The sequence below is a fragment of the Lissotriton helveticus genome, chromosome 5_1 (genome assembly GCF_964261635.1).
Source record: "Lissotriton helveticus chromosome 5_1, aLisHel1.1, whole genome shotgun sequence".
NCBI lineage: Eukaryota > Metazoa > Chordata > Amphibia > Caudata > Salamandridae > Lissotriton > Lissotriton helveticus.
In genome coordinates, this window is record NC_136065.1 from 1,258,104,961 (window position 1) to 1,258,249,139 (window position 144,179).

Sequence of the window (144,179 nt, forward strand, 5' to 3'; positions counted from 1 at the left end):
ACCTCTCAAAACGAGGGGTGACTTTGGGTTACTTTGGCTTTCAGATTTCTAAAAATGGTGAGTATAGCCTGGTGGTCAGTGACAAGAGTATAATGCTGTCCGTACACAAACACATAAAAATTTACAAAAGCTCACACTATAGACAAGCTCCTCCTCCTCACGTTCAGTCAGAGACAGAATTCAGCAAGCATAGGCCCTAATGTGTCTCTATGCATTGGGTGTCCATTGTGGTTAGCAAAGATCTAGCCCAACTGCACCAGACTTGCCTCTCTGTGATCTCAGTATCTAGCCTTAGATCGAAATAAACAATTTTATTTACTTTTTTTGGTTGCAGTGTTAAGTACAGCGAACTTGACCTGAAGGTATCAGAGCGCTTTATATGAGCACCAGTTGCATTACAAATGAAAATATAATTTTTTTATTTTTTTACTCTTTTTTTTAGACACATGGTGAGAGTAAGTGATTTTCCCAGGATGTTTGAGCCTCCCACCAGACTCAAACCTGGTTCCACAGCTTCAAAGTCGGGCACTCTGGCCGTTTAGCCACATCATCTCCAATTTTCAATTGCATGTTTCATTTTCTTGAAACTTCCATCACATTCAGAGGACCATTGGAAGGGAATATTCTTTTTTTATCAAATTTCTTAATGAGGCCGTCACCTTGGCAAAGACACAAATGTATCTGGGGCAATAGCAGACCATGCCTGAGAAGGATCACAGAATGGTAACATCTTGTGGGGGACACGTGGATGACAATGCTTGTACATTTTCAGGGTTAGGAGTCATTCTCCCTATGGAGAAAATAAGCCCAAAGAATATGAGTTTGGTTTTGTGAAACTCACACTTTTCTGCATTTGAAGTGAGCCCTGCATCAGCTAGAATATGGCATACTTGTGTAAGTGTTTTTTCAGGCTCCTTTTGTGTGACCTCAAACACTGATTTAGCATCACTGTAGTTAAAAGCACATGTGACGGGTTGAATTTCACAGTGAATAACATCCTGAAAGTTTTCTGCAACTGATGACACACCAAAGCAGAGTCTTTTGCATCTGAACTAACCAACATGAGTTGAAAAAGTGATAAGGTACCTACAGTTCTCTTCCAGCTCAAGTTAATGGTAACATTTGTTCAAATCAAGATGGGAGAAGACTTCTGGCACCATTCAGCTGTGTGGTCATGTCTGCGATGTTTGGACCTAGATGTCCTTCTCTCAATTGCTTGTTGGCCTGGCACACTTCAACACCACTGTGCACTGCACCTCCCCAGTCCTTCTTTAGCATCACAACTTTGGGTAAAATGCATGACGTCGGACCAGTAGAGTGCTCAATTATATCATGCTTTAATAATGTTTTTAGTTCCTTCTCAACAGCCTCCTGTAAATGAAAAGCAATCAAACTGTGTCATAGAGCAACAGGACAAATGTCCTCATCAATGTGAAGTTGCACCTTTATTGTCTTGAGTTTCCCTAGTCTGTGAAAAGACGACAGGAATTAACTTACTATTTCAGAATGCACATTGAGGTTGTTGTTGATGAATATCAGTCCCATGTGAGCAGCAGTGCTAATACTGAGTAGACATACACTCAATGAACTACCTTGGAGGACATACATTGGTGCTTGTACTGTTGTTTTCTTATGCCTCATGGTCGCTACGAATTGCATTTGACTTTGCAATTGTGTTCAAGTAGCTCATATGCACAACTTTATTTTAGATGGTGTTTGACATAGTATCAGAGAGAGTCTGTTGTATTATTCTTCTGGCATGATATTGATTGATGCACCACTGTCTATAATAAAAGATTGTAGAGCAGCTATTCACATTTAACATGATCTTTGGGCCATGTCTAAATAAGTTCTGATGCTTTTTATGTCAATTTCTCTTTGACTTGTGTTCTTCTTTGCAAGCAGCTAATTCTACATGTGCACGTCATTCTGTGATCAACGTCATTGCAGATCCATCTTCTTCAATGTCACTTGATAGTGACGTTGAAGAGCCTTTGGAAGATGAATTTGATGAACATCGACTTTGTTTAGTCTGTACTCTCTACGTGCCTCAATTGATGTTGCTATTTGGTCTTGTGGGAGTGGCTAGAATGCTTATGGAACTTTCCGGCATACATTTCGATTATCGTCGTGACGCACTTAGTTTTTCTTTTGCTTTACAAACCATTATGAATTGGTTTTCTTTCCGACAACATTTGCATATCTGTCCAATGGCGAGACATTTGCCTTTGTGTGGAAATGAGAATCCACATCAGAAGCACAATTTCTTTTTCTTCAGAGACATTGCCTTTTGGGCATTCATGGTGTGTTTCTGCTTACTTTTCATGATTGACACTGAGTAATTCCGGGCTGTTCCAGCCTCCATATCAACAGCCAGTTGATGTGTACATTCCTCACCTCTCACAGCCATGACTAACTTTTCTGGACTTAGTGTTTGTCTTAACATGCATTGTTTAAACGGATCAGAGAGGCAGCCATCAATGACTCCGAGATGTATGGCTTCTTCATCATTGAATTCACTGAACTTGCAGTGCTTGATGAGAGCATCAAGTCTTTCTATAAACTCATCCATCACTTTGGCTGCTTGCTGTCCTTCCTGGTTGAAAATTCAGCTTTCAGAGTTGATAATCTGCATTGGATTAAGCCTGGCTTCCAATGTTTCTCTGATTTGATGGTACAATACTTCATCATTCTTGTGGTATTTTCTTGATCACTACTTTCACTCCATTACCTGCAAGGTTCTTTAGGTATTTTATAATCTTTTTCTCATCTGTTTCTTCTAAAGCATCTATGAAATCATTGTACATTCCAATGCATGCAGTCCATCTGGTGCCAATATTTTGGTTTTTGGCAGGGTTGAATGGTGGTGGAGGATTCAAAAATACAGTGGCACCTTAACTGGATGTACTCACGTTGACAGTATATGCTATTCCAATGATGGTCATTGCTCACTTGGACCTGCACCTTCTGTATGTATCAGCCTTTGCATAAATTTGGGTTGTCACGCCTGAGCTGATGTCGTACGGTGCCATGTTCTTTCTTAATGGTGAGTAACGGATTGTCTCTTGCAAATGGTCATCACTGCTCTCAACTGTGTGTATCGTACCGCGTTGTCATTGCCTTTAGTGTTGCTTTGTGCCTGCTTGTCTCTGCCTTTAGCACTTTCTTGCACCTGGCTGTCTGCTTTGTATGGACGATTGCTCTGTGTTTTGCTGTGGTGCAGTAGCTCTACTTTCAGCCTTACCAGTAGACTTCTGTTGGGCTTTCCCACTGTCCTGCTATGTAAGTCCTTTGCCATCTTGAGGACCTTGTAAGAGTTCGATTGGAGCTTTGACTCCATATATGCCAATTGTAGATATATTGCTTCTTGGTGGACATGTGGCTTGCACGTGCAGTTTACTGAACCCCGGAAAACTCTCAGGGAGAGAAATCTTGGGGCACATGTCCCCTACTCATCGCCAGTTGTCATGTCCTCTCCAGCTCTGGCGAATGCATATGACCACGCCACACACTGAGCTCTGTAACACACTTCTTTATTCTTCAATCAGCCACCAACTGAATGCATGGAGTCATAATCTTTATTGAACATACCCAGACACATCCAGATACCTCCCAGCTGATTGCGTAATTGTGTAAGGAGTCCACCAAGGACCACAAGGGTCCTACTTCACATGATCACACAACATACAAGATGATGAGATTAATTTGCACCATTGTTGTAATCTTGACATACTGCCTTGATTGGACACATAGGGCCTTATTCCGAGTACAGTGGTCCATAGGACCACTGTACTCACTGTGGTGGTCCAGCCCCTGCCACACTGTAGGCCCATCCCCAGTGTTATAAGTGTGGAGGTTGGACCGTCACAGGACCATTGCGTCTGCCAAGGATCCATGTTCCTGTGGCAGTCGTGCAGTGGTCAAGGAGCTGTAATATGCTGCGTTTCCAGCACCCCATTCATGGCCGAGAGGCAACATGGCCCCTACTGCTTCTTAGCCTGGGGGTATATGCAGGGGGCACATTTAGTGCCCCCCTGGAATATGCACCCTCAGTTTCTGCATGTTATGGCATGTATTCCACACCATGCAGGAAGGTGCAGTTGGCGCTGTGACGGTGGCGGTCTGCATGTTAAGCTCTTTTGTGAGCCTAACAGCAGTTGTTGTCAGACCACCACAGCACCGTCTACTAGACCAGGATTAAACTCCTAATCTGGAGGGCAGATGCACAACTGCTTTGACAGTCCTACAGTGGACGGCGAATTGCTGGCACCGCTGTAGGACTGCCAAAGTAGTAATAAGGCCCTTTGGTTTTATGTATGTGGCTTAACAAAAACCTATGTTGTCCTGTTGTATAGCACACTAACACCTGTTCGGTTGAGCTGCACTTTATAAAACAGATACTTTTTTTCAAATGTACTTTTTTGGGCCATAAAACTAGAATAGAAAAACATGCTAGTTTCCCAAATTTGGACAAAAGTTAAAATAGGCCCACTAAAGGTCTGTATTGTGTTGGCCCTAATCTGAAATTATTATTGCCATCACAAAAGGATTTTTTTAAGGAGGACTAGCAATGTGCCTAAATACACCACCTTATATCAGTTGGACCTGGAATTGGAGTGAAAATGTTGTGCATAATATATCCTTTAAGTCAGGTTTATTTGGGAAATGTTTTGGGCAATTTCTAAAGCATTTGTTTTGAAAAAGATGCTGTGGGAACTCATCCTGTGTGATAAAGAATGGCAGGTTGGCTAAGTGAATATCAGAGACTTTTTTTGAGTTATGGTTCATATTAATAGTATGTTGGCAGACACAAATAATAAAGCTACCCTCCTTCTGGTTGAAGCTGGCTCCAGGAATATGATGAGGATTACTGATTTGGACAATATTTATCAACTCACTTTAGGGCCGGACTACCACTGTCTTTAAATGATATTTGCTCCTGAGAGGTATGTTTATTTGGAGGACTTTACCTTACATTAGATTCATTTATACAAGTTTTTTTGGCATGACAATACAATTCCTGTTGAGGGGGTACTGAATAATACAATTTCTATTAGGATATAAAGTGAGGCTCTGGACAGAAGATGTGTGTCTGTAAAAATACTGAATGGTTGTTGTTATAACCTAACGAACACTGTGCCACCTGTCCCGCCTGTGAGTTTAGAATTGTACTGCGTCTACCTGGCATAAAATGTCATAGAAATAGTAATCGGTTGATTGGAATTTGTACGCATTTTTTGAATTTAAATAGCATATGCAAATTTAGTTTGCCTTAATTATTTTTATATGCAATTGTTCTTGTAATATGCAGGTTTTATGTAGATGCTGCATGTCAACAGAAAATCTTTACATGGCCTTCTTCATATTCTGAGACTACTCCTGTATATGATTAACAGACATTCCCCGGGTACCCAACCTGCCCTTTACTTCAAGGATTTGTAGGTCCCTTGTTTTGCCTTTGGCTTTTTTCTTCCCAATGGCAAATAGCTTCTTCTCTTTTGTGCACCGTTTCCCCTATTTGTTGGGTTTAGACATTTTTCCTAGTAATGTTAATGGGTGGTTTGCTTTAATGGTCATTTGAGATGCGCAGAGCACATTCTCCATTGTGGTAATGCCAGTGCGTAGCCTGTTTTTATATATTCATATCCTGAACTCTTGATTTAGGATTGTCAGAGGTTGCGTCTGTATATTTCCTGCTCTGTTACTATCTCAGTCCATTAGAGGGCCTGTGCTAACCCACAACTAGTGTTCTGCATCAAACACCTCAAGTGAACAGCAATGGCTATTGCTGTTTGTTCAGTATAGTCTTGACCCAAGTGCTGTTGATTATAGTTCTCATGTTCAAATCGAGACAGGATTCTAAGAGCCCCACCCTGTGAGGCGAGAGGGTGGACCTGCCAGGCTGGAGAGGGTTTAATCCCTATGAGCTCTCCAGTTTGTGAGCAATCTTTATTGGTATGTGGAATCCATAGCTTCACTCCATTGATTATTTTGCTGTTCCCCATCACCAGAGAACAAACTGTCAAAGCCCTTGAATGCTAATATTCATCTGCAAGGCCATCCTGTTTGTAAAGGCAGAGAGCAGAGGCATCAAAGGAGCACGCACATTCTTTCTCAGATCTCCCTTCCAGCTCAATCTGTGGGAAACAAGCTTTTGAGAGCAGGTCCAGACTGGTAATTCCTGGCACCGGGCAATCCCCCCCCCCGTAGGCTGTTTGGGGTGGGGGCTGGTTTTCTGACTGGGGGCAGGTTTTGTGGCTGGGGCTGATTTTTGGTTCAATACGTCACGTGAGTCACTTCATCGGTGTCTACATTCACATGAGATGGTGTCATGTGACTGCAACAATATACATTGTGCCATTTGCCGATAGTGGAGACAGGAGTAGTCACTCGTGAGGCGGGCCATGGCACAAAAGAGCAGCAGTTGTGCTTCTTTAGTTTACGTGCGTGACGCCGTTTACTGCTCACTGCCTGTGCCGCCCATTAGTGCCTCATCATGCTGCAGTGACTGGACCGTTGTCAGAGCGGTTGCACAATCTTCATCTCAGAGAAACCGCACACACACAATCTTCGTTACTAAGAGACTGCCGGATACTCTTTATGGCCGTTACTCACTCAGGTCTGTATTACTAATAAATATCGTTTAAATGTACAGCCTGACTGAGCATGACTGAGCCTGTAGAAGCTCTGCTACTGGCTGCGCACGTCAGGCTGGTGCTGCGGTGGGCCAAACTCTGCCATTTAAATAGAACTGGTCTTGAAAATATAATTTATTTCACAGCCCTGACTGAGCCTGCATAACCGCTCGCTGTTCTCGGTCTCCTAAGGCTCTTAAGGAAATCTAAAATGCCATTTTTTAAAGCTGAAATCCCAAATGTAAATTGTATTGATAATGGTAATGCATCGGAGGGGGCACAGCGGAAAGAGTTACGCTTGAGCTGACATGTTAAAGCCCTGGTATGATCATGTGACGTGTAGCCCAGTGGGGTTTTTATGTTGTGTCGACTTCTAAGGTAGGAACCGTTTTTTTTATATTTAAATATTAGAGTACTGTCTGTTACAGGTGCCGTGGTGTATTATAGGCCTGGTTTCCATCTCCTGAAGGTGTTTTCAGTTGGCTTTTACTTTGGGAGGGAGGGGTGGGGGGGGGGGACTAAATAAATCCACGAGCCTGTTTCCTTTCATGTGCGAGTCTGTCCTCTTAAATAAACATAGCCTACAGTGTGTTTCTGGCTTAACTCAGCTACTAGTCTGTTTAAAATTCAATTGTAAACGTTGCACGTGTAATTGCCTGGAAATTCTTTGAGTGAAATTCATCAAGTGAAAGAAAAGCTGTAATTAACTTTTTGGCTAAATTACATTAAATCTGCGGTGTTTTTGTGCAATTGATTTAACACGAGGCAGATAATTGAATTAAAACTGACAGATTACATTTCAAAAGTAAATATACTATGTGCGAGAAGCAAAGCGCATGGCTGGAGTCTTAAGTGCAGTTCTAAAGCAAACATAACCCGCTGTGTATGCCAAGTCAAGCGCGAGGTTGAAATTGACTGCAGTTCTTAAGTAAACAATTCCTGTCACGCGTGTCTACTCTAGCGCGAGGTTGAAATTGACTCTGCCTCAAAGAAATAAATAAAGACAGCTGTTTGCGTCGAGTGAAACGTTAAGACTGCCATCTATGCTTCTTTTGGGTGAATAAAAAGGAAATAAAGCCCACAGTTTAACAAGCACGAAGGGGAATTTACAAAGGGATTTTCAGAGTTAATAGGTTATTGCTCACTCAGTCGAATAAGAAGCTTCGAATTACTTCATGTGAGGGGCATTTATTCTTCAGTCTATCACGGCATTTTCAGCAGTTTTTTAGTAACACTAAAAGAGTAAAAATCGAAGAAGGATTAGGCAACTACAACGCTGACCTTCATAGTATAAAACACATCAGGAAGTTGAGTGACAATTGAAGAAGGACTAAACAACTACAATGCTGACCCTCATAAGTTGAGTGACAATTGAAGAAGGATTAAACAATTATAACTAGAGGCTGTTTTTCAAAGAAATAGCACATCTGTGATGTGCACACGCAGAACACAATTTTATTCTTCATCCTAGCATAACATTAACAAGACTTTTTACACCTTTTATAAGTTAAAATTGGTTTTTAATATTTTAAAAACTATAGCTGTGTTATGCATATACTGTATAGAGCAATACTTTTCCTTTTAGTGAATATTCACAAGTTGATTTGAATTCACAGTTATTTAATTAAGTTTTCCTAATGTTATATTGCTTTTATAGTTGAATGCTATATGTCTGTTTAAGAAGTATAAACTATAGCTTTGTGTCACAGCAAGTTTACTTATCATTTACCCATTGAGTCATGGCTACAATGGAAAATGTCGGTGCTCCTCCTCCTTTTCTCCAGACTCCTGGTGACCCTCTAGTTCCATGGCGGAATTGGTACAGGGCTTTTACTAAATATTTAGGAGCAATTGGTGGTAATAGATATCGGCCTGAACGGAAAAGGTTTCTTTTGGAACACAATTTGGGGTTCGAGGGTCACTCTATTTACGAGCATCTTCCACCCTATGTAGTTCCACAAGATCAGGAAGATTTGGATGAATTTGAACTAGCTGTAAAGAAACTTGAGAAAAAATTTGATGTACAACCTAGTTTAATTGTTAATAGACACAAGTTTTTTACAAGACAGCAGTTGCAAGATGAATCCATTGTCACTTATGTTGCTGTTTTACATATGTTTGCAGCGGAGTGTGAATATGAAAACTTCACCGATCAACTCATTCGTGATCAAATTGTTGAACGTTGTTATGATAAAAAAGTTCAAGAAAAACTGCTCACTTTTAGAAATCCTAATCTTGCTGAAACAATTGATATGGTAAAGGGAATTGAAGTTTCACGTAAGGCACGCAAAGAACTCATTCGAAAGGAAATAGTGGCATGTCTGTAGTAAATGAGAATTCAGTCTCAAAGGAAAAATATAATTCAAGGAAAATTGTTAAACAAAAAGACAACAAAAATAGTTTCTTTTCTAACAAAAACAATTTTTTCACACAAAAAAAATTTGTTTCAGGTGTGAAAATTCAAAACATACACCTAATGGTAGACCTTGTCCTGCGAGAAGTGTGAAATGTAAATTGTGTAACAAAATCAGGCATTTTGCCAAGGTTTGCCAGACTCCCAAGGATTAAATAAATTCTGTCATTGAAGATGATCAAAGTGATACCTCAGAGGAAGAACAGTCTTGTTCTAGAGGCATTAGAGACATGATAGTCGTGGTTCAAGATGATGAATCTGACTGCGTAGATCCTTATAAGTTTATAGAAACTGATGGGAAAAAATTGAGACTACTCATAGATTCTGGTGCAGAATGACAATGATAACTGATATCAAAATCAAAGAAGGACTAGCTATGTTTAGGGAAAAAAGGAGACTCAATGAAGTACGTATGTCGGCAAACCAGTTGGTTTGTTCAAAAAGCCCTCACCCACCAACCTAGTTGGTGGCATGCTTCATCAGCCCGATGAAATCTCCAGATTGACCTTCTTATGCGCCCTATCAATCGCCCTTGGATTCCGAGCACCCCTCCAAATCCTACGTGGCACAAGCTGCACATTAACACCACCAAAGGTCTAAAGCAGGGGTGCTTTCTATCACCCATGCTGTTTAATCTCTTTCTAGCAGACCTGCCAGGGGAAATGAAAAAAAACAAATCACATGCCCATGCCCCACTGCTGGAAAAACCTCTTGTTATCAAATCTTTTGTATGCAGACGACTAGGTTTTAATAAGCCATTTGCCAATTGGACTCCAACACCTTCTGGATGCCACTAACACATTTTCACAAATCAATGCATTAAAGACCAACTTATACAAATCAAAAGTAATGACAGTGAATTATAACAAGACAAAGAAACTTTCATGGCACCTGGAAGGGCAGAGGCTAGACCGGGTAACCAACTACAAATACCTTGGGGTACTATTTGACAGCAGAGGATCGTTTATACCACAACTAGAGGCACTGCGTCGGAAGGGCACCACATTCTATTTTTCAATGAAACCCCTGAAAAAGGTCCTCCCAGACTGAACTTTTGATCCTCTCCTACAAGTGATCAGAGTACGACTGCAGCCAACGCTCACATATGGGAGCGAATCAATGCAAGGGAAAGATGCAACAGTTCTAGATAAAATAATCAGTAGAACATACAGAGCAATTTTCCAGCTGCCCAACTACGTGTCGCCTGCCCAAATACGTCTTGAATTTGGCCTTCAGAGACAAACAGTGGAGAGAAGAGGTGCTTATACAAAAAGCTGGCGTAAAATCAGAAGCGCAGAGAAAGGATACTTAAATGCCAACCTCAGTTCTGAGCTGTCAACCCGAGATAAATCAACAGCCAGGAAGTACCTGCTTCAATCATTAGAATATCTCGAACTGACAAACCTTTGGGACTCATCCATAGATAGTAAAAGCTTCAAAAAGGTAGTAACAAAAACAAAAAAATGAATATCAACAATATAGGATAAGGAAATCCTGGCCAAGACGGCTCTTTAATGGATAGTGCTGAATGATTATAAAAATCTTAAGCCTCAGGCATACCTGAAAAATGGAACTCACACAGAAGACAAAAGACATTTTTTTAAAACAGCGCTTCGGCATTCTACCAATTCCTCCTCATTTGGCACCCTTGAAAATGAAAGAAGAAGAGCAGTCCTACCGTTTTTGTTGAAAAGGAAAAGAGAATCTAACACACACAATCTGAATCTGCTCAAGCCTGATGGACATAAGGCACACCTTACTTCAAGAAATATGTAACCAAAAGGGCATAAGAAGCTGTAGGGAGGCTATCACCTTGACCCCGGGGATTACTCTAGCACACTTGACTCACTTGGGCTACTATTGGCGCCCCAGTGGTCGGTCCGGTATATTCCCTTCTCATTGGCTTTTTCCTTTCTACGAGTCCTGACCCCCAGAATGCCACCATTCAATTACGGTAGGGCTCGGACTGCTACTTGACACCAACGCTCTCTCCCTCTTCTCCCAGGTTCCTGACCTACACGTGCAGGTCCCACTGGAGCAGACTGCGGGGTATCTTATGATCTCCCTTAGGGTAAGATCGGTAATGATGAGTTTTCCCTTCCCCCCCCTTCGTCACGTGTCCTCTGTTCCTTGGCTATTCTTTACCATTTTTAATCCCTGCATGTTAGACTATTGTTGTCTCCGTCAAGTAGGCACTCACAATTATCATTGCAGGTTTTAATTCTCAAGTTTGAGTTTAATTTTTATTTCCATTCACGAGTATGTCATTTAAGCTAGTTATGTGTGTGGCCTCGAGTTTGTTCTTTGGTTTCTCACCTGTTGCCTGTTGTGGACTAACGAGGGAGCTTTGGACTGCGAGCACGCAGGAGCTGCTCTTCCTTCAACCCTCATTTCACTCCTCGCGGAACCCGCTCCGCGGGTCCCGCTTCGCCCCTGGTTCTGTTTCAGCGCTGCTGGAAGTGCGCTGTGTCTTCAGGACTTTTTCTGACTGAGCCTCTGTGGCGGTGGTGTGGGCAGGGCTGCGAGCGTGGTCAGGCGAGGACTTCAAGTCCCAGGAGCGCCTGACCCTCGGCATCACCAGCAGCTGACCCGCTATCCCTGCTGGCTCCTCCCCCGCCTCAGCGCGGCTAAAACCAGCGCGTCAGTTTGTTCTTTGGTTTCTCACCTGTTGCCTGTTGTGGACTAACGAGGGAGCTTTGGACTGCGAGCACGCAGGAGCTGCTCTTCCTTCAACCCTCATTTAACTCCTCGCGGAACCCGCTCCGCGGGTCCCGCTTCGCCCCTGGTTCTGTTTCAGCGCTGCTGGAAGTGCGCTGTGTCTTCAGGACTTTTTCTGACTGAGCCTCTGTGGCGGTGGTGTGGGCAGGGCTGCGAGCGTGGTCAGGCGAGGACTTCAAGTCCCAGGAGCGCCTGACCCTCGGCATCACCAGCAGCTGACCCGCTCTCCCTGCTGGCTCCTCCCCCGCCTCAGCGCGGCTATAAACCTCCTCTGTGACACCGCAACGCGGGAGCGCGCCGGGAGAAGCCCGGGACAAGGGCGGGACCGTCTGAGGCCGTCAGAGGCTGAAGAAGGCTGGGCTGGGCCCCCCCCCTTGGTTCTCCGGTATCAAATTAGTGTGTTATTGCATTTATAGGCTTGTATTGTATTTTAAGGCTTTGTTAATTAGGTTTTATACTATATAATTGTTATCATTTCTTTTTTTATTTTTTCCCTCCTTTTAATATGTCTCATGACGGCTAAAAAACTACGCTCTGGGCGTGTGATTGTGGGGAGATCTGGGTCTAAAACCAAATCCAACCCTCTACGGAACAAAATTGCATCTTCTATGCAACTGAAAGGTCAATGCCAGCTTTTCAACTTATGGGACAAAGGGAAAGATAAACCCACTGATTTGCAGTCCCCGAATGAAATTCCGGGTTCTAATGAATCGGTGCCTGTTAACCGGGTCATTGATGTTTCTTCTAGTTTAAGCTTGGTTGCTAGTCAATCTTTGCCTATTCTAGTTAGCCCCGAAGTTTTAAGGGGTTCGCCGTCGGCGTCTAACAATGTGCAGCTGAAACAGAATGCTCCCCTTGAATCTCTGGGTAATATGCCCTCAAAATCTGTCAAAATTGTCCCCTCTCAAGTTGCACTAATGGATGCTCCTAAAGTTCCAGTGAATATTGATCTTTTTTCAGCCGCGCTGGTTAAATCCCCTGTGGTAGGGAATGATTTTACATTGCCTGACATTGATTTAACAGCTCATAGGGCGCGGGTAGGATCGGTACAGGGGAACCCTAAAGGTGAACCTTTAGAGGAAGCAATAACGATTTCAAGTTCCGGTCCTCTAAGTAGCACACCTTCTAATAAAATAGATTTTTCCCTTCCACAATTAAACCTTACATCCTGTTCAGGTCAAATGTTGAACAATTTAGGGGAGGGTTCCCCAAATATTAATGGGAGGTTAATTTCTAATTCTTTGTCCTCTTTGGAATCAATTCTCTCCTCGATTTTAAGTCTGCTTGAAAAGTTTGTGGGAGGTTCGGAATGTATTTTTGACACTGTAACGCAAATTTTGCAAGTTCTCTTGTTAAGTAAAAATGAGTTAGTGTCAGATCTTCCCATACCATCGGCCTCTTTGTTGGTACACCCGAAAATAAGCGCGCCCTCCGCTTCGGCAGCTTTGGATTCAGCTCTATCTTCTCCTTTGATAGAAGGACAAAAGGAAAAGAAGCCGGTAGTTCTCCTAGCTGTCCCCAATCCTTCCAAAGTGGTTTCGGCTGGCGCTAATTGTATAGCTCTAATTAGCGACAAGATAGAGGCAACAGTAACTTCCCCTCTCATTCCCAAATCCGAAATTCCATCTCTTTTTCCGATATTCTCCTTGCCTTCAAGTAAAGAAGAGGAGATTCCTAAAGTAAATACGGGAGTGATGGAAAAAGAGAGTCCTCTGAAACACAAAAAGATTAAAATAAAGAAGAGGAAACCCATTCGAAGGTTTGCTAATAAAAGACAGAGGAAACTTTTCTTTGATAAGAATGCTGAATTAAGTATGGATGATTCCCCGCAGGCGGAGCAGCCTCCTCCCTCTCATGTAGAGGTTAGGGTTGTCCCGCCCAAAGAAAATGCCCTCTCCCCTGGTCTAGGTCCTATAAACTTTACTAATCCTTTTCTTCCCAATGTTTCCTACCCTTCCGCAAATCCTTTTTCTTATTGTAACGTTAAAGCAGGATCTGGCCAAGTAATTTCTAAGGTTTCCTCTCCTTCTGTCATCCCGTTTGCGCCTCCGTTGAATCCGTCAGCAAGACCCTTTCAGGCTTCATCCTCAACGTCAGTTAGTGTCCCAAAAGAAAAAATAAACGTGGATACGTTATATCTTGATTTCTCTCCCTTATTTGAACCTGATTTAATTTTAAATCGATCTACCCTGTTGATCTGTTTCAAAGAGATCGAAGGTTTGAAATTAATTCAAACGTCCGATTTAGATATTGTATTTCTCCTTAATTCCTACATGGGGAAACCATTAAGATCAACAAGGGTGAAATTTTATTCGAAAGTTGTATTAAATCTTGTTCTACAGTGGGCAGAGGAATTACAAGTTAGAGGGATAGATGTCATGCCATACTTCGGGGATAAATGTTCTCAAAGTATTGTTGCTGATACTTCACTATCACTTCCCTTAAATATGGGAGTGCAGTTGTCGGATTGGTCTAATCCTAGATCAGAGGACCTAAAAATTTGTGTGGCTAAGAATGAAAGGCTAGTTTCATACAAAAATCCTCCCCTTAAGCAGACAGTGAAGGATGATCAATCTAAATGGAGTTGGTTACCTGGAGTTCTAGCGAGTAGATCTGTTCCCGGTTTTAAACATCACTCCAATTTTTAACAGAGAGCTGAAATTTATTTCATGGAACACTGCTGGATTCAAGGATTATAAGGAGAAATTGGGTTTCCTACATTCTCAAAAGGCTGACATAATCTGTTTGCAGGAAACATGGGTCGAAGGAAGATTAGCTTTGGAAAAAGATTTTTTTGTTTTGGATTGCAGTGCAACCAGTACTAGAAGAGGCCATGCTAAGGGAGGGTTAGCATGCCTGTTATCTAACAGATTGCATTGGAACTATTCATATTACTTAGATCCAGGAAAACTGTTTCAAGCAATAACGCTAAAAGATGTTTTTGAGGATTGCCCTAATAGATTGTTGATTGTGGTAAACATTTATATTCCTCCCAATTGTAGTTTTAATGCTGGTCTAAAAACTCTGTTTACTTTTTTAACTAAAGCGTTTGATATCTCCCCTACTCCGCATGTGTTAATGTTTGGGGACCTAAATTGTAATATATCTAACTGTGGGTTGGAGTTGTTTAGAAATATTTTATTGGAAGAGTCTTTGAATATACCATCAGCCCAGTTTCCCTCCAAAATCAAAATTAACAAAAGAGGTAAAATTATATTAGAGGGTCTACTTAATGTTGAATGCTTAATAGTAAATGGGAGGCTTCCATCCGACATCCCGGCAGCTTATACTCGTAAATCTGAAAAGGGAAAATCTATTATTGATTTTATCATGGTAGACTATGCCGGTTTTCACCTATTGAAGGATATGAAGGTCATTGAGACTAATCTTAGTGACCATAATGTGTTGTTGCTTTCTGTATCTGTTAAGCTTCAAAAAGCGGATCCGTGGAGTCTGGATACAGATTCTGTGAATTTTGACTCCAGCTCAGGGAAATGTTTTTGGAACCCTTGTATTGTTGGAAATCTGATGCCTCTTTTGTATTTTACTGTTGAGAATTTACCCCTTTGGGAAGGGAGAGTGCTGTTATGTTTTAATAATTTTTTAGATTCTGTAACGGCTAGTGCAAAAAAGAAACCAGGTCTGAAACAATCCCTTGTGGTCCCTCATCCACTAAGGGCTTTAAATAGAGAAATAAACAAAGTTGTAAGGGGGCAATTTTTATTTTTTACCGAAGAAGCTAAGTCTAAGTTGCTTCTCTTAAAAAGAAGGAGAGTTAGGCTCAAGGCCCGCTTAAAACGGTCTAAGGAAGATGCCCTCTGGATCCAACTGAGGGAAGCTTCTTATAATGGCCAAGCCAAGACATTCTGGTCCCTAATTGGCAAAGGTTGTCGTACCAGAGCCAGTCCTACGCCTATTGCCATTGAGGAACAGGTGTGGGTTAATTATATTGAGAAGTTGTACAGTAGCAATAATTTTCATGTTTTTAATGTTGAATTGGATAATGTCTCACGTATACCTGACTGTCCCACAGAAAAGGAAATTGAATGTGCCATTAAGAATATGCGCTCCTCTGGTGCGATGGGTCCTGATAAAATCCCAATTTTAGTATTAAAAAACCAGAGTGAACTTTGGAGTAAAATACTCTTCCCAGTGTTTAAATTTTGTTTTTCTAGCGGAACAGTCCCCCCCTCCTGGAAAGGAAGTATTATTGTCCCTTTATATAAAAAAGGGGCACGAGATCTACCACAAAACTATCGTCAAATAGCTCTGCTTGATGCGATTGGTAAGGTCTTTGCAAAATGTGTGCTTACTTTAATGAATCAATGGGTATTTGAACATAAAATCCTTCCCATGGAGCAAACAGGTTTCAGACAAAATCACGGAACTCTTGACAACCTGACTGCATTACAAGTTATCAATGAAAAATATGTGAAAGTCCGTGGTGGTCAGGTATATGGCGCCTTTATTGATTTCTCCACCGCCTTTGATAAGGTAGATAGAATTTTGCTTTGGAGAAAGTTAGTTAACTTGGGTATGCCTTCATTCCTTATTAAGTTAATTCGCGCCCTTTATTCTGACACTTGGTGCAGAGTTCTACTTGGAGGTGAACGTGGTGTATCTAAATTAATTCCCACCTCCAACGGGTTGAAGCAAGGTTGCCTTTTGGCTCCATTGCTTTTTTCTTTATATACAGTTGATCTACCCGTTACTCTCTCTGCTTGCGCCGGTATTGCCCCGTATTTGGGTGGAGCTCCAATTGCATGCCTTATGTATGCAGATGACATCTTGATTTTGGATCTCACCCCAAAGGGCTTGAACAATCGGCTGCATGCATTGTCTGAATATGCTGAAAGCCACTTCTTATCTATAAACACGGCAAAAAGCAAAGTTATTTGTTTTTCTGGTAGAAAGAAGCCTAAATGCCTTAACTATCCATGGGTTGTGGGGGGGGAAAAACTGGAATGTGTGAAATCTTATACCTTCCTAGGTAAAATTGTCACTTATAATTTAAGTGACAAACTACACATTGACAATAACTCTTGTAAGGCTATTTCGCAGGGAAAGAGCTTATTTTCCCTATATAAAGCCACAGGTAGAAGGCATTTTTCTATTCTCTTAGATGTTTTTAGAGCGAAAGTTCCTGCCTCCCTGTTATACGGTATTGAGTTAGTTGATCTAAAAAAGTGGAGTTTCTTAAACTCTGCGGAAGGGAAAATTTTACGTAGTTTAATGTCTGTAGGTACTGCAAATTCAACTGCCTCCTTGAGACAGGAGCTGGGTTTACGTAGCAGCTGGGTCCAAGGTTTGGCAAGTATCATACGTTGGGTAGTAGCTTTATCTAAAGGTGAACCTAATACTTTACGAGTTCTTATAAAAAATGAATTATTAGGATCTCTTAATGACTTCTCACTGATTGTAAAAACTTCAGATTTGCCGTGTTAAAATTGAAATTGGATGAGGAGACTTTATTTCTATTGTCCTCTCTCCAATTAAAAACGGTTCTGAAGTCAGCCTCCTGGGAATTGGGGTTTTGTCAGGATAGAGACCTCTGTCTAGCAAAAAAAGGTTGTACGCCTGTTATTGAATCTTATACCCTGCGGAAAGCTCAACCATATATGTATTGGAATATCTCCCATGGCGCCAGGCGCCTTGTGTATTTATTAAGACACAATTTGCTTCCGCTGAAAGTTCTACATGCCAGCTGGTTTGGTCATTCGGCACGCTGTGATCTTTGTCAATTGTATGATCAGGACTTAGATCACGTCATGTTTGTCTGTCCGACACTGATGCCTTGCAGGCGTAGATGGTTAAGACCAATTTGCCTACAACTCAACATATTATCTGCTTCTTTGTTTAAGGCTGCCTTGATTAACCCACCTAATGAAATGTTTGCTTTTAAACTGTACAACTTTTTTAAATGTTTTTTGGACTTGTATTAAGATGTCTCTTGTAATTTCGATGGAATAATATTTTAAGTATTTCTTGTTTGTATGTATATGCTGTTTTATGTGGACCTCATAAAGAGTTCCTTATCATAATAAAATAAAACTTGAAAACTTGTGTGTGGCCTCGCAATATCACGAACATATAAAGCCTTCACTATGTGTTGTTGTGTATTTCCTTTAGGTCACCCGTACTCAGCAGGACTTCTTTGCCTGCTCCTTTATGACCTCATGGCATAAGGTTGTATGATCACTTATGTATTTCTTCACTGTGTAGTACGTCCCACTTAGGTCCTGATGAATTGCCCTCCGGGCATGAAACATGTTGACCATACCAGGGGGTTGTAGGTATCTTGCACAACACTACCTGTAGCAGTTATCTCCCCTCCCACCATTTTAACCAAGGGCGCCAGCCACGCCAATAAAGTTCTTTGTGGACTGACCCACCTTTTTTAATTTTCACCACACTTCTCACGACTACACCTTTTCCTACCCGCACACCCGCATGCACCATATGGCAGGGATTAAAGATCTCCGTTAAAGAGCCCCTTTATGGGTGCCCGCCGGACATTGCAGCGCCAGTCCAGCGAGGAGCAAACCCATATGATGAAGCATGACATCTAGCTTGCTAGGTGTGTGAGGGTTTTAGTCCCAACTAGGGTATTCCCCTCTTTGGCTTTTGTCTATCTTTCTCTATGCACGCTTCATTTTGACATACTCTAACTTTTCATCACCCCACCTGGGGAACTTTGTACATTACTTTGTGGCTAAGCTATGCTTTAACCCAGGGGAGACCCAACTAAACTGCCGACTAACAAAGTACTTCGACATAGTGGCTAGAAGACTTAAGACCTAGAAAAGGGAGGAAGGAAGAACAGTAAGCAGTTATATCATTTAACCAAGTACAGCGACAGCCAGACTAGAAACAGGCCTTGTCAAAATTGTGTCCTGTACCCTGAAGCACAAGCACTTTATTGTCCTCGAACTGGAATGCATTGATAAAAAACTGAGACAGTCCGTCTAGAACCAGGCTTTGTTAAACTGTGTCCTGAACTCCCAAGCACAAGCACTTTATCACCCTGGAAAAGGACAATACATATAAAGAAACTGAGATTTACACAACCTTTATTTGAGAGTAAATGTTTTAAATGTAAAAGTACAAGATAACGTCGAACATAATTTGATCGCAGAATGTTTTTATTTTGTGAGTTTTAATTAACTGCACAATAAAATTATTATTATTATAAACAAAGAATAGGAACATTGTTAAAAACATTAGCTTGGTAAAAATGCTGGTTTGTCAAGTTAGCTGTGCATTATTATTACATTGATTTATACAGGTAGATGGTGCAACATATGAATACGCAGCTAAGTGTAAACAAGGACTTTATAAGTTACTTCTGTTGCTTTAAACTACCAGATGACCCCCAGTGTGCACAGACAGAATGACAAGAAGGTTTGGAGCTAATCAGAGCCCTGAATCTAAATCCCTTGTAATTTTTCCCTTACAGATATTACTATTATTAATTGAATCTGTGTCTAATCAAGCAATGAGATATTGTAGGAAAGTGGCTCTATATATACTGGACCAAAATAAAGTACAGTGTGTGTATAGATTCCCCAGTCCGCAGAGTTTTGGCAGAGGCTAAAGTTAGATATAACCTTACTTTCTAAAGTGGTAGCTTGGTCGAGCAGTAAGGCAGTATCAGAGGACAATGTAAAGCATTTGATGTACACACTCAGTCAGCAAATGGTCTCACACACTCAAGAACTCAACTCTAGGCCAATTGTTTTGTATCAAAAGATATAGTTGTTTTATTTTAGAACCAACAAGGTATCAAGATATACTTTCTCAGAATGAGTTACTTTATTCAAATACTTTTCAAATAGGCATTAGACTTTTTGAATGCAATAGTTACAGTTTGTTGCAATAGGCAACACAATTTCAAACACAATGCAACATTGAGCTCAATGGGAATTTTCAGTTAAATGCAATCATTTACTTTGCAGATTACTTTTCTAACTACAAGACTGGATCCTAGATTCAGTCCTGGGTCATGTCCTGTAAACAGTTAAGTAAAAGCGTTTTGGTTACAGTAGTGATTTTTAAGGAATAATATTGTATTTCAAAAGTTGACACTTAGAAGAAACTTTTTCAGTTGAAATTACCAATGTTATCCTATGGAAGGAAATTCAATTTGCAGGTAAAGTATGTTCATGTTACTTTTTTTTTGTCCTCATTTACCGCCCATCCCACTTTGAGTGTGCATTCAGACCGTCCGTACCCACACTCAGCGAACTGAGAGGCATAGGCGGCTAGGAATTTATCCTCATCCACCTACCGGCACTAAGACTTGCTAATATGAGCCCCCAAAAGTCCACTAAGATATCTCTATTTTGCAAGCTTCCAGAGCTAGATGACCTTGTCTTAGAAGCTCCCCGCTAGAACGCCGGTCATTATTGATTTTTCCTTTGTCTTCTTTGGACTTCAGGAGAAGGTCAAAGGACAAGCAAGATCCTTACTCTTTTTTGCTGTGCTCCTGGCCAGGAGGCAAATTTGCATAAAGTGGAAAGATCCTATCCCTCCTTCCTTTTTAGAATGGCAATCTTCGCTCCTGGCGACCTCCAAGTAGGATTTATCAAGAACAGGCAGCCAAAAGAAGAGAAGCTTCTGGAATATCCTAATATCACGATGAGACCCGGAGAGAGTTTTTTTGTTTTTTTTCCCCTTTTGACTCTGATGATTATGCTGCCTGAACACTCTATGGCCAGGCTGGAACTACTCCACGTTACTTTTGTAATCCAGTACTGGACTCCTAGGTTCAGCACTGGGACATCTATCTAAGTTAGGTAAGTAATTACGTTTTGGTAGTTGGTATGATTTTTAAAGAATATTTGTTGTTTTCAAAATCGACACTTAGAAGAAATTTCACAGAAAAACAGTCAATGGTTTCCTATGGAAGAAAATTCAGGTTACTGGTAAGTACGGTAAAAATTACTTTTCAGGGTTTGTGCTGGGCTAAAAGATGCAGCACTGAGGTCTCTGCTGATAACAGGTGAGTAAATCGGAATTCGTCGTTCGGCTCATTTTAGCTGAATATTTTAAAGTTCAAAAACTCCACACAGAAGAATTTCTAAGTGAAACCAGTCAATGTTAGCCTGTGGTATAAAAGTGAGTTATCAGCTTTTAGGCAAGTACTTGACTGGCAGAATTAAGGTTCTGGGCATAGACTCAGGGGCCTCCCAGGGTCAGGTAGGTACAGTTGGTACACCCTCAGCAGCACAGGGGCAGCCGGGTGCAGAGGTAGTTTGACCCAATGTTATCTAATGAGAGGCAGGGAACCTTCTGTTGGTGGCTGCTGGCTAGCAGGCCATGCAGCTGTGGTAGCTGGGGTCCTGGTCACCTTCTCAGGGCAAATGGGGAAGTAGAATAGGACAGAAATTGCACAGCCGGGGGCACTCGGGCGGCTGGGTGCAGGGTGCTTTTGCGCCGTTGGGCAATCAGTGTTATTTAATGGAGTTCTTGAAAAGGGAATTAAGGCTGCAGGCTCGGGGACGGAGGATCTTCTGGAGCGACCAACACTTCGAGGGATAAGTTTCGGATCTTGGAGGGTAGGTAGGCACCCTGGAGTTGGGCACAAGGGGCCGAGGGCGCCGGGTGCAGGGGTGTCTTTTGGCTTCAGGAAATCTTACCCTCTGCTGGTCACGGTTGAGGGGTGTCCCTGGTTCTGAGGCTGCAGGCATTGTCTGGGTCATTGAGGAGGGTCCCGGTGCACTGGATTCCAGGTCAGAATTGCCAGGGGGCCATCCTCAGGGTCTTTTTCCACTTGGGCACAGGCCGGGCTCGGCGGATGCAGTGTGGGCTGGATTCGTGGTTCCTGGCTGGCACCAGGGGTATTGCTGTTTGAGCAGAACCACTGATCATGGGAGTCCCAGTCTCTAAGAGGGTCAAGGCAGGCAGTTCCTCCGGGGTTCTAGAGGCTGTTGTCCGCAGGAGATGCCGGGATTCAGCAGGAGCACATTCAAGGATCAACAGGCTGGTAGGGCTGGGGCCAAGTCCGTTAGTGTCGTCCTCTTGTTAGCAGCTGCACTGCAGGTCTTAATCTTCTTGGTCTTCTTTCTTGTTTCAAAATTGGGATCTCCGGAAGGAAGGTTCAGGGTGCCCCTAAATACTAAATTTAGGGGCGTTACAGGTAGGCTGAGGGCAGGGACCAATAGGTCCCTGTCCTGGGGTGGGTACACCCCCTAACCTGCTCCTCTCCTGTGGGAGGGTGCAGGAGCCTATCTGTGAGTTGGTAGGGCTCCCATCCTCAAGATGGCGGTAGCCCAGAGTTGTGCTTCACCTCGCCTCTCCCACCTGATGTTGGGTATCCCGTCAGTCTTCCTGCCAAAGTGGGGGTCAGAACTGGTGGGGGCCAGTTGCTGAGTACAGCAAGTGGTCTGGTGAAGCTCACAAAGATGGCATGCCTTTGAAGCTTCCCCCTCCCCATCCCGGGGGAGGAGTCCTAGCACCTTACCCAGGATGTGCATTGTTGCAGGCCCAGGAGAGCGGGGGCTCTCCACCAAGGGGTCAAGCAACATGTCTGCTGTGGGGCAGCCTAGGCAGCCTCTCAGACAAGATGTGGATTGTAGGTTAGGTTTCAGGGGGCATGAGTGTGGGTTTAATGTGCTGAGAAGTTTGGTATCAAACTTGTCAGGCTTCAGTGTAGCCATTAAGGTACTGTGGAGTTTGTAATGACAACCTCCCAGCACCATATACTCTTAAATGGCATCACTGCACTTACAGTGCCCAGGAATGGCCCTGGGTACTGTAGGGGCACAGAGCTCATGCACCTGTGCCGACACCACTGGCATAGGGCACCCAGCTATTGGGGTGACTGATGTATGCCAGGGCAGTGGGTTTGTGGGCATGGCACACAGGGAAAATTGAATAACCATTTTGCATCCGTTTGTGAAACCAGACTGTTAGTACTACTCACTCAGTCACAATACATGACCCATCTCTCAATCTTAAAGATATGGAAATAAATGGTACTAGTACTATCAACAATGAGATCATTACAAACTGTAAATATGTTTCAAAAGAGAAGGCACAATTCCGACAAGGTCCACTTTAAATCAGACTTCTCATTCTTAGCACTTTTTTGATTAGGCTGCACACTTCAGAAGTTGATCTACCTTCACCACATGTTGCGAAATGTGTTTTAAAATAGACATCTGGTAGTCAGGTATTTACATTCTACTGCCTTTTTTTAATGGTACTGCATTCAGTGGTACATGGCGATCACAAACTGAAGTCGGAGCCATGTTCAAGACAGAAAGCAATAAAAAATGAGAAGAGGGGGGGACCGGGAGCTAAATGAAGGTCCAGTGCCCGGTGCTCCCAAATAACAAATCACTACTAATGAAGGAATCTGTTCCTATGAAAAGGGCAGAAGGAGTCGTTTTAGAAAAAAGAGAGGGGGGAAGTCAAAGTGACTTTTACTTGGTGGCCTCACACATCCCGAAGGATGTCATGCTTCACCATAGGGAGTTGCTCCTCATGGGGCCGGCACTGCAATGCCTCTGGGATATAGGAAGTTATCCCCATGAACCTATTGACATAACTGTGAGTACAACCCTTTTGATAAATTGATGCTGATGCATTTTGGAACTAGTTGAGCACATAGTAACAACGCATTTCTCTGATACAGATCATGACAGCTAGCATGCTCCCTTTTGACTCATGAGGATAACCTCCTATATCTCATAGGCAAGAGGTTCCCTCCCCCTTTTTACCTTTCCTATTGTGCGGCACTATCACCTCTGTAAAAGATTTTTCAATTAATGGGAATTGCACTTGAAGAACATAATTTGTGAACTTATACTGATTGATAACATTTCTTACTCCTTGTGGTCTCGTTCCGCAATTGACCGGATATTTGACACTCAATGTTCTTGAGATGTACTAATCACTACTACTATTCTTGTGATTGATGAGCTGGAACAACCTTCCCCTAGCTATTTTATCTGATAACAGACATAGTACGCAGTTGCAATGCATTAATCACCCCTACTACTCATGTGATAAATGTACCCCCATACTTGTTTTACAGCTGTTTGTCTATCCAATCATCATTTATATCCATGATTCTACTATGATTAAATCTGTGACAACATCTGGTGCATAATTTTGAGGCCAGAGACATCAATGTAGTCCACCTCAAAGGAACCATCCTGGTGGAGCAATACCTATTCACCATAGACATGACTAATTGTTGTACTGTTTTGTCTGTTTCGCTCCATATCCCTTTCCCTCTTGTCGTTTTAGATCAGACCAACTTCCAGGTTCATCTGGTGGCACTGCTTCAATTGATGTGGCCACCCCCAACACACTGTTCCATTGTATTGTACTTCCTTTTGGTCCCGAAGAAGCTCTGGAGATCTCCTCTTTAGACCATTAAGAGCACAAAACATGCCAACCTAACACATTCCACCTTGACAACTGCACAATATCTCCCAGCTACTGAGGACCATAATCACCGTTGAGCCGCCTTTAACCTCTAACCTTTAACCTCTCGGTTTTTAACCATGACAGAGGGATCTCTCATTAAACCAACTAATTACAGACACCCGCTAGTCATTTTTTAACTCACCCATCACAGCACTAGAACTACCTCGCACTCATCAGAAGGTGTGAAAACTCAAAGATCTCGAACAACTAGTCAAGGGCTGTACCTTTAACTACTTTAACCACATAGAAGCAGAATGACGCTAAGTTCCAATGCCCTTCTCAGAACTTTCCTACTAGGTATTTAGTATTCCATCGCAGGTAAGTTCTAAGGGGGGAAAGGGGTTGGGGACAGAGAAGAGACTGCTCCAAAACTCTGCCGGTTCTGCTTCGTCTTCTTCTTCGTTGTTTTGCAGGTTAAGAACATTTACATTTATCAGCTTTATTTGTTCTCCTTAAACATACTTTTAGTTGTAGCTTTAGAGTACTTATCTTACCAGGAAGTAGTTTTGGGCTTGCCTCTCTTCTTACTTCTCATATTTTTGTTAAAGTGGTATCGCGAGAAGTCTCCATTCAATCCTCTTGTTCTTTCTTTTACAGGTCCCTCTAATTCAGACTCTGCTCTGTTATGGTGCAAAGAAAATAGGGTAAGTAATATGTCCTAATACTCTTTAATTTTGGTTCCTTTTACCTCCCTTGTACCCAACCTTAAACTCACTAGAACAAGCTGAATTGATGCCTTGTACTGGGTTTCTGGAATGATTATACACTGTTGTCTGTCTACACTGTAAACACTGTGACACCAGCTCATTCTATATAAGTTCTTGAGAAGCGAATGCTCATGTAATTTTATTGCAGTTTTTTGGGTCATTAATGGAAAAGTGGCATGTAGGAGATCAGTGCTTGCATTCCTATTCTTTGCTCTCTATTGGTTAAACATGCACGCTAGAGAAATGTGCTCCTGTTTAATTAATTTGACCTTGGGGAATTCAACACGACACGAAATGGAATCGTGCACGCATTTAATTCTATGATACAGATAAACTTAAGCGGCTCGTAGAATTATGTCAGCCGAGTTTGCCTTTTGCATTCAACAGGACACGCGGTAAACTCGTGCTCATGTTATGAAACTAAGGTGCTTTTGTATTCAAACGCGGTACGAAGAAGAAATGTGCCCGCATTTGTTTTTCATTTTATCTCTGCTCTGACTCTCAGGATTAATTGCTGAAAGGGCTACAACAGACGTGGCGCGTTGAAGAGGTCATGCCTGCGTCTGGTCAACTCTGAAACCCTTCAAGAGCTTGTAATGAAGGACATGAGATTATTCTTAGAAATTATTGAACTGACAAGAATGTTTGCTTTTTAACCTTGCTATTATACTCAGCAAAATCACTTACTGAGGGTCTAAGATGTTATTGTAAATATGCAGGAATATTATCTTTAAATTATCGAATGTATTTACATTAGTTATTTTACACTAACCTTTGGTTCTGTGAGACAATGATGTACCGGCGAAACTAACCCCGTTAATTCCGCAACTACCCTGACTAACTTCCATGACGCTTCAGAAACAGGTGCTCTTATAGTAAATTCTTCAGTGAAGTGCGCAGTGGAATGATGAAGCACACCTCACCAGACGGTCATTACCGAAAAGACTAGATTACTAAGCAGCGATGTGCTGCTGCAGTGTCAGAATGTTGGCAGCCATGTTGGAGTTTCTGCTATGCCAGCTAGCACTCCAGCTTAAGGAACTAACTGCCCTTTGTTGAGTTTGTAGTGAGGAAATATTAGCCACAGTTGAGGTAGAAGGAGGAAACCTCCCGTGGGTCCTGACAAAGCGACGCTACGGGGGAGCCTTCGGGGGCACTGCTGCACCGGCCCGAACGAGGAGCACCACCCTATGATGAAGCATGACATCCGTCGGGATGTGTGAGGGCACCAAGTAAAAGTCATTTTGACTTACCCTCTTTTTTCTAAAATGACACCTTCTGCCCTTTTTCATAGGGACAGAAAGAAAGAAAGCCAATAACTGAAAAAAACTTACTGCCATAGTGTGGGAAATATAATTGCCTTCTCATAGAACAAAGCAATTATAACTGATAATGACACCTTGTATACATTGCAGTGATTGAAAAAAGATTAGCAGAACTCCTTACTTTAATCACCATAGACTCCATATCCAACTTAAGACTTTGGGCAAACAGCCAATTTGTCAGTGAGCAAAGCATCCATTGAGACTATAGATCTCGGGAAGATTACAATTATTATCCATCTTCCACCATCCTCTAGAGCCATTGTGTTTGCCCACTCCATCAAGTATGTGATCACAGCTGGATTCGAGGTTCACAGTAATATCTAAAATATACAATGAATGCTTTTTTCACAAAAAGAACCAACAGAAAGTTTTTTAGTCACCCATTACTTTTTGTGGATTTACATATATTACTCAGGGAACCTACGGATTTGTGAGCCTGTAGGTAGAGAAACTTGACACACATTTGCACTGGTATTTGTGGTCCCTCTCTAGTCAATTGTCTTTTTAAAAATAAAAAAAAACTTCAGGGTTCAAGAAGTGCAGTCCCCTATACTGACTTAGCACTATGGGTACATGGCAGGAGGCAGAACCAAAAGACCAAAGTGTAATTAAACCATAAAAGACCTGATAAATCGAGGAAAATATCTTCTGGAACCTCAGCAAGAATTTTCCCCAAAAATCGGGCACCCCTGAGAGACACTGATCCATGTCTACCCCAAATAGAACAAAGGTGCATGATGTTAAATGCACTGCCTCAGAGGAACAAGAGATACAAAACATATTTGCCTTGCATCAAAAGTATCATCAAAAAAATATGTTGACATTTATTTACAACTTAGAGCTGGTTTAAGTAAATTTTTCAATGATTTAAGACCATCTTAATCAAGGAATTATTAGCTTGATTTATTATAGCTCTCTTTTTCAAAATACATGGGTCCAGGAAGGAGTGAAGTTAGAAAGTTGGAAGTACAATTTCCACAGCTCTGCCACAGGATCCTTACAAAATGTCCAGAGGCCTTGCTGGGTATACCCCTCCAACCAGGCAGAGCTTTAACATTCTGGTTGTTAATATTCATCAGGGTGCAGTTATACACACAAAATAGATGTAAAACTCACATGGGTTCACTCACTCCAGACGCTTAGAAAAAAGACAGACCCTCGTTTTGTCTCAATTTCTCAGTTTTGGAATGGTACCATAACACGATATCGAGAGAGTTGGGTGAAACCTCACTCTAAAGATATGTCACAGTGCCCCCTTCACGATTATGTATTTTGCTATGTGGCCTGTTTGGTATTATTGTATTGTTTTAATATTTAGAAAGCAATTCTATCTCAGAGTTATTCCACTCCAAAATTCTACAGCTTGCCAACAGTAAGTGGAGACATGTCGCTATCCGGAAATATGTGGTGGTTCACCCAAAAAAGTGTCTCTTTGATACCAAAGATAACATAATTGGTGACATCTGAACGTTAGTGCACCAAAAATGATCAAAGATGCTGAGCTGGAAGCATGCTTCCATTCACATGCTGGTTCAAGAAACTGATTTTATTAGTTGGCCCTCACTGACGTATCTTTAAATTCCTTGTCAAATCAGTTTGGTGCTATCAGAACTGCCAGGGACCCAGTTACAATGTACTTGTCCATGAAACATTTGATCTAACCTCCAAGAAAATGAAAAGATATCAATCACTGTGTCCATATGAAAATGGTTGGAGTAAGTAGGTAGCCAATGCTCAAAAGTATGTTCCCAAGGAACTACGCTGCGTCAGTCTTGCTTTGTAACTATATTATTTTCATTTATTATTACTTGAAAATCTCCATTTTTGATTGTCTACGTGAAAGGAACCTTTCGTGTAGGTCTTATATAACTCAAGAGAAGATTTTTTGTTGAGATGCCAATACATGAACCCTTTATTTGCTATTATACATCACATGAGATGTTACAAGAGAAATATGTTTTTCAATCTCTGAAAACAAAGCAAATCAAACTTAGGGCCTGATTACACATTTGGTAGTCATGCAGAGGACTGCCACACAGCACCCTGATGCAGGACCACCAAACCCATAGTCCGACCGCCTGCCGGATTACCATTGAAATTTAGGTCTGGCGGTTCTGCTGTGGAGATCCCAAGGCTGTGCGGATCTGAGGCACATAGGTGTGCCTTAGACATGCACGTATGTGTGACCGCTGTGGCCTGTTCCTGCACGAAAAGAAATGCACAATGTTCTGCATTTATTTCCATGCTGGAATGGGGGTGCAAAAATACAGGAGGCACAATGTGTGCTTCCCTGCATGCACCCCCATACACAAAGTTAACGGGGCCCTGTTAGGGCCCCCTGAGTTTCCTCACCACACCCTTTTCATGGCAGGCTCACTGCTGTGAAAAGGAGGGCAATGAGGAAACTCATAATATGCTCGGAGGTGGTGCTGTGGCACCGCCAACATAATGCAGCCAAAGACCGCTGCATCACACCGTGGAATCAAGGATCCCAGCGCTTGTAGCAGTCCAGTGGTGTCCAACCCGTACTCCTAATACACCAGGTGGCCTGCCAGTCTGGAGGGCCATGGACCATCACTGCAACTATGACAGTCCGATGGACAGCAATAGTCGTAATTAGGGAGTCCAGTGGACCACAGTAGTCGTAATTAGGCCCTTAGTGTTTCTGGGTTCCTTTGATTGCATATAGGCAAACCTGTACTGAAATGGAATACATGGATAAAGCTATTCAACAGCTATGCTGGCCATGGGTGGCAAAACATTTGAATGATCAAGAAAAAAGTTACTTTTGCTCAATTTATTGGGTGCTGAGGGTCAGGAAGCATTGGAGAAGTTGCCTCAATTGAACTTTAAACTGGAAATCCCAAAGCTCACAGAGGCTTTGTAGAGGGTGAAGGCTATGGAACAATGACACAATATTGACTCAACAAATATCGAGAAACACAAATATTGGAAATGTAATCGAGAACAAAAATATGGACTCCATGAAAACCACTAATCAAGCACACAAATATTGTGTTCAAAAATATAGGGCATCATTACGATGGTGTTCAGATGATGTACGGCTGCCATTGCAGCGGTAATAAGACTACCCACCAAGGATTTGGTGGTCTCACACACCATTTTTCGATAAGACCATTGTGTAGGCAGTTGGAAACTGCCCTTTTCTACTGTGACTTGTGCTGTGGCCTGGAAAAGGGCTGAAGCACTAGCACAGTAGAATAAGACATTTTTCAAACATTCATGCAGAGTGCACCAAGCACCATGTGGTGCATGGCACCCGGTTCATGGATGTTTGGGGGGCACCACATGTACCCCCCTGGCCACTTAGCAGTGGCCAAAAGGCAACGAGTGCCCTGCTTGGGGCCCCCAAAGTCCCTTTCCGGGAGCCTTTCACACAGCAGTGGGACCGCCATGGAAAGGCAGTCAGAAAGGGATATCCTAATCCCTACGGTGGTGCATGGGCAGGCACTAACCCCATGGTAGGGATAGGAGTACAACTAATGTCCAGATGAGCTCCTTGAGCCTGTCAGAGGTAGCTGTCTCTTCCACCTACATCATTGCCCTGACCACCAGTATTGTAATCCAGTGGTCGGACTGATACCATGGATGTCAGGTGGACCTTCACCGAAGGCCGGTCGGTGATGGTCTGCCCGACATGAAAATGAGGGCCATAGTTTTTTACATATATCAATAACAAAAAAATCAGAAATACAAATATTGTTACCTATAGATAAACAGATACCATGTTAAAATAGACAATGTTTATTTACTATGAATTTTAAATACAAAACAATAATATAAAAGATTATATCAAAACAAATAAACTCACAGTTAAATAGAATTATATTAATTACTACTAAATATATTTACAGAAATGTCACCAATTTTTTAAAAAGTTAAACCTGTCAAACAATGTTGAAAAAAATGTTCCACACATTTTAAAGTATAAATTAAATAATAGCATAAAATATATACAATTGGTTACTATATACTAATAATACATGTTACAAAACATTTAAAAAATGTATGTAAACAGTTAAATGTTCTAAAATTACATAAAATGTAAAATTATGTGAAAATGTATATTCTATAATTGTACAAAATCAAATTTTTAAATGTGTTTAAATTAAAAAAATAGAATACTTCACTTTAAAATTGCTAATATTTTGGTTTACAAATACATTGCACAAAATGCAGATTATTCAATAAATGGAAATACAAAATTACATGTTTTTAAATGTGTAAAATCTATTCATTATACTCAATTTGGGAAAATGGTAAAAACCTAAAGGGATGACATTTTCTATTCCCACTCCAAATCTAAACCAACTCAGGGAAGGTGTTGGACCCTAAAAGGATAATACTGGCTATTCCCACGTGAATCTAAAGCAAACTGGGGAAGGAGTTGACACTAAAGGGATGACAGTTAAATAGACCCACACATATCTAAACCAACTCGGGGAAAGTGTTGGACACTAAAGAGGTAACACTAACTATTCCTACTCAGCTCAGTTCAAGTAGTCTTTATTCGATTACATAATCATAAAAGACATTTACATTTTTAAAACAATAACCATAAAAACATTAGAATTCATCCTTACAATATACAGATTCCCATAGAAAGAAATGATCCAAGGTTACATGTTCCGGACATGCATAAATACAATAAGTTAATATAAAATTCATTATGAAAAGAATAATTCCATAAAACAGCCACCATCTATAAGCCAGGTATCAATAAAACTATTAATACAGTCACATCTCTTATGTTCATTGATTACTCATACCTTAGGCACGGATTATCCACATGCCATGTAAAAATTTGGCGATAGCGATTATATTTAATTCATTACCATCTGTTTTTAAAATCCTTAAGGCTTAAGTGCCGGTAGTAACCCCCATCATATGACAAATCGGCTTTAACCATTTATGCCACAAATTCCTACAGACTGGACAAATAAAAAATATGTGGGCAATGGATTCCCGATGAGTTGGACAAAACGGGCAGTCCATACTGGAACTTGTACCCCATTTACCTGTAAACTATTTGATAGGAAGAGTGCCTATCCTAAATTGGTGGTACCATTTCCTCTCACATGGAACCGTTATAATGTCCCAATACTTTTCATAAACGGGTACATGTTTGGTCTCTAAGAAGGCCCTTGACAGGGACATGCTCGTCATGGACGAAAAGAATTTCATCATAACTATATTCCAGTATAGCCCCTTAAGTTCTTTACGAGCCGGAAATGTAACATTAGTTGGATTTTGCCACAACATATTCAGCCCCACGTCACACAATGTTGTCTTAACCTGCTTCCACCACAAAATTTTTCCCACACCGGCCGCATCCCTGACCTCCAAGAGGCATTGGCATACTCGGAAATCTCCGGGGTAACCCAGAGCCTCCTCCAGTACGCCACAGGTCTAAAATGAGCCACATCCTCCAAATGCTGGCTTCCCAGATCATAAAAAAGTGGTAAAAGAGGAGTGGATTGGGGTAAGCCCGTGGTAGCCTTCATAAATTTGTTTTGCGAGGTCGAGAGTGCAGATAGATTACTAAAACCCCATAATTCTGCCCCGTACAATACAGATGCAGTAATTTTTGCATTATTAATTTTCAGCATAGGGGCAATCGGCTTGGTATGGGATAGCCGGTGTTCCTTTAACAGAGCATCATACAATTGTGCATGTCTAAATAATAGCATGTCCAAGTGTGGATTCCACTTAAGTTTAGAACTTAGTGTATTACCAAGGTAAGTAAAAACGTTAGCCTGCTCAAGTATAGAATTGTTCATGGTAACTATCCCTTTTACTATTTTCTGCTTATGAAGTACCATGAACTTAGTCTTGTCTACATTTATTATGAGACCATAGTCCTTACAAAACAGCTTGAACTTTGCTATAGCCATCTGCAGGCCTTGCTGGGTTTTTGATATTAGCAGGGTGTCGTCGGCAAACATTAACAAAGGTACTTCTTCACCCTATTAATATAAAGTGAAAACAAGGTCGGTGCCAATACGCACCCCTACCTGACCCCTCGTTCGACCAGAAATCTGTCAGTCACTTGGCCGTGCTGGCCCCAACGTACTTGGGCAAAGTTTGCTTTGTGCAGTTTAATCAGAAAAGCCAGCAAGTCCCTGGGCAAACCCTGTTCGGCTAAAACATCCCAGAGCCTGGCTCTAGGAACCAAGTCAAAGGCCGATTTTAGGTCTACAAAAGCGGCATATAATCTCCCGCCATTAAGAATTGTGACGCGCCAATAAATTAAAACAAATCTAAAAACCTGGTCAATGGTACTCTGGTGTGAGCGGAAACCCGCCTGTAAAGGGGATAGGATGTTACATTCATCGATCCAGTCTTGGATACGGCTCAGCACAAGCCTAGCTGTCACCTTTTGTAAACAATCAATTAAACTAATAGGCCTGTAGTTACGCGGATCTGACCTATCCCCCTTTTTAAAAATAGGTAAAATCTACGCACCTTTCCAAGACTCAGGGATTGGGGTACCCTTTGCAATTGCGTTTGCTAGAGTCTGTATATATGTTACCCAAAGTACCTTATTATGCAGAAACAAAACTGCAGGGACACAATCAAGCCCAGGAGCTCTGCCACTTCGTACACTGTTTAGGGCGGCTTCTACTTCCTGTTTGGTAAAATACAGTATAGGAGTATCAGCTTGAATATCCATGTGCCCCTGTGGTAAATCACAGGCTCCATATTCCACAGCAAATTCTTGTTTAAAATGCTATACCCATAGCTCGGGCGCTACATGATTTGTAGGTGGTTGGCTGGTTCTACCCTTACCCCACTTCAACAAGTGCCAGAATCTGACCATATTCCTATCAAAGCTGGCCACATACAACTCATGCCAGTGATCTTCATCCCATTCTTTCTTGGCTTTGAATTGAGCCAGCTTATAATTTGCTCGAGCTTGGTAGATGCTGTCCCTATTCTTAGGTCTAATTGCCAAAGCTAATGCTTTGTAAGCCACCCTGCATGTATTCTCATACCATGAATCTACCGATGCTTTTGCGGGCTCTTTCTTCTTTAATATTTAAGAAATAAAATAACCTTTCAACTCGTTAAAAAAATCATTATGTACCAGAGTAACCTTGGACTCATTTCCTGGACTATCCTGACAGCTTACGAGGTCTGACGTAGCTTTGGACACCAAAGCATTTATGGCCTCCAACTGGTCATGTTCTAGTATTATTTTCGACCATTTTATTCTTCTGGTGTCATTACTTAACTAGATTTCAACTCCCAGTCGGGGCACCTGATCTTTAGTTTTACCCACACATACCGTTTTCAGCACCAGGGGGTTATGATCACTCTCCTCCCTCTCCACAATGGTCATATCGATTACATTTGGCCAAGATTACTTATTAACAAGAATGTAGTCAATACGGCTACTTCTTGTCCCACAACTATAAGTTGGGGACCCATTCTTATCTGACAAGTTCCTCCCATTGGTTGCTCTAAGTCCATGCTCCAGGCATATAACTTTAAGTTGTATGGCCACCTCCGACCATTTCTTAATCGGGGCCAAAGATAATTGAGGAATTTCCCATAGCAGATCTTCTTCATAACCTTAGTCAGTATCATTTGTAACTAATGGCTCAAAAGTGCAGTTGAAGTCGGCTGCGACCACTATATCATTCACCCCTTTATACATGTTAAGATAGAAATCTAAAAGGGCAATAGTGCCTGAGTTTTTCCCTCCAGGTAGCCCTCTTGCATATACATTGATAATTATAAGGTCCTTTGCACCAGTTTTTCTTATTTTAATTAACAGTATATCATTTCCTTCAGTATCCAGCTGCTGGACTGAATACCTATCACTTTGCCTTACCCAGATAATAAGCCCCCCATCGGTCTCCCCCTTTGCGCAGTAATGGCGGGTTTGTAAAAAGTAATATAGCCAGATCTAAATACCGGGTCCACCAACCAAGTCTCTTGTAAAACCACAATATCATTGGTATCGATAAAGACCGCCAGTCCATTGACTGTAGCTTATTTTTCAAACCAGCTATATTCCATGAAATAAGGCAGAGGTTACTGTCCTCATTCTGAATAACTCCACCATTTAGCACCACACTAAATCTTTCCTCGTCACATATATCAGCCCTAACTATTTGTAAACTCAATGCCTCTTGATTAATTGCTGGGGAGCTTTCATCAGCCTCGATTATAATTTCGTTGGGGGATTGCCCACCTATGGAAGTGTTTCTATCCAATTGAAATGCCCTCTGTTGATCACAAGGTTTGGTGAGACCCATCTCTTCTAGATCCCTATTAACTGGGTGTACACAATTAAGATCTTTATATGGGTAACCCAGTCAGTCGTTTTCTTCCAGAGAACTCAGAGCCTCATATCTGTTACGAGTTGGGACAACGTAGTTGATTGGTCCCTACATTAGACCCTGATACCTATGGGTACCTGTTGGAAATGGGATCCCTGGCTGGCCAGGGCTTTCGCCAAAGTCAGTCAGAGACCACCACTCCCAAGTCAGGGCAAGGGAGTTACACGCCAAGATAACCCCTACTCACCCTCTAGGTAACGTGGCGCGAGCAGCAAGGCTAAACTTGGAGGCGATGTAAGTTAAGTATTTGCGCATGCACCCCAGCAACAACAACCAAGGCCCACCACAAAGGAAACTCCACACAAGGTTATATAAAAATAGCCTTTGTATTACACCCAAAACACATTAGATAAAACACAAACTTTACAATGTGCCAGAGGCACGGGCAGAATTTACAGGGGATATTTACAAGACAGGGCCACCTGGACCACTGTCAGGAATCAGAAGTAGCACTTTCAGAAATAGCACTTAGAAAGTAAAATTACTTTAGCACAAAATAGCACACAATATAAAAATAGAGCGCACAACCAGTAATTACTGGTAACCAGGATCTCACTAGCACCACCTGTACTAGGGAGAAAACAACCACCTACACATCACAATACCTGTAGGGGTGTAAGCACATAACACATGATGCAATGCATAACATTCATTCAGAGGTGTAAAGGCACATGACGCATAAACAATACATTCAGAGGTGCATAGAAAGTACAATTGCGCCAAACTCACAAGTCACCACCTGTGACTGTCCCTGTGTCCCAATGTCAGGGCCTAAACGTGGCAGTTGCCCACAAAGTGCTGGGCAACTGGTGCAGACAATGGGGCCACACGTTGGAGCCTCGCAGGCTCGGTGCCCCAGGACAAAGATGTGCCCCCCTAGAGCCTCTCTGGGCTCTCAAAGCAAAAGATGCAGCCTCACTGGGCTTTTGGGGTCCTTCACAGGGACCTAGCAACACTTGGCGCGTGCCTAGAGCCTCTCTCAGGGATCTAGGCACAAATGTGGGGCGTTGGAGTCCCTCACGGGGGACTCTGCATCAGGAGGAAATGCCCCCAACTGGTGGAGCCTCGACAGGCTCAAAAACAATCTAGATGCCCCAGGAGCCTCGTGGGCTCTTCCAACAACTGGGGCGCTTGGAGGCGCCTCTCCAGCTCTGAAAACTAACGGGCACTTAGAGCAATGTTGGAGCGGCCCTCTGATCGGGCGGGGCCGCTCGACAGCCCGGCCGCACCCCCTCAGGAAGAGAACACTCACCGGGTCCGGCGGCTGGAGAAGGAGAGCTCCCGCTCCTCGGGGCTCTCCGGAGTCGCGTCCTCCTCGTTCTGCTTCGGGGTTCTCCCTCGCTCCTGGGAGGCCCCGGGGGGGGGGAGGCCGGCGGCGACTCTTGGGCAATGCAGGACTCTTCCTCCCTCCTGTTGCAGGAGTCCGGGGCTCTCTCCTCACTTAGGAGCCCCGGGCAGGAAAAACAGGCTGCTCCTGGCTGTCCCGCAGTCCCGCCCACGGGTTGCCTGGCTTCCGGCCGGGCAACCAATTGCAGTGCGGCCCCTCGCAGGGAGGCGGGCACTTCCGGGTCGCGCTTGGCAGCGGCCCGGCAACGTTTTCACAGCACTCCGGGCTGCGGCGGTGATTCTCCCAGGCACGAAGTCGAGGTGGGCACTCGATCCTGGGCAGAAAACAGCGGCAATGTCCCGGGCAGGGTGGGCACCTGCCAGGGGACAAATTAATCCCAAATAAGCGAGGTGGCACTCGTGAATGAAGTAGCGATCGGGGCAAATGCCGGGTGGGCACCGGCTCTGAACAATAAAGCGCCCCGAGGCGCTTGCAGGAAATAGAGCGCGCTCTCAGCGCTAGGGGGCAAATCTAGCGCCGCAAATCAAGGGAAGCGCTCCCAGGCGCTCGACGGGAAATCCACAGCGCTCCTAGCGCTAGCAACAATCCCAGCGCTTCCAGGGGCTTCAGGGAGGGTCCAAAGTGCTCCCAGGCGCTGTGAGCACAGCACAGCGCTCCCAGGTGCTATAAGACAGCAACAAGCCCAGCAAAAGTTCCTCAGGGCAGGCAGGGGGCAAGGCTGGGCCCAGAGCCAGCTCACTGGGTCTCCAGGCAGGGAGACAGTCCAAGTGGCGGTCCTCTGGCCCAGCAGCAGCAACAGCCCCCTCAGGATCCTGGCAGAGAACAACCTCTGTGGGGACACAGCCCCATTTTTATACACCATTTTCCTTTGTCTGAAGGTGCAGAGTGGGGGCGGAACCAGTCGCAGCTGGTTCTTGAGTACTCTGTTTACCTCAACCACCCTCTCTATTCACTGGCAGGGCTTGGGTCATTAGACACACCACAGGGGGGCGGAGCCAGCATTGTGTGGGGAAAACCCAGCCCATCCAGGACACAGGTACACTCCTCCCACACATTACTCATGCAGATCTCCCACTCACCACCGGGCAGACCCATTCAGACTTCCTGGAGCCTGGCATGCCAGCCAGCTCCAGCCAATCACACGCCAGCACCCTCACAGCACACGTACAGCCATGTCTAGAAATGGCGCTTCCCTACTAGACACATACATGCTGCATACACCGTTGCGCAGCATTCACTCACACGAGTTCACACATACCAGACTCAAGCCTGTACACCCCACGCATCAGGAACTACCAGGGACACATACATTCCCCATGCATTCCTATGGGCGGGCAGGCCTAGCTCAGCACATGCACTCAGAGTGCGCACGCACTTTCCACTGGGACACAGTGAAAGTGCGCAGAATCCCAAAAATCACCATTGCCAGGTCACCATTTCACGCAAAAAGTCTAGGGGTGAACCTGCCCTAAGGGCCCAAGTCCAACAGTACCCCCTCTATTAAATGAGCTAGCTCGGTAGAAAAACCCCAAGGGGAGGATGTTTATAACGTCTTCCCTAATAAAGGGTGATATTGCTCTTTCTATTATACACCTAACTAGCTTGGGATACCTAAAGCTAATAACTATGCAATCCCCGGCCATACCTTTACAGACTTACCCACCCAAGCCACCCTTCTAACCATCAAAAATTCCTCAAATAGGTGATTCCCAAGCCCCGTTTTTGCATCCAAAAAGTGAAGGACCAATGTTCCTCCTCACCTGGTTCCAAGAGCGGAGCGTTTGCCAACACTATAGTGTAAGGTGTAGCCTCTGGGGGTAGATCTAACAAAAACTTTGGGATTTTATCACCACTGCCCTCCACCCAAGGCCTCGACACAGGGCCATCTGACGATAGATTACATGGGGGTAGAGTGTTAGATGATGTTGTCACCGGGGCAGGAAGATTATTGGGACACACAAAGGAGGGGTAAGGTTTGGTATATCTACACGGGCCGGGTTTTGAACTTGGGAATTCACAGAATTACCTAAAGTTTCACTAGTACCACTCCCTGTCGGGTTAGCAGATACTTTAAATAAATGATCTTCTATTTTGGCTAACCTTTGATCTATAACATTTAATCTATGTAACAGAGGATCCAATAGAAATGTAAGTAAATCTTTGAGTTGTTTCATAGAATCTTCATTAAACTCTTTAGAATTTAGATGTTACTGTCCATGCTGCGGTCGATCCAAACCTAGTGAATCCTCCTACTAATATTTATATCAACTTAGGGAAGATGTTGGACACTAAACAGGAAATACTAACTATTTCCATCCCAATCTAAATCAATTTGGGGAAAGTGTTGGACACTAAAGGGGTGGCATTTACCACCCCACCCCAATCAAACCTAACTCAGGAAGGTGTTGGACACTAAAGGGATTACATTTACTATTTGCAATCTAATCCAATTTGGGGAAGGTGTTGAACAGTAAGGGGTGCATTTCCTGCTCCCACTGCAATCCAAACAAACTTGTGGAAGGTATAAAAACTTACATTTTTTATGTTAAATGAATTTATGTAGCGCAATGTATACCCAAGGGTGACTTGGCGCTGATAAATAAGCATAGTAAGGGAGCATGGTGGAAAAGACAGTTTATAAGTCAAAAATCTACGTTTTAAGATGGTTTCTAAAGGCCAGCTGAGAAGATGAGGATCTGAAATGGGGGCAGGTTGTTCCAAAGTCTGGTGCCTCCTGCATGGAAACTGCTGCTGTCCCATCTATTTTTCTTAAATCTAGATGGTGTGACTATGTAAGTGGCCAGAGTTCTGAGGTTCCTGTTAGGAGTAAGCCATAAGACTATGCTTAATTTGTAAAATGGTAAGTGCAGGTTCTCAATTTATTTAGGGGGAGGCCTCACCTACTGCCCTGGCTCCACCCACTTCATCTACTGGCCACAACGACTTCCTCTTTTGGCTCCACCCACATCCCCAACCAGCACTGCTGAAAGCCAGATGTAATACCCAATTTGAATTTCAGCGAGCACTACAAGAAGAAAGGTCCTTCCTCCCAGCTGTGAATCACATCTCCTGGTGGAGAGCTATTGGAGAAAGCTGGGCAGTGATCTGTGTGCTGAAGAATTTTTTAGGCTGAGGTCCTGATCTAATGAGACAAAGGCCCGCTTCCATCCCTACCCTTCCCCAAGGTTAATACCCAACTAATTTTCACACCTTCTCACTAGGAGTAGAAAAGAGATTGAGGGACCCAATGATTCTGAAATGAATTTTCAAAAGCGATATCTATTCAAATCTATTCAAAGACCTAGGGGAACACATGCCAGTCATCAGAAAAAGAAGAGCATTCGTGATACCCACTCATTGGAGTCATAACCCTCAGCATTACATGGAAACAGGAGAAATCACCTATAACAACCACTAGGCCACTATGGTGTATAATTCATTACTACCAATTGGCCTACATCATGTTTGACCCTCAAACAGTTCTGTGTTTTAGCTAACTGCTTTTACATTTTTTTGTACCAGTTACAAACATCTGGAATAAGAATTATCATTTGAAGCTTCACATTCTGTCTATACATCCAAACACCCACACTGTGCGCAAACACCATCCACAGTCCCTTAGACATACCTTATGTATTCATCTTTTAAAGTATGGGATCCATCTCTCTTATTAAGTACCAAAAGAACCAAACTAGTATTTCTGCTGCATTAGATTAAAATTGGACCAATGCTCTTCTACGGTTTAAAGACTGAGCACTCCAAACGAGTTGAAATCCTAATCCTGAGTACTATGGCTGCTTGTATAGTTCTGAACTGAAAAATAAAAATACAACTAATGCGTTTTACCATGATTTTCGCAATGCTTTTAATTTTGCTCCCCTACATTCCTTTCAACGTAACATCTGCGAACACACAAAACTTGTTACAAACCTATAGACACACACTCAGTAGATTGAAAGATGTCGATCTGTTGGGCCAACATTCCTACTGGCATAATGCAGTTTGTAGGAGGTCGACAAGAAATGTTTTTAAACATGAAGAAACTGAAAAAGGATACATTTTGGCAAACACTTTTGAACAATCAATCAGGAGCACAAGAGCTGCCACTTATAAAGAGAACTTTGCGGTAATCCCTTTGACCAAGCGCTTCACCTTGTTTTCTGGTGACGATGGATTTCTGGAAAGGGACAGAATGTTTGCGTAGGAAAAAATAAACCTTAGATACAAAATAGCTGAGTACTGTGGAAATACTCATGGTTTCATAGCACTTTTTTCTTTCTCTACTGTGTTTCGGAGTCTCTCTACCCTCTGTATTTTAAGTGAAGACAGAGGGTAGATTACCGGTTGGGGTTTTCTTGCTGTTGCCATCAAAAATGTAGAAATATAAACAAGCATAACTCCGTTCAATTTGGTAGGTACCAGCTCTCTCCTTTGCACTGACGAAATCTCAAAACCTTAGGATCCGTAAAATACAAAAACAATCAATGTACCACTGCACTGCCAACTATCAAAACAATCGTCAGTGCAGTGCAATTTCAAATCTTATACACTCTCATGGCTCTCGAAGCAATTGATCAAGTACATTGATAGACCGTTCGCCCTCTACTTCCTCTTTTAAACTAAGCTGTGAGAATGGCTGATACTAGAGCGGTTGTGCTGCTGCTTTGCATGAAACTGACCCCAGCATTCACATCACTTTAGACAACTCTTTGCAAAGTGTGCGGCTGCCAGGTTATAAAACTGTCCAGATTCAAATACATTTGGAAATCGAAGGGTGTCTTGTCAGCACTTTGGCAGCCCTGACCTAAACTAACAGCTGATTTTACAAAGAAGGCTGCAGTTAGCCGGGCAAATGTCCAGTATGCTCATGTTTCCTGAAAAAAGTCAACAGGAAGGGCTTAAGTATTCAGGTGAAGCGTAAGGGTTTTGAAACTCGTTTTGACACACTCATGTTTAAAATCTCCATGCTCGCAGCGCACCAATTTTTAATTGTTCCAAGTTCAACTTCCTTAATCAATCCGAATAAAACTTAAGGTGTTGTGACCTGCAGTGTCAGATGCTACTATCCTTCAATAACTGCTCTGAAGTACCCCGTAAAAAAGGCAGCTGCAGCGAAGGGAGGAGACGCACCTTTTGTACTCGCAGCTGCTCAAATTCAATTCCTGAATAAGGAATTAACCATCCACGCGGCCTCCGGGATAATTTTTGCTGCTTTCGTTCTTAAAAGGTTCTAGCTGCAATTAAGCATATTTCCTCCTCTGTGCAGGCCTGGTAAGCACTATCAGGTTACCAGCACCCCGAGGGTCTATCATAAAACTGAAAACATGGTTGAGTCGTAGCATTTTGGCCAATGCCCAGCGGAGCTACCTTGCTAGCTATGGAGGAGATGGGCTGCTGACTTCCCTCTCCGCCTTCACCTTGGGCAGACTTTCCTTCGTTTCTCTGCATTATCTCCCTCCTACCCTTCTTCCTTACCCCCCTTACCCTTCTACTCGCCACTTATCTTGTCTTCTCTTCTCTTAAACGTCCATTTATTTATGATGACTACTGGGCCCAGGGCAGAAATATTTTGTAGACCTGGCCCTGAGAAATAAGTGCTGGTGCTGAGCACTGGAAAACCCAGCACACATTAAGCACTGCCATAAGATGGTATTACTGAAAAATTCTGGACCTTTGCTATAAATGGCCTTAAAGGTGAGACAAAGGGTTTTTAATTTGATGCAATTACTGAGAGTCAGCCAGTGTAATTCTTTAATGCCCAGAAATACAGACTGATGTTTTGGAAGATTGAGAAGTACTCTGGCGGCTGAGTTCTGAAGGACCTGTCATTTATTGAGGTATTGTTTATGCAGATTCATAAATAGGCTGCTACAGTAATCTATTTTTGATAAAATGAGGGAGGAGATAGCTATTTTTCTGGCGCTAACTGTGATATAAGGGAGAATCTTTCTGATGATTCTTAATGTATTATAAGAACCAGATGCAATTGAGTTAATTTGTTTACTGAAATTAAGTTTGTTGTCCTGAATCACTCCCAGGCATTTAACCTTGGGAGTTGGAGTAGGAAGTGGGCCCATCTGTGGTGGCCAACAGTCAGGATTCCAAAACTTCAGTCTTCTCTGAATTTAGCTTAAGGCAATGTCTGTCCATCCAAATTCAGATTTCTTTCATACAGTTGTGAAGCTGAATACTCGTATTATTGGAGAAAAACACTGTACCTTGGCACTCTTAATATTCTATTCTTAGACAGTAAACACTTCACTTTATATTAGTCTCAATATAGCCACTCACAGGAAATATTAGTCTTGATAATTCAATTTGAAAAAGGTTATTTTTAATTTCTAAATATCAATGCTCCACTTGAAATCCTGCCTCAGTAGTTTATAAAAGATCTCAATCTTCTGTAATCAAGTAGGCCTTGAAAACAGGACCTCCATTTGTCAATCACATCAATGGTGTATATGTGATCATGTTTGATGGACTTTTATAAACTATTGAGGCAGGATTTCACTTGTGAAGTGGAGCATTGATATTTGGAAATTAAAAATAACCTTTTTCAAATTGCATTACCAAGACTAATATTTCCTGTGAGTGGCTATATTGAGACTAATATAAAGTGAAATGTTTACTGTCTAAGAATAGATAAAAGAATATTAAGAGTGCCAAGGGCCAGTGTTTTTTTGTAATAGGACACGGTCGTTCGGATGAATTGCCGTGCAGTGACATCTTTGATAGTGGGATATTTTGTAACCTTGAGAGGCACCAACACTGTGAATTTCTGACTCTGTAATACTGAAACAGGTGCTTTATAGGATTGATGTGCTACTGTTGGTACCACCGCTACCTCGTTGCTTGTTGTTGACTCGTATTATGGGCCTTGTTTGCCACCAAGACCACAATTTGTGTGTCATCTGCGTAGGAAATTAGTGAGAGACCAAAAGACTGAATCATCGGGACAAGCTCAGCCACATATAGATTGGATAGAGAGGGGCTGAACGAGGACCCCTGCGACACTGCACGGAAGTGAGAATGTTTTTGATCTGAACTTGTCTAACGGCACAGTGTTTTCTCTATTGTTTAAGAATGATCTAACTAGATCTAAGGCTGTTCCTTTCATACCCATAGTCTCAAGGCTATGGCATAGTGTCGAATGATCCACTGTACCAAATGTCGTGGATAGATCTAACAGGGTCATAGCTGCATTTCCTTCTTCCTCTACGTTAGTTTTAGGTTTATCTGTTGCTTTGATCAGCACTTTCTCAGTGCTGTGCTCTGTTCTAAAGCCAAACTTAGTTAGATCTAACAAATTGTATTCCTTCATAAATTGTGTAAGTTGGGAATTCATGAGTTTTTCAATGACATTAGCCTGGAAAGGAAGCCTGGAAATAGGTCAGGAGCTAGACGGAATGCCAGGAGCGAAGTTAGACCATTTTAGAAGAGGAAGAATAGATGCCTTCTACCATTCTGTGGGAAAATGCCTAATAGAAACATAGGATTAAAAATGTTGGCTTGGCACTTTGCTACAGGCTCATGAATTTGTTTGAGCATCGAAGGAGGACATGGATCGTTCGGGGATCCTGTTTTAATGGACGAATGAGATGTTCTACCTGAGTTGTAGCAACTGAACTAAAACTGGACATTTCAGGGTAGGAGGCATTATTTACTAAAGTTTGCTGCGATGTTGGGTAATGTTTCCCTGATGCGTTAAACATATAATAGGTATGCTCTACCTTGTACCTAAACATTGGGCAATGTAATCGCAGAAGGTTTGACTACTGGTACATCCTTTAGCTACAAAGACTTTAGTGAGTTTGTTAATAACTTTGAAGAGTTCCCTAGGTGAATTATTAGAGGATTCTATTTGATCTGTAAAATACATTGTTTTTCTTTGGCCAATAAGGTTTATATTTGGCCAGAGAATGTTTATATATTTCCTTCTCCTGAGTTTCATAGTTAAGCCTCCTTCTTCTCTCTTGTTGTCTACATTTTTGTTTTTCTAGTCTGAGCACCTCTGAGTACCAGGGATCCGAGGGCTTAGTTCTCTTGTGTTTGTTAAGTTTCCAAGGGGCGAATTGGGAAAGGGCACGAATAAGCCAGGTTGAATAATTCTGAGTAGGCATTTCAGGATCAGGTAAAGAAGAGGGCAAGTCCTCAGCAAGCTGAAATTGAAGTTGACTGAAGTTTATGTTATTCCATGCACGATAGAGGGTTGGACCATTTCGCAAGCGGGTAGTTCGGATTTCCTTGGTGTCTCTAAGCTCAAAAACAAAAGGCAGAGTGGTTGGATCAAGGGAGAGGTAAAACCTCTGGACAAGTAACCAGGTTGTGGTTGCTAAAGACGGCATTCAGTGTGTGGCCAGTAAGATGGGTAGGGGTCTCTATCAACTGGGTAAGCCCAAAGTTAATCATGGTCTCCAAAAAGTCTCTAGAGTCTGTTTCTTCCATTTGATCAAGGTGGAAGTTTAAGTCTCCCAAAGTAGTCAAATCAGAGTTGCAAATCATACCTTCACGCAGTGTACCAATGGAATTGAGAAACCTATTTCTTGGGCCAGGTGGGCGATAAATAAGTAGACATCTAAAGGATTTGTTTTTGGTTACTTCAAACCAGTAAGATAGAGCTTCACAGTCTTTATGTGATGATGCTAAGAATCTAGCTTTGATATGGTCCTTGTAAATAATTCCACGTCTCCCTCCTCTTTTCAATGGTCGATCAAGTCAAAAGATAGTGTAGCCTGGGGGGACTGCTGTTATAAGATATGGGGTGGATGAGCAGTTAGCCCATGTTTCAGTAATAAAGATGATATCAAACGTCTGAGATTCAATAAGAATGGCCATTTCTGTGGCATGTTTGACCAAGAATCGGGTGGAGGACAAAGGCAAGGAGGACATTTTGGATGGGGAGTGTGAGAATCTAACGGTGGGGTGGATGCTACCAGGGAATAGCTGCATGCTGCATGCTTCACATCTAGCCCTGTTACCCATCCAGAGAGAAGACATATCAAAACTAGGGCACCCCCTACGGTCATGTAACTCCTTACTTGTGAATCTGGTATTCATCTACTGTTCTGAGCAAAAACTGCCATTGGTTCTGGTGCTGGACATGGTCCAGGCGCCGACGGGCTGCGTGTTCCAGCCCAGCATTCTAGCTTTATTGCCAGTGTCAGTAGAAACACTGGACTGCAACCCAACCGGAAGTGTTGCAGAGGTCAAGTGGAAGGGGCAGCTTCCTCCACACAATCGTCGGAAAATGCTGTGGCGGACTGGGTAAGCGAGTATAGCACAACAGGTAAGAAGGAAAAAGTAGGAGCTACCCTGAATATACAAAAAAAGATTTAAGAAGCACATTTAAAAAAATTTTTTAAAACATATCTCAATGCCCATCTCAGCTGAGTCAAAATAGCGAGTAATATAACACACGTGCTGCTTACCAGCCAGCTAGCTGGTGCGTGTCCGGGCCGCATACTAGCTTTATAGTCATTGTCAGCAGAAACACTGGACTGCAACCTAACTGGAAGCATCACAGAGATCAAGTGGGAGGAGCTACTTCCCTCAGCAGAATCGTCAGGATCGGATGTGGTGAACCGGGTAAGCGAGTATAGCAGAAAAACAGGTAAGAAGGGGAAAGCTGCTCTGAATATATTATAAAAGATATAAAAAGCATATTTAAAAAACGATTTAAATACACATCTCAATGCCCGTCTCAGCAGAGTCGAAGTAGCTGAGTAATATCACACACATGCCGCTTACCAACTTGCTATCTCAAAATGCAAATTAAATAATTCCAATTCAAAATAAACCTTTTTGCCTCTAATATTATACTCAAAAATACAAAATACACAATTAATACTACACATCATCATACTTACAAACATTATACATTTTTCGAAAATGTTATAACACACTAATTTAAACTATTATGTATTTAAAAAAGTAAATACAAAATTATTTTAAAAAGTACAATATTTTTAAGAAAGTAAACAAATTTACTAAGGGCCTGATTCCGAGTTTGGCAGTTCGATGGACTGCCAAACCTGTGGTGGTGGTGCGGCTATTGCTGCATCGGTGGTCCAACCACCATTTTCCGAGTTAGGCAGTTGTACCGCCATAGGATCGCTGCTCAGGCACTCTTGCAGTGGTCTGAAGCCTGCAATATGCTCGTGGTGCAACTGCCTCACCACCAAGCATATTACGAGTCTCCTCACAGCCACAGTTTTCATGGCGGTGAGCGCACAATGAACAATTTGACAGTGGTGAAACTAAGAAGGCCCTATAGGGACTCAGTTGCCTCAGAGCCAGGGGATGCATGCACATATTGTGCCCACCTGCATACATGCACTTCTAGTTCCTTCCCAGCATGGACTGTCCATTCTGTGCAGGAATGTGCTGTGGTGCTCCTATTGCGGTGCCTTTCTAAGGCTCAGATATGAGCCTGTGAAAGGCACCACCGTGGGATAGCCACCACAAGACTGCCCGACCTGTATTCAACTTTATGAAGAGAGACACTTTTAACAATTAAATGACTAATAAAAATGTGGAAGCTTATGTGCCAATTTAGGGCCAGATTATGATGTTGGTGGTCGAACCATTATTGCATTCATTGGAATACCGCCGAAAAAGTATGCGGCGGGCCAACAACAAAATGTCAATAGGACCGTTGGGCTGGTGGTAGGAGCAATGTATTACCACAGCGGGGGCATGCCACAGCCACAGAAAAGTGCCACAGCATATGCCTTCATCTTGTCAGTGCACCATGTGCCATGCACTGTTTCATGCTTGGCACACAGTGCACACCAGAACAGTGAAATTGTAGGGGGGCACTAGATGTGCCCTGTTAGAAATGGGGATCTCTAGTTGGCAGCGACTGGCGCCGAGGTCCAAATAAGGATCTTCTTCCTAAGTCAGAGTAAGGGGGATAACCCCTGCTCAACCCTGTGGTAACGTGGCACGATCAGACAGGCTTATCTCAGAGGCAGTATGTGAAGCATTTCTTATGACCATGCAAAATAATGCAGGACACCACAAGTAATTATAGAAAAATAGTTATCTTTATATAGACTGAACATGAGGCTAAAAGCACTCAAGGAGCCACAATGCACATAATTACAGATTCACTTCAAAAGCAATAAAGGCACTCAAAAATGGTGTGGAACGAACTTAGGGGCTGATTACCATGTAGGGCGGATAGCCACCGCCCGCATGGCGGTGGCAATCCGCCCTACATTTCCCGCCGCCCGCCACCCATTTCCCCCACCATATCAGTATGGCGGGGAACCCTGGCAGACGGAAAGACCGTATGCTGGTTTTCCGCTGGTAAACCAGTCGACCGAGTGGAAAAGGAGCTGGATATGGTGGCGGTGTCTACTAGACCCCTCCATCCATATTATCATGGGTGCAGGAAGCAGCCTTTCTGTGGCAGCGATGCCGCCATGGAAAGGTATGCAGATTTTGATGTAGGGGGCCCGTTGTGGGCCCCCAGGTCAATTGGTGGGTAGGGGGTGCACATGGGAGTACCATAGATGGGGGGTTATCATGGACAAGGTGGCAGGCACCGCGATGTACCTATCCCCTTGTGCATGACAATGCACACAGTGTATTCCCAGCATTGTGGCAAGCGGTGCTGTGAGCACTGCCCGCCACAATGCTGGGAATAGAGAATGCTACCCCCATGGTGACATCCTAATTGCAGGTGCACGACCGCCACACCACTGGCGGCCGGTCCCAGCACTGCTAGGGTTTTGTCTGCCCGCCGTCCTAATCGGCCCCTTAGTTCGAGGCCGGGGACCACGCGACCCGGTGATGCACAATGTACCTGAGATTTAAAGGGGCACGGCACACAGCCTCACAAGGAAGCCACAGGGATGACAGACGGACTCGCAGCGGCCACAGTCTGCAGCGTGCACTCACGATAATCCTGGGACGGGGCTTAAAAGGTGGGCACCCAGCGGCACACGCATGTGATAACAAGATCCTTGAAGTGGTGACAAATGCGGGCACTCAGTGGCACAGCTACTCAGCTGCAGCAGCCTTCGATAGCAATGATTCTCGTAGGATGGCAAATGCGGGCACTCAGCGGCACAGCTCCTCAGTTGCAGGGGCCCACAATAGCGATAGAGATGATTCTCGTAGGATGGCAAATGCGAGCTCTCAGCGGCACAGCTCTTCAGCTGCAGCGGCCCACAATATCGATTGCGATGATTCTCGTAGGATTGAAAATGCGGGCACTCAGCGGCCCTGCTCCTCAGCTGCAGCAGCCCATAATAGCGATGATTCTCATAGGACGGCAAATGCAGGCACTCTGCGGCGCAGCTCCTCAGCTGCAGTGACCCACAATAGCGATAGAGATGATTCTCGTAGGATGGCAAATGCGGGCTCTCAGCAGCACAGCTCCTCAGCTGCAGCGGCCCACAATAGCGATAACGATAACAATGGCTTTGGTAACACAGGTAAATGTGGGGTCTCAGCGGCAACAGCTCCTCAGCTGTGGCGGCCCACAATAGAGATAGCGATGACTTTGGTAACACAGGCAAATGCAGCTCTCAGTGGCAACAGCTCCTCAGCTGCGGCGGCCCACAATAGTGATAGCGATGACTTTGGTAACACAGGCAAAGGTGGGTTCTCAGCGGAAACAGCTGCTCCTCAGCTGTGGTAGCCCACAATAGCAAAAGCGGTGACTTTCAGCCCGAGTTCCCCGCAGTAGAACCAGAGGCTCTGGAATTCTCAACAGAGGCCTCACCTGCAAGTAGAATCCCCCTCAAATAGGAATTCAGGCGGCTGATGAGTGAAGTCTAATGTCCCTGAGACTTCAGCAGGAGGCAAGCCCAAATCAGGCCCTTGGGTAATTGCTTCATCAAGATGGATGAAAGTTTCAAAGTCCTTTACCTCTAGTTACATGGACAGCGGTTCGTCTTGACATGCAGAAGTAATATACCGTGTAGGGGTTTTAGCACAGATCTTTATACCCCAAAAGTCTTTGTTCTCAAAAAGTCACAAATCACTGAACCCAGCCGGAACCAGTTTGGTGTATTCCTGGAGCACTGTGTTTACAAGGCTGCATCCTGCCTTTCAGGAAGAGGGAGTCTACCATCAGGCGCACAGTGGGAGGTGGAGCCATCATTCACCTTGCCAGGCATTGCCCTGCTCAGATCAAAGGGTCACCCCTTCCCATACTCCAACTGCAGAGCTCTCTATTCAATCCAGGTCGGGCTCAGCCTGCCCTGTCCCTCCAAAACCAGACAGCCAATACACATAACAGCAGAGCACAAGGGAAGGTTTAGGCAAGAAAATACCCACCTTCTGGTATTTTCAGCCATAGAATATGAAATAAAACTTATCAGATGCACGCTAATACTGTGAGCTCAGGCATACTAAATTCTGCTTTCCTATCATGTTCCTTGGGTCAATTAGGACTATCAAATGTAATACAGTCAATTTGCAATAGGGAGCATTCGCGCTGTGGCACTAAATGGCAGTGGCACAGCGCACAGAGCATCTAACACCAGCAAACACAGAGAAGATAAAAGTGAAAAAATGGAAGGGAGACCCACGTCAATGGTGCCAGTTCTTACATGCCCCTGCACATTTTACGGGCTCCTATGCTCAGGGTGCCCTGTTTGGGGCCCCTTCGATCACTTGCCAACAACCTTTACATGGCAGGATCCACAACATGTAAAGTTGTCAGAAGGGGATATCGTAATCCCGACAACGGTGCCTGCCTCTGTACTGCTGCCATTCAGGGACACAATTCCGACCATTGCACCGTCGGGATCCTGGCAGCGTCGGTGGTGTTGCATCTGGCTGGCATCGATCCGACCTCTAGTATTGCAAAACGCCAGTCATATCATAGGGCTGTAGATGGTTGGACCCCCACCAATGGGATGGCTACGGTCTGACCCCCAACATAGGAATCAGCACCTTAAAATACTTAGTTGAAAATATTGAAGAAACATTATTGTGAGTCATTCCAATTTCACTTTAGCTCAAGCAATTAATGTTTCAAAGAGTTTGAGCATTTCAGTAAAATCAGCCAGAGCCCTTAAGCTAAAATGCCTAGTATTGATGTAGCACTATTTAATGACAGGAAAGGCGGTGTAAGTAGCCATTCACAAGAGTGGGACAGAAAGCAGAACAGTATAGATGGTAACAAATGCTATTTTAACTGTGTGTTGTGTAAACTTTTGCCCTCTAGTAAAACATGTCCTGCTTATTGCAAAGAGTTTTTAAATTAAAAAATATGGGACATTTTGCACATAAATGGATTACTGATTGCAAGGAGATTAATGTTATTATTATAATGTTGATGATAAAGATGTTAGCATAGAAGTTGTGGGTTTGGAAGAGTAACCATGTGATATTTTGATTGATGGAAGTGAATTCGAAGTTCTTAATAACTCTGGGCCAGATGTAGGTCACTAAATACCGGTCGGTTATGGCCGATTTCGGCCGTTACCGACGGGTATTTGGTGATTGAGATGTAGGGGGCCTTAAATTTACAGATTCTGTAAATTACCGAATCAGTAAATTTACCGAATCTCAAATTTGTGATGTAGGTGGCACTGAAAACAGTGCCACCGGCCCTTAAGAATTTGTTATTTACCATGACATACTATGTCATGGTAAATAACGAATTCCTGTGTACATGCACATCTGTGCATGTCCACCAGTGCCATGTGGCACACATACATGCCCTAAGGACACAAGCCAGAATCAGGGGTGCAACAGGGTGTCAAAGTGACACCCTGTCCCCCTTGCAAATTCGGTAATTTTACCGAATCGGTATTTACCGATTCTGTAATTGACATTGATTCCTATGGGCCTCAAGGCCCATAGGAATCAATAGCAATTACAGAATCGGTAAATACCGATTCATTAATTACCTAATCATACCGATTCGGTAATTAATTTGGTAAAATTACCTACATCCCGATTGCCAGTTTATAAATACCGAATCGGTATGATTCGGTATTTAAGAATCGGTAATCTGGGATTACCTACATCGGGCCCTCTGTCTCCCCATACATGCAGATATTGTTGGCCTTTGTATCGAAATTAAGTTTAAAAACATATCAATGTGCTCTTATAGTCTTACTACTTTATAATTTGTCAGTGCCTTGAATTTAGGGCCATGTTTATTACAGGTTTGACTGTTGAGTAAACAGACCAGTCTTAATTTGTGATTAATTCATTTCTTGCTCTGTACTAGTTTATTTTAATAAGACACTTGTGTTTTGAACCACAAACTATCGTATTAGGTTTTGGTGGCTTTGTGTGTGACATGTTTTCCCCACAATTGCATTGTACTGACAAGCGGCATGCCTCTCTGTTTGGGTCTGATCTGGCTGTGGCGCTACTGGCACAGAAGCAGGCACTATCTGGTCAATGACTGCCCCTACAATAGGGACTTGACAGATTCAACGTATGTAAATCTATCTGCCTTTGTGCTGGTATATTTGTCTAGAATACCTCCTTATTGTATGTCCATAGCATAACACACTCACAAGATGGCAGTGCTTTGCTAAAAAAAAATTATTAGCAGTAAAATCTGAGTCCATGTACTTATACATGAACCCATACAAAGTCATACAATCATTCACACTCATGTACCCCAATGGCTCATTTGCAGAAGTTAGGTAATGACTCTGCTGCCACTAATTCCTTGGAAGGGCACGTGTCATGAGTGTGTCTTCTGATGTACTAGACAGGAAGCCTTTAATGCAGTCATGCTATCACTGTGAAAAGGAGGGCTACTTTGGGACTCAAGGAACATATAAACATGCACCTATGCTGACACTCCCACATGGAGATGCTGAGAAGGCAAAAATTCAGGGCTTCTAAGGGAATTAACAAGGGCGTATTATCAAGCCCATTATCGCTGTTTTATCGGCAGTTTCCTGCTGATAAAACGGCGATAATTTTAACACCGGTCCTTGATAATATGCCCCTCAGTTCCCTTCTGAGACTGCCGAATCCAGAAGGGTAGGTATTGGTGCAAATTTCCAGCGCCCATAGACAGATTGTGGTACATGGAACTTCCCTAATATATCTGAAAAAGGGGATAACTCTACTTGAGGTACCAGGTAAGCTGCTATATTGTTGCTTCATGGAAACAGCAAATCAGGTAGAAGTGTAGGGTTTCGCTATGTAGTTGACAGGCACCTATGAGGGAAATGGGAGGGCGTACGGTTGTATGGTCTTCATTGAAAAATCTATATAAAGTATTCTGCTCTGATAGTTGGGGATGTGCAAAGGAGTAGGAAGGAGTTGTACTCACCCAACCACTTTTTTTTTTCCCATGGTGGAGGGGGTCCAAAGCTGGAATAAATTAATTATAATTAATTAATTATTATTATTATTATAAGCTGTTTTGTAGCGCGCTCAATTACTCCGGAGTATCCTGGCGCGGAAAGAAAAGAAGGAAACAAAGAAGAACTAGACCGCCAATCTAAACAGATGAGTTTTTAGCGCTTTTTTAAAAGCAGTAAAGTCACCAATGCCACGCAAAGAAGAAGGGAGCGCGTTCCAAGCAGAAGCGGCCTTCACCGCCACAGACTGCCCTCCCAACCGGACACGCCGGAAGCGAGGAACCTGCAACAGATGTTGAGCTGATGAACGCAATTCACGGTTGGGGGAATACCGAATAAATCGTTTCTTCAGATAGGCGGGGCCCCGCCCATTGATGGCTTTATGAGCCAGAGTTAGAATTTTAAAAGTAATCCTATGTGGCACCGGCAACCAATGCAGGCTCTCCAGGTAATTCCTGACGCTAATCTGCCTGGAGATATTCCCCAGCAATCTGGCGGTAGCGTTCTGGACAATCTGGAGCCGCTTTACCAGGTAGGCCGGAGAGCCACTAAGCAGAGCATTGGCATAGTCCAGGCGCGAGAGGATCAAAGCTCTCGCGACTGACTCACGAGCCGAGGCGGGCAAATAGGGAAAAAACTTTCTAAGGGACTTCAGGGTCCCGAAGCAGCCACCAGTTAGCTTCTTAACATGCCCCTCAAATCGGAGATCTTCCCCAAACCAAACCCCAAGGTTCTTGGCCAGGGTGTTCGAGGCACAGGGCATGGGGAAGCCGGCCGGCCACAGTAGGTCCCTAAAATCGGGGGGGGAACTGGCCGTAGAGCAGAATCTCAGTCTTATCCTCATTGCATTTCAATTGGGATGACGCTAACCAATTGAAAACTGAGGACAGACAGGTCTGAATCTGCTCTGTCTCCAGAGTCTCCCCCGGCCAAGTGAACAACAGCTGCGTGTCATCGGCGTATGCTATAATTTTGGCTCCCAAATGCTCGGCTAAGACAATCAGGGGGGTCAGATAAACATTAAAAAGCAGAGGGCTCAAAGTCGAGCCCTGAGGGACCCCTGTCCTGAGAGGTTTAGCCGATGATGAAAAAGGAGGGAGCCATACCTGCTGAGATCTAGCCGTCAAAAATGAGCTCAGCCAATCTAATGCGAGATTATTGACTCCAATGTCGGCGAGCCGGGCAAGGAGACGTTGGTGGGGTACCGTATCGAACGCGGCAAAGAGGTCCAATAAAATTAGAGCCGCTCTGCCGCCTCCGTCCAAACATTCCCTGACTGCTTCCGAAATCTTCACCAGGGCCGACTCCGTGCTATGAGCAGCGCGGAACCCGGATTGGGCCTCGTGAAGAGCTCCGGATCTTTCCACAAACTCATTGAGCTGCTGGAAAGCCAATTTCTCGCCTATTTTAGCCAAAGCCGGAAGCAATGAAATAGGCCGATAGTTGGTCAGCACAGCAGGGTCAGCCCCGGCCTTTTTGAGCAGAGGCAGGAGCTTAGCCTGTTTCCACTCGGAAGGCACAGTGGCTGATATAAAAGAAAGGCCGACTAAGTGTGTCACCTCCTGAACAACTACATCGGCAACAGCTGCCAACACCCTTGCCGGACATGGGTCGAATGGTGATCCCGATTTCAAAGATTTGATCACAGCAAGGGTGTCTGTCGTTGTAGGAGGGACGAACTCCGTCAACCTGGCCGATGGAACCCTCAAAGGAAGAGAAAAATCCTGCGTGGCATCTGATAGGCTAATAGCAGCAACATTTTGCTGAATAGCCGCTATTTTGTCCTCAAAGAATCTGGACAAACTCTCGCACCAGGCCTTTGAAGCTGGAACTATCCGCTGCTCAGCACAAGGGGCAAGAAAGCTATTCACAATTGAGAAAATCTCTCGGCTGCTATTGTTGGCTTTAGCAATTCAATTGGCATAGTAGACACCTTTGGCCCTTTTAATACCAGGGTAGTAACTTCTCTGTTCTCTACGTAGAATTTCCTTGGCCAAAGGGCAATAGAATTGACGCCAAGCCCGCTCGAGTTTTTTACAGGTCTGCTTGTGAACACGCAGCTCCGGGGAAAACCAAGGTTTAGAGGGAGTGGATGGCAATCTGCCACACCTCCCTTTAGAGGAGACCGAAACACCCGCCTCCATCCAATCGTTGAAGGACGACACCGCTGTGGTAAGATCGCTGCACAGCACGGGCCGACACTCAATCAGGGTGGCAGCCAGAGTCTCATTATTAATTTTTCTAGAGCAGACTGATTTAGCCCTCCCAGTGGGAACACCCAAAGTTGACCATGCAAATCTGATCAGCTGATGGTCTGACCACGTCAAAACTTGAGGGACATCAGCCTGGAGAGAAAAATTGGAGCAAATCACATCCAGGGTGTGCCCTCCCGAATGCGTGGGTAAAGAGACCCACTGAGACAAGTGCGCTAAGTCCAGGAAATCATACAAGCTTTTACTTTCTGGAAGATCAGCTTCCTCGACATGAATGTTGAAGTCACCCAGAAGTAAAAAATGGGGGAATCTAAGGGCTCGGGGGGCAATAACATCCATCAAAGCCGTAAGAAATGAACCAGCCGATCCCGGAGGCCTATATATTAGGGTACCCCCAAGAGTGAAGTGAGGGGAAAGGACCACAGAGAAATTCATCACTTCGCCATCGCCTAAGATTACCGGGGGATCTACCTGAAGGGTCAGTGAATCTCTCAGAATTATTGCGACACCCCCACCTCTTCCTAGAGCTCTATCCCTCCTATATATTTTGTAGCCTCGGGGGACAGCTAACTCGACATCCGGAGCACTGGCCGCCGGGAGCCAGGTTTCCGTCACAAACAAAAAGTCGAGCGAGCTGTCAGCAAGAAGCTCAAAAATGTCCGCCGCATGTTTGCACATCGAGCGCGCGTTAACTAAGGCAGCGGAGAAAACATGAGAGGCCGGCTTCGGGGGTGAGGGACCAGAGAGTGTTTCCACACAGCAAAAACCGCAGATCAAACAAGGGGTAAGCCATGGACAATTCCCCACATCACCACCGACATTCGGACACCCTGCAGAGCGCAAAGATAGCAGCTGCTCCCTAGAGTACATAAACGTGGCACTAGCCACATTCCGAGGCTGTAAGGCAGCCCGTCCTGCGTCCGTCATGGCCGAGGCGCGGACGGGCTGACCTTTGGCTTACCTTCGGCGCGCCCGCCACGCGTGACCGCTGCGCGTCAGAAAAGGCATGGTGTTTTTATAGGAGCGCGTCACTCCCCCAGCTAGACCGCTGCCACAGGTTCTGCCGGGGAGAGGACTCCTAGGAAGATGGCCGCCCGCCCTCCACACAAACGGCACAGCAGCCGCGATGGACCGGGGCCGGGTAGGCTCACCTCACCACACAGCAGATGTCAGGCAAGTCAGAAAAACGAGCCCCAAACGTAATTACAGTTTTTAAGCTGCCCCGAGCAGTGAAACAAACTCACTCGAATAGCGAGTCCAAAGTGTGAAAAATAAAAAACCAAATGTCACAATTACAGTTGGTTCCAGAGCTGTTTAAAATTGTTAAAATAGTCACACATGCGTGCACAAACGAGAAGCGGTTCAACATGAGCGCTGCCACCACCCACTCTCACCGCAAAGAAACAAGCATTTCGCTTGAATCTATATTTTGCAAAAGCTGAAAAGACAAATTAAATTGAAAATAGCGTTAGGGCCTAATTACAATTACTGCAGTCCTGGGACCACCGTACCTGTGGATGGATATGGGATTGCCATCTAAGCATCGGGCCTCCTGCTTTCGGACAATGGCACCTCCGAGAATATTAAAACCTGCCTTTCCACAAAGCATTTCATGGCGGGGACCACGCAATTAAAGGCTTTGCGGAAAGGCATGTTAAGGAACTTCCTTAAGTTCCTTAAGGACCCGCTGCCAAATCTGCACATGGGGGAGTGTGCGGTGAGCATATTATGTGCATATTATGTATGAATACTCGTGTGTACCCTGTGTGAAATGCACGACAATGATGCATGCCACACCATGCGTGAACTTGCTGTAGACACTTTCACGGAGGTGGTATGCTGTTTAGGCTCTCCTATAAGCAAACATTCCCTCCGCCATGACACCATAGTTGCACTACCAGACCTGGATTACAATTGTAATGCAGTGTGTGGGAATGCCAGCAGCTTGGCAGTCTTCTTTACAAATGTGGATATTATTCCTGGGACCGAGCGGCGGCTGTCCCACAGGAAGACCTCCAAAGTCAGTAATCGGGCCCTTAACAGCTAATATTAACAAGCATTTGCGATGCAATAAGTCTCGCCTTTGGGATCCTAGAGCTCTATCCCTCCTATATATTTTGTAGCCTCGGGGGACAGCTAACTCGACATCCGGAGCACTGGCCGCCGGGAGCCAGGTTTCCGTCACAAACAAAAAGTCGAGCGAGCTGTCAGCAAGAAGCTCAAAAATGTCCGCCGCATGTTTGCACATCGAGCGCGCGTTAACTAAGGCAGCGGAGAAAACATGAGAGGCCGGCTTCGGGGGTGAGGGACCAGAGAGTGTTTCCACACAGCAAAAACCGCAGATCAAACAAGGGGTAAGCCATGGACAATTCCCCACATCACCACCGACATTCGGACACCCTGCAGAGCGCAAAGATAGCAGCTGCTCCCTAGAGTACATAAACGTGGCACTAGCCACATTCCGAGGCTGTAAGGCAGCCCGTCCTGCGTCCGTCACGGCCGAGGCGCGGACGGGCTGACCTTTGGCTTACCTTCGGCGTGACCGCTGCGCGTCAGAAAAGGCATGGTGTTTTTATAGGAGCGCGTCACTCCCCCAGCTAGTCCGCTGCCACAGATTCTGCCGGGGAGAGGACTCCTAGGAAGATGGCCGCCCGCCCTCCACACAAACGGCACAGCAGCCGCGATGGGCCGGGTAGGCTCACCTCACCACACAGCAGATGTCAGGCAAGTCAGAAAAACGAGCCCCAAACGTAATTACAGTTTTTAAGCTGCCCGAGCAGTGAAACAAACTCACTCGAATAGCGAGTCCAAAGTGTGAAAAATAAAAAACCAAATGTCACAATTACAGTTGGTTCCAGAGCTGTTTAAAATTGTTAAAATAGTCACACATGCGTGCACAAACGAGAAGCGGTTCAACATGAGCGCTGCCACCACCCACTCTCACCGCAAAGAAACAAGCATTTCGCTTGAATCTATATTTTGCAAAAGCTGAAAAGACAAATTAAATTGAAAATAGCGTTAGGGCCTAATTACAATTACTGCAGTCCTGGGACCACCGTACCTGTGGATGGATATGGGATTGCCATCTAAGCATCGGGCCTCCTGCTTTCGGACAATGGCACCTCCGAGAATATTAAAACCTGCCTTTCCACAAAGCATTTCATGGCGGGGACCACGCAATTAAAGGCTTTGCGGAAAGGCATGTTAAGGAACTTCCAACGGGACCCGCTGCCAAATCTGCACATGGGGGAGTGTGCGGTGAGCATATTATGTGCATATTATGTATGAATACTCGTGTGTACCCTGTGTGAAATGCACGACAATGATGCATGCCACACCATGCGTGAACTTGCTGTAGACACTTTCACGGAGGTGGTATGCTGTTTAGGCTCTCCTATAAGCAAACATTCCCTCCGCCATGACACCATAGTTGCACTACCAGACCTGGATTACAATTGTAATGCAGTGTGTGGGAATGCCAGCAGCTTGGCAGTCTTCTTTACAAATGTGGATATTATTCCTGGGACCGAGCGGCGGCTGTCCCACAGGAAGACCTCCAAAGTCAGTAATCGGGCCCTTAACAGCTAATATTAACAAGCATTTGCGATGCAATAAGTCTCGCCTTTGGGATCTTATAAGTGTTTACATATGCCTTATATGAACCTATATTATTTTATCGAAGCATTGTGCATGTTTTTTTTTTATATAAGGACAAATATTACCTACCTGCGGTCTGCGAAAGAACATGGTCTTCGCCTGCACCATTTCTTATAACTGCACGATTAAAAAGTCATACAGTTACTTGACGTTTCTTTCTTTGTCTTTCTTTTGTAGCATGTTTTGTACACATAATACTTGGCTTCCTTATCGAAGACATAACACAAGCTTTCTACCTTCGCCCCTCCCACATTCTCACCTATCGAATCTCACTGACTGAGCTCCCCCTAGGAACAAAGCCTCATTTGCGCTCCATGCCAAAGCTTCCATAACACGTTCAATTGGAAGCAAAATGGAGACTGTTGTGGATGATAGCGGAGGGGTTCTTCGTTCTGCAGACATGCAAAGGCGTCACTAAAGACAGGAATGGATTTTTTTTAAATGAAAAAGACACTTGCTCCAGAAGCAGAAGACGGATGTAGCGGACCAGCGTTTTCAATGATTTGACGCTGTGCTGTCGCTTAAGTGAGCACTTGGCACCAATGTGCACGAAGACCATTTTCATTGTTTTCCTCCTTTAACTTAATGTTAAAATTAACTGCAGCTGAAGGATGGCATCCACAGCAGGAACGTCTTCCCATCCATCTTTGTACTTCTGCCTTCATGGCTATCAGTCTCCCCTTGTTTAATGAGGTGAGACTGTCAATTGCACAGCGGGGCCTTCCTTGGCTATGCAGGTTATGTACCAAGGCAGACGCCTAATGTTAAATGTAGTTAGCCAGGTCATAATGTGATCCATTTACAAACTGTCACAAATTTAGACACTCCAGAGCTAGCAGGGTATTTTACGCCGGTTGTTGCGGTGCATGATGGATGGCTGCTCGGCGCCTGTAATGTCAGTGCTTTAATTGATCACAGCAGCTATACATTTAATGGGAGTCTATTGGACCTTCTCAGGAGAAAGTGAGTTCTTTTAATAGTGAGTCCTTGAACTTCTCTGTTCATATTTAAAGCACTGTGTAATACTGGACAAAGCTGTCCGAATCTTATTCTAACGAAAACTGTCTGCTAATCTTTGTCATACTTCCTACGACATTGCTTGCGAAGGTGGGACTCATTCGTCTTTTTATTTTTTTGTACTTTAAATGTGTGTTTTGAAAAGACGCGTTGCATTTTACACTTTCTGTAAACATAATAACACTTTTGAAAGAGGGCAGCTGACCTTCGTTGCTCTACGCCTGCCTGGTTGAAGGCAGCTCCGCTGGCCGCCTCTTTACTTTCTGCTTTAGTCACTCTGCAAGGACAGCTGCTATGGCAACCAGTAGCAACGCGATTTCAAGATGCCGCAAAGTTCCTCGACTTTAACCAGAAGGAAATAAATACATCGATATGATAAAAATAAAGACCTGGAGTGACAAAATATGCCTTTTCTGTCTTTTACTTTCTGAACAGATGAGAAAGAGAACTTGCAGCAGTGATCACTCGTAGCAGCAGCCGTGTTTGAACGTAACCTCACCTCGTTCTGAAACCTGGGCGGGGAGGGAAGGAAAAACAGCTGAGGGAGGAGAGGTGTTCAGTGTGCAAGCGAAAATAGCCATCATCACACTCAAGACCAAAAAAGAGTGCAATCACCCAGCCAATCCCACAACAAACATGCATTTCTAATGCAATAGGACTTGTATTTACGAGAGACCTATTGCATTGGAAACAGGAGGGCAGGCCTCGAGGAAGGTACAAATGGAGTGGGAGGGTGTGGTGGGGCAAAAAGTCACGGACTGCGGAAGGGGGGACACAGGGTTGGAAATAGTGTTTGAGTAAAGGGGCCAATAGCCAGCAAAGGTTACAAATCACAACATGGTCGTCGGGAGGGACTAACAAGCCAAAAACCAATCAGAATGCAGTATTAAGGATATAAACCAATTCAAAAGATGGGCGGAGAGTGGGCAGAGACTGGGCGGAGCTTAAACGAAGCTTCCCCAATATAATGAATACCGCATGCCTCGCAAAGCTAGCAGAGCTTCGCTCTGCAATGCTAGGCGAGACCTAAAATGGGAACCCAGAATATGAAAGCAATGCTTTGTGAAAGACCCTTGGAGAGACTCCGAGGAATTGAGGTTGAAGTTTTCTTTTATACTTCTGTATACAAACAGCATACATTAAACTAAATAATCCTGCTTTGAGAACTCACTGATATTACAGATATCATTGAAGAAATACAAGTTGTAGCAGCACCTGAGAGTCAGTCAGTCCTAGATGTGTGCTACGTCTATTTTGGTTAGTGAATTGTTAGTGAATTGTGAACAGTAACACACAACTTGGTATGCTAGGCAGTGTGGTTATTGTTTCAACTACTGATTGTCTAAGGTCACCTAAATGTCTGGCTCCTACCAGTGATAACTATCTGAAATAATAAAGTTGTGAAAATTAAAGTCTATGGGAAGGAATCTCTTGACTGAAAGTATGTTCTTGCCCATGTGCACAACAGTTCACCATGGCATTGCAAGCCATTAGTGGTGACACACAGACCATAATCTGCATTGCTCTCCACCACAAAACTGTAGGTTTAGTAACTCCTCTCTGCCTCCTACACCACCATGCCGAGGGACACAGGATCATTTGGCTTCAGGATATGTGTCAACCATACCACAATAATGTAGAGCAAATGATTGTTTGGGCTCACAGAGTGTTCGGTCTACAATGTGGAAAGAGTCAAAGGCAACAGGTTCTATCATTTGCCTGGGGCCATACTTCCATGCAAATGAGGGAATTCCCCCCTGAAGGTCTTACACAAGGTGCTGCACAGGCATCTGTGACTCCTGTAATACCAAAGTTCTATGGAATTGCAACTAGCACTTCCTCCTTCTCTGGGCACTTTTGAGAATATAAAAGCAGATGTCCCAGCTGACCACCTGGTGAAGTTTCAAGACATCACACAGAAGAAAAGCATTATCACGGTAGTCCCCAATGGATGGTCTGTTTCGAGGTGAAAAGTAACACATCCTACTGCTGTAGGATAACATCAGAAACAACAGATAAACTTATGAATGTAAGACTTTTTGGCTAATAAATATTGAAAGGAAAGAGCTTAAGACATGTTTGCTCATTCTGTATAGATTCCTGTTTTTGATTTCCAATTGCACTGGGTGTCCCAACATGATTTAACCACCTCTGTGCGTGGAAAAGAATTGGGTAGTTCTAGAAAAAGGGTTTGCAGGACATCTCTCCACTAGCCCGAGGATAATGGATGTTCCAGCAAACGGGTTGAATAATATCTAGACCACTTACCACCCGTCCTCATTTCACCACACTTAACAGAGCTGGGTTTCACTGGATGCCAAACCTATTTTTGAGAGTGCCACATTGACTTTGCTCTGTTACAGATTCTAAGGGCCATTTTACCATTGTGCAGTGAGTGGTGCAAGTAACCAAATTCTAAACAGAAATCAGTATCATTTACAGTTAGCTGAAAGACTTTATTTATTCATTACAGCCCACACGTCTGCGTGAGCGACCGTCTGTCCATCCACTCTCCCAGCATTCTCCATAACCGACTTCCATGTCCCATCCCTTTCTCATCGCCAGTGCTAAGTTCCAAGATAATCTGGAGACTTTTGTAGTGGCAAAGGATCACATTTCATAAGTAGGAGATCACAAAGAGCCCATCCACGAACAGCCTCTAATGGTCAGTCATGCTTCAGCTAGACTGCCCTCAACATTCTCACTACTAGGCAACGCTTATTAATTCCAGAACACTACATCAGCAGTTTTCTTTTCAAAATACTGTACTGGGTTTTCTCTGGATTGAAAGCTATTTTTGAGGGTGTCACATTGACTTTGCTGTGTTACATATTCAGATGACCATTTTAACATTTGCATTGAATGATGCAAGTAACCACATTCTAAACATAAATCAGAAATGTGATTTACAGAGTGGTAATGAAGGAGTCTAAAAAGTGTTTTTGAAAGGAAACCCGAAGGCTAATCAGGTAGCAGAAAGTCTTTATTTATTCCTTGCAGCCCACGAGTCTGCGCGAGGGACACTGTGTCCATCCATTCTCCCAGCTCTCCCCATAACTGTCTTCCATGTCCCATCCCATCCTCTTTACCAGTGTTTAGTTTCAAGAAAATCTGAAGACTTTTGAAGTGGTAGACGATCACGTTTAATAAGTAGGAGATCCCAAAAACCCCATCTATGAACAACCTCTAGCAATCAGTCGTGATTCAGCTAGGCTGCTCTTAACATTCTCACTCCTAGGCAACACTAGGACAGAACACCACATCGGCAATTTTCTGCGCAAAATGTGAAACAAATTTGTAATAGTACTCTGCTAATCCCAAGTAAGATTTCAACTGCTCCTTGTTGGCAGGAACTGGTGCAATCTCGATCTCTATAGCTTTAACAATTTTCCTCTGGTTCTAGTCCTTTGGCACTAATGTGATGACTAAGATAGTCAATGCCACTGGGTTCAAACTTGTATTTGTCTGCAAGTAATGCTAAACCTTTCTTTTCAATATCGAGAACACTTTATGCAATCGCTCATCATGCTCATCCTTCACCAAACATCAGTATGTCATCTTGGAAGTATAATACACCCACTTGCCCGTGAAACATTAATCTCATGAGCCTTTGAAAACTGAGGAGGCCAATGCCATACCAAAAGGCATCCATTTAAAACAAAATGCCCCCTCAAGGGTGATGAACTATGTTAGGTGCTTGGAACCTTCAGTGGCACTCTGCGAACTTTGTGCACAACAAGCGTGGCATTGGATTTAATACTGTCTGGTGCTGAAAGCCACTTAATTAACCCAATTTGTCACTAAAAACATTAGGGAAGTCCTGAATCTAATTCATGTTGGGTGTTACATTCATGCAACACTCACATTTCCCATCCTATAGCTGCATTTTAGATCTAGTTCGATCTGGATGGTTAAGATCAAGAACTATATCTAGCTCAGCCGGATCATTCCACTCTAATAAATTAGATCCAAACTTGGCCACATAAATGACTGCAATAGCGATTTTGTCCTCAAATTCTAGTTGACTATCAATTTCACCTTTAACCTCAATCTTGGTTCCCCCCATAAGCATACGATTTTAAATTAGAGGGTCTCAATTTTGAGAATTTAGCTTTAACCCACAATGGTGAAAGCAGAACGCTAATCTGCCATCATTTGCATTACTTCACCATTTGGACAGATGTCACAATTAGTAGGTTTCCTCCTTATGTTGGAAATCAAGTTCTTGTGAGATGCTTCTTTTAGTACTGCTTCATGTTCTTGATATTCACACTATGGACAACATCATTATCCTCTAAATTATGAGCATCTCCTTCCCCAATGCTCAATTCTAGGAAACTGCCTGGTATACAACACTCCCTGGAATGATGACTTTTCTTATTGCACTGGAAGCATGTTTGAAATAAGACTGGCTAGTGTTTAGCTGCAGATGTGTGATTTTTACTACTACACCTGAAACACATTATGGTACTTTTGGTTTTCTGAGCCAGAATGTTTTCATTCTGATTCCCTTTCCATCTGTCGGTATTAGAAGTCGTAGAATCCTTGGAATTGACGGAAAGTTTACATCGACGGCTCGTGACTTCTTTACACAAATTCTTTTCTCTGGGAGCTGACATTTCCTTGAGGTGTTGTATTGTCTCGTATTGTAATTGCATTTATATAGCGGTTACTATGCCTAACGAGGCGTCAAAGCTTTTTTTCGGTGAGTAGCATGTTACTCCGGAACCCAAGAAGTTATTTAGATTGAGTAGGATAGCGGAGGGATAAAGGAGGGAAAAAAGTTTGCATTTATATAGAGCTTGTTACCCTCGTTGGGGTGTTGAAGTGCTTTTTTGGCAAATAGCATGCTACTGTGGAACCCATTAAAGGATTAGAGTTGAATTAGTATAGTGAAATATGAAAGTAATTTGAAGTGGTGAAGGATATGTTAGTCGGTTATTTGTATTGAGAAGGTAAGCATCAGAATTTTCAACAGCATTGGAAATCCTAATGGCAGATTCCAAATCTAAATTGTCTGCAGACCGTAACCATTCTTGTGTCTTTCTACTGCATGTTTTTGCAATTAACTGATCATGAATAATGTCATCACACATATTGCGATAAACACAATGAGTGCCACATTTTGTGAGTGCAAACACTAAGTCATCCACTTATTCACCATGCATTTGTGACCTCAGCAGAAACTTGTGCTTTCCAACACCACATTCCAGATTGGTGTTAAGTGCTTTTCTAATGCTTGATTTATGGTTGCATATATTAATCGATTACATCCATTGCAGCTTGTTCCCCTGCTTCACTTAAATGAGCCTGTACTCTTACATCAACGAAAGATAATATTTTTTAAATTGTTCTGCCTTCATGCCCTAAGTTTTGTATCAATAGGGCTTTCTTTTTTTTACTGCTGAACGTATTACAATCTACCCCATCCAAGTACACTTCAAATGATTCCTATCATTGTGTCCATTCCAAAGGGGGTTTGTCAGGCATCGCCAGAAACAGTGATGGAGGAGAAATACCTTCCATGTTACTTCAAGATCTTACACACATAGCTGGAAATGAGAGTGACAAAGGCACCTGGATGTTTTCTCACAATAGATACACCTTTCATTCACAAGATGTCACAACACAATCATTTAAATGCTCAAGTCAAGTCAAAATGTATGTTTATTATGACCGTAGTCTTTAAACAAGCAGTGAGCATAACGCAGTAGGGGGTGTCTACAATAAATATTTGGTTATTTTTAAAAATGCTGTTTTTTTTTTTTTTTAAAAGCAATTCTACATTTCATTTTCCAAAATACAAAGTCCCAACTGTAAAATACTAACAACCAGTAAAAAATTGCAAATGTCTTAAAACTTGATTATAAAAATTAAAACATATTCACTTTCTTACCACCATAACAGTTTCAATAGTTAAAATTCATACAGTACTACATTTTTCCTTAGTTCTCAGTGCACTCAGGGACACCTTTAAAAATTTCCCAAGGGCGATTACAATATCAATAAAGGGTATTTCTGTTAGAAGACTGGCAGCCTGTAACCTTGTTTTTATTCCATATTTTAGGAAAACCGGGCGCAGCCATAGTTTTCTCTGCTCAAGGAGTAACAGACAGTCCAACAGAATATGCGACCAGTCTCCCTTGGTTCCCAACTTACACCTGCAACGGCCTTCTTGATCTAACAATTTTGATTTAAGCTCTTTGTTTATTATCCACGGGTTAATCCCAATTCGACACCTCAGGATCTCTTGCCTGAGCCCGCGGTTAGGTAATCTATCAAGGTAGGGGAACCAATTTTCATTGGACCAAGCATTTATCATATGCGCCACTGATTTTTTCTTTGTTAGATAGCCTATATCAATCGATTTAGAAACTTCCTTCCCCCTTTGCTTCAGCTCCCCTTTGGTATTTTGGACTTGAAGCGTTTCCTGGACCCAATCTAACTCTAATGAGTTACAGATTCCTTTCAGTTTGTCCCTGCAGGCCTTTGCCCATTTTAGCTCGCTTCTCAGTATTTCATTGCGACACCAATGTGCTACTTTTTGGCTTTCGGGGTCTTCCAATCTCTTCCAGAATCTAATCACAGCCATCTGGGTTTGTATTTCCCACGATTTTGTGCCTATTTCTATCCTGATGGCTTGTATCATCGAAGATTGAGGAAGGGATAAGAGCCTTTTTAAGCAATTCCCCTCTATCACGTCCCAGGATCCCTTACCGCTCAAATAAAGGATCTCGACGCCATACAAAACTTGAGAGGGAATCATAGCTTCGAAAGCTCTCAGCAAAGGTCGGTGTGACATCTCTCCATAGACCCCATTAAACCTTTTTAGACCACCTATGGAAGAGAGTGCCTTTGCTTTTTGGGTATCCAGGTGGGAGTACCAATTTAAAGCCCTATCGAACCATAAGCCCAGATAACGGTATTCATTAACTGTTTCCAGTTTGAGATCACCTACATACCAAGTAAATTTGCTTATCTTTTTCCCGAAGCATAGGGTTTTGGTTTTATCCAAATTGATAGTTAAGCGTTTACTGGCACAATATGTGTTGAAAGCATTAAGCTTCCTTTGGAGGCCCCTCTCGGTCTGATCTACTATCACCAAATCGTCAGCATACAATAAGCAGGGTATTTTATTGCCATCCATTTTAGGACTGGCGCTACCCTCCACCTCTAAATGTGCTGGAAGATCTGACAGGAAGATCGAAAAAAGCTGTGGGGCCAACACGCATCCTTGTCTTAAACCATTAGCAATGGGTATTTTTGGTGTCAAGGAGCCGAAAAAAGATCGAAAAAAGCTGTGGGGCCAACACGCATCCTTGTCTTAAACCATTAGCAATGGGTATTTTTGGTGTCAAGGAGCCCACCTTATCCTTAATTACTTGCCCCCAGTTTTCCCTGTGGAGTTCTTTTATTATAATGAATAGATCGTTGGGGATCTTCAACCTCTCTAGTAACTCCCATAGACAGGCCCGATCCACAGAGTCAAAGGCTGCTCTGAAGTCGACGAAACAGCAGCATAGCTTGCCGTTCTGTTCCGTCGACTTCTTCGCCATTGCCCATAGAGCAATTCCGTGGTCTATTGTAGAGTGGCCTGCTCTAAAACCGCCCTGTTCTATGGGTATTATTTGAAACTCGTCTACCCATGCATTCAATTGTTTCAGCACGATTTTAGAGAACACTTTCTCGCCTATATCTAGCAGATTGATTAGCCGGTAGTTTTGTGGCTCCTCTTTGCTCCCTTTCTTGTGAATTGGCCTAATTATGGCCCCCTTCCAGGTTGGTGGCATTACCCCTTCTTTTAGGACTCCCAGGAACATCTTGGCAAGGAATCTTGCCCACCATTTAACCTCGGATTTCAAAATTATTGCAGGAAGATTGTCCGGACCTGCTGCCCGAGTTAGCTTAAGTTCTTTTATTGTGAGCTCAACTTGTTCTTCATTGAATTGAGTTAATAGATCGTCTGAGATTTCTTGCCATATTTTAGACTCAGCCTCCTCTCTAGGAGTCCTTACCACGTACAAGTCCCTTATGTACATTTCCCATGCAGCCTCACTTACCACACAATTCAGTTCACCATCTGATGTTCCCGCTACAGACTTTACTAATCTCCAAAATTGCCTTAGATTTTTATTCTCTATGGCTTCTAATAATTCTAACCAGCATTTTTCTTTGTATACCCTTTTTGCATTGGTTACCATTATCTTAAATTCTCTTTTCAGCTTAACTAGCTGGTCCTGTCTCTCTAGTGTAAAAATCTTTTTTTGTTTTCTTTGTACTGCACGTATCTCCTTTTTCTTAGTTTGGCACGCCACAGAAAACCCTTTACATCGGTTTATTTGTTTAACCCTTGTGAGTTGATTCCCTTTTAACTTTAACTTTAGGCATTGGACCACCTCTTCTAATTTCCCTATAAACCACTCCAATTTTTTATTCTCACAGCTTTCCGGAACAGTTTTTATTTGCATGGCCTTCAACCTTTCCATATATTCCTCGGTGAGACGTGTCGTCACCCGTTTGGGGTACTCGACCTCCTGGGTGATCACCCTTTCTCTCTGTAGTTCCCTTCCCCCTGCTATTATTATATACAGGAGTTTGTGATCACTCACTTCTTTTTGTTCTAGCCTAAAATCCCTGATCTGGGTGAAGTTCCAGGCCTGCAAGAATATATAATCAATTGGACATTTCTGTTGCCCTTGGATAAATGTTTTTCCTGCTGGGGAGTCTGTCTCTATTCTCCCATTTACGCAGTGAAACCCCCTACCTCCTAGGGTATGTACTAGGCCAAGATCTTGTTTCGAGATTTCCCCAATTGGGAACTTAGCCGGGTTTATTCCATACACCTCTAACTGTTCCCTGTTCCAAAGGTCTGCCTTTTTTGGATTTAGTTCATGGTTAAAATCCCCCATTATTATCATTGTCTCTGCGGGATATTTTTCTAGGGTACTGTCTACGTCCTCTTTAAAACACTTCATTTCCCTTTCATACTCCTCCCCGTTATCCCACTGCATATATACATTCATTACAATCATCATTTTATACTTCAGTTCCACCTTCATAAGTTCAATTCTGCATGATTGAACCCATTTACATTTTGTATTCAACAGTTCAATATCCCTCATAACCTTTGTTGATATCAATGTCAGCAGCCCCCCCCGAGGGCAGTCCATGGTTTTTCTTTATGGCTGGCTGATGTATGTGGATGTATCCATCAAATGTAGGGGTGTTGTCGCATAGCCAGGTCTCTTGCAGGCAGGCAATGTCCGCTTTATTTATGACTTCCTTTATATACTCATATTTTTGCTCATTGCCTAGCCCGTTTATGTTCCAGGATAAGAGACCTAGATCTTGCGACCCCCCTCCGTCCTATTCAATGTCACTCAAAGTACCTATTTCCTCCATATCCAGTGAATTACTTACGTTGACTTCTCCCCTTGGGTTACTAAGTAGCGACCAGTTACCCCATGTAAGGTCATTCCTTGTGTTATCTATTACGACGTTCAGGTGACTTAAATCCTTTTCTGTTTCTCTGTAGAGAATCACTTGTCTCTTCTGAAGCCCGGCATGCTGATTTAGGAAATTGTTATCATTAGAGGTTTTTATTTCCCTCTCTGGGATGATCCTTATTCCCTGTTGAGTTATCTCATTTGAGGCTTTCTGGATTGCCCTTTTTACCAGGTCTGAATGAAGAGTTATTTTTGTTAACTCTTTTCCATTCCTATTTTCTACAAACCCAACTTGCTGTAAATCTTTGGTCCCAATCCCTCTCAGGCTGCTGCATTTTTCAAATGCGGACAAAATCAGTGCCCTATTTAGGGGTCTAGGGTTTCCTGTCGGCTTCTCTTTCCTCCTAGCTGGTGCTAGGTCCAGAAATAGCCAATTGTTCTTATCTCTTTCATGTAGATTCGTGTTTGTTACCGGCGCTTGTTGATAGGTGATTGGTCTCCCTGTTTGCCGTCCGTTCTTTCTCATGTTGGGCTCTTCATGTACCTGAGGTCTTACTATCCTTTGTTCTGTGACTCGATCGTCCCTTTTCCTTACTTTCTGTTTCATCGTACGGATGGGAGTGGGGATCTCAGTTGCCTCCATGCGTCTCAGCATTTTCCTTGATGCTCTCGGGGTCCTTGGGGTCTTTGGGGCTTTTGCCTCTACATGCGAGGGTCTAATTGATGTGAAGGTCGGTGCTAACGCATTTAAGCCTGACTGTACCACCCTCATCATTGTTTTCTTCCCTTTTCTCTTCCCTACTTGTTTCTGTTGCCTGTTTTTTTCAGACCTATTCACGGCCCCACGTGTGACATACACCCCGCGCTTTTTTATAAGCATCGGTCTTCTTGATATGTATACATTATCTGCAGACTCTTCTGCCTCCTTTGATGTTTGTTCTGCGGGTTGGGGAGCTCTTTCCAGAGATACCCTACTTTCCTCTTCTAATACTATCATGTCACTTTTCTCCCTTGAAGTAGTTGTCTCCATTGTCGTTACCTTGATTGGCATTTTGCTCTTTATTTCTCTTAGTTCTTCTTCTATGTTCTTAAGATGTTGCTTCTGAGCTTTCATCAATCCGTTATTTGAGAGACTCACTTCCAGGATTCCTTGTAGAGCCTTCTGAAGTAACAGAATTAACTCTATCAGCGAAGATGTAGGCGTTTCAGAAATCACCGAATCCTGTATAGTGTTTCTAACCGGGTTTACTGGGATGCTGGACCTTATACTCTCTTGATGAGTTGATGTTCTTTGCACTGGGAGGTGCTGCTGTAATTGGTCTGGCGCGCCTCCCCAGATAACACTCTGGTTCTGGTTCTCATTTCCCCTCTGGCCTTCGTTTCCTGGTGACAGCTGTGAGAACAATTTGGGAGATGATGATAATCGAGGTGCCGAGATTTGGTGATTTTGGCTTTGCAGAGTCAGGTTTATAGTGTTGTAGTTCTCCCCCTCCTCTTTGCTATCCAGGTTGACTTCTTCGTGGTTTTCTCCCTTTTCTGACCGTCTTTGACTTTGATTTTCGTCCGGCTTGCCTAGGTTTTCACCAATTTCTCCGCCAATTTCCACTATTTCTTCATCTATCTCTGATGATATCGCTGGATTCAATGATTTATAGTGTCTACCCACAAACTCCTTTATGGACTTTGTCACTCCCGTGTTCTCTTTCTGTCTATTAGTCGTTTGATTGCCACCTCTTTTTGCCCTCTGGGCATTCTTCGCTGCTTTTTTTACTTTTCTTTTCTTTCTTTTACCCATACTATTGTCCAAGGATGATACTTGACTTTCTTGGCTCTCTTCCAGAGATTTTGAGCCCTCCCTTAATTTACTCCTCCCTTGTTCATCCCCTGTACGTAGGTTTGTCCCTTTTTTAGGAACCATTTCTTGATGCAAAACTGTTGTGTAAATGTAGGTGTAACACTTAATTATTAATTATTACTTTCTTACAAGCTAATCACTTACCTCTGTTCTGCCTTAGTGCCTTAGATGCCTTGGTTGCCTTCCACCAGCTTTCCTTCAGCTTCCCTTGCCACGATTACTCTATCTGTCTTATTTGGTAATCACTTGTTTTCCAGTTGATCCAAAGCTTCTTTGGACAGGTGCTTAAATTATTAAGCTCTTCCTTGGTACCTTTAGGCTACTAGAGCCCTATTTCCCTATTTCCCCCTGCAGACTCTGCTGGTTCTTGCTCCAGCTAAATGTTCGAGGCTGCCTGAAGGTAGGTAGGGGCTAAGTACTTGCTGGATGGCGCTGAGTGGCTGCTGGGTAGGTTCGCAGGCGTTAGCGGACGTTAGTGTCCTCCGCTAATACGCCCCTTGTGCCCCTCTTGTGTCTTCGTGACCTTCGTGGCTCCTTCGTGGCTCTCGGCGGCTCACTGGCTCACTGGCTCGCGTCTCCTCCCCCCCCCCCGCAGGCTCCGCTGAAAATCCGGGCGGGAGACGGGTTTTGCGACAAAATGCGGTGTTGCGGTAATGATTCTTCCAGCTTTCCGCTTACCGCTGAGGAATTGAGGCGGTCGTCCGCGTCCGTGAACGGGACACACTCTCCGTAAATCTCATGAATTCCCCCCACGCAGGCTCGCACAGGCTCGCTCAGCTCCGCTCCCGTGCGCCCGGCCGCTCCGTGCTCGCTGCACTCGGTCTGGCTGGGCGTGGCGCGGTTCTTCTCAGGCAAGGCTAGGTGAACAGAGGACTTCCTTTAATCAGGAGGAGACAGTCCCTCAATGCTCAATGGTGGCCTTATAATGCATACGTGGATTAAATATTTATTAGCCTCTAATTCCTGACTCCAAAATGGCTTTCTCATATTAATTGCATTATTGTCTCAGCATCACCTGACTTTAAAATGGTAGAGTATTCAATTTTCACCAGTGTCCCAATTCTGCCTGATTTTAAAATGGTGTCCCTTTACAAATTCTGCTTATGTTAGAAATTCGACCTCACACACACACTCACTATGCAAACAATACAGAGTTTGGGATCTTATCTCCAACCTTACATCCTAAATCCTCCTCCTAACTGAGACCTGGCTCACCTCCACTTCCATGTCCGACATCGCAACCAAAATACACGAAAGATACAAGATCACCCACTGCAACCGCATCAACAAGCCTGGTGGAGGGATCACCATCATACATAAGGAATCCATCCAATCCACAATCACAAATGATGAGCTCACCCCAGCCATGGAACACCTCAACTTATGACTCCAAACAAACAGTAAAGTCACCATCAGGGGCACCCTTGCTTACCGTCCTCCAGGACCACCCCCAGCCTTCTGCAACCTCATAGCTCCCAGGCCATAGACTCAAACAACTACATTTTCTTTGGCGACCTCAACCTCAATCTCAATACCACAATGGAATCAACTCTAACAACCTCTGTAACAGCTTGAGCAACATTGGACTCACCCAACTTGACCACAACCCAATGCACACCGCAGGCCACATTTATTTATTTATTTATTTATTTTATTTATTTAAGAATTTTTGTGTTGTGCTGGCTAGACCCGAGGGTATCAGAGCGCTTTACAGCATTATCACACGTAAGATACATTTATACAGTAATATGTACAGTGAGTCAGGACGTATCGCAGAGTATCTTCGAAAAAGATCCCATTTTCCTTCATAATATGTGTTAGCATAGTAGGGTGTCCGGTGTCTTATGACGTTTCACTGAGATGTCGTCGAAGAAAGCACTATGGCTCTAGGTGAGATGAATGAGGTATGGTCTTAGTGTCAGCGTGTCTGCATGCTGCTATGGGCAGGCTTTGATTAGTTATGCTTTAGCTATCCATTTGTGAGAGATCGATTACGGAGGAGGTCTATGAGCTGCAGTTTGAAAATTAGGAGGGAGGGATTGATCTTGATATGGATTGGAATGGTGTTCCAGATTTTGGTCGCATTTCCTATGAAGGAGCGAGATGCAATTTTCAGTTTGCGAGTTTTCAGAGGGATAAGGAGTAGGGTGTAAGTACTCCTTAGGCTTCCTGTCTAACCAGCCTTCTGGAGTTTTGAGGCCAAGAAGGCGGGATTCCCTGTGTGCAGCACTTTGTGTGTGAGGCAGGCAGTTTTGAAGTTGGCACGCACTTCGATTGGGAGCCTTTTAGCTCTCTAAATGCAGGCGAGATGTGTTCATATTTCTTGACTCCAGTGACCATTCTAGCTGCTGCAATCAGAGTTGATCTGAGGGGGGCTAGGTGAGATTTTGCTTATCCTGTGAGGGTTGCATTTCCATAGTCCAGTCTTGACAGCACCAGGGATTGAGTGGCTTTTTTGAGGTCATTGGGAGGGATGAAGTGTTTTATTTTGTTGAGTAGTTTGAGGTTGAGGAAGGCGCTCTTTGCAGTGTTTTTGATGTGTTTACTCATGTCTAACTTAGGGTCCAGAGTGATTCCCAGCGATTTTACAGAATCAGCTGGGGTGGGTTTGTGATTGAGAGCATCAATAGCTTTTAACCTTTTGGTGATTTGGGGGTTCTTCTCCTTGTTGGAGATGAGGAGGATTTCTGTGTTGTCTTGGTTTAGTTTTAGGTGGTTTTGTGATAACTAGTGCTGGACTTCTCTCAGAGTGTCGTTCAGTCTCTGAATGCTGGACCCCCATCTTTACCTCCAGCAACTGCATCAGGTACAGCCACATCACAAATCTCACCTGGGCCAGACACTCCATTGTTCACTTCAGCATCACCAGCTCATTGACCTGCACCCCCAGTCTGGCCAATGCCCCCACTGCAGCTGGAACAAAATCTCAAAGGACACATGGGCTCCAAAATGACCGACACTACTGACCACTGCGCCTTGAGGCTCTTCCTTACTCTTCACGGAATGGCTGCTTCTCATTGGAGAAAGCCATTTGTGGCCCTCCAACCAAGGTTACCCCCCTTCTTTTGGTTTTACCTTTGTTGTGCTGTTCCATCTCTACATCCCCTTGCGACGATCGCTCCTGAGTCACTACCTATACCTGCCTGACCTTAAAATGGCAACCAAGATTGTTCTTCGATCCGCATCTACTCGCAACTCACCGCAATATTCTGTCTCCTGTGTAATTGCTGATTTCCTAGTCTGCCTGCGCTCTCTTCACTCTGTGGCCCCTGGCCAGCTACAATCTGCTCTCCGACTCAATTCAGTCTGAATGCAGATGCTATTGATAAAGCTTTGATATAAATGTCCCCTACACTTGTTAATTGACTGTTTAGAACCTACAATATTATTACCACCGCCATTTGCTCTATTTGGGGCAGGGGTCTCCCAGGCGACTGAACTAGGGCCTCAACTTTCAACTTTCAAATCCTCTTACAGCAATGACTGTCCCCAAGATGGCTGCCGTGAGTGGGCCCTTCTCTAACAGCACGCCTTCTCCCCTTGTTGGGGAGGGTTCTTGCATCTGTGCCCTGGAGTTTGAGTCCCCTCTGGATGAGACCACAGCGACAAGGGAGACACACGTAGGAGAGGATAGGGAATGGTTCCACTACCATTGGGAGCACAGCACCATACACCGTGACCAATGGAACTCTTTTGACAAAGCCCCCCTAGGGAGAATCCAGAACCTTCTGTATGCCTTGCGGTGCCCGAGCTACCTTTGGCCGATGACCGGTGGAGCTGTCATATGCAGCTATAGAGGAGTTTGGCTCTGGTTTACCCCTCAGCTGTCACCTACGCAGCCGGATGTCGGACACTGTTTTCCTCTTCTCCCTGTTGTGTTTCCTACCCCCTCCCCGCCTCTTCCCTCATTAGTCTTTGTCTACCTCCCCTGTTCCTTTCCTATCCCCCCCAAATTTCTCTCCCTTGCCTGTTTTTCTTATTTCTAATGTTTATACTATGCTTTGGTAACTCATGTAACTACGTTACTTGCAACTGATGTAACTTTGTAACTATGTTCTGAAACAATGCTCTTCCTTATTTAAAGAGCTCTGATACCTCTGGGTATAGCCAGCACTATATAAAACCTCTCAAATAAATAAATAAAAAGGCACATAGATCAACACCCTCAAAGCCACCCACCCCAACATCCTAGCCCAGAACATGTGAAACAACACCCACAAAAGATCCACCAAACAGCCAAGCTTGTACACTTAAGACCTCAGAACCACTAAATGACAATGTAAACAACTGGAAAGGAGATGGTGCACCAGCAAAACAACAATGGAGAAGACTGCATTCAAGATTGCCCTCAACCTCTATCGCAGACAGCTGAGAGAATAGAAGAAAAAGGCCTTAGCCTCACACATTGAATCAAGCTCCAATGAAAGCAAAGAACTCTTCAACATCGTAACATGATCAAAGATTTCTCCAACCACTCAGCTGCAACAAGCAACATTATCGCTTCATAAGAACACAAAGAACTGGACAGTCGATCAATCTTTTGCCAGGCACCAATCAACAGAAATATTTTACCAATATCTTATCCCTTAGCTCAATCCTGTGTGCAAAACCTTTAACAGCACTCCCTGCCCAAGAGTGCCACCCTTACCACAGGGTCAAATGAATTCTTCAAAACATTTAAAGTTGCACCACCTCAAAAATGTATAGATTTACTGAACAGAATTGTATACAGTCCATCCAATGAATACAATTCCTTCTTTCAGGATTTTTGTATTCTTCTTTTTATTATTTGATGAATCACAGCCAATGTGTTTCGTTCTGGAAACAATACTTCTTCATGGCTGGAAAATTAAACCATATACAAAACAACATGTAAAATCAACATGCAAAGACTTACAATACCACATGAATATTAATACAAACATACAATTGACATAACACTTAAAACATTTTCCAAGTTCCAATCTTTAAAATATACACAATCTATATCCGTGAGCAGACCATGGGTGAACATGAAACGACTCTACTTGTGTTATAGCTAAATGTGCATGTAGACTTAACTTAAACAAAAACACTTCAAACATATACAAAAGACATTTGACATGCATATTCAATGTTATACATCATGTTCAACTTTCTGATAAAGGATGTTTAACCAAACAATGCCTAACAAAAAAGAGATTCTTCACACAGCAAGGGAAATTTCTTAACCTATGAACCGATATAATCATATGGAAAAGAAACAGCCAGATACACATACTCCATTCTCTTGTATATACCTGAAAAATACCATGATCCAATATAAACCAAACAGCGAGGAGCAATATATTCTTAACACGATAGGAAGAAAAGATTATGTGAAGGAGAATGGTATAAATTAATGAAACATACCATACAATGTTCGTAGTTGCAAACGCGGTCGTGTAGACTGATTTAATTTTTTCTTCTCAAAAGTAAAATGATTCTGATATTTCATTCAGTCCCCTCTGTTTTGTGTTTATATATTCTACACAAAATGACAACACACCAAAGGCTATTTTAAATATCCTATAAATTAAATCTCCAAATCCAGTAAAACAGAGTGGTCATAATAATGCCTACCTCACGTAATTAGTCCATTTATTTAAAACTCTTCTCCAATAACAACAAATTATCCCTCCACGAATGTTGATTCTGGTATGATAATCCAGAAGTATCCTCTATTCTATTCGGGACCCATCATATATTCTGCCTGTTAGAGAAACAAACATATCGTAGTTGTTTTACCAACATACGAAGATACAAATACTGCTATTCAGGACAGTTCTTGACTAGGTATGCATCGCAACAAACGTGTTTAAGTGTGTGTATTAATTAATACAAGTGCAGACGATATATGTGCAAAACGCCAGTTTTTGGATGGGAAATGCAAGTCACAACACCCTCCCACAACCGAACCACACTTTGCCAGTCCGAATGGAGTCTAGATTGCAATAACACAAACAAACCACCGCTCTGCTGTGCATCACCAACACATACCAAAATGCCAGCAACAAAACCACCCTCTGCCTCCGAATGCATACAATTGCGTACCTCAAACTTGGGACCATATGTCCAACATCGATAACTCCGTATTCAAGCGTACCCGCCAAATCAGCAGCCTACAAATCTACTGATTGATGGACTCTATAATAGCAGCCATGACACACCCTATTGCACTTGCGTTCTGATTATTATGAAGGCAAAGTGATTATTTTGACAGGCCTTAAACAGGAACTAATGCTGGTGCAGCACCTGATTTAATAAGATTGCGGTCGCTGATCCAGCAAGCACGGGATACCGGGGTTACTACCGATGTCGCTCTGCTCCCGCTTGTCTCCACTGAAAGGGAGCCAGGAGGCAGATCAGGTAGCTGAAAATATTTATGTATTCCTTACACCCCAACATCTGTGTGAGCGACCACCTGTCCCTCCACTCTCCCAGATCTCCCATAACCATCTTCCATGGAATCCCCGGAGAGTTCATGGAAGCTACCAACTCTAGAGCATCTGACATTTTTAGACAAAATTGAACTACAAAGTCGTTCTCTAAAACTGCCTCAAAATATTTCAAATAGTTTTATTTGTTCTGTTTTGTTCATTTTTTTATGTAGGGCTAGCCATGGGAGAGGGGCAACAAAGTTCTGTAGAGGTTTACAAATAAATAACATTAGGCCAAAAACACGTTTTTAATTGCAAACATAATTTTAAAGAGGTACAGAAACTTTAATAGGCAATATGCATTTCATTTAAAAACAATGATATTAATATTAGAAACCAAAGCGATGGTAAATACAATTCCCCTAAAATGATGCAAGCATGATAAAGGTTATAGGTCAAATTGTAGCTTTTAAAGTGAAGGCTCATAAGAAGATGAGCTTTGGAAAAGTACAGCTGTGGACAGTGCCAGTTTGCTGTTTGGAGTCTTAACAAAATAAATAAGAAGTGCCAAAGCCAAAATGTCAGGTCTTGCCAGTCTTGCCACTCTTGCCATGGTGTTTAAATTTTTTATGAGGAAATACATTCAGTATGCAAAAACATAAAAATAACCGAGTGACCCAGACTCCTAGGAACAACAGGCCTGACACTGATGAGCACTCTTTTTTCTGCAGCTAAACAGATGTGATCAGACAAAATGCAGTCACTCACAGTACAAAGCAGCCTAGGGATGAATTAAGCCAACCTATCACCCTATCATGCTACACATGTTAAATGTCATTGTTGCCAGAAGAATAATGCAAATCGTATTCGAATATAAAAATGAGGGTCACCTAAACACTCTGGGCCTAATTAAGAGGCTGGGGTTCTTCGGACCGCCAGACTTGTGGGGCCGTGGCATGGTGGTCTCCCGACCGCTCTATTACTATTAGGGCAGTCGGACCACCATTGCCCCACCGCAGGCGCCAGGAAAACATCACTCCCTGGTGATGTTGCAGTGGTCTCTGCCACGGTTTGAATCTTATTTTATTCATCTTGATGAACAACACAGACATATGCAGCGTAACACATGTTCCGTCCCAGGCATGATGGGTTAGCGGCATTGGTAGACAGTGTGAAATGGTAAAGAGATGATTAGGACATGTTAGCAATTGCCAATAACAATGATCATGTACTAATGTGCAACATGAAAGGATCATATTGCAGTTGACTTCAAAAGGTATCTGCAACTTTTGAGCATCCAAGTGCATCTTGCTGGCAATTTCAGTAATTGTCCACTGTTTAGTGGTCTGTTAACAGGGAAAGCGGGCAATAATGTACCGGGACTAAGTAAAACATAAAATAGGGTTTGTGTATTTACCTGAAGCACTTTGTACCCCCCAATTGTCCACCTTACCTCCCAACTAGCTGCATGTGGGATTGATTTGATACTTACTCTGCGATCTGCCACAAGTGTAGGAAAAGTGCGCATACCTGCCAGAGACCCTGTGCTATGACCACATCGGGCCCTGCTTTAGTCCCTAAGCACATGTTCAGAGGTGGTGCCGTCATTGGAACCTGGTGCATCCAGCACAGCAGTGTGTGTCTTTTGAAGTTCAACCATTATTGCATCCCAATTTGTATCAATGGGAAGCTTGCAGATGCCCAGTACATCCTCCCAGTGTGACGCACTCTGCTTTAGCTTACGTCAGTACCGAGCTCCACCTGGCCAGCACATGCGGGGGTTCAGGTGGCTTCCATCTCCTCGTGATCAACCTTTTAGCTTCTGCCAAGTCTAAGTCTAGGAAGTGAGAGGATACTTTGTATTTTTTACTTCTGCTATAGAGGTGATGGATTCAAGTCTCCCACACGAAGAGGAATGTCGCATTCTGTGCAGCCGAAGAGAGGACATTCGCAATCCTGCTCGAGTGTCCTTGAAGGAAGGGGCATTCCCATTACGTGTAGGAGGTCTGTATCAACAAGGTGGCAGCGACGGCAGGCAGTATCAGTACGGTTAAAATATCTGTTGATCTAAGCTGGGGTGAGGTATTCTCTCTGTATATTATAATTCTGATTCTGGTGGAAACACATGTTTCAGGGAATATGCGTGGGGCTCTCTAATTCCGCCGCTCTTTCTTGCTCAGTGAATGGACATTTTAGGACGATTCAGGTCCCCCTCTCAATGCAGCCTCAGTTGTGCTAATGGGACTGCAGTGTGTTGCCTCAGGGATGCCGCAAACCATTGTGAGGTGTCTGCCGGGACCCATCACATGTAGGTACTGGATTGTTAGAGGCATTGGGAGTTTGTTATTTATATCTCCCCATTTTATAGTTAGGGCTGCCAGGAGCGAACATTGTAGATTGTATTTTATGATTTACATTGTCAGCATTCTGTCCATCATTTGTTTGCTGTAACACATTTCGCCATAAGTGGGATGGGTATGCCCAGACTTGGGTCTCTTGCTCACTGTGCCACTGGATTCAAGCGAGCCTGGCTGAAGAAGGGTGATATTCCCTGAAACCGGTCCCAGGATGCTTGATTTCGGTCCAGGTAGAACCTGGCCTGGCAGTTCCGTCTGGACTGTTTCCATGGGGCACAGGGTCAAGACTGATTTGCATATGGCTGGGTCCAAACTGGGGTGGCGTAGTGGGCAAAAGAACGACAGATTTAACCCAGATCTTTTGACTGGGGGAGAATGTTTGCATTGTCAGCATTCCGTCCATCATTTGGTTGTTCTAACAAGGAGCGAATATTGTAGCAGGAATTGGCTGGGGTGTGTTCCGTCCTCTCCCCCACAGTTCTCATGGCCGTTCCACTGCCATGAAAACCATTGCGGAGAGGAAACAAAGGGAGCCCTACAAGACCCCTGATGCCTCACGCCATGTAGATGCATGCAGGATGGCACAACGTGGGCCCCTCTGTAGGCATGCACCCCAGTTCCGACATGGCATGGACTTTTTGGATGTTACCACTGCTGTGCCCAGTTTCAGGGCACCGCCATGAGAAAGTAAAAGAGTTACTCGTAATCTGGCAGGTGGCCTGACCAAGCGTTTGGCAGTGCGACGGCAGGGCGGACCTGGTGCTGCACCACCAAACTTGTAATCAAGCCCATTGTTTGCATTCATGTTTGCTTATGTATTCTTACTATCAATATTGGAAAACAGGAGACAAGGACTATATTTATCTTTAGGCAAGACCTTAAAAGAAAAATAGTGCATATAGCACAGCAAAGTTACTTCTAAAACAGTGATGGTCAGCATTGGAGGAACAAAAGCTGTATGGAGTTACATGGGTTATGAGACTTTCTTACACATGGAGAGATTTTAATTTGTATCAATAAGGAATGTCTGATCTTTGAAGAACTGCCTGAGTAACAGTGGTTGAGCATGGATTTTTTCGAAAAGTGTTAAGCATTTCTGTTGAAAACTCTGGAATCTGCTTGCTCCTTATCTCCTTGCCTTGTACGGAGAGGCAATAGACACTGGGAAATTCGAAGTGGACCTTGACACAGCAATGATTATGGTTGTCCCCAAAGCTTGCCAACCACCTATCCAATGTTCTTCTTTGTAGCTCCAGATTTGTCTAATTAACATGGAGATCAAACTCTATGCTAATATGTAAGCTGACCAGCTTCATTAAGCCCTCCCACCTGTAATCTACCCAGATCAATGTGTCTTCAGACTCACACAAAGCACAACATACTGTATACACTGCTTCAAATCAGCGTTCGCCTATGCTGCAAGCCTGAAAACCATGTGTGCTCTTCTTTTAGTAGATTTTGTGAACGTTTTTGATTCACTGGTCTAGTCCTATTTGTTCAAAGTCCTTTACTGGATGTAGTTTGCTCCAAAATATGGGGCCTACTTGTGTCTGTTATTCAATTCCCTCACATTCAGATGTGAGTAAATGGAACTATATTGGACGTCTTCCAATTTCGTAAAGGGACCAGCCAAGTGTGTCCCCTGTTCCTGCTCCTTTTTAGGTCTCATCTAACAGCGTGCATTCATGGTTGCTGGAGCCTGCCTATTACTCACCATTTGCTAGCTTGATTGTCAATCTTTTTAGCTGCCTCCTAGTTGGTCGCAATATGTCTCATGTCACTGTCTTTTATTTCTCAGGAGCATGGATCAAGTACTAAGTGATTTAACTTGATTAGTGTCCTTCTGCTCTCCTTACGCTGCTCACACTGTGATTCAAGGTACTTTTTAAATTTTTCTGTCAATCATTTCCACTTCCATGCTACACTTTTGGTTTTAACTTCAGTTCCACAAGTTTGTTTGTTGTTGCCGCAATTTGTTTTGGAATTCAACAATTCCTTTTACAGCACCAAACAAATGGCATGGACTATTAAAACAGTTTGTGACTTTGTTTTACAGTTTGGAACTTCCTTTTATAGCACCAATCAAAGGGAACAGAATAGTGGCTTTTTAAAGTGCCTCTACTCCACTCCCCTTTACCCCACTAAACTTCAATCTATCCCACCAGTCCCCTCAACTCTACCCCACTCCAATCTGCTCAATCCCCCTCCATTGCACCCCACTCCAAACTACTCCAACCTACCCAATCTGACGCAATCCTCTCCAATTAACCAAAATCTACACTACTCCAATCTACTTCACTCCAATCTACCCCACTGCACTCCAATCTACTGCAATCCACCGCCACTCATTTCAATCTACCCCACTCCAATTCACTCTACACCTCTACCACAATCTACCCCACTCCATCGGGCCCTCCTTTAGTCCCTAAGCACATGTTCAGAGGTGGTGCCGTCATTGGAACCTGGTGCATCCAGCACAGCAGTGTGTGTCTTTTGAAGTTCAACCATTATTGCATCCCAATTTGTATCAATGGGAAGCTTGCAGATGCCCAGTACATCCTCCCAGTGTGACGCACTCTGCTTTAGCTTACGTCAGTACTGAGCACCACCTGGCCAGCACATGCGGGGGTTCAGGTGGCTTCCATCTCCTCGTGATCAACCTTTTAGCTTCTGCTAAGTCTAAGTCTAGGAAGTGAGAGGTTACTTTGTATTTTTTACTTCTGCTATAGAGGTGATGGATTCAAGTCTCCCACACGAAAAGGAATGTCACATTCTGTGCAGCTGGAGAGGACATTCGCAATCCTGCTCGAGTGTCCTTAAAGGAAGGGGCATTCCCATTACGTGTAGGAGGTCTGTATCAACAAGGTGGCAGCGAGGGCAGGCAGTATCAGTACGGTTAAAATATCTGTTGATCTAAGCTGGGGTGAGGCATTCTCTCTGTATATTATAATTCTGATTCTGGTGGAAACACATGTTTCAGAGAATATGCGTGGGGTTCTCTAATACCGCTGCTCATTCTTGCTCAGTGAATGGACATTTCAGGATTCAGGTCCCCCTCTCAATGCAGCCTCAATTGTGCTAATGGGACTGCAGTGTGTTGCCTCAGGGAAGCAGCAAACCATTGTGAGGTGTCTGCCGGGACCCATCACATGTAGGTACTGGATTGTTAGAGGCGTTGGGAGTTTATTATTTATATCTCCCCATTTTATAGTTAGGGCTGCCAGGAGCGAACATTGTAGATTGTATTTTATGATTTACATTGTCAGCATTCCGTCCATCATTTGTTTGCTGTAACACTTTTCGCCCTAAATGGGATGGGTATGCCCAGCCTTAGGTCTCTTGCTCACTGTGCCACTGGATTCAAGCGAGCCTGGCTGAAGAAGGGTGATATTCCCTGAAACCGGTTCCAGGATGCTTGATTCCGGTCCAGGGAGGACCTGGCCTGGCAGTTCCGTCTGGACTGTTTCCATGGGGCACAGGGTCAAGACTGATTTGCATATGGCTGGGTCCAAACTGGGGTGGCGTAGTGGGCAAAAGAACAACAGATTTAACCCAGATCTTTTGACTGGGGGAGAATGTTTGCATTGTCAGCATTACATCCATCATTTGGTTGTTCTAACAAGGAGCAAACATTGTAGCAGGAATTGGCTGGGGTGTGTTCCGTCCTCTCCCCCACAGTTCTCATGGCCGTTCCACTGCCATGAAAACCATTGCGGAGAGGAAACAAAGGGAGCCCTACAAGACCCCTGATGCCTCACGCCATCTAGATGCATGCAGGATGGCACAACGTGGGCCCCTCTGTAGGCATGCACCCCAGTTCCGACATGACATGGACTTTTTGGATGTTACCACTGCTGTGCCCAGTTTCAGGGCACCGCCATGAGAAAGTAAAAGAGTTACTCGTAATCTGGCAGGTGGCCTGACCAAGCGTTTGGCAGTGTGACGGCAGGGCGGACCTGGTGCTGCACCACCAAACTTGTAATCAAGCCCATTGTTTGCATTCATGTCTGCTTATGTATTCTTACTATCAATATTGGAAAACAGGAGACAAGGACTATATTTATCTTTAGGCAAGACCTTAAAAGAAAAATAGTGCATATAGCACAGCAAAGTTACTTCTAAAACAGTGATGGTCAGCATTGGAGGAACAAAAGCTGTATGGAGTTACATGGGTTATGAGACTTTCTTACACATGGAGAGATTTTAATTTGTATCAATAAGGAATGTCTGATCTTTGAAGAACTGCCTGAGTAACAGTGGTTGAGCATGGATTTTTTTGAAAAGTGTTAAGCATTTCTGTTGAAAACTCTGGAATCTGCTTGCTCCTTATCTCCTTGCCTTGTACGGAGAGGCAATAGACACTGGGAAATTAGAAGTGGACCTTGACACAACAATGATTATGGTTATCCCCAAAGCTTGCCAACCACCTATCCAATGTTCTTCTTTGTAGCTCCAGATTTGTCTAATTAACATGGAGATCAAACTCTATGCTAATATGTAAGCTGACCAGCTTCATTAAGCCCTCCCACCTGTTATCCACCCAGATCAATGTGTCTTCAGACTCACACAAAGCACAACATACTGTATACACTGCTTCAAATCAGCGTTCGCCTATGCTGCAAGCCTGAAAACCATGTGTGCTCTTCTTTTAGTAGATTTTGTGAACGTTTTTGATTCACTGGTCTAGTCCTTTTTGTTCAAAGTCCTTTACCGGATGTAGTTTGCTCCAAAATATGGGGCCTACTTGTGTCTGTTATACAATTCCCTCACATTCAGATGTGAGTAAATGGAACTATATTTGACGTCTTCCAATTTCGTAAAGGGACCAGCCAAGTGTGTCCCCTGTTCCTGCTCCTTTTTAGGTCTCATCTAACAGCGTGCATTCATGGTTGCTGTGAGGGGTATTTTATATAGTAAAAGGATAGGAGCCTGCCTATTACTCACCATTTGCTAGCTTGATTGTCAATCTTTTTAGCTGCCTCCTAGTTGGTCGCAATATGCCTCATGTCACTGTCTTTTATTTCTCAGGAGCATGGATCAAGTACTAAGTGATTTAACTTGATTAGTGTCCTTCTGCTCTCCTTACGCTGCTCACACTGTGATTCAAGGTACTTTTTCAATTTTTCTGTCAATCATTTCCACTTCCATGCTACACTTTTGGTTTTAGCTTCAGTTCCACAGGTCTGTTTGTTGTTGCCGTAATTTGTTTTGGAATTCAACAATTCCTTTTACAGTACCAAGCAAATAGCATGGACTATTAAAACAGTTTGTGACTTTGTTTTACAGTTTGGAACTTCCTTTTATAGCACCAGTCAAAGGGCACAGAATAGTGGCTTTTTAAAGTGCCTCTACTCCACTCCCCTTTACCCCACTAAACCTCAATCTATCCCACCAGTCCCCTCAACTCTACCCCACTCCAATCTGCTCAATCCCCCTCCATTGCACCCCACTCCAAACTACTCCATCCTACCCAATCTGCCGCAATCCTCTCCAATTAACCAAAATCTACACTACTCCAATCTACTTCACTCCAATCTACCCCACTGCACTCCAATCTACTGCAATCCACCGCCACTCATTTCAATCTAAACCACTCCAATTCACTCTACACCTCTACCACAATCTACCCCACTCCAATCCACCCCACTTCACTCAAATCTACTCCACTCCAATCTACCACACTCCACTCCAGCCTATTCCACCCCAGCCCACTCCAATCTTCCCCACTCTTCTCTACTTCAATCTACCCACACCACTCCACTCCATTCTACCCCACTCCACTCCTACCTACCCCAATCCACCACAATCCACTCTGCTCCAATCCAGTTTACCCCCACTCCACTCCAATCCACCAGAATCTACCCCACTCCATTCTACTCCACTCCAATCTACAACATTCCACTCCAATCTACAACAATACATCCCCATTCCACTGCAAACTACACCAGTTAAATCCCCTCTACCCCAAACTACTCTAATCTACCACAATGTACCTCACTCCAATCTACCACACTCCACACCAATTAACCCCACTCCACTCCAATTTACCTGACTTCACTAAATTCTATCCCACTCCAATCTACCCCAATCTTCCCAACTCCACTCTACTTCACCCCACTCTACTTCACTCCAATGTACCACAATCTATCCTATTCCAATCCACTCCTCTCCTATCTCACTCCACTTCACTCCAGTGTACAGCACTCCACCCAAATATACATCAAACTACAACACTTCAATCTACCCCACTCCAATCTATCCTAATCTACCCACTCCACTCCAATCTACCCCACTTCACTTCACCCCACTGAACCCCACTCCACCCCAATCTACCACACTCCAATATACCCCACTCCATTCCACCCCACTCCACACCAATTCACCCACTGCACTCCTATTTACCCCAATCTACCCCTTTCACTCAAATCTACCCCACTTCACTCAAATCTACCCTATTCCATTCCACTCCAATCTACGACACCACACTCCACTCCAATCTATTCCACTCTACTCCACCCCACTCTACCCCACCCCAACACACCACACCCCAATCTACCCCACTCCATTCAAATCTCCCCTACCCTACTCATAATCTAATCTAATCCACCCCACTCCATCCCAATCTATCCCACTCTACGCAACTCCAGGGTACTCCAATATATCCTACACCACTTCAATCTACCTCACTCCTCTCCAATCTAGCACACTCAATCTACCCCACTCCAATTTATCCCACTCCACTCGACTGTCCACTCAACCACAATGTATGCCACTCCACTCCAATCCACCCCTTCTTGCTCCACTAGTATCTACCACAATCTACCCACTAAAATGTACCACAAACTACCCCACTCCAATCTCCAATATATGCCACTCCAATCTACTGTACTCCCCTCCAATCTACCCCCAATCTACCTCACTGCCTTTGACCCCACTCCAATCCACTCCAATCTACCCCATCTAGCTCACTCCATTCCACTCTGCCTCACTTCACTCTAACGCTAACTAACTCACTCCAATCTATCCCACTCCAATCTACCACACTCCACTTCAGCCTATTCCACCCCAGTCCACTCCAATCTTCCCCACTCTTCTCTACTTCAATCTACCTACACCACTCCACTCCATTCTACCCACTCCACTCCTACATACCCCAATCTGCCACAATCCACTCCACTCCAGTCTACTCCCACTCCACTCCAATCCACCAGAATCTACCCCACTCCATTCTACTCCACTCCACTCTACAACACTCCACTCCAATCTACAACATATCCCCACTCCACCGCAAACTACACCAGTTCAATCTCCTCGACCCCAAACCACTCTAATCTACCTCAATGTACCTCACTCCAATCTGCCCCACACCACACCAATTAACCCCACTCCACTCCAATTTACCCCACTTCACTAAATTCTATCCCACTCCATCTACCCCAGTCTTCACAACTCCTCTCTACTTCACCTCACTCCTGCACTCCAATGTTTCACAATCTAGCCTACTCCAAACTACTCTACTCCCCTCCAATCAACCTCACTACCTTTCACCCCACTCCAATCCACCCCAATCTACCCCATCTAGCCCACTCCATTCCAGTCTGCCTCACTTCACTCTAATGCTAACTAACCTACTCCAATCTATCCCACTCAAATCTACCCTACTTCAATATACCCTACTTCACTCCACTCTACCCCAATCTACCCCATTCAAAATCTATCTCAATCTACCAGGTAGATTTGGGTTGATTGGAGTGGAGTGGAGTTGTGTAGATTGGGATAGATTGGAGAGAGGTAGATTGTGGTAAATTTGAGTGGGGTGTATTGGGGTAGATTTGGGTGGAGTAGTTTGGAGTGGAGTAGAATAGATTGGAGTAGATTGACTCGAGTGAAATGAAGTGGGTTAGATTGGATTGTCGTAGATTCGGGTGGAGTGGAGTGGAGAGGAATAGAGTGGGGGAGACTGGGATAAATTGGATTGGAGTGGGGTAAATTAGGGTGGAGTGGGTTGGATTGGGGTAGACTGAAATGGAAAGGGGTAGATTGGAGTGGAGTGTGGTGATTTGGGACACTTTTCCAGACCCTAAATTATGCCTTTAGTTTTAGATACTGAAGTGCAATAGCAGCCTTCACAGTTGAGTACAGAGTCCTGGTTGCTATTTCCAATATCCAACTTGTTTGGTATAAAATGATGTTACCATACTGAAAATTGTTGGTGTTGTTTCTAGACTAAGGGCCTTATTATGACTGTGGCAGAGCGTGAGTGGGTCGACATGCCAGCGTCCCGCACAGCCAAAGCCATAATTAGACTGACCTTCGGGTACAGACAGGAATCCAGGTCAGGCAGTCCTGCAGCGGCTGGCCCATGGCAGTGCCTGTTTAAAGGCTTATAGGAGAGCCACAATGGGCACCGCAAAGGGAACGCCATTGCAGGGCATGGACTGGTAAGTACATGGCCTGCAGAAACTGGGGGTGCATGCCGATTGGAGGGCACATCATGTGCCTCCTTGCATACATCTCCTGGCGCAGAGGCATCTGGGGGCCCTGTAGAGCCTCCTTTATTTCCAGTCCACTACACTTTTCATGGCGGGTGTACCGCCATGAAAACCGTGACGCAGAAGAAAGTCTGAATATGCTTGGTGGGTCAGCAGCGGCCCTGTCAAGCATATTGCGGTCTCAAGACCACTGCAACACCGCCAGGAATCTCCAATCCCTAGCGTTTGAAGTGGTGCCAATGCGGTCCGACTGCCCAAGTCCTTATGGAGCGGTTTGACCGGCGGTGCCAGCACAGCGGCTATGGCAGTCTGATGGACTGCCATAGTCATAATAAGATCCTTAGAGCACTTCTCATGCACACTTGCATAGTTCTCTGGGCTATTTAGCACAGAAGCCCAATTTACATAAATTGTTCAATTGATCAAAACCTGCTAGAAGAACCGCAAACAATAAGTCACACATAATTATTTAGCAAGTAATTTAACAGTGCAGACAAATTTGGGACATTTCTAAAATGTAGGTTATTTGGCTGTCAAGTTTGTTTTTTCATTGAGCACCCCGTTATAATCAACTAATTTACTACCCCTGAAACAGCACAGATATTTTGTAAATCAAATTGATCCTTGCTTTTTGTGATGTATTTAAAGCTTCTCAAAATAAGGGTCTTGTTAGATTACATTAGACCCCAAAACTCTGTGGTGTAGATTTCTGAAATCGTAACATTATACAAGGGAGAACAGCAATGCATATGTGCCCATTAGAAGGATCTCCACTTGTGCCTATTGCATTGACAGAACGAAAAAGGAGCTACAATTAGATGCCCTGAATGGTAAAGAAAGAAGAAACAACTTAGAAGGTTACAAAGAAGTCTGGACCGACTGGAATTGAAAAGCAGCCCTGGCAAAAAATGTCAATTCTCTCTCTCTGTCTCTCTCCCTCCCTCTCTCTCTCTCTCAGCCCCATCTTAGCCTGTTGTAATTACATCAGAGAGAGGGACCAAGGTGCTAGCAGCGACCCCGATCCTCCAAAAACCGGCCTCCAAAGGCTCCAGATCCCGCTGAAATGTAAGATGGGATAAATGGCCGGTCAGGCTCTGAAAGGAGGAGCTTTGCCAAGAAAACTTGCAATAAGTATAATCATAATGGGAGAGGAGTTGGCCTAACGGCTAAGGCGCTCGACCTCGGACCTGGGGATCTGGGTTCGAGTCTCGGTAACGACACCCAAAAAACCTCCTGTGATTCTGGGCAAATCACTTACGGCCACATGTATCAAGGTAAATTGCATTCGCAAACGGTGCGAATCACATTTTTCAGCCGTTTGCGATTGCAATTTCCTGATTTGGGATGCACCAACCCTTTTTTGAAATTCGCAATTTAAGAAAGTGCACAATAGCGATTTCTTAAATTGCGAATGCATTTAAGGAATCTCAATTTGAGATTCCTTAAATGCAATTCATCATACATTTTTAAATTGAGAATTTTGAAATTAGAAATGCAAATTACCATGAAGTAGACCTTCATGGTAATTTGCGAAAATCTAGAAAAATGCTTTTCAATGCATTTTTCTTTGTTACATGTTACACACACACGTGCCCTTGGGGCATGTGTGTGTGTAAGATGTATCCAAAAGCAAATTTCAGGGGTGCAACAGGGTGTCTTTTGGACACCCCTGCACCCTTGAAATTGCATTCTCAATTTGCGAATTCACAATGATGAATTGCAAATTGAGAATGCCCTCCCATTCATTCCAGAATTGCAATTAAGGAAAATTACCGAATCGCTAAAAAAAAGAGAATTATTCATGCATTGCCGTTTGCGAATCCTTAATTGCGATTCCTTAATTTTCGCAATTAGGGATTCGCAAACGGCAACATTGATGCATGTGGCCGTTAATCTCCCCATGCCTAAAAAAATGAAAGTGTGTGTCCTCATGTAAAAAACGTATCTTGTGCTATGTAAAGCGCTCTGATACCTGATTCGGTTCGGGTCTAGTTCGCGCTGTATAAAACTCTACAAAAAAAAAAAAAAATCGAATGAATATTTTCTGTATGCCTATTGATTTTCAACCACGCATATCAGAGCGGTTTCTTCATTGCTGTTTGAAGATGATAAACTCCTGGCATGTCGAGCCGTGAACTCATGGGGAGGAACTAGTTGATGTAATTCTGGAAGGTACTATTTTTGAGGGGGAATAACCTACCCTAAAACTTACCTAATTGATCACCTCAAGTCTTGTCAATACCCAGCCTTGGTAAAACAGTTGTTTTTAATGTTGCATCCTTTTCCAGTCTCAATTTGAGCATTCTTATTTTCTTCACCCACAAAACATAGTCTAGAATTTCTATTTTTACAACATACCTCCCTCTTCCCAGAAATTATTTCTGAAATCATCTTGTCTGTTACCTTTCTCTACAATGACATTGCCCAGACTAATGATCTTGGACTCGTCTTCTTTTTGGACCTAAAGTGGTTGCTAATATCCTATGCAAAGATTAATAAGATAGCTGCATATAGAGGTTTTTTGTTTTTTTTACCTGATCTCAGTATTTTCTGTAAAATTATTTGTTTGGCTGTTTTGAAATTCTTTTTTTTATACTTGTCAACACTATTTCCTTCTCCCATGATCTTTTATGCCTTCAAGAGATTCAAAAATCTTATCATTCACCTATTGACAGTATTGATAATTGTACAAATGAACACTACCTTTCTCGCATTGCACACATTATTAATGCAGCCATTTTTAGGTCGTATAGATTTTAGATTGTGCACATCCGAGAACTGTATTGTAGGAATGCGCATGTTACAGTACCAACCTCAATCCCTGCAAAGGACAGCACCAGGTGTGTGCTATAAACTCAAGTTCTCCAGGTGCATAGCAGTGATGGGCCTTTGGGCTCTGCCAGGAGCATGTCTTTGCAGTATGTTGCCCATTTGTGAGCTGGTCTGTGCACACAGAAGTAATGAAGCTCCATGTGTGAGCTTCTTTGTGGACACTGGTGCTCTGTGTGTGAGTTTCTCTGTAGCGTACTGGAGTTCTGTGTGTTAGTCTATGAAGCCCCTGAGGTTCTAGTGTGAGTTTTATAGTACTGGAGGTCCGAATGTGGACTTCTCTGTGGCGCACTGGAGCTCCGTCACTGATATGGATGCAAAAAGAACAATTGATGGACAGAATGCAGAACAATGTAATACATTCACCCCAGTACAGAGACATGGGCCTAAATCCATCAGTTTTTTTGCCACCAGGCGATTCCAGTTTGGACCCAGCCATATGCAATTCAGTCTTGACCCTGTGCCCAATGGGAACAATCCAGCCCGAACTGCCAGGCCAGGTCCTCCCTGGACTGGAAAGAAGCATCCTAGGACCGGTTTCGGGATTTCAGCCATCATCAGCCAGGATAGCTTGACTCTAGTTGCATGGAGAGAACGAGACCCACATGAATGTTTCCGTCCATCAACTGCTTCTTTTTCATATGACACCCTAAGTGGGAAGGGTAGGCCCAGACGTGGGTCCCGCGCTCACTACACCACTGGATTCAAGCTTGCCTGGTTGATGAAGGGTGATGCCCTGAAACAGGTCCCAGGATGCGTGGTTCCAGTCCAGGGAGGACCTGGCTTGGTAGTTCGGGCTGGACTGTTCCAATAAGGAACAGGGTCAAGACTGATTTGCCTATAGCTGGGGTGGTGTGGTGAGCGAAAGAATGATGGATTAAACCCAGATCCTTGTGACTGAGGGTGAATGTTTGCATTGTCCAGCATTCCATCCATCAACTGTTTCTTTTGCATATGTTGCCCTAAGTGGGAAGGGTTTGCCCAGACGTGGGTCCCGTGCTCACTAAACCACTGGATTCAAATTAGGCTGGCTGATGAAGGGTGATGCCCTGAAACAGGTCCCAGGATGCTTGTTTGCAGTCCAGGGAGGACCTGGCATGGCAGTTTGGGCAGGACTCTTCCCACAAGGAACAGGGTCAAGACTGATTTGCATATGGCCGGGTCCAAACTGAGGTGGTGTGGTGAGCAAAGGAATGATGGATTAAACCCAGATCCTTGTGACTGGGGTGAATGTTTTCATTGTCCAGCATTCCATCCATCAACTGTTTCTTTTGCATATGTCACCCTAAGTGGGAAGGGTTTGCCCAGACATGGGTCCAGCGCTCACTACACCAGTTAATTCAAGCTAGCCTGGCTGGTGAAGGATGATGCCCTGAAACAGGTCCCAGGATGCCTGTTTCCAGTCCAGGGAGGACCTGGATTGGCAGTTTGGGCTGGACTGTTCCCACAAGGAACAGGGTCGAGACTGATTTGCATATGGCTGGGCCCAAATTGGGGGGTGGTGTGGGAACAAAAGATGTATGGATTAAACCCAGATCCTTGTGACTGGGGGTGAATGTGTGCATTGTCCAGCATTCCGTCCATCAGCTGTTTCTTTTGCATATGTCGCCATAAGTGGGAAGGGTATGCCCAAAAATGGGTCCCATGCTCACTACACCACTCTATTCAAGCTAGCCTGGCTGTTGAAGGGTGATGCCCTGAAACAGGTCCCAGGATGCTTGTTTCCAGTCCCTGGAGGACCTGGCTTGGCAGTTCGGGATGGACTGTTCCCACAAGGAAGAGGGTCAAGACTGATTTGCATATGGCTGGGTCCAAACTGGGGTGGTTTGGTGAGCAAAAGAATGTTTGCATTGTCCAGAATTCGATCCATCAACTGTTTCTTTTGCATTTGAGGAGCACTGGAGGTCTGAGGTCAGCACGAATGGGAGGGAAGTGTGCGTGGACGTTTAGAGAGGCCGCAGACACACATTGACATATGGCATTAGTGGCCCATTAAACACTAGCTCTGTGTCTGGACAAAGAAGACTGAGTGTAGAGCAGTTTGGGCTTGAATGTTCTCATGGGGAGCAGGGCCTAGACTGATTTTCATATGACTGAATTAAAAATTGAATTTGATGGGCAGAAAACAATGATTGATTTAGGTCCAGATCTCTGTACTGGGGTGAATGTTTGACATAGTTCTGCATTCTGTTCATCAATGGTTCTTTTTGCAGGTAATGGCCAGACATCTTCTGAATGAGTGTGTAAAATGGTAGACCTTGCATGTGCGTGGAATTGGTGACTGTGAGGTTTTCAGGAACAATGCAGGTTCAGTGAATGTATTGCCGTGTCCAAGACAGGTATAAGGCAGTAGCAGAGTTATAACTGATTTACCAACAGTCATGCCTGAATGGGGTATGTGAAGACAACATTTACAGAGATGGCATTGGTGACATGATCTGGCAGGCAAAGAAGCCATTTTGATAGTTGCTGTTCAAAGTGAGGGGCTGAAATGAGGTAGACATGTTTATGGTCAGCTTGTTGTCGGCTCTGGAGGCATAGAGTAGATGCTGATCTAGTTGAGAGGTGATTCTTGGGAAAATGTCTTTTTTTGAGTTGCTAGGGAGATTCTAAGAGGCTTTTGGGTAAAATATATGGGGTTGGAGGCTGCCAGAAGATCAACAGTGTGGGTACATTTAGAAGTTACTGAAGTCTGAGCATGTAGTGTACTGCATTCACAAATCACTGCTGGCTAACAGGGGCAGGTGCCACTAGTGATGACAGTAGAAACAGATAGCCTTCGAAAGAGGGGGCAGCAGATGAGACAAATGGGCTATTACTTTGTGGGTCATGGATCTGGAACAAGCAAGAGGGTATATGGTTTATGGGAGCCATTAGGGGCTCGCTACTCCCTGGGTGGGTGCAAGTTGCTGCATTTTGTCTGGGTTAGAGCTCTACTGAATGTTTGGGTGTCTGTGTCCACATATAAATGTATATGTATTTGCATGTGTGTGCAATGCTTGTAAATGATCCATGCTCCCCCCTCAGTTTTAAAATGAAAGAGCCTCTTCTGGGGGGTGGCATGGCACACATGCACAAATACTAACTTTCACCCATTCACAAGAACACATGCGCGCACCCATACTTTCACCCACCCATACACAGACCCATACATGCAGACTCCTACACCCACTGTTTCACAAGAACAGAAAACATATACAAAAACACATACATTCATATGTACAGGCACGTATACACATAGTCAATCAAGCAGTTAACTGGGTTGAAAGGGTGGCTGGACTGAGAAGCATGGGCAGTCAACAGGAAAAGGAAGATCTCATCACCTCCTCTCATTGACTAGCCTTGTTAAGTGTCGGTGAATTAGTGGAGGACCTTTCCTAATTCATCACAATGTGTGGTGGGTTCAGCTGATTCTGCTGATCCCAGCTCTCTTGACGATGATTTAGAAAATGTGTGGCATGAGGCCTTGCTGATAGTCATTCCTGGGCATGCCAAGAATGAAACCCCAAGTGTGTGTGAGTGCTCCGTGAAAACTGTACTTTGTTGCTGTGTTTTAAATGAGTGTATTTGCACTATTTTAGAATCACTGTGTATCCCATTAGCCCTTCGAATTTTAATTAACCTACCTTCGTTTTCTGGCCTGATTTTACTGTTTTGGCTGGCCTCTTCACCCGACCCCAGCGGTACCCGGAAGTTAGGTGGGACCGCACTGCACTTGGGGTTGGCGCTCTAGTTTTTTCTTGGCCGACAGCATTTAAACCCATGCTGAGGCGACCGCGCTACGTGTGTGTGAGTGCTCCGTGAAAACTGTACTTTGTTGCTGTGTTTTAAATTAGAGTATTTGCACTATTTTAGAATCACTGTGTATCCCATTAGCCCTTCGAATTTTAATTAACCTACCTTCGTTTTCTGGCCTGATTTTACTGTTTTGGCTGGCCTCTTCGCCCGACCCCAGCGGTACCAGGAAGTTAGGCGGGACCGCACTGCACTTGGGTTTGGCGCTCTAGTTTTTTCTTGCCCGACAGCATTTAAACCCATGCTGAGGCAACCATGCAGCGGGCACGCCAGGGGCGTGCCCGTCTGCGCCGTCCGCGCCTGGCCCGGGTCTAGGGCCAGGACCCCTGGGGGTTCGATACTGCATAAGTATAGTCAAGCTCAGCTCCTTTCTCTACGAAACACTGCCTCTCGGCCTTTGGGTGCCTCACCGTTAGCTTTGAGTACTCAAGAGTGTCAGATCGTTGACTGCCCCCCCATCCTTTGACAGACAGCATAAAATTCTCCGACCAGAGTAATAGGACCGAGGAACCGCAGATAAAGGAGCCAGTGGAACTGGACAATGTGGGAGGCAGGAAGACAGGGGGAAAGGTTTCCAACAATGGGGGACTAACTGAGGACCGACATGGCACAACTCAAGGCAATGCCAAATGTATTTTATTGAACGTCCTTTCCATGGGAAAACATAAATACGAAGTGGGGGATATGAATCAGGCATCCTCCCCAGACTTATTATTCCTGGCGGAAACATGGACGGACAATACTGCTGCTCCCGACTGGAACATTGCAGTGCCAGAGGGATATGCCATCCTATCACAATATAGAGAAAAGGGTTGTGGTGGGGGAATAGCTATCATATACCAGGAGCATTTTAAGATACGGACAGAATCCATATCAGTCTTACCGGCAGAAGCATTACGCTTCTGTATTAAACTAAACTAAACCTCATTTCAGGGATACTTAGTATACCGGCCACTTGGGGCAAGGCAAGCTTTTACCCATGCCTTGCAGACACTGCTGGAGTCCTGTCCCGATGCCTTGCCTCTCACAATTCTGGGGGATTTTAACTATCACTTAGAACTGTCAGATAACTCAAAATCCGCCAAATTGCTAGACACATTGGAGGCGTGCGATTTCGGTCAATTAGTAACTGGACCGACCCATAAGGCAGGCCATACTTTAGATGGCATTTTCACAAATAATCCCGATCTTGAGCTGGGGGATATATTGCCCTTGACCTGGACGGACCATAAGGCGATCCATTTCACCATCAGAACCACAATGCTTGTCCGAGATCCCACTGCCAAATTTGGTAAAGTAAAGGTTCGGAGCTGGAAAAAGTTTCAGGGTAGTGATTTTGAGATGGCGTTGGACATGGGCCCGGACTTGTACTCTTTAGACAATAATGCTGCGGCATCCCTGTTCAATGATTGGATTGAGGCGGCGGCCAAGCTGGTAGCCTCAAAGAAAGAGCTAATTATAAGGAAGCCAAGGATATCTTCTCCATGGTATAGTCCTCAGCTCAAAGCTCTAAAGGTGGAATGCAGGAGAGCGGAAAGTCGGTGGAGACAAGATTACAGTGAGAGCAGTAAAATAATTTATAACCATGCACTGCAGAAATATAAGAATGAGATAATTGTAGCTAAGGAGCAATACTTTACTACCAAAATCAGAGACGTGGCCAACTCTAATAAAGAACTTTTTAGAGTAGTCAATTTTCTGGCAAAACCTCAGCTGAAAAATGCATTGAAGGCTGACCAGAAGATGTGTAACAATCTGGCCCTGTTCTTTCAAAACAAGGTGCAAGTGATATATGAGGACCTTTTGAGTGCACAGGGATCCCAGGATGTCATCAAACATAATGAAGAAGATGATCGGCCGCTGACGCAGTGCAAGCTATCCTGTTTCCCAGAATTGGCAAAGGAGGAGGTGCAAAAGCTGCTCCTCACCATAAAATCAGGCTCTCCCAGAGCACCTTGCCCTCCCGCCATCATGCATCTAGCCCCAAAAAAGATTTGTGAAAATCTGACTCCCCTCATAAATCAGGTACTGACAACAGGATCATACCCGGCTCGGTGGAAACATGTGGCCATTAGTCCCTTGCTTAAAAAACGTAACCTGAATCCGGAGGTATTAAAGAACTACCGTCCGATTGCAGCACTACCCATGGTGGCGAAGGTCATAGAGAAATTACTGAACAAAGTGTTGAGTGACTATCTAAATTCTTATAAGCTGCTAGACTCAACCCAACATGGCTTTCGCGCCTGTCATTCCACGAATCGGCCTTGGTTGTTGCAACTGAGGAAATTCGGAGGGTGGTTGACGAAGGGGGCAGGGTGGTCCTCATACTCCTAGACCTATCGGCAGCATTTGACACCGTGAATCACTCGGTGTTAGTGCAGCGGCTGAAGGATCTGGGGGTTGAGGACACCGCCCTAGCCTTGATCACCTCCTTTCTGGAAGATAGGGAACAAAATTTGGTTTGGGATGGACTGGAGTCTAAGAGTTTTCATCTTCCATGCGGGGTCCCACAGGGATCATCCCTATCCCCCACACTGTTCAACATATATGTCACCCCGTTAGCGAGGCTCATCAGAAGACATGGTTTCACATTGGTATCTTATGCTGATGACTCACAGCTTGTTATTTCCATCTGCAAGAAGCCTGAGGTCACAGCTGTTAAATTCCATGCTTGCCTATCTGAGATCATTGTCTGGATGAACCACAATTTTCTGAAGATTTAAACAGATAAAACGGAGGTGATAGAATTTGGAGGGGGTTCCTCCATGTGGAATGACTCATGGTGGCCAGCCGAGGCTGGGAAATGTCCGGTTCCTGTCTCTAAGGTTAGGAACCTGGGGGTCATCTTCGATGACAAGCTAAATTTCTCTGCCCAAGTCAATAGCTTGACATCATCCTGTTTTTTTCTCCGAAAAACCTTAAGAAAGATTTTTCCATTCACCTCACGTGACCTCCAGAAGACGGTGATGGTGAGTCTTTTTCTCTCCAAATTAGATTACTGCAACGCCCTGTTTATGGGCATAGAAAAAATGCCGATGGGAAAGATCCAGTCCCTTCAGAATGCAGCAGCAAGGCTGCTTCTGAACATTCCAAGGGGTTGCCCAACCCCAGCTGGCATTAAATCACTGCACTGGCTTCCAGCGCGTTGATTTCAAGGCCTTGTGCCTGGTTCACAAGGATCTCTATGGAGGGGGTGCCGATGAAATTTCTAAATTATTCATGCCCTATGTTCCCTCACGTCATCTGAGGTCTACTAATCTAGGGCTTCTTAAAACTACCAGGGTTAAACGGGCTAGATGGGGAGGTAGAACACTATCCAACGGGGCAGCATGCCTGTGGAATAGACTACCTGTGGATATGAGATTCCAACCAGATATGAGGCTGTTTAGGAAGAACCTGAAGACGCTGCTGTTTGTAACTTAGGCTGGCATAAACTACGGCTCTGGAACTGTACTCACACACACTAGCGCCAAGACGCCACGGCAATCGAAAGCTTTACAAACCTTTTATCCTATCCTATCCTATCCAAGTGTCCAAAACTGACTCTGTCAGTGATGTTCAACTCTTCATCAGAGGGAGGATTCTCATTGGGCTTTGCTGAACTGATGATGTCTCTGCCTTCAGGGCAGTGAGATCTTTAGTCCACAACCCTTGTCTTAGGCTACCGGCTTCTGTACGTTAGTGGATGTAGAGCACTGACTGCCTGACCCTGACATGATGAGCTTCAGTCAGGTTAAACTTTGCTCAGCCTGACACTCAGTGGGGTGGTGAGCAGGTCAATTAGGGGTGGATTTGGATGTGGAAGGGATGGGTTAGGCTTTGGGAGGAGTGTTCTTGTCTTTCGTAGGGGTATGGCTGGATTTAGTAGAGTGGTGATGAGGTTTTTCATGGGTGGATGGGGATGGGGAAAGGATGAGTTGGGCTTTGGGAGAGGTTTTTTTACTTGGGGAGGGGGGTTTAGAATTTCACTGGGGTAAGTGTAAGGGCTAATATGACGTTTTCACAGGGACAATAGGCAGCAAGTTTGGGAGGGAGTTAGGTTTAGGAGGTAAAGGTAAGTGTAAGTGAGAAGTGTGTGTGATGTATCTCCTGTTTTTTCTGTAGGTATCTGTTGTGTGGATGACTGTGACCATTTGCATTTTTTGGGATGTGTGTTGTGGATGTGCTGTGTATGCTGCTTGTCGGTGTGTTATCTATGGGTATGCTGGTGGTTGTGGAGGGGTCTGTGGGTGTTGTTGTCTGTGGGTATGCTTGTGGTTGTGAACAGGTCTATGGGTGTTGGTATGGTGTCTGTAGGAATACTAGTGGTTAGAGATGCATCTATAGATGTGGTGTATGGGGGTATGTTGGGACAGAAATGAGGGGGTGAGTATCTGATGATTGGTTGCATGCCTGCATTTGTCTGCTGTGCTGATATGTTTCATTTTGGAATAAGAAATGAACATGATATCTCCAAAATATTTAACCCCTTCAATGCGTTGGATGCGTGGGAGCCGTCCGACACATAAGTGCTCATGTGCTGCGGATGGCTCCTGCGCGTCCAACGCCATGGCACTGGAAATCCTTCTGGTGTGGCACCAGAGGGATTTCCTTCCCCCCCCAACAACCTTGGGATCTGGGGAGGAGCTTTCCCATCTCTTGAGGCTGTTACCCTGGTTTCCCTGAAATTACAATCAGCGCGCACATCAGGCTGACATACTTTCAGTGAAACCTAAACTGAAATGAGCCAATAGGCTCATTTAAGTTTCACTTTCTATGTCCTCAAGGGCCCCCCATGCACGTAGAAAGACAGGAGAGGTATAATTGGAAGGGGGAAGCGGCCGCTTGGCCAAGGCCTTTGCTCCCACCATTAGTTTTGGGCAAAATTCAGTCTTTCCGCCCCCTACCCTCCCCCCCCAAGGCCCACTAGATGTTAGGTATTATTTTTATATTGAATTTAGGGATGGGGATGCTCAAGAGGGGAATGTCAATGCCCCAACCCCACAATATTACACAGTCTTTCTGCCCCCCTGTATCAGTCACTAACCCATGCATAGTGTAAGACACATTTAATCACTCACTTATACAGTCAGTCATGCACCTACTAAATCATCCATCCAGACACTTATACACCCACTCATTCTTCAATACACCTTGGCATACATATGGAACATACTTAAACTTTATAGAAACACACAGTCCCTGGATGATGTCATCAGTGATGTAATTTGAGATGTCATCAGTGATGTCACTGACCCTGTCATAATTGATGTCATATCTGACATCATCAGCCGTGCATTGCAGGGGTGCGAGGTATAGTTAGCTGAATTAACTATAACGGCCGAATTTCTCTGGTTTTGTACAAGTGAAATGCCCAAATAACTATAACGTCCCTGAAACCTGTAGTTTTTTCAATGAATTTCTAAGTTTTTTTTAAATGCTACTTTCTAACTATAACATCCCTGAAACTTATGGTTTTTTCAGTGAATTTCAAAAGTTTTTTAATTGCTAATTTCTAACTATGCCTACAAAGGTAGGACATGTGAAAAAAAGGAAGTAAAGCGCAAAAAGAAGCAAGACACATGCAGAAAGAGGCAACAGAAGTCCAGAAAGACAAAGAAAAGTGCAGGAAGAAGCTAGAGATGTGCAGAAAGAACCAACAGAGGAGCAGAAAGTCCTGCTGTGCCACCAACTTTTTGCTGACAGGTTCCGGTGGTAACTGACTCTGACTAACCAAGCCTAGAGCCATTGCAATGCTAAAAGACACTTAGAATACAGAGAAAGCACCTACAGACACTAGGGAACACTATGCCTTGGGATACCCTTGTGATTAGAATGACCTCCTCTGTATTTGCTATGAGTTAATGCCTGGGCCACTGCATGAGTACATGAGTAGCGACTGGATGATTAGAGTGCTGCAAGGAGACTTCATGGTGAATTTATCAGTTTTGGGGTTTGGGCAGCGGGATTATATAAGTATATGGTTTTGACACGGTGATTGGAAGAAAGCACAGGGAGAGACAGAGGGATTGCTGGACTGCAAAGGTAGTGCTCTGGGGATTGCAACAGTGCATGTGTTAGTGCCTGGCCCATTGCATCAGTACAAGGGTAGTGACTGGATGATTACAGTACTGTAAGGAGAGTATATGGTGTATTTATAAGTGCTTGGGTTTTGGCAGACTGATTGGAGAACTACATTGTGCTGACTGGGTGATTGGAGAAGTGCGTAGGTAGTGACAGGCAGATTACTGGACTGCATAGGTATTCCACATGGGATTGTAGCACTACATCTGTTAGTGCCTGGGTCATTGCATAAACACATGGTAAGTGACTGGATGATTAGAGTCCTGCAAAGAGAGACCCTCCGAGCACCAGAGAGCCAGCCGCGAGAGAGGGAGCCCGCTGCACGCTGCATGCTGCACGCTGCACGCCGCTCTTTCTGCCGGAGCTACTGCCTCACTTTTACAGAGGTTTGCCTCTCATTCCGCCTGTACTGCCTCCCAGCCTCCTGTACTTCCTCGGGCGCTGGTGGTGATCACGGCCGCGGTTATTGCTGTTTCTTGCGGCTTGCCGTCTGATTGCCACCTGACTGCCTCTCCGGGCGGGCAGGCGAAAAACAGCGCTAGAAGGCGGTGGAAGGCAGGGGAAAATGCGGCAGGGCAACCGGCAGGTGAGGCGAGGGTAGGCTCAATTAGTTGGAGCTGAAGGAGCTGAAGGAGCTGGGGGTGCCAAGCTCCAAGCGTTGTGTGCTGAACGTGAATTTCAGCTGCGACAGGAGGCTGTGCCCTTTAAACAGCTAGGTGGGAGCATCGGTTCCCTAGCAACTACATGTGGCAGAGGGAGCAAGAGCCCCCAAGTGCACCCTTGAGGTCCCAGCGGTGCACCAAGGACACTAAGGACAGTGGATTGTTCTTTGGCTGGCCGGACTGTTGCTGTATTTATCGGCAGTTCTGGACTTTGCTTGCTGCCTCTTGTGCCTCCTGTGCCGGACACCGTGCCACACCTCGCGGCCCCCGCTTCGCGGGCGCCGCTCGTGCCACCACCTGAAGGGGACTTTGCATTGAGGTCGCTATTGTTGTTACAGGCGCTGCCAGCCCCGTCTTTTACCCCCGCAAGAGCCAGGCGGGACTGCGAGGACCAGGATTCCGTGCGGCGCTGATCGCCTGCACCTGGTCATCTTCCCGCCTCCCCCTGAATTAGTCCTGTGAGGAGGGTGAACCTTGCTGGATTGTTCTTTGGCTGGCCGGACTGTTGCTGTATTTATCGGCAGTTCAGGACACCGCGCTACCTGAAGGGGACTTTGTAATTTGCATTGAGGTCGCTATTGTTGCTACAGGCGTTGCCAGCCCCGTCTTTTACCCCCGCAAGAGCCAGGCGGGACTGCGAGGACCAGGATTCCGTGCGGCGCTGTTTGCCTGCACCTGGTCATCTTCCCGCCTCCTCCTTATCTGTGTATTTAATCTGGGTATAGAAATCCCGCGTTAGCGGGACAAAGCCCGGACAAAGGGCGGACCCTCTGAGACCCTCAGAGACCGAAGTAGGCCGGGCTGGGCCCTTTTACATTCATTTGTTACAAATTTATAATTCGTCCCTACATATTTGTTTGGTACCCTGCTCTCTATCTGCACAATATTGCTGTGTCAATGTTTGCAATTGCATAGACTTTATTATCAACTTTTTATTCTCCCCTATATGTGTCATATGTTTGACTAGTACCTTTTGCATTTTGTCAATACCATTTCCCCGCGCATATACTGTTCCTCTCCTCAAATTTACTTATATTGACTTTCATATCATGCTATGACTGCTAGAAAACTACGGTCAGGGAGAGTGTTGGTAGGAAGGACCAGTACCAAAACTAAATCCAACCCTCTCCGCAACAAGAATACTCATGCATTACAGCTGAAGGGAAAATGCCAACTATTTAATTTATGGGATAGGGCTAAGGAAAAAAAACCCGCAGTAGAGGTGTGCTTGGAACTTCCTTTGGGGAAAGGCAATACTGATGTACGCAAATCGCTATTAATGGTCGATGAAAATTTAAGAGAGGGATTTGCAGGGAGAACTGGGGTTGTTGAGAATCTGTTATCAACTAAGATCCCAAGTAAATCTGTATCGCCTACTACTGATGTTATTGCAGAGAAGTGTCCTAAAATAGTGAGTGCTGAATTGCACAAACCTATTCAGACCTCTCGGGATACATGTTTATATGATGTTAACGGTTCTACTCAGTTGAAGGTAGTAAGGAGTGGGGATAATATACTGACAGATTCTGATATGGAATTATGTAGGAGATATATGACGGAGGAATTTAGGCAGATCTGTGAGCCTCCTAAGACTCCGCGAGCTGCTGTCCCCTCTGGGCTTCATTTGTTTAGCAGCACACCCTCTATTCAATCTCAATGCATGACTTCTCATTCTAATATCTCTATGAGCCCTGAGATGAACCTTACCGGTATTACTCCCATTCCCGCAACCAAACTAGATAAACCCATCTCTGACACTCTATTCTCCTTCGAACTGCTACTTTTTTCGATTTTATCTCTACTAGAAAAATTTGTAGGGGGATCGGACTGTGTCTTAGAAACGGTCAACGAGATATTGAAGGTTTTACTGAATAAAGCCTCTGTCAAGCAAACTGGAGGGACTGTTGATTTAGGGCGGTTTAGTGCCGGAATGAATGTAGATTTGGCAGAGGAAAAAATATCCCCTGTTATTCCTACAACTTCAGATCAAATATATCCTGTTGGAAAAACTCTCCCCATTGTTGGAAAGGTGAAATCTTTGTTATTGGGCCCCCCCTCAGGAAACTGTGTAGCAATTCCTGACATGGAAATAAAAGTAGTGGAGGTGCCTATGCTCAAGATAAATGAAATTTCTTCCTCTGTTCTGGTACCCTCGGTCCCAGATAAGGAAATTGTAACTCGGCCCCATTCAAGGGTAGATAAAGAATTCTTTCCTATTTTTACCCTGGAGGCAGAGGTTAAGGAAAAAAATGGTAAATTGGGTGACCCAAAAAAGATTAAAGGTAAAAAGAGGAAACCCATTCGTAGAATTGGAAGAAAGAGGCTGAGAAGGATTCATTTTGAGAAGCAGGATGTTAGAGGTGATATTTCCTCGTCCAATTCGGAAGGGAACCATGATGAAATTCTTTCACTTGAGGAAAAAATTCCCTCGGTGTTGGATAGGGAGATACCTGTAGGGCATGGCGATTTTTCATCTAGATGTGTGGTTTCCAATCTGGGAGTTCACAATGCTGATGAGGGGAAGCTTTGTATGTCGGCCCCTATCCTAGAATTAATTAAACCGGTCTCTGGTGCTCCTACCGATGTTATTCCTTGTATAAAAAAATGTTTTGGTATGGCGGGATGGGAAGAGGTTTCTAAAAGTTCCCAAGTTGTCATTGAAAAGAAAAGCGTTGACACAGTTACTTTTGATTTCCTCCCGTTGTTTGTCACTGATTTGATTTTAAATAGGGGCCTTCTCCTTAAACGTTTTGAAGAGTTGGAATGCCTGAAACTGATTACGACAAATGACATTGACCTGGTAACAATTCGGAAATTGGAAACTGGAACCTATGTATTGTTATCTAAGCCATTCCTTCTCTGCTGCACATTCTGCATCCCAGGAGTCGCTCCACCTGCGGCAGACGGAATTAATAACTTGATTCTTCTTCCCATTTTAACCTACCACACTGTCTTGCAAAGTTAACAATCTTATACCTCAACCTGCTAGCCTTTAGAAAAGATCTTAAGTCCTGGCTTTTTGTTCAGTAGTGTGCGGCATCTTTTGCCTGCTCTTGGTCTGCATTGGGTTCGAAGCGCCGGGACACTCTTCGGAGTAGCTGAGCGCTATATAAAACACGTTATAACATAACATAACATAACATAACATTGACTAGGGTGACATTTTATTCTAAGCTCATTGCTAATCTTGTTGTGAAGCAGTCTGAGTTCTTTCAAAGTCGAGGGATTGATGTTATTCCCTTTTTGGGGGGCTCACGGAATGGTACATTAGCAGGGGGAAGTTTTTTGTCTCCCCTTAATCGACCGGGTGGTCTGGCTGGTTTTGACGACCTAAAAATTTGTGTCTCTAAAAATACACGTTTTGTGTCCAGTGTAAGTCCCCCTCCTGTTATTTCCCTCCAAAATAATGTTGAGGAGAGCGCTCAATGGAATTGGTTACCTGGTGTCCTTTCTAATAGGACAACAGATAACATGATTTCCCTTTCTCATCTTTAGTTGTGACTTAAAGATATTATCGTGGAATGCCGCAGGTGTAAACAATAACCCAGATAAACTTCAGTTCCTTTACTCTTTTGATGCTAGCGTGATTTGTCTCCAAGAGACTTGGTGTGTGGATAAAACTCCTGTTGGAGGGGCCTATATTTCTTTGGAAGGTGGAGCCATTCCTCCCAGGAGAGGTCATGCTAAAGGGGGCATTGCTTGTCTCCTATCTAATCGGATTAAGTGGAACTTCACCCATTATTTGGATCCAAGTAATCTTTTTCAGGTGGTAACATTGTTTGGTCATGCTGAGGTTGAGGAGGCCAAATCTATTACGCTGATAAATGTTTACATCCCCCCAGATGTTTGTTATAATGTAATTGTGAAACAGGTCTTTTCTTACATAAAGAGTATCAAGGCCAAAGTACCTGCAACCCACATAATTTTAGTGGGTGACTTTAATTGTAAGGTCTCTAATTCGAGTCTAGCTCTGTTCAGAAACAAATATAAAGAGGAATCATTACAGATTCCACAGGCTCTTTTCCCTGATAACATCAAAACAGATAAGAGAGGGAAATTGTTTCTGGAAGAACTGGCTGAACTGGAGGGGATCATCGTAAACGGTAGACTTCCCTCTGACATTCCAGCAAGCTTCACTCACAAAGCAAATCAGGGTGAGTCCATTTTGGACTACGTGGCTGTGGATAATGATTCTTTTTATCTTTTAAAAGATCTTATAGTCACCAAAACCCTAAGCAGTGATCACAATGTGATAACCCTACCTGTTAATATAAATCCACCTAAAACCGATCCATGGTCGCTTGATGGTGACCTGGTCAGATTCGGTGGTAAAACAGGGAGATGTTTCTGGAATACAAGGGCCCTAAGGGGCTTGTCCATTTTACTGGATAAAACTGTAAACGAACTCCCTAGTTGGAAAGGGTCGGAAATATCGTATTTTGCGGGGTTTATGAGGAAGGTAGCCCTGGTCGCAAGAAAATCTAATTCGTACAGAAACAGGAGTCCTGTTCCGAGCTCCCTACGCTTGCTTAATAAAGAAATAAACACACTGGTTAGGGAACAATACTTGAATAGGTCTACAGAAAGGTCTTGTAAAATAACCTTACTAAGGAGAAGGAGAAGTAGAGTAAAGTTAAAGATTAAAAAGGAGAGGGAAGACTCCTTACGGATAAAGTTAAGGGAGGCTGTAAATAGAGGGAATGTAAGACTATTTTGGTCTCTTTTTGGTGAGGGTTGTGGAACAAGAATCAGGTCCCTTCCTCCTCCTATTTCCGAGAAAGTTTGGGTGGGTTATGTTGCACAATTATACGCTGGTAATGGGCCTGTTGAGGACGACAGAAGGTTGGGCGATGTCGGACCCTTGTTTGAGCCGCCCTCTGAAAAGATCATCGAATCAGCCATAAAGGATTTGCGCTCTTCTGGCGCCATGGGCCCTGATGAGCTCCCAGTTTCGGTGTTAAAACAGGATGCCGAATCATGGAGCAAGATCCTATTTCCAGTATATAGATTTTGCTTCCTACATAGAACTGTTCTCCCCTCTTGGAGGGGGAGTATATTGGTACCCCTGTTCAAGAAGGGGGATAGGAATGTGCCCCAAAATTATCGACAAATAGCTTTGCTTGACGCTATAGGGAAAGTATTTGCGAAATGTCTTTTAACACTAATCTCTGACTGGGTAGATGGGGGTCAGTTGCTGCCATTGGAGCAGACGGGTTTCCGTAAGGGTCACAGCACAATGGATAATTTATCCGCCTTGCAGATAATTTCGGATAAATACATAGGGGCCCGAGGTGGAAGAGTTTATGCTGCGTTCATAGATTTCTCCACAGCATTCGACAAAGTCGATCGCCCCCTGCTGTGGAGGAAGCTATCTTCCCTCAGAATGCCCTCACTGCTCTTGGATTTAGTTAAGGATCTCCATTCTGATACCTGGTGCAGGGTTTTATTGGGTGGCTAAAGAGGGCTATCCCAGGCGATACCCACTGTAAATGGATTGAAACAAGGATGTCTATTAGCGCCATTACTATTCTCCCTATACATTTCTGACTTACCTTCGTTTTTGTCTTCAAGTGATGGTAATGCCCCAGTATTAGGGGGCTCTCCGATTGTCTGTATGGTATAGGCGGACGATATCCTGATATTGGATTTAACACTGAAAGGCTTGAACAATCGTCTACAAGCACTTTCCGCATATGCAGAACATCATCACCTGAAAATAAACGTAGCAAAAAGTAAAATCATGTGTATGGCCGGTAGGAGAAAGACGAAATATGAAAATTTTAGGTGGACGGTGGGAGGACATAGGCTGGAGGTGGTGAATTCCTATGTGTTCTTAGGGAAGATAATATCTGCCAATTTGAGCGATAAGGATCATGTTTCTAACAATTCTCGAAAGGCTCTGGCTCAGGGTAAAAGTCTGAGTGCTTTTTATTGCGCAACGGGGAAAAGACATTTCCCTTATTTGCTAGAGGTTTTTCGCGCAAAGATTTCAGCATCCCTGCTCTATGGTGTTGAACAAATTGATTTGGGGCAATGGAGTTTTCTGAATACTGTAGAGGGAAAAATTCTCCAACAATTAGCCTCAGTTAATACCGCCTGCACAGCGGCTGCCCTTAGATTAGAATTTGGAATCCGCAGTAGTTGGGTGCAGGCTTTAGCAGGGATCGTTCGTTGGGTGTGGTGCCTGGCCCGGGGGGACCCAGGGACTATGCGGAGTCTTATGAAAAAAGAATTGTTGATATCCTTAAAAGAACACTCTAGAATTGTGAGGAATTTTAGAAAGGCGGTTGAATACCTGCAATTAGACGAACTAACTTTATTCACATTGTCCCCAGGCCAGTTGAAGGCTGTTTTGAAACTGGCCACTTGGAAATTGAGTTTTAGCCTAGACAGGGAGGCAATTCTTGCAAAAAAAAGGCCCTTCTCCATTTCTTGACTCCTGCCTATATACGAAAATGCAACCGTACGTTTCTTGGAATATACTTCACGGTATACGGCGTTTTTGGTTCCTCTTGAGGCAGGACCTTCTCCCTCTAAATAATTTAACATCTAGATGGTATGGGTCCCCTGCAATTTGTCACCTTTGTAATATGTCCACCCAGGATATTGTACATGTCCTTTTTATATGCCCAGCCTTGCGGATATCACGTAGAAAGTGGTTTAGACATATATGTTTAAAATTGGGTCTCTTGACGGCGAGCTCCTTTCTGAATGCTTTGTACAATCCGCCCAATGAAATGTTCTGTTTTAATATATTTAACTTTTTAAAATGTTTTCTAGATATTTATTAGAGGGCTTGGGAATCAAATGCTTGTCAGTATTTGTTTTATATGTAAAGTTTGTGTATGTACAAATATATGTTGTATTTCTTTTATGTGGATCTCTTATGAGTTCCAAAACATAAATAAAGAATTGCAAAGATACTACATGGTGAATTTATAAGTGCTTGGGTATTGGCAGAGTGATTGGATAAGTATACAGTGCTGACAGGATGATTCGAAGAGTGCTCACGGAGTGACAACGGGAATGGCGGCGTGAATAGGTACTGCTCTGGGGATTGTAGCAGTGAATGTATTAGTGCCTAGGCCATTGCACTAAGAGTGCACAGGGAGTGACAGGGGGATTGCTGGACTGAATGGGTAGTGCTCTTGGGATTGTAGCACTTCATCCATTAGTGCCTGGGCTATTGCATGAGTACATGAGAGGTAACTGGATGATTAGAGTGCTGCAAGGAGAGTGCATAGTGAATCTGTAAGTACACATGTTCTCATGCAATGTCCCAGGCACTAATACATTCACTGGTACAATCGCCGGAGCAGTACCTATGCACTCCAGCATTCCCCCTGTCACTTCGTGAGCACTCTTTCAATCACCTTGTCAGCACTGTGTACTTATCCAATCACTTCTCCAATACCCTATCACTTATAAATTCATCATGTACTCGCTTTGCAGTACTCTAACCATCCAGTCACTAACCATGTAGTTATGGAATGACCCAGGCACTATCAAATGTAGGGCTACAATCCCCTGATTACTACCTATGCACTCCAGCAATCCCCCTACCAGTATTTGATCACTATTGGTGGTATAGTTGTTTGGATTAGTACAAGGTAGTGGCTGGGTGACTGGAGGAGTGCACTGAGAGTGAAAGTTTGATTGTGGGACTGCATGGGTACTACCTGGGGAATTGAAGGAACAAATAAAAAGTGTGTAAGAGGTTAGAGGACTGTATGGGTAGTGTATAGGGGATTGTAGCAGTGATCAGTTAGTGCCTGGATCATTGCATGTGTACATAGCTACTGACTGAAACATTAGCATACTGCAAGGAGAGTGCCTGAGTGAATTTATAAGGTAATGGCAGTGTTTGGATTAGTACATAGTAGTGGCTGAGTGACTTGAGGAGTGCACAGGGAGTGACAGGGTGATTGCTGGACTGCATTGGTACTACCAGGGGAATTGAAGGAGCGAACAAGTAGTGTGTATGTGGTTAGAGGAGTGCATGGGTAGTACACAGGGATTGTAGCAGTGCATGTGTTAGTACCTGGATCATTGTATGACCACGTGGGTAGCGAATGGATGATTAGAGTACTGTGAGGAGAGTGCATGGTGAATTTATAAGTGCTTGGGTTTTTACGCAGTGATTGAATAAGGACATAGGACTGGCTGGGTGATTGCAGGAATACATAGGTAATACAGGAAGATTACTGGACTGGATAGGTAGTCCTCAAGGGATTGCAGCAGTGCATGTGTTAGTGACTTGGTCATTGCACGAGTACACGGGTAGTGACTGGATGATTAGAGTGCTGCAAGGACAGTGCATGGTGATTTTATAACTGCTTAGGTTTTGGCTGAGTGATTGGATAAGTACATAGTGCTGGCTGGGTGACTGGGGGAGTGCATGGGTAGTGACTGAAGGATTTCTGGAGTGCATGGGTAATATCTGGGTAATGGAGGAGTGAATCAGTAGTGTGTAGGTGGTTAGAGATCTGCATGGGAAGTGCTCAAGAGATTATAGCAGAGCATCTGTTAGTGCCCGGGCCATTGCATTACTACATGGGTATTGACTGGATGATTACAGTACTGTAAGGAGAGAGTACATGGTAAATGTATAAGGGCTTGGGTTTTGGCAGACTGATTGGATAAGTACATTGTGCTGGCTGGGTGATTGGAGGAGTGCACAGGTAGTGACAGGCAGATTACTAGACTGCATAGGTAGTTCTCAGGGGATTGTAGCACTACATCTTTTAGTGCCTGGGTCATTGCATAAACACATGGTTAGTGACTGGATGATTAGAGTGCTGCAAAGATACTGCACAGTGAATTTTTAAGTGCTTTAGTATTGGCACAGAGATTGAATAAGTATACAGTGCTGACAGGGTGATTAGAAGAGTGTTCACGGAGTGACAAGGGGAATGCTGGAGTGTATAGGTACTGCTCTGGGGATTGTAGCAGTGAATGTATTAGTGACTATGCCATTGTATGAAGAGTGCACAGGGAGTGACAGGGGCACTGCTGGACTGCATGCGTAGTGCCTTTGGGATTGTAGCAGCGCTGCATGAGTTAGTGCCTGGGCCATTGCATGAGTACATGGGTAGTAACTGGATGATTAGAGAGCTGCAAGGAGAGTGCATGGTGAATTTGTAAGTGCACATGTACTCATGCAATGTCCGTATGCACTCCAGCATTCCCCTGTCACTCTGTCAGCACTCTTCCAGTCACCTTGTCAGCACTGTGTACTTATCGAATCACTGCTCCAATACCCTGGCACTTAGAAATTCACCATGTACTCACTTTGAAGTACTTTAATCATCCAGTCACTAACCATGTACTTATGGAATGACCCAGGCACTAACAGATGTAGTGGTACAATCCCCTGAGGACTACCTATGCACTCCAGCAATCACTCTGTCAGTCTGTGACCACTATAGGTGTTATAGTTGTTTGGATTAGTACATGGTAGTGGCTGGGTGACTGGAGGAGTGCACGGGGAGTGACAGTGTGATTGAGGGACTGCATGGGTACTACCTGGGGAACTGAAGGAGCAAATAAGAAGTGTGTAATTGGTTAGTGCATAGGGGATTGCAGCAGTGATCAGTTAGTCCCTGGACCATTGCATGTGCACATAGCTACTGACTGAAACATTAGAATACTGCAAGGAGAGTTCCTGAGTGAATTTATAAGGGCTTGGGTATTGGCAGAGTGTTTGGATTAGTACATCGTAGTGACTGAGTGACTGGAGGAGTGCACGGGGAGTGACAGGGTGATTGCTGAACTGCAGGGTACTACCAGGGGAATTGAAGGAGCGAATGAGAAGTATTTAGGTGCTTAGTGGACTGCACGGGTAGTACACAGGGATTGTGGTAGTACATGTGTTCGGGCCTGGATCATTGCATTACTACATGGGTAGTGACTAGATAATTAGAGTACTGCTAGGAGAGTGCATGGTGAATTGATAAGTGCTTGGGATTTGGTGCAGTGATTGGATAAAGATATAGGACTGGCAGGGTGATTGGAGGAGTGCATGGGTAGTACCATGGAGATTACTGGACTGCATAGGTAGACCTCAAGGGATTGCAGCAGTGCATGTGTTAGTGACTGGGTATTTGCATGAGTACATGAATAGTGACTGGATGATTAGAGTGCTGCACGGAAAGTGCATGGTGTATTTATAAGTGCTTAGGTTTTGGCAGAGTGATTGGATAAGTACACACATGTCACATCAGGCCCGCCCCCCTCTTTTCACCACTGTGCAAACGCACGCCGTGGTGGTTTTTAAGTTGGGGGATGAATTCCCATTCAATCCTGAGAATCCCTGGGATCCAACGAGCCCACCAGGTACCTCCAGTAAGCGCCACAGAGCTTTGTTGCAGAGAGGTGGTCCAAGGCCATGCCCCTTTTTATACCTCACTGAGCGTGTTTGCACACTCGTCACATCAGGCTCCGTCCCTGACTTTACCCCTGTGCAAACGCGGCTTGTGGCTCGTTTTAAATTGGGGGATTAAGTCCCCTTAAATCCTGACTGTCCCTGGGGTCCTACTAGCCCACCAGGTATCTCCAGTAAGTTCCACAGAGCTGCATTGCAGAGAGGCGTAAAAAGGGGCGTGGCCTTCGACCACCTCTCTGCAACGCAGCCCCGTGGAGCTTACTGGAGGTACTTGGTGGGCTAGTTGGCTCTCAGGGACCCTCAGGATTGAAGAGGAATTAATCCCCAACTTAAAATGCGCCACAGGGCGTGTTTGCACAGTGGTGCAGGGAGAGGGCGGAGCCTGATGTGACAAGTGTGCAAACTCGTCCTGTGGTGCGTTTTAAGTTAGGGGATTAAGTCCCCTTGAATCCTGAGGGTCCCAGGGAGCCACCTAGCCCACCAGGAACTTCCAGTTTTGCCTGTTTAGGAGGTTTAGGCACTTGCACGATAACTTACTGTAGAAAGGACAATCCGAAGTTGCAGGGGATTGCACTGCTGTACTAACTAGTTAAACTGTAATGACCATGTTCAATATCTGGACGAAGAATAATAAAAAGGCCCGACTAACAGGCCTGCCAGTTCCAGTTCCCATGTTTTGTTCCGTGAAACGAGTTCATACTGGAGTGACTCTGAAAGGTGGACAGGAACAAATATGGAATATGCGCCGGGAACGTCCAAGGATTCCCTCCCGTGTTGAATTTACACTCGGACGGGACGTTTTGGACGGTGCCGGGACCCCAGTGTGTTCCCGTAGATTGTGCAATTCACAGCACACACTGTAGTAATGAGCATTAATTATCTACCCAAGCAGAAAATAGGCGCATCAGAAGCATCTGTTTATTGGGGCTGTGAGCAGCCCGAGCAGCCCGGCTGCAGCACCGTGCTGAGGGAGGGAGGGACCCGGGGAGCACGAGCCTGCACTTCCAAGGTATGTCTTTTAATCTCTGCTGCTTTTTATGGGAGAGGCTATTTAAAAAAATACACAGCAAATCTCCATTCTCTGAGCGCCGGCTTCAATTAAAAATATGCAAAATGTTTAAATTAAATATTTGAGGTTCTTTGATGCTCCTTAAGGAAGAATTTAGGTACAATCTGGACTTCAACTAAGTTCTATTCCCGGCTTCTTGATTGGGCAGTGTGTGATCCTGGGCATGTGTCATTAATTGTTAGTGTGTCAGTGTATTTATATGCACCAGCTGGGAGCGTTAAGGAGAAAAGACAGGTGAGTGTATCATCCTTTTATTTTTCTACTATTCGGGGATATTATCGGGGATATTATCAATACCGCCAGTATCAAGTTTATAAAGAAGCACACCTTTGTACAATCATAAAATGTACCATGCTGGATTGTAAACAAAAGTTTGCTGGGACAATCTTCACCAATATTATTTCAGCATTATTATTTCTTTTTTTTTTTTAGCTCCGTGATAACTAATTTGGCCACCGTGGCCCCAACACCCCGCCCCTTCAGTCGCCCCACACAACCCCCCTAACGACCACTACTCCAAGGAAAAAAGACCCCCGGGAGTGATAACAAATGTTAAAAGGGTTAAAAGGTGAAATAAAACTGGGAGGACTAAACTGGGAACGCCCCCCCACACACACACACCAATAAGTCTTCTGGGGACTAGAGTCGTCACCAATATTATTAGGTCCTCATTAACTCAAATAGGCATGTTCAATTTACCTCCCAAAAACGGGGCCAATGTTCTTTCCTCACAGTGCCCATTAATATAAAGCACTGGACTATTGGTGTTATATGCTTACAGGTGAATGGGAATGTTAAAAACAGCTTAACACTGAAGCCTCTCCCCAACATTAAACAACCTCACCGGGTTCCAGCTTGTAATGTTTGTAATGATCTCATGGCGGCACTGTACCAACTGGTCTAACTAAGGGCCATATTTCACTGCCACTCCTTTCTACTATATGAGGAAGTGCCCAGGGGCACTAGCCTCCGAGGCCTCCTTATAGTAATTCATGTGGAAGTCACCTCTGCTCTTTTTCCTCTCGGGGTCAGGCATTCCCTCATCTGATTCGTTTTCAAATATATTCGAACGTGTCATTTTGCATCCTTTCCCACACTCTTGCTACATTGAAATTCACGTGACTGCTTCCCCTCTGGTAGAGACGCGGTCGAATACATCCAAGGCCAATGGCTGTCCAGAGGAGCCTGGTGACATGTCCAGTTATCGGACTCCTGCTGCCCCAGATGCCCCCACACCCCAGGTCAGACTGGCACAGCGGATGTTCACAGCACATTTGGGCTTTAAATATGCAGGTACTCAGTACCTGCACTCCTCTGGCTTAAGAGGGAGAGTACTTGCACTTCTCAGCGGGGGTGCGTCGATTTTAATGGGAGAGTACCTGCACTTTTCAGCAGAGGTACGTCGCTTTTAATGGGAGAGTGCCTGCTCTTTCAGCAGAGGTGAGCCGCTTTTAATGGGAGAGTACCTGCACTTCTCAGCAGAGGTGCGTCGCTTTTAATGGGAGAGTACCTGCACTTCTCAGCAGATGTGCGTCGCTTTTAATGGGAGAGTACCTGGACTTCTCAGCAGAGGTGTGTCGCTTTTAATGGGAGAGTACCTGCCCTTTTCAGAAGCACGTACTTAGGGCTGCTATATTTCCATTTTAAGCACCACAGGAGCCATAACCCCGGGGCAGCAAACCCATCCCACGTGCCGTTTTATTAGAATCCAATGATCCTGAGCCCAGAAAGTGTGTTAGCTGTGTTAGCTGTGGATATACACAACTCCGATGGAGAAGGGCTCTGGGCTCCCCATCCCTGCCCATCACGCCAGTGCCGCACCTTAATCCCTCCTCAGGGAGTAACACCGACCCGGTCCCTCATACTACACCCAGCGCCCAGAGGTCCTCCAGTCAGTGCAAGGGAGCCTTAACCCCTTAACCATGGGGGTAATTCCCCTCCTGTGCGGGAGAAGGAGGGCCGCGCGCGGCACCGCCGAGCTCATGACGAGCCCAGCTGAGCTTGTCATGACTCCACCCACTCCTATAGAACGTCGGCACAGGTGTGGAATTCACTGCGCGGGGGAGTGGTGCAGCAGTTCCACTGTGCCTCATGACGAGTTGGGCTCATCATTAGCAGGCAAGGGGTTAAAGTTAGCCTGCATAAGGGGCTACCACCATTAGCATCAGAATTGCAAACACAATTTTCTGCATGTAGAGCTATGGTGTAGAAAATAAACTCCTCGGTCCTGTCGACCCCTGACAGAGTCTAATTATCTCTGAACCATGGGCAGATTTGGGTGATTACAACGCAACTAAATATGTTTCAATCCCCCTCCAGATGCCAGGTGCCGGTCCGCTAGTGAGTGGAAGCCGCAGAGCCTGTGCACTGGGCCATCCGCAGCCAGCACCCCCACCACACAATTACACCTTGCCTTGGCTGCAAACCTGGGCTTATCTACAAAGTGAAACAAAGCAGCTATGCCGAATTAGAGAGAATTAAAAGGCTGCTCCATGCTCAGTTACAGTCAACTTGGGTACACTGGCAGCTAATGGTGTGCTGGGCTCGGAGAACAGAGTGTCCGATTTGAGGCAGCTGTATGGCACACCAGAGGAGCACGTGAGAACAATTCATACAGGATGCACATTTTAAATTTCAGCTAACCATGTACGTTGGTATGTTTGTACTAGTTGATTCAATACCCCTTAGATTCTCCATGTTACACTAATGTTCTGATGTGTTACCTTTGCCTCAAATTGTAAAGCGCTCTGATATCCTTCGGGATCAAGTTCGCGCTATATAAAATGTTATAAATAAATAAAATAAAATAATAAGGACGTGTTAAGAAACCCTACAAAGGCTGGGTTTCACAAACATAACATCCCAAGGCAATGGCTGTCCCTCCCCCGGCCCGCCTCTAGTGCGGTCTGTGCTCCCACCCAACAGGGCATGGGACACCGGCATTCTGTTCGGAAAGAGGCATTATTGTCTAAAGCAGAGTGTATGTAACAAGTAAAGTATCATTACGACGTTTGTCACCCGGAGCTCATGAGGCGGGAGCAGTGGGGAGTGTCCTTAGGCGCAGAATGAATCTGCCATATTCCCTTCCCTTCGAAAGAGTACATGCATCTTCAAATAGAAGCACTCTATAGATAATATCTTTATTATTTGGAAACTAACCCTAACTGCTGCTGTTGGTCGCAGTTAGATCGATTTTCACTCGATGCGAGGCACAAGATGGCTGCCGACACTTCCTAGTTTGATGGGAAAACAACCTTTACTACGCAACCATTACATCGCAATACACTTACAACACAGGCATTACATCGCAACATCCTTTACAACGCATGTCACTACAATGCAGGTATTACAACACATACCATTCCAACACATACCGGTGGAGTTAGAATAGTAATTTTTAACTCCTACACTATCCAACACTTACTCTACTTTTGCACTCGCTGGAGTTAGAATAGGAATTTTTACCCCTACACTATCCAACACTTACCCTACTTTTGCACCCCCTGGAGTTAGAATAGTAATTTTCACCCCTATGCTATTCAATACTTACCTTAAATTCAATGTAATTGTATGTGTTGTAATGGTATGCATTGTAAAGGTAGTATGCGATGTAATGGAATGCGTTGTAAAGATAGTTTTTTAAAACGCTATATAATGGAATGCAATGTAGTGGATGTTGCGATGTAAAAACTGCATTGTAATTGCATGCGTTGTAAATGTATGCGTTGTAATGTTATACATTCGTTTGAAGTGTTGGCAGCCAATTAGAGCCAAGCTTGTGCTGGGGGGGATAGGCTCCGCCCATATATCAAAACTTTTTATTTTTTTAATATCTCAGGAACTACAGAACAGATTTACACCATTTAACAAACAGGATTTTTTTCTGAACCAAGGGTTACTTTTCTGTAAATTTGGTGTAATTCCGTTCAGCAGTTCGGGCTGTAGCTGTGTCTAAGGTTTCCTATGGAAAATACCATGGAGAAAACACGTTTTGGGACCCCATTTTTTTCTCGGCCCCAACTTGGCGAATAACCCCAAAACTTTCAAGAAAGGAGCTGACCTAAGCTGATCACTAGTTTTGAAAATTTCCCGAAGATTCGTCAACCGGCGCCAAAGTTATTGAGAAAACAAAAACCGCTTTTCCTATGGAAACTAGGCCCTAACTATAACTACCTACTGGCGACTGACAGAACACATATTATTGTAGGTCAGGTTCATAGACGACGTGTGTGTGCTTAGGCTGGGCACGGAAACTGAAATAGAACTGTTCATACCTGTTCATACCTGTAAAATACCCTCAGTCTGACGTTTGTGGGGCATTACAGTTGAACCTCAATAGACTTTTTAGAGAGTGAAACCAATGGGAGATACATTAGAGAACACTATCTTTAGAAAACCGACAGCTGGCAATACTATTCTCCATGCACACAGCTCCTACCCCGCACCTCTAATCAGGAGTATACCTTTTGATGAGTTTTAAAGAGCCAGGAGAGCGTGTAGTGACCCGGATGAATACTGTAGAATAGAGCAGGAAATGACAAACAGGTTCATCCAGAGAGGATAGAAAGGCAGAAAGTGTTATTTGAACCATCGAAGACCCAATTGAAGAATGTTAAAAGGGATCCGAAAATCACAGATTTATAACAACTTTTAACATTGAACATAAAGAGATGAGGTCCATTTTAAATAAGCATTGGCATCTGGTAAAAGTTGATCCAATCTTGGGGCCCAAAGTGAACAAACACCCATATATAACATATAGAAAGTCGAAATCATTGAAAGATCTGATGTTGAAAAGTGAATTTCAGGAAAGGAGGGGGGAGCTCCCACTTGGCTGCAACAAAAAATGGGTTTGAAAAAGTGTTTTAAGTGTAAGGCATGCCAACATGGTTGAATCACATACATTTTAAGACATTATTTAACAAAACTGTTTCAATCAAGGGCTTTTTAACGTGTAGATCAAGCTATGTGGTGTAGTTGTTGCAATGTCCCTGTTTAAAAATCTGTATAGGAAGTACCACTCTACCTGTATATAAAAGAATTTTACAACACCGTAGAGCACTTATCAATCAGGATAGGACTTATCCGATTACCAGACATTTTGAAACTCATCAGCAACGTATTCCCTCAAGCTTGCAGTATAGCTGCATAGTGGAAACCCCCAGATAAAGAAGAGGAGGAGATAGGGAAAAAGAACTCAGAAAGCTTGAAACATACTTTATTTTACAGTTCAATAGCACAGAACCTCATGGATTAAATATCGATGAGGACTATTATATCTGCTTAAATTAAACGGGTTAAGTAAGTGGAAAGGGAGGAAAAGAATCAAGAGAGAGGCTGCACACAATGGAACTGTTTGTTTTTAGACTCATTTTTCGAAAGCCGTGAAACAAAGAGATCTGGCTCTTGATAATAATGGATATTTGAATTGACGGTAAATCATATAACTATTCAGTAATTTTTTTATTTAAAACCCTCCCCTTTGTTTTAGACTGTATTCCATAGGATTGCAGTGATTATTCTTGTGAACTGGCATGGAGTCAGTGTGAAAGGACTACACTGACCAGCACTTGCACTTTAATATGGTGAGAAAAACATGTAATGCCTAAGGAAGGAAATGTGGTTTCCCACCCTTCTTGTTTAAGTGAATGGTACAGTATATGAGGTTTTATTTTTTTAGAAAAATAGTATATCGTGCCTCACTTGTATTTTAAAAAGTCTAGAAGTTGAGAAAACACTAGCATATTTGTTTTGATGGAATAATTATAAAAAGAATGACGACTGTTAAAAGAAATGATTTGCTATATTTTTTATTGAGTGTACAGTAAAGGATATGAAATGCATTCTTGGTTTTTATAGATGTAATATACTGTGAAGCAGTTGCATTTTAAAAGTCTGTTACTGTAGAAAAGTTGACATGGATCAGATGAGGAACTGATTGATGTAGATCAAAGCCCTAGCGCTTTATGAAATTAGTACTTTATAAAACATGCACTTGCACTTTATCAGAAACCGTCAAAAAATGTTGCACTTGCACTTTAATGTAAAAGAAACTGACTGTCTGTGACAAATATTTCAAAAAGGATATTAATACAAACGAACGGGTAACTATGCGGTTAGAAATTGCTCTTCTAAATATTGGAAATATAAAAAATGCAAGTAATTAATTTTGCTGCGAATTGTATAAATTCCGATTACACTGATCAAAAAACTCAAGAAGTACCCTTAAAATGAGCATTTAATGATGACTTGTCCATTTTTAAGTGAATATGCTCTTTTATTCATTTGTTTGTCCGTATTTAAATGTTTTAAGATGGCAGGCAGTTTTACATTGAAAGAAAACTGGATAGTGCCGTAGTCATTCATTAATGTCTTCTGTTGGATTGAGTATATTAATGCTAATAAAATGGCGTTTCCACATCGTTAACAAGGCAGCACGAGGCTGTCGAAAGACGTAGATGTGATTGTCACAAATAAAAGTAACTGAGTGATTGTTACCTTTTGGAGTGCTGGAAGATTATTGAGTGAATGCGATAATCCCATGGAGATATATATATATATATATATATATATATATATATATATATATCTATATATATATATATTCACTGAAAAAACCAGAGGTTTCACAATCGTTATAGTTAGGAATTAGCATTTAAAAAACCTTTGAAATTCACTGAAAAAACCATAGGTTTAACACCAGTTATAGTTAGCTGAACATTTTACTCATACAAAACCATTGAAATTCCCACGTTATAGTTAGTTGGACTCACTATAACTCGTGCGCCCGCAATCCACTGCTGATGATGTCACATATTACATCATTCATGACATGGTCAGTGACATCACTGATGACATCACTGATGACATCTCAAATGACATCACTGATGACATCTCAAATGACATCACTGATGACATCACTGATGACATCATCCAGTGAATGTGTGTTTCTGAAAAGTAAAAATATGTTTTATATATTGAAGAATGAGTGGATGTATGAGTGTCTGGATGAAGGATTTAGTAGGTGCGTGACTGACTGTATGAGTGAGTGATTAAATGTGTCTTACTGAATGCATTGGTTAGTGACTAATCTGTCTGAATGTGTGCATCAGTATGTCTGTTGTTGTGTAAGCTGCTGCATGTGTTGATCAGTAGCTATATGAGTGGTTATATGGGTTATTGATTGGTTGCCCAAGTATTTGTATGTGAGGGTGAGTGTTTGTGTGGGTGGCTGAGAGGTGTGTGACTCTGTGCATAGATGTGTGAGCAGTTTATTCACTTGGTATATGGGTTCAAGAGTGCATCTGGAAAGAGCTGTATGGGTGGTTGACTGTGTGCATGGGTGTGTTGGTGAGTGAATGGATATCTCAGTGCTACATGTCCAAGTAAGTACATATGTAAAACACAGTGCATGAGAGAGTTGGCATATATAAATGACTATACATGAGAGCCTGTGATTGCGTAAGTGACTGTATGGATCAATGTGTACTTGTATCAGTGATTGTAAAAGAAAGTAAGTATGTGTTAGTCTATGTTTGAATAAGTAAGGTTTTGTGTGTATAACTGTATAGACGAGGAAATGGGAGTGTGATTGATTCTTTGCATGACTGACTAGGTGTGTGAGTAACTCCATGAATGAGTGGCAGTGTGTGAGTGTCTGTATAGGTGTATGAGTGAATATAATAGTGTTGTATTGATGAGTGACTGTATGTATGAGTGATTGTATGGGTGAATGAGTGAATGTGTGTGTAGACTTAGGAATCAGTGAGTGCGTATGTAGTAACTGGTATTGGTGTGTCAATGGTTTCTGGAATGGTAGTCTGTATTTAACACTGGATGTATCAAAGGTTAGATTAGAGTGTGAGGAGGTGCATTGTATTATCACATGAATGATGTCATCAGTGATGTCATCAGTGATGTCATTTGAAATGCCATCAGTGATGTCATCAGTGATGTCATTTGAGATGTCATCAGTGATGTCATCAGTGATGTCACTGACCATGTCATGAATGATGTAATATGTGACATCATCAGCAGTGGATTGCGGGCGCGCGAGTTATAGTGAGTCCAACTAACTATACCGTGGGAATTTCAATGGTTTTGTATGAGTAAAATGTTCAGCTAACTATAACTGGTGTGAAACCTATGGTTTTTTCAGTAAATTTCAAAGGTTTTTTAAATGCTAATTCCTAACTATAACAAATGTGAAACCTATGGATTTTTCAGTGAATTTCAAAGGTTTTTTAAATGCTAATTCCATACTATAACGATTGTGAAACCTCTGTTTTTTTCAGTGAATTTCAAAGGGTTTTTAAAAGCTAATTCCTTTGTATATCGAGTTTGTAACCTACGATTTTTAGTATTTTTTTATTAGCTGTTTTGTATAACTATTAATTATTAGTAATTTATTTTAAAAAAATTATTTTTTCAATGTATTTTTCTTTTTTTATCATTTTTTCCTGGGGCGCTCAGGGTGTGCGCACCGGTAAGCTTACTCGTATAATTTTGTCTTGGAGCGCTCAGGGTGCGCGCACTGGTAAGCTCACCCGAGAGCGCAGCGAGAGCGCCATTTCTGCATTTGTAAAAAAAATATATGTATGAAAACTAAATAATAATGCAAGACATTCAGTACCATACTTATAAAAGCAGTATTTTTGATTTTCAGAATGGAAATGATTTAGCATTTCCGTAAAGCTAGTAAAACGTCATTTAGGCGCGCCGCGTAAGCGCCCACGTTCGTGCTGCGTAAGCGCCCCCGGAAGCGCTCCAGTGCGCGCAGCGTAAGCGCGTCAAGTCATGTGACCTTAAAATAACACTTTTCATTGGTTGCTAACAGTTTTTTTTACAAAGAATGAAAACCCCACCCATTTCCTTCACTTCTTCTTTCACTTTTGTGACTGCAAGACCTGTTTTTTTCTGCTCAACCTTTTTGGGATTACAATGGCTGCTAGACCCACCAGTAGCAGTGAGGACTCGGATGAGTTCATACAGGAAGAGGCTCCTCAGACCAGGGTAAAGGAGCACTTCATTTGGAAGTTTTTTACCATACCAGCAGGTAAAAAAAGGTGAATGCTCCAAAGGTGCAGTGCAGAATTTTCCAAACTGTCCTTTCACGGGGTGACCCTACAAGGAAATACAGTTTTGGCAATTCGACCATGATTCGGCACGTTCAGAGGAGGCACCCCCAGAACTATGCCCAGGAGAATGTCAGGGCTCTGGCACGAAATGCCCCAAGGGATGGTGCTTCAACTTCGACTGTAGGGCCAACTGCATCATCGGTGAGGGGGAGACCTGAACAGCTGATTCCCAATATTCAGCCTGTTTTTGATGGCATCACTATAAAATGTGAAGACTGTGATGAACTCCTTTGTTACGGTGAACAAAGTATTATGAACATTGTCCGAACAAGGGAAAACCACCGCTGCTGTCCCAGCCCTAATTTTGACTCTTTTATTTCGCTCCTGTTGAGCAGTTTGACATTCACTGTTTTTGTTTTTGTTCACTAAGAAAACCTAAAAAGAAGAAAAAACATAGTTCTTTTTAGAACTACCTCCAATTCTCCAAAAAGAGCTGTATTCTAAACAAATACAAAAGGAGTGAGTTAAGTGGAGTGCAGTGCAGTGAGAAAGGAAAGGAAAATGAGTGAGGGAGCAAAAAAAGGGACGAGAGCGGAAGGGAAGTGAAGTAGGGTTATTGAAAGAAGGTGAGTGTGGGAGTATGGCTGAGTTATAGGGAGTGTGCGTGACAGAAGAGGAGTGAGAGACTAAGGGGACGGGGAGAATGAGGGTAACAGCGAGAGAATGAGAGAAGGGGAGTGTAGAACTAAGAGGACAGAGGGAGTAAGAGAAGGAGTTAGCGAAGTGGAGTAAGGAAAGTAAGGGAATGGAAAAGAGTGAAGGAGCGAAGGAGGGAAAGAGAGAGGAAGGAAAGTAAAGGAGAAGGTCTGAAAGAAGGTGAGTGTGGGAGTATGGCTGAGTTATAGGCAGTGAGCGTGACAGAAGAGGAGTGAGAGACTAAAAGGACGGAGAAAATGAGGGAACGGAAGTGTAGAAGTAAGAGTACAGGGAGTAAGAGAAGGAATTAGTGAAGTGGAGTAAGGAGAGTAAGGGAAGGGAAAACAGTGAAGGAGTGAAGGAAGGGAAGAGAGAGGAAGGAAAGTAAAGGAGAAGGTCTGAAAGAAAGTGAGTGTGGGAGTGTGGCTGAGTTATAGGGTGTGAGCGTGACAGAAGAGGAGTGAGAAACTAAGGGGACAGAGAGAATGAGGCTAACAGAAAGAGATTGAGGAAAGGGGAGTGTAGAACTAAGAGGACAGAGGAAGAAAGAGAAGGAGTTAGTGAAGTGGAGTAAGGAGAGTAAGGGAAGGGAAAAGAGTAAAGCAATGAAGTAAGAGAAGAGAGAGGAAAGAAAGTAAAGGAGAAGGTCTGAAAGAAGGTAAGTGTAAGAGAGGAGTGAGGAAAAGGGAGTAAACGTGGGTATTCTGAATAAGTGAGGCAAGCGCAATAAGGGAACAGAGGTGTGGGAGCATCAGAGAAGAGTAGTGAGGTTAAGGAAAAGAGTATAGGGAAAGTAAATTTTATACATCAAACTTACCTTATAAGTAATGTAAACTTAATTTCATATTTTCATTAAAATTTATATCTGTGAAAGACAAAATAAAGTTAGAATATTTATAATATATATTTTACAATACAAGAGACAAAGTAGGAGATTAAAAGTCATAAAAGGTTAGTAAGAGATAAAGTAGAAGTGAAGGACTCAGAAAGAAAAACAAAGGAATGGTGAAGGTCAGAGAGAGTTAAAAAGAAATAGAGAGAGAGCAAATTGCTAAAAGGATAATGACATAGATACATTCAGTGACAGTGAACAAGAGCAGGAGAGAGAAATAAACTGAAGGTGAGTAAGATCCTAAAGGAATATGCATTACGAAAACTAAAGGCAGTAAGGGGAGTAAAGAAAGGGGAGTGAGTGACAGAGAAGCCGGAGTGAATAACGGTGGATTAATGACAATGAGGCATGGAAGGTGAGTGAGGGTGAATGTAGGCTTGTAAGACAGTGAGGAGACAATGGGAGTGAAGGTAACAGAGAGGGAGTCAGGGAAGACAAGTGAGAATATGAGAGAATAGAGGGAGTAAGAGAAAGAGTGAATAAAGGGCTGTAAGGTGATTAAGGGAAGGAGAATGACTGAGAGAGCAAAGGAAGGGAAGAAAGGGAAGAAAAGTGGAGCAAAGGGACTGGGAAAAGGTGAGTGCGTGACGAAAGAAAGAAGAAGGGTAGTTAAAGATGATGATTGAGGATAACTGAAGGAACTGAAGTAAGGGAACAAGGGTGAGGGAGGATGAGTGAAGGAGAGTGAGGTTGATGAAAAAGGGAAAATAAAAAGAGGATAAAAGCAAATGAGCTTGAGACAAAGGAAGTGAAGGAGTGAGAACATAGAGGTAGTGAAGGAAAGAGTGGCAGAAAGAAACTAAGTAAGAAAGCAAAGAAAGATAAGTAAGGGAGTGTGGGTGAGTTTTAGGGAGTAAGCAAGATGGAAGAGGAGTGAGAGGATCGAGAGACTGAGGCTAAGACACAGGGAGTGAGGGAAAGGGAGTGAGGATGTGAGAGGACAGAGGAAGTGAGAGAAGGAGTGAGTGAAGTGTTATAAGGTGAGTGAGAGAAGGGGAATTATTGAGGGAACAAAGAAAGGAAACAAGGGGAAGGGGAGTGAAGTAGAGTGACTGACAGCTGGAAAGTAGTGCATGGGAGAGAGGGAAAGGGCAGTGAAGGAGTGGTTAATGAGAATAAGTGAGGAAAGTGGAATAAGGGAAGGGAGGTGAGGGAGAGTGAAAAAAGGCCAGTGAGGGTGAGTTAGGAGGAGTGATAGAGGGTGGAAATAGGTAAGGGAGCACAAGAGAATGGGAAAATAATATATATTTAATAATACAAAATACAAAATAATTTCAACAACATGTTACATGGTTTATTTTTGCTGTTGTCAGAATATATTGAATTTCACTTAAAACAGTGACTTCAATAGTACTCATCATACAACAGCGGGCAAAAAAAAACCACAATCAAAATTATTGTGTTTAAAAAACCCATAAAATCTTTTCTTAAATAATGTTAAATTTTGAAAAAACATATCTAAACTCACTTTTGATCCATCCACTTTTCCACGAGGCCAAATAGTATATGGAAAGTCCTTTTCTTTGGAAATTAGTCCAGAGTATTCTTAATTTCTCATTTACCCGACTTTCTGAATGAAAAGCTCCAACATCTTTTACATTATGAAACAAGAGTTTTATTTCCACCTCTAGCTTAATTTTTTATAAATAATTTGTATAATACTCACAGCACACACTATATGATATACATATACTATCTCTATGACAACTACATGTTTTTTATTATCTTCATCACTCTCATTCAGAAAGTAATTTTGAACAGCAAACTAAGTAATATTAACTGCTGCAATCTTCATAGTCCAATTACCTTCCCTAAAATTTTGGTTGTAAGAACACTAGGTAAGAATTTAGTAAGTCAGAAGGCAAACGTTGTTTGAAAGTCAATTGAGTATCATTACAGTGTTTCTAACCTTTTTGACATTTTAAATAAGCTGTGTAATGTCCTGATGTTGTTGAAGGACCATCATGGTAAATAATTGCTGCAGTTGTAAAGGTTCTTTCTGAAATTGATAATTGAGAAGCCACAAAAATTTTAATTAATGTTGTCAATTTAGTTCCATCAGGTCTACATCGTTGGAACATTAAAATAACATACTGTCCATATCTTCGTAAAAATAAAGTTGATTGCATTGCAGATTTACATTGAGTACAGACCATGTTTTGATTTGCTTCTCTAACTAGATTATTAAAAGACACTGATTTGCAGTCTGGTAAAGTCAAATATGTAAATCTTTTAGTGTCTACTGTAGTACTACTTGAAAAGGAGCAATTGTCACAGTCATGTTGCCATTTATACGAAAGGCCAAAAAGATTTTCTACATCTACACCTTCATCTTGGAATACAACAAGCATATACATTAGAAATTCCTGACAATCTTGCTGAATATTCTGTGAAAATTGATTTAGACCAGAACATATGTCTAAAACCTTTCGAATTTCAGAAACACTTTGTATTTTTGTTCTATCACTGCTACATTTCTCTAATACAGAATTTAATAAACAACAAGGTGTTTGATCACGATTTTCAGCAATCTGTTCTTTCACAGTTTGGAGAAAAAAACCAACATTAAACACTACATTAGCATAGCAGTTGACACCAGAACTATTTTCAAACTGAAATCCAACAACATCTTTAACTGAATCAATTTCCTTTCTGCTTACAATTACTGTTTCATCTACTTTTTTTCTTTTTGCTACAACTTCACTATAATTTTTCTCATTTCTTCTTTTTTGGCCTACCACACGCTTTTCAAATAGAGGATATTGAGGTAAATTTGGAGCATACTCTCTTCTTAACCTATTATATTCTTTTACAGAATTTAGATCTGCATTAATCTTTGTCTCATCAAATCAATCAAGGACAATCCTGATAAAGTTCTGACTCGAGATAAAGCAACATATGCCATACCCTCCTTGAACACAGAATTTCCAATATTCACCAAAGCACTATCAACACTTAAACCTTGAGATTTATGAATAGTCACTGCATATGCCAAAGAAACAGGAAACTGTTTTCTGCAGACATATAAATCTTTGACAAGCAAAAATCGGGCAGAACAACGACTGATTTGTTATACTTCTTCAATACCATCAAATTTAATTTTTATAATTTCAATTCCATCTCTATTTCGGTAATTCACAAAATCCACAACATGACCCATTGCTCCATTTACTAAACCTCTTTCCACATGTAAATTACGTCATAAAATTATACAACAATTTAAAAATGCATACAGAGTCTTTTCCATACCAGCAGTGTTAGATATTGTTTTCTCTAAAGAATCCAATTTTGATTTCAACTTTTCCGACAAAATAATAGTTGCTCCTTCATGTTCAATTTTATCAATAGCTTCCAGTTTCACAATCTCTTGATTTTCCATCTTTACCATTTTGTTGTTGAAGATTGAACATTCTTGCAGAGTTGGCATCAAGCATATGACAGATCTGTTTTCAGGAATTTTCTTAAAAATATTCTCTGGGAGAATATTTTCATTTGGAAACAAATTTGAAATGAATCATCCATGTAAAGCTTCTTTGCTATGCTCAGTTAGTTTTCCAATTCTTACATTTTGTAGAATATTTTTATAATCTTCATCCTTTGCCTGTCACATATTTTGAAGCAGTTCTGCATATTTGAAATTTAACCATATGTTAACATTTCCAATGCTTCTTAAGCACTCCCTGGTATCTTCATGCGTAAGCATTTTAAACACTGGCTCTCCTTTCACTGGAGTTAGTTGCAGTAGATCTCCAAAAACAATGATGTGTTTGCCTCCAAATAACACTTCATAGTCTGTTTTAAGAATTTCTTGCATTCTTAAATGCACAAAAGCAAGCATTACATTTGATACCATGCTTACTTCATCAATGATAACAAGCTTCATTTTCTTTAGGACTCTTGAAACTTCACAACAAGCTTCTCCAGATAGCTTGTGGTATTGTAATTTGTTATCATGCTCCACTGGCACCATCAATAAGTGATGTAAAGTAATCCCTTTAATGTTGTGTGCTGCCAACCCAGTTGGAGCAGTAACAACACAAGACAGCGATGACTCAGTTGTTTTCTGCAGATAAGTTGCAATTGCTTTAATCAGGAAACATTTTCCAGTTCCTGCTTCTCCACTCACATATAGTCGGACAGGTACAAATGATGTACATGAGCACTCTTTTTTCTCATGAGATAAACCATGCTCAATGTGTTTTGTGACTTAGTCATATATTTGTCTCTGCTCAACGTTTAGTTCTTTTTCCAAATCTTCTAAGTGAACTCCATCCTCCTGAGCTTGTTCCATGGCTCTTTCAACTTCATCCACGGCAGTGGCAGCTTCATTTTGTATAATTGGTCCTCCTAGTGGATCCTGACTCAATAAAGCAGAACTCTGACTATCTTGAGAACTGTCTCTAGCAATCTCTGCTGCAATTGTAGCTTCTTGCTGTATTTCCTCGTTCAACATTTGCAGATAATTTGAAAAAACAGGACATTCTATCGTATCCTTGGTTGCATTGAACGAATCTTCATAAGTCAGAAAATCTCCAAGTAGTTCCTCTTCTGTACGCCAAGGCTTAAAGAGTTGCAAAAGAGCTAAGTAATAAAATTCCCTTTTGTCTGGAGAATCACAACTCAATTTTCGATGATTAATCAAATGGCCTTTTCTTTGTTTCACTAGACAGCCTTCACAACCAATTACAGCATATACACCTTTATTGATGTCTTCTGTGACGTTCTTTTTAAAAATATAGGTTTGCAGATCTTCATAAAGACAAATGTTCTCAAGATGAGTACTTCTATTTGGATAGTATGTATCCAACATGTTTGTCTTCAGAATATCTGTACTGTCTGGTTCTTTCTCCGCCAAATACTCTATTTCTTGTACAGATTTCAAAACTCGGTTTCGTGTTGCAGCAAGACCTAGACTCACCCAAATGATGGTTCTAGATTTGGCATATAGACTTGCTGATGATAACCGATCAGAACATTCATATGCTCCAATTTCTCGATGCGCCAACATCTTCAAACTGTAACTGTATAATTTCTTGCTTAGACTCTTTTCATGTGAAATTTCCTCCCACATTTCCTTCAGTTCCGTCTTTTCTGATTTTGTGATGTAAGACGTCACATATTGAGCCACAGCAATAGAGTTGTCAGCCACATATTGAATATCCATGTAAGCATTCAACATGGACAAAATGGCTGGGTTGTAGTCATTTATGAATTTGGATTCTTCATTTCTTCTTAGGTTGTATGTATTTTTGGGTGATTTTCTTGTCACAGTATGTCGCAGAGAAGACATAAAATTGTTGACTCTTCCTTTCGATGTTACTGGAAGTGGAAATGCAAAACGACATTTCGTGTAGAACTTGTCCTTGGATTTGTATTTTCGACAACAGTATTTCCCACAACGATGGGTTTGAAAGCGTAAAACTTGATGTCTTAAATTGTTTTCTTCTGTACTTTTCGGAACTGCACATGTAGAATACTGCTCAATGAAATTCATCACTTTCTCATCTGAATCTGTTCCAAATTTTGGTGCATCTTTAATCCATAGCAGCATATGTATATGAGGAGCATGATACTCCTTTCTCCAAAAGAAATCCAACACCTCTCCAAGCGGAGGATTTTTTTTTGTTTGTAATAAAAGACATCATAGCTTCAAACCTATGATTGAAATACCTGCATACATTAACTGGATCCAAAGAGCACAGTTCTCCAGGTGTCTTGTATTCAATATTTTCAATGTTTTTATTTGCCTCTCGTAGAAATTCAAGTAAGTCTTCCCAAGCATACTCAGCACAGCTAAGAGTGAGGAACCATGTAAGAGTTCCTAAGTTTCTTAGCATACATTTCAATTCCCCATGACGACGGTACCAATACTCATTTGTACCACGCTGACATGCCATGAGATTAATTAGCTGAGATTCCAAAACACTGTCTTGCAGTTTCACTTTATCCATGAAATCCCTTGCCGAAACATTTTGTAGATGTGCTCCACTTTTCAGTATATGGTTTACTGCATAAGAAAGTCCAGACAAGTCACTCTCAAACAGTAGATGGAAGAAATATGGAATGCATTGACGAGACCTTGGATCTTCTGCATATAATCTTGAAGTCCGGTATTCAGATGCAGGAATTTGAACAGGTCGGTCGTCATATCGTCCACCTTTACGTGTTGGGAATAACTGTGGAAAACAACGAGCTTCCAAACTTTCTTCCCATACACTAATGGGACTTCCTTTTGCTTCTTTCATTTGAAACAAGTCAATAGCATTCCCCATTACTTCTTTGGAATGCAATGGATGAACACTATAATGTTCATAAATTTCTTCACTTCTAGAGACATTAACTTTTTCAATTTGCCCAGCTGAGAAATCAGTGTCGTTTTCTACAGTTGTTTCCTCTTCTTCCACATACACATTTTTATAGTACTGATTATTTTTTTATCAGATACAACGTTGCCTTCTTGACTTTCCTAACATTCACTAATTCTTGCCAGATTTTCTTACTCTTTGTCGGAACACCATTAACTACAATAACCAGAGGTTCCTCTTCTACTTTTTCGACACCAATTGTATCAATAATTTTCCTAAAATCTAGAGGCAAATAAACAACTCTTCCCTTTAATCCTCTCTGTAAATCTGAAGGAGGCAATTTCCCTGTCTTCGGCTCCATGCGAACAATAGCCTGAAAAGGATGCACACATTGAATCAGAATAGACTCATAGGTATTTAAATACATCAATTCAGAAGGAATGTCTACCAACTCCAGATTATTATGGACAGCTCTAGCAGGCATTCTATTTTCATTTAATTTATTATAACAATATTTACAAATACGTTGATCAGAACCCAAATCAAAATAATTTTCTACCAACAAATAAGTTGCAAAATCCTTCCACTCATTATTATTTATCTTTTCACTTTTTACGTATAAATCAACTAATCTAGTTTGATGCTTATAATGAGTTCGTCGACAACACACACAAGTAAAATTAGGCCTTTTACTTGAATTCACCTTAACCCCTTGTACGCTCATGACGAGCTCAGCTCGTCATGGAGTTTCCATTGATTTCAATGGAAATTACATTACCATCCTTGAGATGCCTCAGCAGCCAAGTGGTTAAACTTTGTAATTTCATGTTCAAATTTTTCTGTACTTGAAATCTCTACATTCTCTTCTACATTACTTACTATTACTGTATCAGTTTCTGCACTGACCTCTTTTTCATCAAAGTAACAAAACTCAATTTCTTCACAAATGTTTTTCACATCTAATTCAGTTCCATGCAAAAGAGCACAGTTTAACTGTTTTAGTTTAAGTGCTGGACTTTTTGCATAATACAACCTTCTCACTAATTTCCTTACTTTATTATGATGCACTGCTAACATCCTAAAATGATGAAAAACACTCTGACATACTGTTCTTGAAAGACAAGCCAGTGAATGCCCTTGCAAACCTGTTTTTTCTCTCACTCTACAAGGATCTAACTCTTGCAAAATTTAAATTTTTTGTTTTAGACTTTTCTTAGTATATGTCCGTAAGAAACTGCGAAACAAATCAATTGAATCCTGTCGCACACTACAAATACTACTACAATTCCAAGTATAGACTGGAGCCTTAGGACATCTCCCTAAAACTTCATCAGCTAACACCTCTTCTGTATTTCTAGGCACAATCTTTTCTTTTTCAACCGGACAACCGTCCTTCACCTCATATGCTCAACCACTGGTGTCAACTGCATGCACCAAATCATTATCCTGAAAGTAACTTTCTTCATTAAAAAATGGCTCACAACTTGAACTATGCTTCCATTCTCCAGAAAAAACATCACAAAAATTAGTCCGATTCATTACTCTCTTCCACTTTTGATTTTAACACATTGATTACTTTATCTAGTGTACGAATTCTAGTCATTTCTAATCCATATAACTTATTTTTCACTTTAAATGCTTCATCCACAATCTTAATTATGCTTTTTTTTCTTGTAAAAAGCGGTCTTTTTTTTATACCTTTTTCCATTTTTTAATAAATTAGATATAATTCTGTTATAAAACATTCATCTACGAATTTCAATAAATTGATTTCTCCGTCTATTGTCAAGGACAATATCATCTCCTTCTAGAGATCTAACATTTTTGGAGAGACACACTTTCTTTTTTGTAATTAAAGGTGTCTTACTTTTCTTTGAAGTCACATTTTTTATTTTTTGACATTTCAATAAGTTCCTGAGAAAATTTTTAGTTTGCTTACCAGGAGCATTATTTTTGTTGACTGAAGATTTTGTTTTAGATGAGTCTTCTATTTTTCTTTCCTTAGACCTTAATCCTTTTTATATTTTTTTATTCTCATCTTTGTTTAGACGGCATATTATTTTTCCTTTGTAGAGATGATTATAATCTGTGGTAAAGAAAAAATAACATATTATAGACCACTACAAACATATTACATAGCAATTACAATAAGTAAATGATATAAACAGTAGTTTAGAACAAAAAGCTGATTTACATTACATGTGCTTTGCTTTGTGTCAAAAATGATTTACTTGGTAAAAAGTTTTCTGGTGAAATGTCTGGCTTTAAAAAAAATTTGTCAATGATCACACTAAGGGGTCCATTAGGATGTCGGGCAGATTGCCCCCGCCAGGCTGGCGGTAGCCACCGCCAGCCTGGTGGGGGCAATCCGCCCGCCATCCTTCCTTGTATTCCCCCCCCCGCCATATTAGAATGGCGGGGGGACCACGGCGGAGCACAACACCGCCCGCCACTTTTCCGCCCCGGTCGCATTGCGGCCGGGGCGGAAAATGATTAATATGCTGGCGGTGTCAAGCAGACACTGCCAGCCATATTATGATAGGCATGTTGGCAAGCCTTTCCGTGGCGGCAATGCCGCCACGGAAAGGCAGGCGGTATGTGCTGCGGGGGCCCCCTGCGGGCCCCCCTGATGTAGGCAGAGGTGGGGGAGGACAGGGGGGTACCTATGGTACCCCCCCACATTTGCATATGCAAAGCGGCAGGCACCACACGGTGCCTGCTGCTTTGCATATGCAAATGCGAAAAAGCATTTTTAGCATTGTGGCGGGCGGTGCAGAGTGCACCGCCCGCCACAATGCTAAAACTACAGGATGTTCCCGCCACTGTGGCGGGCACATCCTAATTCCCCCCACGAGACCCCCGCCCTTCAGGCGGGCGGTCCCGTTCTATGATAGGGTGCCGGGGGGACAATGTCCGCCCGCCATCCTAATGGACCCCTAAGTTTCTAGAATTACATTTTCACATTTTCAATAATATCACCTGTACCTTCGAACAGTTTGTCTCTTTTAGCTTAAAAGGTACTCTGTGTCTGTATCTCATGTCACTATGCATGTGCATAATCTCTCTTGTTATGTGTGTCATTTCTCTCTTTCTATATCTGTCATTACGTGTGCCTAAGATCACACTTTGAGTGAAGCTTGATTCACCCATCAGTGTGATCTTAGGCAGAGACACACATACTGTTGGCAGAGACAGACATGGTACATTATATCTAACATTCTGTTCATGTGCCTAAGATCACACTGTGAGTGAAGCTTGATTCACCCATCAGTGTGATCTTAGGCTGAGACACACATACTGTTGGCAGAGACAGACATGGTACATTATATCTAACATTCTGATCATGTGCCTAAGATCACACTGTGAGTGAAGCTTGATTCACCCATCACTGTGATCTTAGGCAGAGACACACATACTGTTGGCAGAGACAGACATGGTACAGTATATCTAACATTCTGATCATGTGCCTAACATCACACTGTGAGTGAAGCTTGATTCACCCATCACTGTGATCTTAGGCAGAGACACACATACTGTTGGCAGAGACAGACATGGTACATTATATGTAACATTCTGATCATGTGCCTAAGTTCACACTGTGAGTGAAGCTTGATTCACCCATCACTGTGATCTTAGGCAGAGACACACATACTGTTGGCAGAGACAGACATGGTACATTATATCTAACTATCTGATCATGTACCTATGATCACACTGTGAGTGAAGCTTGATTCACCCATCACTGTGATCTTAGGCAGAGACACACATACTGTTGGCAGAGACAGACATGGTACATTATATCTAACATTCTGATCATGTGCCTAAGATCACACTGTGAGTGACGTTTGATTCACCCATCACTGTGATCTTAGGCAGAGACACATATACTGTTGGCAGAGACAGACATGGTACATTATATCTAACATTCTGATCATGTGCCTAAGATCACACTGTGAGTGAAGCGTGATTCACCCATCACTGTGATCTTAGGCAGAGACACACATACTGTTGGCAGAGACAGACATGGTACATTATATCTAACATTCTGATCATGTGCCTAAGATCACACTGTGAGTGAAGCTTGATTCACCCATCACTGTGATCTTAGGCAGAGACACACATACTGTTGGCAGAGACAGACATGGTACATTATATCTAACATTCTGATCATGTGCCTAAGATCACACTGTGAGTGAAGCTTGATTCACCCATCACTGTGATCTTAGGCAGAGACACACATACTGTTGGCAGAGACAGACATGGTACATTATATCTAACATTCTGATCATGTGCCTAAGATCACTCTGTGAGTGAAGCTTGATTCACCTATCACTGTGATCTTAGGCGGAGACACACATACTGTTGGCAGAGACAGACATGGTAGATTATATCTAACATTCTGATCATGTGCCTAAGATCACACTGTGAGTGAAGCTTGATTCACCCATCACTGTGATCTTAGGCAGAGACACACATACTGTTGGCAGAGACAGACATGGTACATTATACCTAACATTCTGATCATGTGCCTAAGATCACACTGTGAGTGAAGCTTGATTCACCCGTCAGTGTGATCTTAGGCAGAGTCACACATACTGTTGGCAGAGACAGACATGGTACAATATAATTAACATTCACACTGTGAGTGAAGTTTGATATCAACTAAGCATACCTTTTACCAGAAAACATTTTCTATAGTAAATTGTTTTTCACACAAAGCACAGCCCTTTTAAATGACCACTACAAAGCAAAGCAGAAACCGAACTCATTTGCAAAATACATTTCCAATATGCAGTATACAATTTTTAAACGGCATTACAAAAAAACAGAACACACAATGCAAGAATAAAGAAGCACAATATGCTTCTTAATCTTCCCTATACTGCATACAGCAGTGTATCTTCATTAAATGAATCATATATCATATATCAGATAACACACAGGCACAGAATAAAGTGAGACACAAGCAAAGAATACTCTTTAACCTGATTGACGCAAACTGTTACAAGGCACAGGTGACATTATTGAAAAATTTGAAAATGTTTTCGCTTATTTCAAACAGAAAGGCAGTGTGATACTTCACCAAAATTAAAAAAAAAAAGACTTTTTCCCCAGAAAATATTTTCCATACTAAATCGTTTTTGACACAAAGCACAGCTCAATTAAATGACCACTACAGAAACAAAGCAGAAACCTAACTCCTTTTCAAAATACATTTCCAATATGCACCATTCTATTTTTAAACAACATTACAAAAAAACATGACACAAAATGCAAGAATAAAGAAGCACAATATGCTTCTTAATCTTCCCCATAGTGCATACAGCTCTCTATCTTTTTTAAAATAATTATTACTCCCCTTTAAAAATGCTTTGGAAGATATAGAACAGTGTCAGTCACATTCAACAGATTTTCTTAAGCAGAATCTCTGAATAATGCTTCTTTCACTTGAGCCTCAGAATAATGGCACAGATTCTTTCTCATTTCAGACCCATATTCTTGTACATAACCAATCAAAATTGTTCCCACACAAATTCAAAACCAAACTGCACATTTTAATTGGTTGTACATTTCAAGACTTTGAAACTCACATAACATTCACCCATCTCCCCAGTGCTCATTCACCCTGTAACCATGGTAACTCCCTCCTAACCCAGCACACAGTTCACAAGTTCATCATACTATGTTGCAAAAGAATCCATCAAGGGTGTTTGACCTCTCAACGTACTAGCTAATCAAGTGCAATGTTTCTTTAAATGACTTTTTCTCAACCATTGAAATGACTTCTTACAAAAAAAAAAAGCATGCACCCTATTTTTCAGTGGAGATTGTTAAGAAAGCACCAATCATTTCTGGTTTTTCAAGTGCACTGAATCTCAACCACTTTTTTTCATAATCAAACAGCCATTTCATTTCCACAACTCATCTGACTAGAAGCACATCTACCTTCAAGATGCCAAAAGTCTGGTTTGTGGGTCATAGCTATGTTTTCTGGAGTGAAAAATTTGCAAGCAACAGAGGTATTTACAACCTTGATTTACCAAATGTGGACATTGTGTGGATTGGACAGAGAAGATTGAGATGTCACCAATTGATACCATTGGTAAAATCCTTTATGCATCTTCCACACCCTGACCTTATAATTGTACACTGCGGTGGAAATGACCTAGGCACTTTGACTGGGGTAGGTCTGGAAATGCTTTTAAAGGACATCCTTGGGCAATTGATGTCACTTTTTCCAAAAACTGCCTTGGTATTTTCTAATATATGCCAAAGGCAAAAATGGAACTGGTCCAACCAATTTTGTCCACAGATTGAGAAAGCAAGGAAACATGTAAATAAATCTGTTTCTGCTTTCCTCAGAGTCTATGGTATGGGTACCATTTACCACAACAACTTGCGTTACAACATGCAAGGCATCTATAGGAGAGATGGTGTTCATTTTACAGATGAGGGGAATAGAGTTTTCCTCTTGAATATGAGACTCTGCATTGGTACCTACTTGTAGGTACAAAAAACACCCACATAACACAACAGCTCGTTTCAGAGCTACCTTACTTGTAAGCACTCTAAATTATTTTTTTACTCTATTTTCTTGCACTATTTTTCCCCGTGATGTGCTCAGGGTGCACGTACTGGAGAGCGCACCTGAGAACGCACCCAGCGCTTACCCCGCGAAAACAATAAATAAATAGTTTTTTGCCCTTCAGGGTCCTTCTAGGCCCCCCTCAAAAAACCTAGGGGGTCAAGGGGTGTCTACCCTGCCCCTTTTTAATTATTTCCCCCTTTTTTTTCACCTCTTGTGTCTCGATTCTACGGAGACACAAGATGGCAGACTCTCCGGACTGTTTAGAATGTTGACAGACACCCGACAGCCAATAAGCCTTCCGCTCGTGCACTTCCGTAGCGTGGCGGGTGCGCTCCTCGGTACGTGTACCGGTGAGCGCTCGGAGCGCGCCTATAGATATATATGTGTTTTTGAAGTTCATTCTCAAAAAATCCACTGGAGCAATTTTCACCAAATATAGCAAAGGCACATCTGCGTACCAGTCCCTACAATTGTGCCAAGTTTGGCGTAATTCCATTCAGCGGTTCGGGCTGTAGACTTGTCAGATCGTCCTATAAAAATTAACATGGGGAAAAACACGCTTTGGGACCCCCCTTTTTTCTCAACCCCCTCTTCACGAATCCCCCCGAAACTTTCAGAGAAGGAGCAGAGCGGAGCTGGCCAAAATGTCGGAAAATTACATGCAAATTCCTCAACCGGAGCCAAAGTTATTCCCAATAGAATATTGCAGATTTCCTATGGTAGCTAGGTCCTAACTATAACTACCTACTGGCGACCGCCAGTAGGTAATATATATATAATATATAATATTTAATATATATATTCACTCAAAAAACTATACGTTTTAGTGGTGTTATAGTTAGCTGGACATTTTACTCATACAAAACCAATGAAATTGCTCCTATATAGTTAGTTGTACTAACTATATTTCGCGCACCCGCAATCCACTGCTGATGATGTCACATATTAGATCATTCATGACATGGTCAGTGACATCACTGATGACATCTCAAATGACATCACTGATGACATCACTGATAACATCATCCAGTGAATGTGGTTTGCTTCGTTATTTAAATATGCATTATATATATAGCAATTTACATTGAAGAATGAGTGGATATATATAAATAAATATTTGGATGGAGAATTTAGTAGCAGTGTAATTGACTGTTTACTTGACCAATTTATAATGTCTCACTAAATATAGTGGATAGTGACTAAACTGTGTGGATATCTGTATCACTTTGTCAGTTGTTGTGTAAACTGATTCTACAGTTGGTTACTAGCTATGTGAAAGTCTATATTAGTTATTGATTAGTTAACTGAGTATTTGTATGGGAGTGTGAAAGTGTGTGTGGTTCGGTGGGGGGTGTGTGACTGGCCAAAGATGTGTGAATAGTTGATTCAGTAGATATATGAAGTTAAAACTACATGTTCTAACAGTTTGGGTGAGGGAATCTCTTTATGGGTGTGGTGATGAGCAAATATATTTCTCAAAGGTACTGGTCCAACAAACTAGAAAAATAAAAGGCAGTGTATGTGTCCGTTGTTGTATATAAATAAGTATACATAAGACACAATGATTGTGTGAGTGATGTATGGATAACTGTATACTTGTAATAATGATTTTATAATTCACTAAGTATGACTTACTATCTAAATGAATAGAAGAAGTGGTGTTTGTATAAGTGTTTTGCTAAGTAAATATGTAAAAATGATCCATTGTTTGCATAAGTGAGTAGGATGACTTCATATGTGAATAAGATGCGTGCTGTTGTTTAATGTCGATATAGATGTATAAGTATTTTTGATAGTGTTCTATTGTTCATTGACAGCATGTATGAGTGAATCCATAGGCAAGTGATTAGATGTGTGTATACATCTATGAATCACTGAGTGGATTTTTAGATACTTGTATTGCTGTGACAATGGATTTAAATATGATACTCTGTATTTTACAAACAGTGATGAAAAATTGTAATAGTGTATGAAAAGGTGTATGTGATTGTTACGTGGATGATGTCATCAGTGATGTCATCAGTGATGTCATTTGAGATGTCATCAGTGATGACACTGACCATGTCATGAATTATCTAATATGTGACATCATCAGCAGTGGATTGCGGGTGCACGAAATATAGTTAGTACAACTAACTATATAGGAGCAATTTCATTGGTTTTGTATGAGTAAAATGTCCAGCTAACTATAACACCACTAAAACTTATAGTTTTTTGAGTGAATTTCAAAGGTTTTTTAAAAACTAATTCCTAACCATATAACTCCTGAAACTTATGGTTTTTTCAGTGAATTTCAAAGGTTTTTTAAATGCCAATTCCTAACTATATAAGGCCTGAAACCTATGGTTTTTTCAGTGAATTTCAAAGGTTTTTTAAATGCTAATTCCTAACTATATAAGGCCTGAAACCTATGGTTTTTTCAGTGAATTTCAAAGGTTTTTTAAATGCTAATTCCTAACTATATAAGGCCTGAAACCTATGGTTTCTTCAGTGAATTTCAAAGGTTTTTTAAATGCTAATTCCTAACTATATAAGGCCTGAAACCTATGTTTTTTTCAGTGTTTTTTTTAAAACAAAGTGATTGGTTAACTGGCTTATTAAGTGTATCTTAGTGAATACATATATTAGCGAGTAATGTTTAAATATTTAAATATATGCATGAGTGATGTAATATGTGACGTCATCAGCAGTGCATTGCAGACGTGCAAGTTATAGTGAGTCCAACTAACTATAACGTGGGAATTTCAATGGTTTTATGCGAGTAAAATTTCCAGCTAACTATAACTGGTGTGAAACCTATGGTTTTTTCAGTGAATTTCAAAGGTTTTTTAAATGCTAATTCCTAACTATAACTGGTGTGTAACCTATGGTTTTTTCAGTGAATATATATATATATATATAAAATTTCTATGGCAAAATGAACCCCCTCCTTTTGTTCCTTTAAAAAATTAAATGTTTTAAGTGTTAACACTTTATTCCAATCAAGATGACTTCAGGTGTGCCATACTTTTGTCATAAGTAAGACTGTTAGCGCTCTAGTTGTTCTTTAGAACACTCTGGGACATTCTGGCTGATATTTGGGCTACATTTGCTTTTTTTTGTCTCTGGCGGCCATCTTTGGGCTACATTGGGCCACATTGGGCTACATTGGGCTACATTTGGGCTCTAACATATATATAGCCCAATGTAGCCCAATATATATTTTTTCAAAGTTAATTTTCGTAAAAACCACTGGAGCACATATCTTGAGACATAGCAAAGGCACATAGGGCTACCAGTCCCTACAATTTTGCCAAGTTTGGTGGAAAACCATTCAGCCGTTCGGGCTAAAAGTGAGTCCAACCGCCCTATGGAAATTAACATGGGGAAAACACGTATATACATATATATACATACATACAGAGTATGCATTTTAACTCTTCCCAAAGGAAACAACATGGTAAATAAGTAGACCACTTTCTATTGATAATTAAAATACTAAAAATGCACCATTAATGACTGGTTATTTATTTTGCAAAGAGATTTTTAAACTGCTTCATGTGTGGGGAAGATTTTTTTCATTGTATATCTTTATTAACGTTTAACACATTTCTGACAAGGCACTCATACATTCTCGGAGTCATACACTGAGGGCCTGATTCTGATGCGATTAGGAAAGCATTCCTACCTAGAGCCTGATTCTGATGCAGTTAGGAATGCCTTCTATTGGCATTTGCTCCTTCCAAATTGGATCGGGAACATGTCTTCCTGACCCAGGGCCCAATTATGATGCGGTTAAGAACATATGCTCCCATTGAAGTCAATGGGAGTCCAACCAAATCGTATCCATTAGTCGGACTCTCCCGATCCAAGTGGGTTGGAAACCATTTCCAAACCGATTTGGTCAGGAAGCTTTCCAACCCGCATCAGAATCAGGCCCTAAGTGTTGTCATGTAATCGTGGAAACAATTATAATAGGGCTGTTTACATTTCACAGCTTCATATTATTTTCATAGCGAACACTTTAGCCTCATCCATGTGGGCCCCATGGTATCAATACCCTGTTCTATAGAGCCTGTCTGCCTGACCCCGCCCCCCAATCCTAAAACTTTATCCCTCCCCACCTCTCCTGTCTGACATACTTCTCTAAAATATAACATCTGAGTGTCTACTAAGTGTACATTACACTGCGTCATCCAGCAGCTCAATCATATAACGTCTTGTCTGTCTCTCAGGTGTGGGTGCAGACTTATTATGGATATGGCTGCTGCTTTTGCGAGAAGGGAAAAATCAAACTTAGCAGTTGAAGTATTTAGATCTTTTTTCAGCAATACAACAGAGTCTTCAACAGGCTCTACAGAGTTCTGACCTCAAAGTATATGGTTGTGCCTTCCCCTCTGCAATAACCTCCTTCAAAACACAAATCAACAATGTTTTGGGTATTTTTATTTTTGTCGGTACCTCTTAAAAAATGGCCCTCTTTGCAAGGTCACCCGCAAACATTTAGCCTTCACCCTCCACTTTTTGTTGAATTTGTTTTTGTTGGCTTTAGGACTCTGAGCACTTTACCACTGCTGGCCAGTACTAAAGTGTGTGTGCTCCCTCCTCTAAATATGTTAATACTAGCAGCCCGTCCCGACGTTGTCCGGGTATGAAATAGAATGTGTGTAATGTGTGTATTTGGCAAGGGCAATTTATTTTAAAATCTCGCGGTAGACAAAATTTTTTGTTTCATTTGAATAGGGACGGAGAAGGGCTAGCTGCAGCCCTGGTTGAAGTTAGCAGGTGTGTGTAATTGGTGTAGTGATCCGCCGCCTGAGCCCGCTACAGCCCAGGTTGATGTTAGCAGGCGCATGTAATGTCGTTGAATGAGAGAGTTATCCGCCGCGGGTAAATACGTTTAATTAGAGAGTTCAGTGACAGCGAGTAGGAGAGGCTGCAGTAATTGTCCCCGCAGACACGCTCATTGCGTGTTCCCCCGCTTGAGGCCCAGATGCAGGCCTGTTTGATGTTATCAGGCGCGTGTTCCCCTGCTGAGGCCCAGCTGCAGCCCTGGTTGATGTTATCAGGCGTGCGTAATTAGTATACTGATCCGCCGCCTGAGCCCGGCTAGAGCCCTGGTTGATGGTAGCAGGCACATATAATTTCGTTGATTGAGAGAGTTCAGTAACAGCGCGCAGGAGAGGCTGCAGTAATGTTACTTACCAGGCCTCCAGCTGAACGCGTTTGTCCTGCCCCCAGCACACGGCCAAAGCAGATGATCTTCTGATTAATGCACGACCCACATGGCATGAAGGGCTGAACGTAGCACACGCCCCCATCGTTTCTCACGCCCCCAGAGTGCCCCTTGATGCGGCGCAATTTCGTTCACATTGCATGAAGGCCAGACACACGCCCCCAGTGTTTCTCACGCCCGAAGCGTGTAACGCCCCCAGCATGCCCCTTGATGCTGCGCAGCAACGTAATTGGCGCTTGTATGTACGACTCACATGGCATGAAGGGCGGACACATGCCCCCAGCGTTTGTCACGCCCCCAGTGTTTATCACGCCCCCAGCACACGCCCACAGACCACGATGTGATGGCCGTACCACACATCCCCAGCGTTAGTCACGCCACCAGCACAATGCAGACACGCCCACAAGGGACTACTTTGCTGGCACGGTTCTTTTACCTTTTAAATGTATATGGTGTCCTACGGTACAATCGTATGTCTTGCACTGTATGATTGTGATGAACACCACTGTTTCTTGAAAAGTTAATAAAAACAATAAAAAAAATAAAAAAAATAATGTATATGGTGGCCGTCTGCATAGCCTATGTCCTTCTGCTGTAACTGCCCTTTCCAACGCTGTATTGGGTGTTGTGATTGGTGCTGTGGTTACTGAGATTACCCGCCTCAAAGGTTTGGCCTCTCTCTTTATAATATTAACTAGCAGCCCGCCCCGACGTTTTCCGGGAGCAAAAGGCTAGTTAGTAATCAGTGTTCATGGCCCCCACCCGCGCTCACCGCTCCTCCCTTTTGATTCTGTGGAGACGTTTCAGCGCCGCTCTGCCTCACCGCTTGTCCGACGCTCACCGCTCCTACCTTTTCATTCTGTATAGACATTTCAGCTCCGCACCTCCCCGCGCTCATGTCCACCGCTGTCAGTGTTCATGGCCCGCGCTCACCGCTCCTCCATTTTGATTCTGTGGAGACATTTCAGCACCGCTCCGCCTCACCGCTTGTCCGACGCTCACCGCTCCTCCCTTTTCATTCTGTGTAGACATTTCAGCGTCGCACCTCCCCGCGCTCATGTCCACCGCTGTTCCTCGGGCTCCTGTACGCCGCTCCTCCCCGCGCTGCTGATGTCAGCATGCACGTCGCGGCTGTCCGGCGCTACTTCCAAGGGATTACTTTTTTTTAATCTTACATTTTTTAAATAAGGTATATATATATTTTTTTTATATAGCCCATGTCCTGCTTGTCCTGACGTTTTCAAACATGTACTGGGTGTTTGGATTGGTGGTGTAGGTTTCGAGTTTACCTGGCTCAAAGGTCACAGTTCTCTCTTTATAATAGTAGTATAGATAGTAAGTAAAGTATAGTATGGATTGGCTCATACCCAATTGGCATATTTAATTTTCTTATAATTCCTCAGTGAAGTGCACTGCTTATATATAGGGTCTGTAACTTAAGTGCAACTAGTGGGCCTGCAACACTGATTGGGCCACCCACTTAAATAGCCCTCTAACCATGTCTCAGGCCTGCCATTGCAGAGCCTGCATGCGCAAAATATACTGCCATTTTGACCTAGCAAAATAACCCTTTTGCCAGGACAAAAAACGTTTCCCTTTTATTTTTTTCAGCAAAACCCATGCACCCTCTGTGGAGCCAGCACATCAAGTGCCAATGTGTGGATTAAGACCGGCGCATTGCCCCTGTTGTGTGGTTCAGAACCAGCACATCACTCCTGTTGTGTGGTTTGGAACCAGAGCTTTGCTTGTTTTACGTTACCAGAAGTGGCACCTCGTCTCTACAGCGTGGATCGGACACAACGCATCAATATAGAAACCGGCACTGCACAAGGTCTCCGCACTGCTGTAAATGGCATGGTCAATGGTGAGACTCTGCATCGCAGCTGTGCGCTGATTGTAGCCAATTCATTGTTGCTACTGCATGGATCACAACTGGCGCATCACCACATCTGCATGGGTCAACACTGACTTATTGCTTCCCTGCAGCCTGCATCTTCGATGTCGACAGGATAAAGGTACTTTTCTTCTACTGGGCCTCACTGGGTCCCTGTATCCGGCCTGCTCCCTGTTGTGGTCGACCTGAGGTTTTGAGTTTGTCCCAGTCCGGGGCAACAGGATATCCCAGAAAGCGCTTATTGCTTCTATTTTCTATTTTTACAGTTTATTCTTTAACAATTCCTATCTCAAGTTCCACTTATTGGATTGTTGACATTTTAGTTTTGTTTTATTTATTAAATGAAGTTCTACTTTTTTAACTTGGCGTGCAATCTTTTTTGTGTGGTGTTGTCATTGTATTACTGTTTGAAGTGTTGCACACATAATGCATGCATTGCCTGTAAATTAACCTTGACTGCGCTGTGTCAAGCTACAAGAGGGTAAGCACTGACTAATTTAGGGATTGCCTGCTCCTTACCCTGAATAGGATGGTGAATGCTGCCTGACTTGAGTTCATGCCCTAGTCAACCAACAACCCAATTTCTAACAGTACCACACTGAAGATTTTTGCAATTTCTCAGTTGTCATGTGTACTTTAAGAACATTTTTTGAACAAATTTAGTATAAGTGAGACAGGACACATATTTCGCGAGTACTAATGTCACTTCATCCGGGCCAAAGAATAAATAAATGCCAGTATTCACAAAGAAAACCTGTCAGTCTTGTTCACTGTGATCAGTTAAAAGAACAACACACTAATGCACAATTAATTAATCAACCTCTTTATTGATCATATTCTGGAAAAAAACCTCTTTCCCTCTTCTATCCCGTCGCCTACCCTTCTCTATCCAAATAACTGAATGACATATCTACCACTCAATGTACTTCATATTTCACTATACTAATTTTCAACACTAATCCTTTATGGGTTCCGAAGTTGCGTGCTACTCGCCAGAAAAGCGCTTCAACACCCATCAAGGGT

The 144,179-nt window shown here is 43.2% G+C and overlaps 1 long non-coding RNA gene across 1 annotated transcript; it reads left to right on the plus strand.

Annotated features, from left to right (window-relative positions):
* Nucleotides 1-6,381: 6,381 nt before the first annotated feature.
* LOC144753571 (uncharacterized) lies at nucleotides 6,382-118,230 on the plus strand. Its single transcript, XR_013594417.1, has 5 exons — nucleotides 6,382-6,619; nucleotides 24,802-24,848; nucleotides 80,993-81,072; nucleotides 84,223-84,302; nucleotides 117,980-118,230. It is a non-coding gene; the product is annotated as an uncharacterized LOC144753571 (long non-coding RNA).
* The last annotated feature ends 25,949 nt before the right edge of the window (nucleotides 118,231-144,179 follow it).